Raw genomic sequence first — 102,151 nt, 5'->3', positions numbered from 1 at the left:
AGTAATGCTGATGCCTCTTGACACAAGTGGTATGCACGTCGCTCCAATGGATTCAGGTCGGCACAGTAGCTAGAGCAATCCGGCAAAGTAACTGGGATGTTGCTTGAAATGGATCAGCCTGAGGTGTTCCATCTTATCGAATCTCCTGATGCCCTTCAGAGAAAAGTAGCAGAAGCCCTTCAGGTTCTGCGCTCGGCACATGCTTCGGCTCCGGATGCTGGCAATCACCTCGACGCATTCCCCTGAATTACCAAACTGGTTGCGTTTGGAAGATGGAAAGTTCAAGTTTTGCTAGTTGTTTATAATTTGAAGAAAAACAAATCTAATTTTAAGATGTATGTGGATTTGATTGGCTACAATTGCATTCATGGATGATTATTTATTGTCTTTTTGGTCAATGAATATTAGCCACCAAGGAAAGACTAAAAGATTTTACTATTTATGATTGTAAAAAAATAATCAGAAAACCAGATATATAAGAGAGGATTGTGATACACACGGTTTTTTTTTTTTTACTTTTTTAAAAAAAATCGCCTCATGATTGACACTTTTAAATGAGATCGTCAAAACAAAGAGCACGGCAATTAAAATAACATTTTTTTCCTAGCTGGCAAATGCAATATATTTTATAGCAGAAGAGAAAATATATCTGGAGTTTCATAGTATCAAAATTGAGATCTATGCCGATATTAGATAAAAATATGATCCACATTATTATCTCGAGGAGAGAGGCAATATATAAATCACGAAATGTAAGATAAACTGGAAGGAATAGTTCAGAAAGTAAAGAAAATTCCAATATAAAAGAATTTTCCTTCTTGGCAACTTTTTTCCCTTCACGACGGTTCATTTATTTCTTTCACAGTCGAGCACTGGCTCTAGCGACTTGCCGTTGCATTAGCCACAGCAAAACATCTATAAGACAGATAAGATTGTTACTGGAAAGATAAACTTGCGAAGAATAGAATATCACCTTTCAGCTTTTGGTTCAAGTATCTCTTCTTCACAATGTAGCCTGTGAAGCACTTGCAACGGCTGGCCAAGCGCTTGCAATAGCAGCAGCCTTGACAGTGAGATGATCAGTGCCCCCAACCACATGCAGCTCAATGCGAGGATTGTGGCTTAGGGCAAGATTTTTTATCACATTCCAAGAGGACTAATGATTATAAAACAAGATTTTTCCATTATATCAAAAGGAGATCACATACTATTGTTCCAATATATGACAGCAAAAGATTGCAGTTGCACTACCGCTAACTCTTTGGGCTTTAAAAAGTTAGTTAAGCCAACTGTGCAACATTTGCTACTTACAAGTTGACAGTCATGAAGTCCCAGTACTGGAACCCTCCTTTTTCATAAGATTCTTCCATTTTTCTCTAAGATCCTTTGGTTCACGAGACTCATGGAATATATGGCGGCCATATTCTAAAATTTTAATCCACGAGATGTTACCTTTAGGCTTTTTACCAAACTTATGAATTGCTTCCTGCACAAGCATACACACTTCTGAATAACACAATTGCCGTTGGGATCCAAAATTAGAAAAAAGATTACTATGCAACATAGATAAACCTAACTAAAGATTACTGCAGAAACTACAATGATCTTTAACTAATAATATAGTAAACAGTAGAGATAGTAACACTTGAGTTGGGGCAAATGATACCAAACTGATTGACAATGCCAACTAGATTTTCTAGTAGCAACCTTAGAGAATGTATACCTTGAGAACTTCTACTTCCTCTCTGGTCCAAAGAAATCTCCGCCGTTGACTAAGGACCATTGGCTGTGATCTGCAAAACAAGGAAATCACTACTGAGATCTGGAAACCAACCTGCTAATTCAAAATAAGGGCAATTACAAAAAGTCACAGCTACTTAAATAAGAATATTCATTTAAATAATTGCAGAATGAAGAGAATGTCAAGGGTGGAATTAACAAACCATAACACTTATTGCTAGACTCAATAATACCACCTTTTAGACTTGCGTGCCGAAAATTTGTTTCTATGTGATGTTCTTGTTGATATTTTCTCTGCATTTTCATCTTCTTCTTCATTGTGTGCTTCCACCTTATTGTGGTAATTAATCATCCTAACATCACCTTGCTCAGCGTCATCAACATATCTAGCATCAGATGAATCCCCTAGAAAAGTAAAATGATCATTACAAGCAACAGCAAGATCTTCTAATTGCTTTTCCTTTTCCACTTTTATCTGTTCTTTAGTATTGCATGGGAATGGGTCCTCTTCAATGAGGTCAGTATTAACATTCTGAAGGAGAGGTACAACTTTGCACACAACCTTGTTATCATCTACATTTGTTGTAGTATGAGAAGCTTTCGAAGAGTCTACCATATTTGAATCAGGTTGTGGAGCTTGTATATTAGCTTCTACTGAAACTTCATTTACCTGCTCCATGTTAAACTGATTCGACTCGACATTTAGTGGGCCACATATGTTGCCAACAATCTCAGAGTTACCATTCTGGACACCATGAGCATATTTAACACATGGATCAGGTAGGTCACTATCAGCAGTAAAAATAGGTTCTCCACGTTGCTGATTCTCCCCAATATTGATTTGTTCACCATTAATACCTGGATTAATATCCCCTCTGCTAAAATTATCGTTAACATTCTGAATGAGAGACTTAACTCCACATAAAATGTTGTTATCACTTATACTTGGATGATTTGAGAAGCATCCATGCCCCTTACACCCTTCCTGATTCACTTTGTGACAGAGCAACACTTGGCTCTTCTCACAAGCATATCCATTATCTGCTTGTTGGCCCTGTTCATTCTCAAGTGAACTTGTGTCTCTCGGATCAACCCTTCTAAACAGACTTGATTTGACATTTAACTGACCACATGAATTGCCAACAATGTCAGCTGCACTTTGCCTGACATGATGAACCTGTCTAGAATCTCGTGAATCCTCTTGGAAAGGTACATGAATAGTATGGGCAGGAGTATGAGGGTCGCCTGGCTGCTGGTTCTTTGTGACCTCAACATGGTCACTGTTACTGCATGTATGTACAACATCCACTTTGTTGAGGGCAACATTAGCATTTTCAATGGTAAGTGCAACTTCACGTACAATCATGTCATCATTTATGTCTGCAGGGCTCCCTCTTTGACAAGTTAAATTGCAATTAACACGAGACTGTGGAACTACTACTTGTCGAGTTTGTTCATCAGGTTCTATTGAAGTTCCAACTGGCTGATCCCTAGTAGATCCACTTGAGTTGCCATTTACTAGGACAGGTGAATTTTCAATAGATTGTTTTTTTCTTTGAAGAGCAGTTGATGAAATCATCTTTTGATGCTTACGAGCAAAATCTCCACCAACAAATACTGAAAGACATTTCCTTTTTTGAAGATAATTTTCTTTAGCTTTCCTATAAGCAATAGCAGCTCTGTCACATAGACAAAAGGGGCAATAGAAAAGTCCTGACGTCTCAAACTGTGGTGATGATTTCAAACAGGCTTCATGAACAGAAATAAAGCAATCAGTGTTGCTACAATTCAACAATTCACCACCATTATTGCACTTTATACACAAACTTTCTTCAGTGCAATCACCAATAGAATCATCACTAATGTTGGCTTGCAAGCACGGAAGATAGCATTTCTCAGTGGCAAAGGCTTCATAATGATTTGGTCCAAAGTCAGAGAGTCCTTCAAGTGTGCGATCATCGTCTCTTATCGGTGCAACACTAGATTGAATGTTCAAACAGATGTTCTCATGAAGCACAGCAATCGTCTTTTCTTTACTTCCATTTTTAGGTGTCTCTTGGAAACTGACATTTTCGTCACAAGGTTGCTGTACAATGGAAGATTCTTTCTTCAAATGACCACCAACATCACAGGCAACAGAACTTTCCAGGGGAAAATGGGATCCAAGACCATTAGAATCTTCTTGAACAACAATCTTGTCACTGAAGGGAAGTTGAGGACTAATAACACCACTGTTCTCTAGAGTAAGAAAGCCACAGAAGGAACTCTGTATGCTAGTTTTATCATTACCTTCAGTCTTTACAATCCCAGCTTCCGCACCATTTTTCTTAAGCAAACACTGCATAGATTCTGAAGTAACTTCTTTAGATGCTGCAGTGTTGCTTCCATGGGCAAAATCAACAGAATTATGTATTCCTGGGTAATGATGATCAGAGTTTAGCTTAATCCTCTTTAGCATTATGTCCTCAGTGAAATCATTGCTTCTTTGATAATTGTGTTCCTTTGGAACACTATTCTTATCTAGGAATCTATCAGTGTCTCCAATATTCTGTGCAGCTGAACCCTGCCCCAGTTGCTGAATTTGGTTCTCTTGTATACTTATTTCAAGCAGCTTAGCCTTTTGAGATCCATCACAAGCATTGCACTTAGCATCATCAGGTTTATTTTGAATTGGCAAACCACTCATTTCCATCAATGGTAAGAGAGCTGGGCATCTGTCCCGTAGAATTTTTTCCTTTAACTGAGACAATAACCAAAAACTCTATGAGAAGGTTAGCATGAACAAGTTCCTTCTGTAATTTAAAGTGAAAAAAATGAATTGGTAACCTTTTGAAGAAATGTTTTTGGGAAGGAAGCCTTCTTTTGGATGATAAAATTGTGAAGTTCACCATTAAAAACCTTTACTCTATCCTTCCCAAGATTAAACAATCTGGCTGCATGACAAAACTAAACAGGGCATATAACTGTCAGGTTGAGAAAATTAACAACAAAAACTAACTGAAACATTAAAAAACCAATCAGAAATCAAATGACAAGTAAAAAATTACTGTCGGGGAATTAAAAATTAAAAGCGTATTCTTTTAGAAGGGAGGACAAAATAGCATGGTTTTAAATTTCATTATGTGCCACTAGGCGCAAATGTAACTTATTGTTCTGCCATCTCCAATGCAAGCTTTTTGAAAAGCTTTTTTCTTTTCGAAAACCATGTAAAAACCTGATCACCATTGTAAGGGCAAGTTTTTTGTTTGAAACCTTTGCCTGGGTTCAATATTTCGAACCCAGGTTTTTCATAGACAGTGGGTCCTGCTATTAAAAAAATATATTTTTTGACATTAATCAGTCATTTGCATTGGAACCAAGATTTTTCCTGCCCTTTTTTTTTGGAAGAACTAGCCGTTGCAAATGGCTAGTTTTGGCTGTCTATATATATCTATCCTCTTTTATTTTTTTCATTCATCCTAATCAAGTCATTCCATTCCTGTTATTAATCTTTATTTTTTCTAGTCCATTTCATCTTTTATTCTTCCAAAATAGATCCAAATTACAGTGGATCTTTTAGAAATTTTTTCAATTCTGAAAATGCTAAAGAAAATACAACTTCGCAAAGTTCACACAATCGTCCATATGCTCAATATTCTCAATTTTTCATTTCCACACATTACCCCCAAAAATTTTCAAATATTCCATACATTCCACAATTTCCTCCAAATTTTCAAAGTTCTCAAAACTTTCCGGGTAATGCCCCTCAACCTCCATTTTATATGTACCCTCCCAAATATTGGCAATTCATGGCAAGCCAATTTGTAATGTCACCCCCTCATGGAATTTCTTCTCCACAACCATCATTCATGCTCTAGGACGAATAAATAAGGGCTATAATAGATGTATCCGAAACTGACAAAGCATTAATAACACCCAGAGTTGGGCAATGAAGTGAGTTTGGGGGTGTAACACCAAACGAGTAAAGCGGTCAATGGACGAAAAGATACACCTTGCAAAGACATGGATTAATATTAGCACTGATCCAATCATCAGTAATGATCAAAAGGAACAAATTTTCCGGAAATGAATCGCAAATCGCAATTACTACAAGTATCGGCCTGACGAATTTGTGGAGCGACCTTGGGTGAAGTTAAAATCACATTTCTATAGGTTCCATCTGATAGTGAATGAATTAGAGTCATATACAACAACTTTTATACATATCATGAAAACGGGTGGAGCGATGAGGATGTGCTTATGAGGGAAAACCATGGCAACAAGTCCTTCAACTATGAACATTTTTGGCGAGTCCTTAGAAATTGTGAGAAATATGCTCAGTTGGTTATCATTCTAACAAACAGTCCAAGATCTCAAAATCAAGGGGGCACACATCCTTATCTAATCCGAATGCTTCTATCAACGTAGATGATTGTGAAGTCCATACTCATCCAATGGGGTAAAAGGCAATGGGCAAATCCAAAACTAGAGACATCGATGACATGCAATTCGATAATAGATGGCAAAAAAATGGAAGAATTACAAAGAGAGCGGATTGAGATGCAAAAGCAAGAGATGACAATGAAGGAGTATGAAATCTTTATGAAGGATACTAGTGGGATGACAAAGAATCAACCTTAATTTATATTCTAAATTTTGTGAAAGTATTAAAAAAGAGATATGACATGTAGTGGATGTTTTTTTAGATAATCTTTATAAAATTTGTTATTTTTTTATTCCATTTATGTAATTCATTTTTATCTATATTAATGTTATTTATATTAATTTGTTATATATAAAAAATAAATAATATATATTAAATATACATCATGCTAAATCATACATATATACATCATTAAATATAAATGAAGATATGTGATATAAGTGGGACCCATTAACAAATAATTGAGGATTTTTTAAAAAATATGTGAATTGTTGAGTGCAGCCCATAAAAAAGTTATAGGGAGGTTTTCTTATAGTGGAGAGAAAAGTGAGGTTTTTTACTATTGATGTGGCACATAGAAAACATTAAAAAAAAAAAAACCCACTTTTGAGCTTCTTGCATTGGAAATACCCTTAATGACACACGATCTGGCTGATGTGAACTGTCTTCCAAGATTTTGCAATAAGTGTTGGTTCACGAGCTATATTCCTTGACCTTGAACCTCTGTAATTTCATGACCCACATGAATCCATTCACAAACCACAACCACAAGCTAGGGATTTCGATGACTCAGAACTGCAGTTTCACAACACAATTGTGCAGTCACTAGCTGTTACTGAGAGCTCACAATAAATTCCAACAAGGTAAGCACAACAATGGATGGGCACACCCTACTCCTTATCCTCCTCCTATTTGCCTCCTTTCCGATTTCACATCATGACACCATCATCCTCATCAATGTTATTAACACCATGTCTCAGTAAGAACGAAACAACACGATATTATTTCATCCTTGCTGGAACCAAAATCCAAATTCAAGATGAAATTTTAAACCTAGCATAAGAGTGTACCTACCATCCCAAACATGTACTAGAAGGGCAAACAATGGTATTACTGGAAAAAACAAGTGTTCTATGCAATTTCAGCAAACTCTAATTCCTAAATCATTATAATCATTTAAAAACATTCAGATCGATTTTTTGGATATTCATTATCTTTTTTACACTTATTATTTCATTATAACTATTTACTATCATATCTGGCCAATTATTGTTGTGAACTTACATATTTATGTCATATTTACATATTAATATCTCATATGTCCATTCACTATGCCTTTCAGTCCTAGCGTGAGGGAGGGTGACGGATTTCACCTTTTGCAGAACTATGCCTTTCAGTCCAATTCAGGCCTAACTTATACTCTGTGGACCGACCTTACAAAGAAGAACTTGGGTTTATGAGACATTGGATTCTCACCAATGTCCCCAAGGCATATGAACTACTAATATGTTTTTTCTTGAAGCGAGGTCCCCAAATATCCTATCTGCACCATCTGCTAATTCTTTTTCATTTTAATGCATTTACCTTAAATGTTTCCCAGATCCCAATATCTTCTGCAATCGAGCTTCTAGTGTGATCATGTTCTTCTCCTAAAATGAGCACATAAGCCCCAGGCCAGCTGAAGTTTTCGTTCAGTGATGGTGGAAGAAGGCCTTCAACATGTCAGCCATGAAGATATGTTATTGACGGAACCCATGCATTATATATTTTCGCACTCAAATCTTCCACTCTTCTCATCTATGTTTTTTTTCACTTATTCTGTTATATCCTTTAGGGTTTTAACAGAAAATAAACCAAATAAATGTTTGGTTTTTCTAATTCGAAATGTAATATACCAATTTCAAGTCACCTAACTCATAGTTTTGCTCATGCATCATTTTTCATGTTTTCTGATTGAAACGAGCAGTTGAATGGCAGGATATCATCATTCATTTGCAGGGGCAAACTCGGACAAGCCAATTTTGAAAATCACACAAAGGACCAAACCTCTGGTGAGTAAATAAACACTCACATACTTCATATTGGCTCAAACTTCATTCTTATATAATATATATGCCTCAACAAGGGTGTTGCATTCAATGTAAGCGGAGTAGCCTGCAAAGGTTCGATCAAACAACATAACAAAAGATAATGCCAAAGAAAGGAGCATGCAACTAGTTTATTTCAAGTGGACATAAGAAGCAATCTGCACAGCAATCCCTCAGCTGCTATTGAAAGAATGTTCCAAAAATGAATTGCCCAATTTTAGTGCACTTCAACTAAGAAGAGCTAGAGATGACTAAGATAAGTCTATCTGGTCAATTTCCTCTGATATCCTCCTTTTACCCTTTCAGTCCACTAATGGTTCACCATCAACATTCACTTAACATCAGGTCCATAACCAAAAATATTAATAATGTCACCTGTCTAGGAGTAGGCTTGCCTCAACAATTAGAGATCAAATTTCTCGGACATGCATACTTGAACCACCTAAACAGCATCTTATATTATTCTTTTCAGCAGTTGAAAATTTTCAGATAAACCTTCACACAAAATAAATTTTCACCAAAACCAATTCAACTAGAAGCACAGTAGCTATACATATTAAAACCCCGTGTATTGTAGCCCAAGCCATCAAATATTAAAGGATTATGCAGACTATTATCTAACATGAGTAGTCCATAAAAATTGCTAAATAGTGCTTAAAATCTGCTTAAACAACATGCAACATCAACTGGAAAACAAATATTGTTTCAATTTAGGTTGATTTATCCAAGTCTGAAAGTTGGAATCAGATCATGAAATAGCATGTTATGCCAGAAGGGGAAAACAAGTTCTTTTCTTCTATATGTAATAGATCGGGCAAGAGGATAAATATTATGCAAGTAGATAAAACAACTATGCAAACTATACCAAAATTACAAAATGTCCAACCATGGCAAATACGTGCAAGCAGAATGAATTATAATCTGAAGGAAAAAAAAAGAAAGTACCTTCCTCGTCTGCTGACAAAGCACTTCCTCGCAAGAAAGGTTGGGATCGATCTCCCTACCGGAATACCATATTGAAGAATTCTCCTTGTGCAAGTTCACAAGTACCTCCAAAAACCTCAAAGAAACCGCTTCCCGGACAAAGCTCGGAGCGCTATTTAATAACACCGGATTCTTCAAGATAAAATCTGAAAAAGGAGGGGAAAGGCGAATGAACTCATCCCGAAAGTCGATTCCTGATGCTGGAGGAGAAAGAAGCTACAGAAATAGCGTTACCCCCAAGGACGGAAATGTCGAATTCCTCGCGTCTTGCTAGGGCTTCTATGACCCATTGCCATGCGAGAGACGTTGACGTCGACGTCGACGTCATGGAAGAGTGGAAAACGTAGGGCGAGGCGAGGAGCAGAGATGAGAGAGAACAGGCGATACGCCGCCGCCGCCGGCAGGCAGACGACCTGGGATGCGGCGAGGAGACGAGACGGTGGCGTATTCTCTTTTGAATTAGGGCTGAAGGCAACCATTCGTTTTCTTCCCGGTCACGGTCCCATACTCACATTTGTTGATTTAAAAAAAATTTATTTATAATAAAAAAATTGAGAATATAATTATATATACCATTATTCTGACAATAATATATATTTTTTAATAAAATCTTATTTAAATGATGTGATAACTTATTAGACTTCTGATTCATTATCAAAACATCAAATTTAATATCAAATTAGCATCAAAATACTTCAATCCATATACCAAATTCTACATCAAATATGATATAGTAAATAATGCAACACCATCTTGATGATGTAATATTCATATCACCATATTTGTTGTGGAAGAGAGTTTTTATTTTTTTTATTTTATTATATAATTAATAAAATCAAATTAATTAATCTGTAATTGTTATTTTTTTGTCTTTATTATAAGATATTTAAATGTAATTATTATTTATTATAAATTTAAATTAAGTCTATTTAATAACATATTTAAAGTTTATTAAGTATATTTGTAAAGACTTAATTTATTAAACATATTATTTTAAGGTGGAACATTTTGAGATGCCGACTCCAGATGTTGAGACTGCAGTAGATGATAATACTCAATTTGAATAGTTTTTAGCTCGATACAAACACATTAAAGATGAAGCTCATACTACTTTCGAAGTGCATTAATTGAGCATTTATGGGAATAATATAATAATTCTAAAAGTTAAAGTCTTGTAATATTATATTTTCAATTAAGTATCATTATTTGTTTTAAATAAAAAATAGTAAAATATTTTATCCTAATTACGTGTGATTTTATAATATTTTTAAAATATATTTATGCCTAAATAATTATGTAATAAAATTATATATATGTATATAATGATGAATTTTAAAAAAATTAACTTATCAAATATTAATAAAGGATTAATTTTAAATATAATAATTATCATATAAAATATTAATAAATTTAAATGTAGGTTGATAATTACATTATGAATAGGAAAAATATAATATTTGTAAAAATATTACTTTTTGGTGTGATATGATGTGGATGAGTTGGAGTTGAAATAGCATTTGGTGGTTTGCATCATTTTGGTGTCAAAACTACACTAAATATGGTGCTATTAGTTGGAGATGGTCTTAAAGGTTATAAGTTGATGCAATTGAATGATGGGAAAATTTGCATCCACCTCTAAATCATAACTTAAACTTGGTATGTAGTCCCATATCTTAAAAACTTTATTTTCACACCCTAATCAAATTGATATCAATTTATCTAATTACCCTTTATATTTTTTATGTATAAAAAGTCTAAAAATGATTATAATTCATCTTAAATTCAACATATTAAACTATAATTCAATATATTTTCTATCAAATTGAGTACAATTCTTTTTCCACCTTAATTTAATGAAAAATATACTAGATTCTTTTCAAATGATACTCAATTGGATTGAAAATATATTAGATTCTCTTTAAATGATGTTGAATTTAGGAGAAATTATATTAAATGAGAAAAAAACTTTGCTCGATATAAAATATACTCGATTATAGTTTAAAGTGTTGAATTTTGTAAGGAACTATAGTGCTAAACACGCATAAAGCGTAGTAGAAAAATAAGTTTCTTTCTAGAAGATTCATGCGAAAGAAAACCATATACTAAGTATTTGTTAAGGAGAGTTATACCTTTAGTGCGTGAACACGAACTCCCGACAACTAGGATCTCAGCATGATCAAATATTCATGCCTGTTTCGGTATCCACACAAACAAGTCCTCCATCCGTCTCAATAATTCAAGAAGTGGAGAAGAAAAACAACCAAAGGTTGTATCATTGTACTAGCAACCTCTTTGGAAGATTCAGCCAAGAGAGGGAAGGAAGAAAGAAGAAGAAGAGCAAGAACAAAATTCTCTCTTTGAAAATGAATCCAAAAATCCTTTTTGTACTCATTTATGAAATTGATTTAATGTAAATTGTCTTAATTGACATTAATATTTGTCTTCATCCAATGCATCTAATACATGAGAAATTCAAAATTGACTACTTTTCATCTAATGCATGATCAATTCTATATTGAACACTCCTCTTCCTTTATGAATTCAAATTCATTAAATCAATCAATGAGTCTAACTTATTAATTATCAATCCAAATTGACTCAATGAGTTTAATTCGAATTGGACTCAATCCAATGATTAGATACAGTTGAATTTAACTCAATGAGTTTAATTTGAATTAAACTTAATGCAATGATCCATCATATGAACCTATCTCCAAATCAATTTATTCTTTGTGTCTGACCCAATATGTTCTCGCAACGTTGGCGATGTCTCTAAAACTATTATAGATGCATAAGTAATAAGTGACATCTAGCAATACATCATTACTACTCAAGTGACGAGAATGTCGAGATCCGACCTAACCTTTTTGTGTCTATTATCTTTTATGACTTAATATTTATATCATTAATATCTAGATTGATCAATAAGATATAGACCGTGTCATTCTCTTATCAATCTTTGTGTTTCTTGATCTCTAAGTAGACACACTAAATCAAATAAGCTAAATATCGTATATTGACTCATTTTAAGTATGACTATGTATTCATGTGTCCTACTAATCAAGGGGCCCACAGATATCACTTTAGTCATATGGAAGGGATAGATCTCATCTACATCACTCACATCTCTTCGCATAAATTATTACATACCCAATGATCAACTTTATGTTTCACCATGCTATAAGTGACATTTGTCGATACCAAAGTATATAACTTCTTCTGTAGGGAACCGTAGTGGCTTTAGGTCTAAGGGCTATTCATACTAATAGTCACATGAGAATATTTATGACACTCATATAACAATCCATGAAATATTTTCATAACGAATCATTCAGTACATAATCTCTAATATATGCTTATATATCAATCTTTTATTAATAAGTGAAATATGATACAAAAAGTATTCTTGTCAAACATCTCATATTGGTATTAGGGTTAATATAATAAATTTAAGAAGAATTATATTTATTTTTAGATTTTTTTATTAAAAAATATGAAGTACAGTTTAGGTAATATGTTTATAAAGAAGATGAAGTAAATAAAATTTTATATGTAGAGAATAGAAATATTTTTTTTTTTTTTTTTTTTTGGAATAAGGGTATATATATATTCTTGATAACTAGTCAAATACGCATTAATAATCAAATATCTTTACCACATCGGACGCTTCCTCTCACCATCCTCTTTCCGGCACACACCCACCACGTGTTTCAAAACAATCTTTCCAATTATATTATTACTCTTTCCCTTCGAGTTGGTGGGACCCGGTCTACTTACTCGTCTGGGAATCAAAACGACCACCGTCCCCCTCAACTCGGTTATCCAATCCGACGTAACCCCGTCCCCATCCTCCAAACGGACGGCCAGGATGCGGTTCCTCTTGGTCCGGTCCACTCACCCGCGTGAGCCGCGGTTACGCTACATTGTTCCTTCTCCTGATCGCGTCTCTCCCTTCCTTCCTCGAAGGAGACCGAAAAGACCGATCCAACCGCGTGCACGCGCCTCCTCTCGCACTCCCCGCCGCAACATATAAATAACCTCCCCTGCGCATTCGATGCTACACCCCCAAATTGCCAAATCTCCAGCGCTCCTCCATGTCATGACCGCCTACCAGAGTACTCCGTTCTTCCCCTCCGTCGCCTTCGACGAAGACGATTTCTCCTGTTACTACTCCTTCTTCGAAGACAACATCGCCGCCTCTCCCCCCGCTCCTCAGACTTCCTTGACCCCCTTTCCCGCCATGGATCACAATTCCAAGAAACGTCCCAGGGTGGATGATCCTCTCCCGACACGGTTCGTCGCGTTCAAGTCCTCCGCCTCCTCCTCCCCGCCGCCCCAGGCGGACGGCTTCACGGAGGAGGATGATTCCCCTGCGCGGGCAATGCCTGCTCCGTCGGCGCCGCCCCATCCACGCCGCCTTTGGGTGAAGGACCGGAGCCGGGACTGGTGGGACCGGTACAACCACCCGGATCTCCCCGAGGAGGAGTTCCGGCGCGCTTTCCGGATGTCCCGCGCCACCTTCGACTTCCTCTGCGACGAGCTTGGCTCTGCCATTGCGAAAGAGGACACGGCGCTCCGCGCAGCCATCCCCGTCAGGCAGCGCGTTGCGGTGTGCGTGTGGCGGCTCGCCACCGGCGAGCCCCTCCGGCTTGTCTCCCGTCGCTTCGGGCTCGGAATCTCCACCTGCCACAAGCTCGTCCTCGAGGTCTGCACCGCCATCCGCAACGTACTGATGCCGCGGTCGCTCCTCTGGCCCGCCCCAGCCGCCGCCGCCGTCTCCTCCGCGCGGTTCGAGGCTCTTTCAGGAATTCCCAATGTGGTGGGTGCGATGTACACAACCCACATCCCCGTCATCGCCCCCAAGGTCGGCGTTGCGGCCTACTTCAATCGCCGCCATACGGAGCGCAACCAGAAGACGTCATACACCATCACTATCCAAGGCGTGGTCGACCCTGACGGCGTCTTCACTGACGTCTGCATCGGCTGGCCCGGCTCCATGCCCGACGACCAGGTGCTCAAGAAGTCGGCGCTGTACCAGCGTGCGCACGGTGGTCAATTGAGCCACCAATGGGTCGTCGGCGGAGCCAGCTTCCCTCTCCTCGACTGGGTGCTCGTCCCATACGCCCAACAGAACCTCACTTGGGCGCAGCACGCCTTCAATGAGAAGATTGGGGACCTGCACAGGGTGGCGAAGCAGGCCTTCGCCAGGCTAAAGGGCAGGTGGGGATGCCTGCAGAAGAGAACGGAAGTGAAGCTGACGGACTTGCCGGTGTTCCTCGGCGCTTGCTGCGTGCTCCACAACATATGCGAGATGAGGAAGGAGAAGATGGACGCGGATCTGGAGTTCGAGCTGGTGGACGACGAAATGGCGCCGGAGAACGGCCTCCGATCAGTGAGCGCCATGCAGGCTAGAGATAGCATCGCCCATAATCTATTGCACCACGGCCTCGCCGGAACGGCCTTCTTGTAAGCTCCACCGCGCAGAGACACCAGCAATCTGTTGTTCTTTGTTCTGAAAAACAGAGATAGGGATATACGAATTCGTGTGGACAGAATGGATGGCGAAGAGTAATTGCTTAGCTCGCTGTGGATAGGAACAATTAAAGCAATGACAGATCAGAAGATCAATCGTTCTCATAAACTAGATTGTTGTTGGATCTTGTCACCCGATTGGATTGGTGTTATTATTTCTCTGAACTAGGGATAAGGAATGGCACTGAACATGTTCTCCAATATTAGGGAAGTTATAGGTTTTTTTTTTTTTTTTTCTAATTATTTGATCAGTGAAAAGTTTCTGTATTTCCTCTTTTCTATTTGAAGGTTTATAAAATAGAATAGAATAAAAGGTCATTAAATATTTTCAATATTTATATTTTTTTCAGCTTTAAATTTATTCTTTTAAAAATAAAATAAACTGGTCCTTCTTTGGTACCCGGCTCGGATGTACGACACCTGTAAATTTGGCAGAGACCATCGATTATTGATTAATAAAATGACGAATATTGGATTAACCGACTGCTAAATTAATGAATATTGGATTAACCGACTGCTAAATTAGCAATATAAGTATCTGCTGTCTTCCGCCCTAGGGTTTTACTGAACCCTTTCGTCTCGAGGATAGCGGCCGCGGCGGAGTGCGACGATGAGCAACGACAAGCAACAGAACAACCTCGACGTGTCCGATCTCCGCGCAGGTATACTTCTTTGACTAATCTTTGTTTCTTCTTATTCGATCGAGTTGCAAATATCTTATCCTGATGTTTGATTTTCGCCTTTGTTTTCTTCTGTCAGCTTTGAGTGCGGAGGATAAAGCTGGTCTGGTCGATGCGCTGAAGGTGCGATGCTTTTCTTAATATTTTGGGGATCGGAGAGGAGGGGTTGAGGTCTTTTTCGTTTTCGGTTTGACGTGTTTTCTGCTGATTTTTGGAACCCAGAACAAGCTCCAGAGCCTGGCAGGGAAGCATACCGGGGTAATGGAAACGCTAAGCCCAGTAATTAGGAAGCGCGTCGAGGTGCTGAGGGAGATCCAGGTTGATTTACTCTTTCCGAGACTGTTTTCCCCCCACTTTTTGATGTACTAAGGATCTATTAAGATGCCTTCAGGGAGATGTTTTATTTTGATTACCCTGTTCCAGTATGAACTTGGATTCAATACGTGGTTTGCCTGTTTGACTATGAAGAATTGCAAAAGAAATTCCTTGCGTGTTCCATTCCAATCAATTAATACACAAGTTGCCTTTGTGATACGCACAATTAGAAGGACGCTTAAGTTGGACGAAAATATTAAACATCACTTCTGTGCTTGATAGCTTGGATTGTTAGTTTTACAAATGATATTGATTGACAGTTTCGAGCCTACTTTTCCATATATCCTGTGTTATTGGCTCCATGAATATTGTTGATTTTTTTTTAGAACCATATTCTGTAAAATTAATCTATGTAGTCTTTACTACTTTGGTTGCTACTGCTGTTTATTGACTTCTTGTTTAAGATTTCCCATTCTGTATATGAACTCAGAAAAGTAGTTGTAGTTGCCTGTTATTTCAATTTGATGCAATTCAATATTGAAATAAACTGACAAATGTTAGTTGGAAGCTACAATGGATAAGACCAAAGATAGTATGCTGTATCTCATGCAAATGTTAACTGAAAACATTAATGGTAAACTACTTGACTGAACTTGTTCATGTTATCTTGGTCTGTGCCATTGAGTGCGGTTGCTGAATTCTTTATATGTTTTTTTCTAACATTTATTTTGAAGGTTTTAGTCATCAATCTTTTATCATCATTTGTTAGTTCATTACTTGGGTTATTGTTTTAAACGAAATTAGTTTATTTTTATCATCAACTTTGTTTTATAATTTCTCTGATTTACATCTTCTATCAAACGACCAAAGTTAGCTATATTTTGCTGAATGTCACTTATAACATACAGAAAGAATGAGCATATCACTGCATATGTCAAGTATTTTGCAATTTATTCCATCAAGAGGTGAAGTTGGATGCACTCTGTTTCTTGAAGAGAGAACTGTATAATAGCATACACCCCACATTTGGAAGGGGGATTTCATTTGTACTGTCTCATTTTCTGTTGTTTATTACTGTACAAATGTTGATGTAGGCGTAAATTGTAATATTATGAATGCCTAATCTCTAATTTTTATTAAAAAAAATAGGATTGCACGCATAGCCTAGCCTATTTACTAATTCCACTCACTTCACAAAACAAGGTTTTTATGCTCTTATATTCTGATGGAGTGTCTTTTCATGTTTTCACTTTGTAGAGCCAACACGATGAACTTGAGGCTAAGTTTTTTGAGGAAAGGGCTGCACTTGAAGCTAAATACCAGAAGCTTTATGAACCACTGTACACTAAGGTATAATTGTAGTGGCCCTTAATGCTCTCTAATTTTGTATTACTGGATCTATAAATGACTTTGGAGTGCAAGATACTCTGCATTGACCTTACACTGAGTGCTAAAATCTTGTTATTTAGATTTAGTTTGATAATTCATTTTGTTTAACTTGGGTATTTTGGCTGAACCCAGAGGTATGAGATTGTAAATGGAATTGCTGAAGTTGAAGGCATTGCAGATGAATCTGCAACTAAGGCTAGTGAAGGTAATTTTTGGTATATTTAATGTTTCAAATGTTATGCTGTATTTTGTGCACTTTTTTGTAAAAAATTTCCTTGTCACAGAAAAAGGTGTGCCTGGATTTTGGCTGAATGCTATGAAAACAAATGAAGTGCTAGCAGAGGAGGTAATGTAGGGTGTATAATTACACTTCTCCAGTCTTCTTGATTATTTACTCTATGATGTCAACTGAAAAATTCTATTCAGATTCAAGAGCGTGATGAGGAAGCTCTCAAATATCTAAAGGATATAAAGTGGTGCAGAATTAATGAACCCAAGGGTTTTAAACTTGAATTTTTCTTTGAAACCAACCCTTTTTTCAAGAACACTGTTCTGACAAAAACGTACCACATGATTGATGAAGATGAACCAATCTTGGAGAAAGCAATTGGGTAATGTATTTTTCATTTATTTTGCTAAAAGTTACCTTATGATAGTTCTAAATATTCACAAACTTTTGGGTTTTGCTCCAGGACTGAGATTGAATGGTTTCCAGGGAAGTGCTTGACTCAGAAGATTCTGAAAAAGAAGCCAAAGAAGGGTTCAAAGAATGCCAAGCCCATAACTAAAACTGAGAATTGTGAGAGCTTCTTTAACTTTTTTAATCCACCAGTAGTACCTGAAGACGATGCAGATATTGATGAAGAAGCCGTAAGTCTTTCTTCCATTTGAAAAAGAAAGTGATAAAGAACTGAATGAGTAACACTAAAACTAATTTCATCATTATTCTTTGGGCAGGCTGAGGAATTGCAGAGTCAGATGGAAGTCGATTATGATATTGGGTAAGTTGTGTTGTCAACTTGCAGTTCAGTACTTGTCTACATTTGTGGAAATACATGTTATCCGCATTCTACTTGTTCTAAAATGCTTGTTCTAGGATTCAGTCATTTTTGCGCATTCACTTGTTCATTTGCCTGGCTGATAGTGAGTGTGTTGATTGGCAGGTCTGCGATTAAAGACAAGATAATTCCCCATGCTGTTTCATGGTTCACAGGGGAGGCTGTGCAAGATGATGATGAGCTAGAACTAGAGAATGATGAGGATGAAGATGAGGAGGAAGATGAAGATGATGATGATGATGAAGATGATGAAGAGGAAGAGGATGACGAAGATGAGGATGAAGATGAGGAGGATAAAGGGGAGGCCAAGTCCAGAAAAAAGGTATTATATTTCATTTCTAAATCTTTCCTGTTTATTTTTTATTTTTGAGTTTTTTCATGTGCTGACGTATTTGTTCAATTGTATTATAGTCAGGGCAGAATGGTGCCTTTAATGAATCGTTGCGCAATTCCTCTCTTGGTTAATAATGATGGTTCTTTGATGTACAGAGAGTTGGTGGCGAGCAAGGTGATCGGCCTGCAGATTGCAAACAGCAGTAAATTCTTTTACAATCATCACAGAGAACCTATTCTACTCGTGGAGGATCCTGCAGAGACGGCATTTTCCAAATTTGTGTTCTGCCGGTATTTCTATGTGAAAGTTCAATCTGGAATCATGTGAGTGTCGTCCTAGCGTGTGGTTGGAATCTGCAGATTTTTGGAATTGCTGAGCGAAGATTTATGTTTATCTTGTGTAATGTCGTGTCGTTGCTTTCATGTCGTGCCGTGGCTTTATTCTCACAGTGAGTGGACTGCAGATGAGTAATATGCTTATATTTTCATTGGACCATTGCATTTTTTTTGGGTAACACCTGCATTTTATAAAAGTTAAAGTTTGACCATCTTTTTATGTTGATGCTGCTGGTAATCTGTCAATATATTTGTGGTGTGCGTTTTTTATTCCTACTGTAATGTGTTTTGATTTGTGCGAGAGTTGACGTTATGTTGCGTTCTAGTTAGGATTTCCAGTGAATAGTCCCTAATTAGAAGCGTACTGGTAATTCCAGCCCTGAGCTAACAGAAGAACAGTTTTAGAAATACTTTCTACAGAGCTCTTTCTCATCCTCTGCGTCGCTTCGGAGACGCAAAAAAATTGTTCAAGTCTATAAGCTCCAACTTCAACAATGAAAAAAGTCTCACAATTAATAGAAAATTGTCCTGCTGATCTGTTAATATGTCCAGCAGGAGCACAACTAATATGAGAGCTCTTCATAGAAATTATTATGAATTTTCTGAGTCCTTAATTAGTAATTAATTGTTTGGATTAAAATATATTAAGCTTGATCATTAATTTATGTTTGTCAACAAGTTTAGTGTTCAATTTGGTAAGGATTTATTTATATTTGTTCAATATACATAATATCAATTAAATTAATAACCTTGAATAACTTGTTTAACTAAACAAAAAAGTTTCAACACATATATGTTTATCTCGTTAATATTCGTGAACAACGTTCGTTAACTATGTTCATCAATAAGATTTTTATCAACTTGTTAAATAAATAAAGAAATTTTTAAAATGAACAAATAAATTTATATTATCAAGCTCAATAACTAATCAAATAAGTTTAAAATATAAACATTTCAAACAATAAAAAAAGCTTGAATTGAGAACGCGATAATATCTAAACAAAACAAATTCAAGTCTAGGGTTGTAAATGGACTGAAGGTTTAGTAAGAGTTTGTTTATATTCGTTCAAAATACATAAGATCAATTAAATAAATAAACTTAAATAACTTGTTGAACTAAACGAACAATCTTGAACATATATGTGTTTAGCTCGTTAATGTTCGTGAACAACGTTCATGAATTATATTCATCAATAACTCTTATCAACTTGCTAAATAAATAAAGAAACTTTTAAAATGAACAAATAAATTTGTATTATCAAACTCAATAACTAATCAAATAAGTTTAAAATGCAAAAGTTTAGAATAATCAAACAAGCTTGAATTGAGAATTCGATAACATCTCAATGAACCAAACTCAAGCTTACGATTATAAATGGACCGAATGTTTGATAAGAGAATGTTTATATTCGTTCAATATACATGATGTCGATGTGTCCTGAGGACCTAGGGGGAATTAGAGAGAAAGAGAGGGGTATTTTGGTCAAATCACTATTTAGAGCTTGAAGAAAAAGGGAATGCACTGTTCACGCGTGCGAGGGGTCCGTGTTTTCTCCCCGCCGCCAGGGGCTTCATGAATGACTCTTCATCACACTCCGATTCTCACCGGTGTCGGTTGCTGCTCCTTTCCTTTCCTTCTCCTCGACGCCATCTCCTCCTTCTGGTTTTCTCCGTCGCCTCACACAAGGAGTTTTGGTCCGCCGCCAGGAGGAGGACGCACAGGAGGGCCACCTTCGCGTCTGCCTTGCGCAAGCCGACGCCACCTCATGCATCCGTGTCATCTTCTCCTCCTCATGCCGCCGCCACCGAACGGACTCGGCGTCGTCTTCCTCGCGCAACCCACAATTCGACGCAACCTCTACCCCCTCCTTTTCTCTCTCTCGGCTTCGCTCTCTCGCAAGGCGGCGTCGCCACCACAGGGACCTCACGCGCACCATCTCTCCTACTGCAAGCGTCGTCTCCTCCCTATCCCTCTCACGCTCGGGCCACCTCTTGTGATCGCTAGCCTCGCAGCCGGCCTTGTGCCTCCAGAGACTGCTGCCAAGTGTGTGGCGCTGCCTCCCGGCGTCGACACCGCCTCCATCGTCTTACCTCACGGCGGCAGCTACCTTCATTGTTGGATAGACTTTCGAACGCTGACGTAGGACATTGGTGCTGCTTTCGTCATTGTTTGCGTTCACTACAAAAATAGTCGCGAATAACAACTGAATATTCCGTCGACATTCCGTCGATAAATGAGCTTTCCGACGGAATACCGACGGAATTTTTGATATCGGGGAGAATTGGGTCGGGGCTCAATTTACCGACGGAAAATATAATCAGTCGGAATTTACCGACAGAATGTATGAATTCCGTCGGTATACATTAACGACAGAAAACTTACCTGTCGACAAAGGGCAAACGGCGTGTAACAGAGCTTACCGACTGAACCATATTCCATCGGTAAATCACCGACGGAATTCATTATTCCGTCGGTAAATCATCGACGGAATATTGGATTCCGTTGGTGATTCCCGACGGAATATTGGATTCGAGTGTGAGAGAAATGTACTCGGGAAGGGAACCCCTAGGCTTAGGGTTTTACCAATCGATTGGCAACTGGACCAGTCAACTAGGATATGACACAGAATGTTTCTATGCCCGACGACCGAGACATCAATCGACTGGTAAAGAGTCATTGGCCAGCACCAGTCGACTGGTGTAAGGGCTAGTCAACTGGTGCAAGGACTAGTCGATTGATATAAGTAAAATCAGTTTGCTGATTTTTCCAAACTCTATATAATGAAGTTTGGGGTGGCATGCCTTGGTGACAAAATTAAAGATGGTTAACCCCTAATTAAAGTCTCCAAGTTCTCAGTGCAATTCAAGGTCTTGATCGAGTTTGTGACGAAGTTTCTCCACCGACAAGGAGGATTGTGCTAGTCGGAGTTTACCAAGGACTAATCCACCAATGGATAGGGATTGTCCACCTTACGGACAACCGTAGAGTAGGAGCTTTATCTCTGAATCATGTTAAACAAACGTGTTAGAGTTTTCATTTCTTTCTTGTCTTTAACTTTTGTATTCATATTAGTTTTATATATTCGCTGTGCACTAACGAATATGTAGGAAAGCGAACGTTTGGGGTGGTCGTCTATTCAACCATCCTTCTAGCAGGCCACGATATCCAACAATTCCTTCACTATGATGGATTCAACTTTATTATGGAATTTATTGACTGACAATGAACATGCTTTCTCAACAATATTTGATGATTTGAAGGGTCATCATCCTTAGAAATTTTTGCTAAAGAAGACATGCAAATAATGAAAGAAAACACTAAAATGCAGTGATGCACAAATATTTTTTGATTCTGTCGTATAAAAAATGTGTACTGTGGTAATGATACCTGAGTCTCAGAAAGAAACACAAGATAGGTTTTTTCACATAAATATAAAGTTGCCAAAAAAGAACAAAATCAAAAAAAAAACGAAGGAAATAAAAATAATAGATAATCCAAACAAAATGCCACCTGCAATAGGATTTTTAGCCGCTCAAGTGGAGCAACAGCTGTTCTTGATCTGCAAAAACATTGAGCGTATGTTTAGAAATCCCTTTCAATTCTTTTACTTCATTCTTAAATAATGAGAACGCATTTGAAGAAAACAAACTAGAACTTCAGTTAAAGTTAGATAAGTTAGATTCACACAGATGAAAATAATAGTGCAACATGAACAAACAAACCTAATTCCTTAGGGCATCTCCAACCCATCACCAAAACACCAAATTTAGTGTAAATTTAACACCAAATTGCTTTAACCCATACACCAAATCTCATCGCAAATATGGTGATGTAAATAGTGCAACACCAAATTCACATCACCATATTTGGTGATGGAGAGATTTTTTTTAAATTTTATTATATTATTATAAAATCAAATGTAATTAATTAATAATTATTATTTTCTTTATCTTTATTTATAGTATAATTAAATGTAATTATTATTTATTATAAATTTAAATTAAGTGTATTTAATAGCATATTTAAATTTTATTATGTATATTTGTAAATATTTAATTTATTAAAATTATTATTTTAATTTTATTTAATATATTTTAATTATAATTACATTTATAAATTATCACTAATTTCATAAACATAATACAATAAAATATTAAATTTTTTTATATGCATAAATATAAAATACATTACCCATTACATTGACATAATATTCTAAGAAGTATTAATTTTAAATATAATAATTATCATATAAAAAAAATTAATAAGAATAATAGAATATTCTAAAGAATATTCTTTTTTGGTGTGATATGGTGTTGATGGATTGGAGTTGAAATAATATTTGGTGTTAAAATTGTACCATTCTAGTGTGAAAATTATACCAAATCTGATGATGTGGGTTGGAGATGGTCTTATAGACAAAGGATCCTCTTTAATCACAATCACGCACACTTTTGTCAAAATAGTGGCACTCTTCTTTAGAGAAAAAAAAAAGAGAAAAGAAGGAAAAGTAATTAAGACAAATAAGAATAAGATGTTTTTCCAAAAGTTCCAATACGAAAAAAAAATGTCATATACTGTGCCTAAGCAAGTGCAAGAATATGTGGCTATACGACGGCACCTGAAATTTGTGATTGACCAACCATGGCAAGACTTTCTCAAAACCTTTTACATTATGTTGAGAGCCTTAAAACAAGTATCCAAGTATATGCCCTAATCTCATAACAAACCAATCAAAATTTTATTTTGTTGCAAACTTGCAATCTTGTTATGAAAATACATGATCACCTTATTTCAGGAGGATTAATTTTAGTCCCAGCCATCTAAAAATTTATACAAAGTATGAACTGGTAGTATTCAAGATCCAATATACGCTTCAGCAACTCATCTTCATAGAATTGCATATCTGCTAATGATACTGAATTGCCAATCTAAATGCTAAAATTAACAATTTTCAGTAACAGAGTTTATAGAGACAAGAAATAGAGCAATACAATTAATTAATCCAATTATTTTGATTATTAGAGGTTGGTTCTCTCGAAGTGATCATTGTTGGAGGTTGATTCTCTCGAAGTGATCATTATTGGAGGTTGATTCTCTCAAAGTGATCATCCTATCCCTCTTTTCTCCACATTTTTTATGTGATAGGGCCCAGGTTCCTATCAAATGATAGGATCCCCAAATACACATATTCAAAAAACACTTCGAGATATTATCCTTTAGAATAGGTAGTTAGATTTATTATTAATTTTCTCTTTCAAAATTTTATCAGTTAGAATAGGTCATTAGATTGATTATTAAAATGAGTACCAATCTAACAAAATATGAACAAACAAATCCAAAAGACGAGAAATTTTAACTTTTATTCTGAAGAAACCAGAATTAGTAAGCACTAGGGGTTATACTTTTAGTGTTTGTTTGCCCTAGAGGATGGAATAAGATTTAATAGCTAAGAAAAGGCTCTGAAAGATCAGCTAGTAATCATTCTTTTAGGGAATTGAAAAATAAATTCACAGTAGTAAATAACACACATTCCCATCTATACTAGAGTATTATACTGGCAACCTCTGTGCCTAAAGAATTTTTGCAGTAATCACCAACCAAGATGACTCTAACCCAAAATGTTCATTTCTAGTTGACTATGAATTGCCATCATACAGGGTGAAGGCTCATCTGGCTATCTAAAATGAGTAAACACTGCAAGAGTCTCCCAGCGCCACTATGTATTATGGATTAGTAGAAATGTTCTGACCAAACTGAATTCAAATTATTAAATTTGTGCCGAACTGAGCAGGGACTATAGCTCTCAAGGATGAGGTGGGCTTCTGGCAAAAGTACAAACCAGAGCCAAAGGATTTCTACTCTCATTTGCTATAACTCTCAAGGTCTACGCATAAGCCTTTGGCATTACATATTGGATGACATGCCAATTCACGGGCTAGAATTGTGCAGTGTGTCAGCCTCGTATGGTTAGTTAGTCAGGCTGGTATCATGTGTTAGAGGTCAATCGGAATGATGACTCATTCTGAATTTTATGAAAGACTACCAATCTGCATAAAATTCAAATCTGTATGAACACATACCATATGATAAGTAATAAGGAGTTAAAAGTTATAATCGTTGAGCTTCAGACTTGCAATAATTATTCCGCTGAAATGTCGACGTGACCAACGACATTTTGGGAAGGGTAAGACTTGCAAGAAACAAAAAAAAACGAGAGAACCAAGATTACAAGTCAATAGGTCATAAGAAACCAGAAAGCAACCTTTGCACCCAGACACGATCAATGAATAGTTGGAAGAAAAAAACAGGAAAGCAACTCTAATCATCAATAATTTCAAGAAAAAAAAAAGACAGATCAGTGTCAGTCAATATTGGTGAAAAGAGACCAAAGTAACTCACACTCCTCCCGCTACTCCACCGGCCACAAGGGACTTGCAGATGCTCAGGATCGCGTGACTGGGAGCCTTGACTCCCTCTCGCGCGAGCTTCGCCTCCTCCGCGAGATTCACTATCGTCGTCACCGCCGATTCCCCCGTGCTCTTCCCCACCACATCCTCTGATGCCATCAAACTCCGCAGCAAAGATCAGATCGATCTGAAAACCTACACGGACCGAGCACTTCGGAGAGGCACGAAGCTTCTCGGAGGTCCTGGGACAAGCGGATCAAGCGAAGGCGACCTCCATTGGCTCTTTTCTTTCCTCGAAAGTGGCGGCGAGAGGTTCCGTTCTCCTGAGGGGGAGAGAAAAGAAAGAGGTTCGCTTTGTGCAGCTGTCAGACGGGGATGATCTTTTCCATACTCACTCTTTTACCCCGCAGTGCAGGGATCTGTATTGTCATGTGGGTCCCGCTTAAAGACGTTGTGCGTAAAGCGGGCTCTCACGTGTGTGTGAGTTTGGTACAGTAGATAGGAAGGAGGCATTGTGACGAAACGATGATCCTGGCGGACACTGCGAGAGTAATTATTTGTGGATAGGATATTGTTTGACTATTGGTTCCTGATAAGAAAATCAGAGAGCGAAATTTTAAGAATATAATTTGTTTTATTTTTACAGTAATGGGGCCAAATTAGCTGTTTATAGGGAAAAGTGGCGAAGCATCTGGTTCATGCATAGTCATTTGATTAATTTTGTGGCTGTTATTTCTTGATTTTTATTCTGATTAGAGGAACAAAAGGTGTGGGCGATTCAACTCATATAAATATAAATGAGGTAAATTATAGATGGACATTAGTTATTAGTATAGGTGATGAAGATATAGAAGTGTTATTAGTATAGGTGATGAAGATATAGAAGTGTTGAATAAAGTGAAGGGAGAAGAGGTGGAAGTTGAAAGAGGTTTCATTGTGAATGAAATTTTAGTTCCACATTTAGAGTTTAATGGCATGATAGTTGGTTTATATTGATTCACATGTATTGAGGATGTGAACAAATGCATGGAGAGAGACTCTCTATCATGTGTGAGTGCATAAGGGGTATAAATCTAGGGTTTGGATTACACTGAACCATGTTGACTCGTATGTGAGCATGACCAAGGTGCATAAGGGGTATAAATCTAGGGTTTGGATTACACTGAACCATGTTGACTCGTATGTGAGCATGACCTGCGTGCATCGAATGCCGGACCGGTAAAAACTAACATTTTGTCACATAAGCCTTTTTGTTGTTGTGTAACTGATGCATTAAAGTCGAGATTAATACAGAATCAAAACGGGCGAACGATAATGAGTGAAACAGTGGGCGTTTCGCTGCTCGGCAAGTAATGGTCATTAATCAAACATTAACGCTGTCATTGATCTGAGCTCCTATATAATGAGACTTCGATCACAGGCAGAAGACACACAGCGACACAAGCTTTTCTCCACCTTCATTCTCTCATTCTCTATCGTGCAACTCCTGCTCGGCAGAGTGTCCGTGATAGCATTCGGGTGCCTCTCAGTTCGTCGTGACCACTAGTGTTGGGTGGAATCATGGTCAACTGTTGTATCCTGGGAAGCAGACGACCCGAGTAAATCTCGAAGCAGTGGCGAAGGTGGGGCGAATCTGTTTCAAGGAAACTGTGTTAGTCGCAGGCCTCGGTGAGTTTCCTCGGTCGGTCTCTTCATCCATCCGGTCGACCTCTCTATTTGCCTGACCTGTCTGCCTGCTTCGCCTGGTCGACCTGTCTGTTCGCCCGACTTGCACCATCCCGCTCGGCTATCTGCTTCACTCGATCGGCCAGTCTGCACTCGACCTACCGCTATTCCCGGCCTGTCTGCTTCGACCTGACTACTTCGACCGGCTTGACTGACACTCGACATGTCTGCTTAGACTGGTTTGTTCGCTCTCGGCCTGATTGCTTCGCCCGAACCGGCTTGTTTGCTTGTCAGCTCGCCCCCGCCTGCTTCTCGCCAGACCTTTCTAATCGCCCGACCTTATTGTTCGGTCACTCTGGTTGGACTACTAATCTGTCCGATCAGCCTGCCTGTCTCTTGACTGCTCAGCTCGGAAATACAGATCTACTGCTCAGCAGATTTGCGCGCTTGACGACTGAGTTTGATCACCCGCTCTTCGGCACGTTGAAAAAATCAGCCCCTGCTGACAGATTGAGATTATCCGCACATGCCATCTCGATTATAAGTTGAATTTAGATTCTATAATTTTAAATTCAGCTAAGTCTCAAAAAAAAATTTCCGACAACAGATTATTTTTTCCAACAAGAAGAAGGTATATTTAGATGTGTCGAGTTTTAATCCTAAGATTTTATGTGATAATATTCTATATCTCAATCATCGTACCATCCCGAGGAGACTATTCGTGAACTTTAACGTTGCTATTTTTTTTCTCGAAATAATCTAAAATTTATGTGATGATTAAATAATCTTAAAATTATGCGATGATTTATTATTTTTTTGAAATGTTCCTACGTCTTGTGTCGCCAAGAGACCAAGAAACCAAGAGAGAAATTATCCCAAGAGTCGAGAGTTGAGAAACTTAAAAGTCAAGAGTTGAAAGGTTAAGGAGCTGGGAGGCCTAAAAAAAATAAGAGACTAAGGAGTTAAGAGATCCGAAAGTTGAGTCGATAGATCTGAGAGAAATTATTGAGTAAGAAGACCTGAGACTTTTCTATGTTAAAATTACCTTAACCGTTTTTATCAAATTTTTTTATCTATATAGCGTCTACTAATGATTATCGGGATCGAGTGCCGAGTTATTAATTTAATTATCTCATGATTTTTCTATTGAATGAAATTCATGGCAATAGAAAACTGGTAGAAGAATCCATTGGCAATGTTGTTTTAAAATGGTCGAGTTGAACTAAATTATTTGGATATATTTCACGAGAGATTTAACTTAACTTTAGCATATTTGAAAAGAGAATATATTTGGATGTAAAGAGATTTATCCCTTTATATCTATCTTTTTAGGAGTTGATTCTAGTGGAATCGTTCGTCATAAATGATAAATCTCATTTCGATAAATGCTTTGAACAATTTCTAATAAAAAATAATGAGCACTAGCTGCCAAAAAAATTTCAAATAAATTTTATGGAAGATTCATAAATTTTAACTATTTAATTCCATCTCAATGCTTTCGTTTAAAAAATGGAAAAAAATATAAATAACATTTTATGTAAATTTTGCTGCATTTCTAAATGGTCATTTTCCCGCATTTAATAATATTAGGCCTCGGACGACTGGGCCGCGTGCTAGCATCAGGTCCACCGTCCACTCCCGCGAACCGAACCCGGTTTATACTTTTTTTTTAATTCAAATTCGGAGAAAATAAAAATTAACAAAATCTTATCAGAGCGAGGTTTCGATCCTCGGACCTGTGGGTTATGGGCCCACCACGCTTCCGCTGCGCCACTCTGATTTTTGAATTCTAATAGATTAAATAGATATTTAAACGTACTTACAAGCCATTCAATTCAACTCCGAGGATGACGAACACTTCAGTGCTTGCCAATCCACTAACTCTCCATGTCTCACTCATTAAAACGACCACTCACTGCACTCACACCATATGCTGTATAACTTTATCCAGTTCCCTTCATTTGTCTATCGCAATAATCAACTAACTTTGAGAGTTCACGTCTATCCATACGTAACTACGCACAAGACTTGGATGGATGCAATTGCATGACGATATAATCCAACACACATGCGTAATGCACCGTCCGCCATCCACTGAAAAAACAAAAAATTAATCTGAATTTTCAGGACAATGTATGTATGGAAAGTAATCGACAAAAAGTTGCTCGTTTAAAAATGATATACAAAACAACATTGCAATGAGCTTTGTTACGTTGCCCTCACGATGTCGTTGCTGCCCACCATGGTTGTGGTCTTCACGCCACAGTCGGTTGTTGCCGCTGCGCGGTTCACAGCCATCCCGGAGGTGGCTGCTGCCCTGTGTCAATTATCGCCGCAGGCCTTGTTGACTCTGATATGATCATACTTCGCTTCCATTATGTTCCGGCCTACGCAGCCATTTGGTCCATGTGTCTTGTTTTAGTCTTTGCATCGCTATTATGTTTTGGCCTTTGAGCTACGGTTGAATCCTGATCTATGTGTCATCGTCATTGTGTTCTGCCCTTCGAGCCGCAGTTGTATTCCGGACCGTGTGCTTTGTGTCTAATCTTCGTGTTGTTGTTATATCTCGGTCTGTATGCTGAAGTCATATCCCGGCCTGCGTGCCGATGTCATATCCCGGCTTACGTGTCACTGGTAGGTCCTGACTTGCGTGTCGTCTTCCAGCCGGATTCAAGTCATGCTCGACTAAGCGCCATCAGATCCAGCTCTTCATCTTGCTCGGAGTCATCTGCTTTTCCAGGTCACGACAACTCGAGCAGCGTCCTGACCAGCTCACCGATCCACCCGAGGGCGCGTCCTGGGCCAGGGTACATTCTCCGTACTCACTCTACATTTATTTCATTATTATAGGTCTTAGTCTGTTACTTATATACTCGTTGGATCTGTCTCGAGTATCGGGGTACCAGAGACCGGGGCGACCCTGTCGTTGGCTGCAGGTAGCATTGATCAGAGGACTTCTGATGACTTGGTCAACATAGAAGTCATCTCAACATACCGCCCTTGGGGACATCGCGATTCAGTCAATATTCGTTAATATTCGTGAATAATGTTCGTAAATAATATTTTTGAACAATGTTCATGAACTATATTCATCAATAAAACTCTTATCAATTTACTAAATAAATAAAAAACTTTTAAAATGAACAAATAAATTTATATTATCAAGCTCAATAACTAATCAAACAAGTTTAAAATATAAAAATTTCGAATAATTAAACAAACTTGAATCGAGAACTCAATAATCAAGCTCAAATAAAGTTCAAACTCAAACTCATAAAAAATAATTCAAGTTAAACTTGAACTATTATTTTAACGACTTGATTTATTTTAGGTTTAATTCAGCTAAGCTCAGCTCTGCTCTTGAACTATTATTTTAACGACTTAATTTATTTTAGGTTTAATTCAGCTAAGCTCAGCTCTTAAAATCTTATCAAATAAGTTTGGACACTTAGAGCTAAACTCCAATCTGTTTGTTTACAGTCCTAGACCAATTAAAGAATACTTCATAGCAAATTTGTAGAGGCCCTCTGTAGAATTTGTGTTGGGTGAGCGGTTGCACAGTTAAAATAAGGAAAACTACACGTCTCTGATAGATAAACATCAGCACCAACCCCTACCTTAATGATTATGGAAAACTCGCACAGAATTAAGTAGGACGCAATACATCATTAGGCATTGTTGGATTAGTATCAACGTCATGTCAATCCACTGTCCATGCATGACATTATCTTCCAAGAGGAAAATTAATGAAGTACAAACCTACCATCCTTGTCCCTCTACGCCAGTTGGGTCAAACATCTCTCTTGCTTAGAACCGCAGAGAAGAAACCCAAAGAAATTAAAAGAAGCCTCATACAGCTCCACCACCCAACTCCTGTCCCACCTTATACGTACATTCCTTGCAGCAAAATGACCATAGTGTAGGAGTTGTGTCTGCATGCATTTATATTTCTTAATTTGTCTACTTTGTCTACACTCTAAAGCTTCTGAACAGGAGATCCACCAAACAGAGATTACAAAATCTTATGCCCTATCCGTCTCATCTGGTCCACCAGTAAAGCAGTTCTTCTATATAAAATCATGAACTCTCACAACGTAGCACACATCTCATTCTTTCTTTTCTTTCCTTGTCTAGGCTCGAGAGACACAGAGATGGCCTCCCCTCTTCTCTTGCTTTTCTCCTTGCTGCTAATGCTTCATCATGCAGCCACTACACGAGCAGAGCAAACCAACCACTACAACTTCAATGTATGTATATTGCTAATTGCTATAGATTCAACTTAAAAGGAGATCGAGTTCATCATGCTGAACTCATTGCAGATACAAATGGCGAATGTGACTCGGCTTTGCAGCACCAAGAGCATCCCGACCGTGAACGGGCAGTTCCCGGGGCCGAAGATCGTCGCCAGAGAAGGAGACCGAGTCGTCGTCAGGGTCATCAACCACGTCGAGCACAACGTCACCATTCACTGGTACAACAACGATCATACATAAAACTAACAATACAACTTTATGGAACTGAATTGTCGTCAGGCATGGAGTTCGGCAACTGCGGAGCGGATGGGCAGACGGTCCGGCCTACGTGACCCAATGCCCTATCCAGACGGGGCAGAGCTACGTATACAACTTCACGGTCGCGGGGCAGAGAGGCACTCTGTTTTGGCACGCCCACATCTCGTGGCTCAGGACCACCCTCTACGGCCCCATCATCATCCTTCCCAAGCTCGGTGTCCCCTATCCCTTCGCCAAACCCTACAAAGAAGTCCCTATCATTTTAGGGGAGTGGTGGAAGGCTGATACAGAGGCCATCATTAGCCAAGCGCTTCAGACCGGAGGAGGCCCTAACGTCTCAGATGCCTACACCATCAATGGCCTTCCTGGTCCCCTGTACGACTGCTCAGCTCAAGGTGATACGTTCGAGCTGAAGGTGAAGCCGGGGAAGGCGTATTTGCTCCGACTCATCAACGCTGCAATCAATGACGATCTGTTCTTCAGCATCGCCGACCATGCCGTCACCGTCGTCGACGTCGACGGCGTTTACGTGAAGCCCTTTGACACCGAGATCGTTCTGGTAGCGCCCGGGCAAACCACCAACCTTCTCCTCCGCACCAAGGGCTACTACCCCAACGCCAGGTTCCTCGTCGAGGCCAGGCCTTACTCCACCGGCCAAGGCACCTTCGACAACACCACCGTCGCCGGTTTCGTAGAATACGGTGGTGTCGCCTTCGGCGAGACTCTGCCGCTCCGCAAGCCAACCCTCCCGGCGTTCAACGACACGTCGTTCGCGGCAAACTTCTCCGGGAGATTGCGCAGCCTGGCGACCGCCCAATTCCCGGCCAACGTGCCGCGGTCCGTGGACCGGCGGTTCTTCTTCACGGTGGGACTGGGGACGAGTCCCTGCCCGGTCAACGGCACGTGCCAGGGGCCGAACGGCACCAAGTTCGCCGCCGCCGTCAACAACGTGTCTTTCGCGACGCCGGAGACGGCGCTGCTGCAGGCGCACTACGCCGGGCGGTCGAGGGGAGTCTACTCGCCGGACTTCCCTATGTACCCACTCCGTCAGTTCAACTACACCGGGACGCCGCCGAACAACACGATGGTGGGCAACGGTACGAAGCTGGTGGTGCTTCCGTTCAACGCCAGCGTGGAGTTGGTGATGCAGGACACCAGCATCCTGGGCACGGAGAGCCACCCGCTGCACCTCCACGGCTACAACTTCTTCGTCATCGGACAGGGCTCCGGCAACTTCGACCCGGCCAAGGACCCGGCCAATTTCAACCTACTAGATCCGGCGGAGCGAAACACCGTCAGCGTTCCGGCCGCCGGATGGGTGGCGATAAGATTCTTGGCAGACAATCCAGGTATAATCAAAATTGTTGAACACGAATCAATTAATGCGCTAATTAATCTGTCGTTAAATTGTCGTTAAATTGACATAATTTCTGTAGGTGTATGGTTCATGCACTGTCACATTGAGGCGCACATGAGTTGGGGATTAAAGATGGGGTGGCTGGTCCTCGACGGAAGCCTTCCCAGCCAGAAGCTGCCGCCGCCGCCGGCGGATCTACCCAAGTGTTGATGACGACGGCTAACCTGCACGGACTCAATTAACATCAAATTTATTAATATTTTTGTTTCCATTTCTTTTTTGAAATATTGTGGTTCGTCCGTGAGTTGCGCCATTTGTTTCGGTCGCTATCTTGGTTCAATTATTTCCTCGAATAAAGACTTGCAAATGAGCTTGATTGGCACACCCCTATTTGTCCTCTCCCACGCTCACGTCACTTGCTATTTCTGGCAAATCGCTCGTTAAATACGCACACATTAATTTCGCCGCTGACACGTGCGACCACGATGACGCCACATCTTCTCACCATCTTCCTCCTACTTCTCTCATCCGCCTCCGTCTCCGGCCGCTCCATCGGCGTAAACTATGGCACCCTCGGAGGCAACCTCCCCTCGCCGGGCCAGGTTGCATCCTTCATCAAGAACCGCACCATCATCGACAGCGTCAAGATCTTCGACGCCAACCCGGACATCCTCCGCGCCTTCGCCGGCACCGGAATCTCCGTCGTCGTCGCCATCCCAAACAGCGAGATCCCTAACCTAGCCGCTTCCCGCGCCGCGGCCGACGCTTGGGTAGCTTCCAGCATCGCCCCCTTCGTCCCCGCCACCCGCATCACTCTCGTCCTCATCGGCAACGAGGTCCTCCACTCCCTCGACTACACTCTGATCCCTCACCTCGTCCCCGCGATGTTCTCCGTCGCGGGAGCGCTGGTCTCGGCGGGCTTCCAGGGGATCAAGGTCTCCACGGCGCACTCGCTGGGGATCCTCGAGGCCTCGGATCCGCCGTCGACAGGCCAGTTCCGTCCCGGGTGGGACCGCGCGATCCTGGCGCCCATGCTGGCGTTCCACCGCCACTCCAGGTCTCCCTTCGTGGTCAACTCGTACCCCTACTTCGGCTACGACGCCAACAAACTCGACTACGCGCTGTTCAAACGCCGGCCGGGGTCGCGCGATCCCGGCACGGGACTGGCCTACACCAACATGTTCGACGCCATGCTGGACGCGGTGCACACGGCGATGAACAAGCTCGGCTACGGCGACGTGGACATCGTGGTGGGGGAGACCGGGTGGCCCTCGGCGGCGGACAACAACCAGTACGGGGTGAGTCCGGAGTACGCCGCGGCGTACAACCACCGCCTGGTGCGGCACGTCAATTCAGGGATGGGCACGCCGCAGATGCCCAACCGGACCATCGAGACGTACATCTTCGCGCTGTTCAACGAGGACCAGAAGCCCGGGCCGCTGGCGGAGCGAAACTGGGGGCTTTTCCAGCCGGACTTCACGCCGGTGTACAACTCCGGCGTGATGAGGAGGGGAAGGAGGGGAAAGGATGCGGGCGCGGGAAGCGGTGACAATAACGCGCCTTCTGCTGGCGGGAAGAAGTGGTGCGTGGCGAAGAACGAGACGACGGACGAGGCGCTGCGGGCGAACATAAACTGGACGTGCGGGACCGGGAAGGTGGACTGCGCCGCCATACAGCAGGGCGGCGCGTGCTTCGATCCCAACACGGTAAGGTCCCACGCGACGTACGTCATGAACGCGTACTACCATGCTGCCGGGACGCAGGACTACAACTGCGACTTCGCCGGAACCGCCGTCTTTACGACAACCGATCCCAGTAAGAGCCGCCGACATATCACATATTACTACTCCCTCTGCTTCGATTATAAATGCTAACTAGTATTTTTATTTTCCTTTTTTTTTTTTTTGACAGGCCATGGATCATGCAAATATGAATAATTAATTAATTAATAATTCACTTCTTCCATTTAATTTTCATTTGAATTCTTTATATTGTTTTATTTATACTTGAGATGTAACTTCACATTTACTTGTCCGACATTTATTATTTTTTAAATTAATTAATTAATTAGGGGTGTAATGAAGTCGACCCGAGTCGAATTTTTAGATATTTGAGTTTGATTCGTTTATAATCGAGCCGAACTCGAACTTTATTTAACGAATATATTCATAGCTCACGAGCTTATTCGAACTTTTATCGAGCCTAAACGAGCTTAATAAATATAAATTATAAATTTAAATATTCATTAAAAATTAAATTATATATTTTAAAAAAATTATAATATTCTAGTTAAAATTTATAATTTTATTCTAATAAATAAATTTAATATATTTGTCTATATTTTTCATAAGTAGAGTGTAAAATTTATAAATTCAATATTAAAATTATTATTATTTTTATTTAAAAATTGATTTATGAGCTTAACGAACATGTTCACGAGCTAACGAGCTGAATATTGTGAAGCTTGAGCTTGGTTTGTTTATCTTAACGAATCTTATTAAACGAGCTCAAATGAGCTTTGATCGAATCGAACTTCGAATAGCTCACGAGCGACTTGACTCATTTACACCCATAATCTCACGTTAACTAAACTTATAATGTGGTCTTCGAATTCAAATTTTAAATCAAATTCAAACTGCAACTGGCCTAACGGACGCCGGATTCAGCGGCAAGTACTTGGTTTCAAACACCAGACTCCACAACTAAGCGTGCAACAAATCTGTTGAGCATCCAATAGAATTCGATATAAAGCCTGTTTCGTGTGACGCTGAACACCATAACAGCATTCAATAGGACTCCCAATAAAAAAGCTGCATCGCCTTCCCCCAACTCAGATCTCGATTTGAAATGGACAATCAACCCTCGAACTCCACGAAGCCCTCTTCTTCCATGTCGTCGCCGGTGAGGGTGGTGCTGCGGGTGCGGCCGTTCCTCCCATGGGAGATCGATTCCAACGGCGATGATCGATCGTTCCCTTGCGTCGCCCTACTCGATCGGGATTGCGGCGCCGGCGAGGAAGTCGCTGTCCAGCTTAAAGATCAGTGGAGCAGGTGCGCGGATCCGTGTTTTTTCCCACTCCTTTTTTTTATTCGTCTGTTGAGGAGATATGTGGAATCCTGAAGCCGGAGCGAATGCTACAAGTTGGACTCTTTCTTCGGGCAAAGCGACCGCATCGGCCAGATCTTCGACCGTGAGGTCGGTGCGGTGATTCCTGGCGTCTTCCGAGGGCTCAACGCAACCGTCTTTGCCTACGGAGCCACCGGGAGCGGGAAGACCTACACGATGCAGGAAAGGCAGCAGAGCACTTTTTCTTTGCCTCTTCGTCAGTAGTACCTAGGTTTCATGTCCAGTTAATTGTTGAACCAGGGGGTAAAGGGCGAGCCTGGAATGATCCCGCTGTCAATGTCGACCATCTTTTCCATGTGCAGCAAACTGGGCAACTTCTCTGTGGAGATTGCATACTACGAGATCTACATGGATCGGTGCTACGATTTGCTGGAGCCTAAGGCGAAGGAGATCGTCGCTATGGATGATAAGGACGGGAGGGTCCAGCTGAAAGGATTATCCTGGGTATTTTATCATCGTCAAAATAGTTTTCTTCCCAACTTTCTTTTCTATCAGCAGATTGTTCGATTTCCGTTCCATTGGGTTATCTTAAAAGGTACCGATACACTCGATGAACGAGTTCCGTGAGGTGTTCGAAACTGGCGTTGACAGACGAAAAGTTGGGCCGACAGGCCTCAACGATGTCTCGAGCAGGAGCCATGCAGTTCTTGCGATTGCTGTCACGAATGGTGTTTCTAAAGGGAAGCTAAACCTCATCGACTTAGCAGGTTCGCTCCTTCTTCAGACACCTTTTTTTTTTTGTAGACATTTCATTGTTATTGCAAGATGCCTATTGCTTCACAGGTGCATGTGCCTCACAGGTAATGAAGACAACAGGAGAAGTTGCAATGATGGTATTCGCCTTCAAGAGAGCGTGAAGATTAATCAGTCGTTGTTTGCACTATCAAATGTCATTTATGCCCTAAACAACAACGAAACACGAATTCCATATCGAGAGAGCAAATTGACTCGAATATTACAGGACTCACTGGGAGGGACAAGTCTCGCATTGATGATAGCATGCCTTGTATGTGTCCATTATTGTCTTGTGAAGAATTGCATTTTGTTTGTATTATGACAATTGAAAAATGATGCAGAATCCCGTATCGTACCAAGAGGCTGTACACACAGTCAGTTTGGCTGCTCGCAGTCGAAAAGTTATGAACTATGCAAGTCTAGATTGTAAGGAGACTCCAAAGGTGAAAATTGATATGGAAGCTAAGCTTCAAGCTTGGTTGAATTCAAAAGGGAAGAACAAAAGTGCTCAGAGAATACTAGGACCTTTTTCACCATTATCATCAGCTAATCGTTCGAAAAAACAAGAATCAAACTGCTCTTCTTCAAAAAGAAAAGCTCCAGAATGCAAGGGAAGGTCAGTTTTCTTATCTCACCACTTTCAATTGCACTACGGTTATAGTTGCTCTTTCTTGAACTAATTTTTTGAATGCCTCGTGCGCTTATGCCGTGTCTCAGTGGAGTGCTATTTAATTCTGTGGCCCCAATTTCAGCAAACGTTCAGGTAAGTTCACATCTTTTCTTGTTTATGCCAATTATGCTACAGCTTAGTGATTTGTGCACAAATCCTGGCTACAATTGTCAGTAAGTTTGCTCAGTTCGTAGTCACACACATTTTCTTAATTGTTCTTGGACACTATAATTTCAATTTTCTAAATCAGTCTATAACTATGCATGGAGGATATGAGATCAATGTGATACTCGACAATACAACTCTGTTACAAAAGGAATAAGAATACCATATTTGTCCTAATTTTGCTCTGTTGAAGATGTTATTGCAATCACTGTAGTAATTCTTTTTTCTGTTTAACCTTTTTTTTTTTTTTAACTTAAATTTTGCCTCTTCAGCAAGAAACCTCTGGGACACATTTGATCACAAGGAATGACAGCATTACCATTGAGCAAACCGAGGTGAATTGTAATTTTGTGATCGATGAAGATTATCAAGATCTGTTGTTATAACCTTCCTTTTTTTTATAGGTTCTGCCTGGCTGTGATAATATTGTATCTATCGGTGATAATGATGAGACAAGTGCTACCCAAATTACCTTACCCAAGACCTCTAACTCGATTGGTATGCATACTGCATATTGGATTATGCAGTGAGGATTTCTTCAGCTAGAGAAAGCAACCTCCATTTTCTCTTGTTATGTAGGCTCATCGTTTAACAAGGAGAACTTACCTTTTACTCCTCTGGATACCCTGGGATCACCAGCTGCTGACAAGGAATTCCATGATCCCTCAAGAAAAGCCCTCTCGCCTTTGCCTTCCAATACAACTTCAATTACCAAGTTGTCATCTGATGACTGCATCTCTTCTATTTTTTTGGAGCCAAAAACACCAAAAGTTAATTATTTAAAGGATGAGTTTCAAAATGAAACTCCATTCAAAAAATTCAAAGCATCAAGTTCAAGTTTAAAGGTTTACTTTACCATAAAGTTTAAATGCTTCAATGGATGAATAACGTGACACTAATTAGGTTCCATGGGTACGCAGGAAAGTCTGATTGAGGAGTATTTACAATTCTTGAACAACGCCAGCAAGTAAGCTCTTCATCTCAAGAATGCCTTATTAATTGTTGTCTTGTAGTTTAATATTTTTTTTGGTAGACTAATATCTTTTGGCTTTTGACAATGTCACTACAACTTTTCTAGATAATTTGGATATGTGGCCTTTTTTCAAACGAAGATTTTTTTCAATAGTGAGAATGGCAATTTGTCTAACACATTTTTCACATAAGTGATTTTTTAAAAAATAAAATAAAAATGTGTGTTCAATATATGGTCAAAACGAAATAAGTTGTGAAGCAAATTTTATTGACACTATTTTTTTCTATCTTACAGAGAGGAGCTAATGCAATTAAAGGTACTTTGCAACTCTTGGTTCAATCTTGATCAACAGTCTTGTTTAATCTTCAAATGACACTTATTTTCCACAACCAGGGTATTGGTGAAAAACGAGCAGAGTACATACTTGAACTTAGAGAAGAAATGCCCAACCCATTGAAATCAGTAAGTCATAAATAAAATAGACAATCAAACTAGCATTCAGAAACTTTTCATTTGGACTTTGTGAATTCTTATTTGGTTTGAATACTTACAGTTGTCTGATTTAGAGAACATAGGCCTGTCTTCGAAGCAGGTATTGTCTCAGATGACCTTCATAAACTTCATCTACTTTTTCAATTCCACAAATATTCTTATTCTTTTGTAATAAGACCATGGATCGAACTAATGTGATGCCACAGTGTCATGAAGATTAAACCTTGTTTACTTTCCCAGGTGCTTGACATGTTCAAAAGGGCTGCGACAGGAATTTTATATTGAAAGGCTCGTCACAGATGTTGGATTATGGCATAAAGTAGGATGAGCGTTAGAACTACCTAGTTTCGCTAGATTTTAGGGCCTTGCGACACCAGTTTATTGGAAGTATTAAAATTTAACCAGCTGAATTTATGGCAACATCAGAGTTGCTGCTCGAGTGAGACCGGCTTTTGACAAGACGGTGTGATGTATTATTATATAATGAATATGTTTTTTTTTAAACACCCTACTTTCCATTGGTATTTACAAAGATATGCAAGGAATCTAGACATTTGATGTGAAATTTGTTCCAAGCTATGTAGACTTTGCAATGCAGACAGAACAAGTTTCACTGCCTATATATTTCTACCCATCGGTTAAAAACCTACAAGGAGTAAACAGAAGTTCTATCTGAATAGAAAATTCAGAGATAAAAACCTGAAAGGAGAAATTTCAGGTGTACAAAGTAAGCACATGTTCCAGTTGACTGCAGCTCCAAATTTTTCTGAAGCTCAGATGAACGGAGGAAGTATTACCCAACGTCGTGGATATCTAGGCCGCCCCTCTTTTCCATCAAATAACTGCAATAAACGTAAATCAGACACAGGCATAAATAATTAAAGGTTAGTTTGCATGTTGAATAAGCTTTACTAGGATACAATTTGTAAAACTATGAAATCATAAGAAAAATATGCATCTAAACTTCAAAAACCAAACAAAAACTGGCAACTACTTTGAATCTGCTAAAAACACTGTGCTAGTTTACCTTCTTGAGTCGCCAGTGCTTTGCGAAGGCCCAGTTAGTCATAATGAGACTAGCCACTATGAGGAACACATAACCTGCTATTGTTTGAGTAGCAATATTGAAACCAAGCCACTGGTAGATCTCTGTTGTGTAGTTTGCACAAGTCACTATGTTGAACAAAAACCCCCCAGGGATCTGGTAGCCACCGTTACCACTAGGGCTTCTGAGGTTCCTCAAAATGAGATGGCAGTACAAGTTTGAAATTTGGCAAATCAACCCAAATGTGAATCCAATCTTCATTTGCAGATCACCGACAGGTGTATACAGTGGATGATTCACATGGTAAGCAATGTATGTTCCAAAAGTCCAGTAATAGGCACAGTTTCTGAATACATTGGAGAGAGGTGAAGTTGCATGGCTGAATCTATGAATGAAGAAAGTCTCCGTGATACGCTTGAAATAATGGAAGCACCAATAGTACAAAGCATATGTCTGGACTGGGTAAACAACTCGCTCACCCTCATAACCAAAGTACTTGTACACTGGAAAGTAGTAGCAGATGGGGTAGATAATTAGTGGGCCCAAATACTCCCAGAAGAAAAGAGTGCTGTAAGAAACTTGTATGCCTAAATCCTTGAAAACAACAGTTAGGTTGTTGGCATTCCCATTGCAATAGTCTGCCAATTTACTCTTTGGAACAAGTACAATTGGTTTTCCTTGACTTCCAGCTTGCAGTGGAAGGGTAAGCCGCTGTCTCGAAGGATAATATTTTTTAACTGCAAACGGAGAGGAATCATATGGACGATTATCGTCACAGACGTAGTTCAATTTTAACAAAACTTACATATCTCAAGGTAAGCAATTAAATAGAACCAGCAAACGAATAGATCATATTTTGTAACACTATATGTTAATAAAAAGAACCTAATGTAACAAACAATGCATGTGTGCTGATAATGATGGTAAAAGTGCTTAAGGAAGTTCAGTCTCTTAGTATGTTGTTTAAATGTGCTAAGTTGGTTATGCTTACAGAGGCAAGAAAATAGGATCTTCAAACTCTAGTCAGTTCTCAGATTCATTTTGAAAAATGACAGCAATGCTCATACAATATGCTATCTTAAGGTAACTTCAGTATGCATTATATACATGAGGATAAAGTAAATCATAATTCAATAATGAACACAAATGAATCATGTCTATTTAAGATTGATTTTTCTGATCACCAAGCTTGATACATAGTCATGTTATAAATTATTATGTCAATGACATTAATGTATTCTAATATGCTAATCAAATTCAGAATCTACCGATCATCAAACCTGACCTTTCCATATTAACGTATTTCCTCTTTTCAATTTTATCATCTATTAGAGATACACCTCCCACTAGTTAATAACATACTTTAGAATCTGTCTCTTGTCCATCTCATTATTCTCATTTCTACTACCAAAATTATTTGTATGCTTGCTTGCTGAGCCTATAGCTTAACTTTTTGAACAAGTAAACCTGTAACATTTTGACAATGTGATAGCTAAGACAAGCTTTGTTTTGTGTTTTTGTCACAATAGTGATCAATTCAAACTTTGCGTTGACAACCAATTTTATTTAATCTTAATTATAATTTGCAGTTCATTACAATTGCATTTAGTTCTAGTAGGAAATTGATCAACAATGGACAAAGGAATTAGAAATTATTTACTCTTGATTGACAATCGACAATTGCACTTAATTTTTTTTGTTAACCCCGGAATTACGTAAAACCTCACACTTCCAAGGTAATCATATTCTGGGTTATATCCCTCATTTGCTGCAGGCATGCTCCATTACTTGGGAGTCACTCATTACTTGAACTAAACAAGATTAAATAACATAACCTTAGGTAGATAACCAAGGTTATCAACAATAACCTTCAACCAAACATGCCCTTGGAGTCTTGTAGAGCAACTCTAGAGGAGTTAAGTCATATATGTAATGTTCACATCAACAATGAAAATCAACTGAGTTTAATCACAAATAAATATTCCCTCTTTTGCTTTATCCCTCTTCCAAGAAGATCAGTGTGCTCTTCTAACACTATCTTTCCTTGATTGTGGCACTCGATTCTTGATGTTCTTAACAAGATTGCATAATGTGTTCATTTGTTAACATCTGATTTCAAGAGAAATATTTGCAATAATTTCTTTACACTCTTCGTGAAACTATAATCTATTACCTTCTTTTATGCATTTTGGGAGAGGTGGGATACAAAATTAAACATTGGACTCTTACCTATAACTTCATGTTTGGGGATAAGTGATCACTTAATTAAATTTAACATTTTATCGACTTGGTATGTGATATTTAAATATTGCCAATACATATAACTAAAGAGAACATGCCCCCAACTAAATAATTCCATGTGATGAGACTATGCTAAAGGATAGGAGCTCAATTATGTGAGGTAAGGTAATCAGAAATACAAAAGGATAAGTTGGGATATTTCCCAATGCCTTTTGCAATAAATGGCCACTTGAACAATTTAGCAAATATTAGATTTTCCTCTTTGAACTTGGTCAAAGTTGCCATACTAATGAATTTCAATACAAACATTAAACGAATATATACATTTTTCTAGATCCATCTTTCATTTCTTAAATGTGTTTCACATTCACTAAATCAGCAAAATATAAGTGCGGCCAGTGCTCAGGATATACATAAATAACAATATGTTTGTTTAAGAAATTCAATTACTAAAGAGAAGGAAACTAGAGGAAAAATTCAAAATGTGACCACTTAAATAGTAAAGGCATAAATATTAAAACCTAGTTTTACATATATAACAGGAAAATTTGGAATAAAGTTACAGTTACAATCTTAGAGCTATTAGATTTGAGGTATTGTGAATTACCTTATTTACTTAATTTTAAGGCACATACTTATAATTGATTAAGATGCTTGGAGATAAACCAAGCCCATTTATTATTGTTTATTACATAGGCACAATATCAAATTACTACCTAAATAAAAATTATATATGAATGAGACAGCCGGATGTGCATGTCAAAGTACCAACAACTTTAAAAGCATAATATATCTTCTAGCCATTTTACTCATCATTATTGAAAAATAGTTAGCACGTCCAAATATAGCCATCTCACTTTTCCCCATTGGGTACATAAAGGGTGCTAATACTTTTCTTTTCTTTTCTTTTGGGCTCTAAGACTAGAAGCGATCTATGTGGTGATTTATACTAATTACAGTACCCTTCTGGTAACATGAATATAAGAATGAAGGAATTAAGCCATGAAGAAACTTACTTCGACCGTGTATAGCTTCCTGTAGATCGCTTACAGTAGCCTGAAAACGCACGCCAAGAAACAGATTTTTAAACTCAAATCTACAAACAAAACTATTAAATAAGGAAAACAAACAAACAGATCTGAACACTTCCAGTGAGCCCATCTAACAATTAAACAAGACAGAGAGCAACAAACTAGAAAACACAAAACACTGACACTATCGCAAAGAAAGACCAGAGGATGATAAATCCCTCCAACAAATCACAAGACAAATGAATTTTGCGTATCGGAGAGAGAAGCGGGAGAAAAAAAAATACCCCATCGGCGAGTTCAATGCCACCCTTGATGACCTCCCTCCCGCTGCGAGACACAAGGGTTACCTTCATCCTTCTCTGCCTCCGAGAGCGCCCACAAACGAGGAAGAAAAGAAGTGGACAAGGCAGGAGCAGATCACAAGCAGGGCATGACGACCCATCCGGTATGCCGAGGTATTTCGACTTGGATCATCCAACGGCGTTGATCGGATCATGGAAGATAAACGGGCAAAAAAAAAACGATCTTTTTCCTGCTACTTCGAATTCCACGCCCTGAGATGTACTGGAGCCGTTGGATGGGAGATCTCCTTCGGCATCCACACTTGGTCGCTCGAATCGCAGGTCCGTCGTATTGATGGGGCGGCGAGTTTATGGTTGGGAGTCGGAGATCGAACTAACCAAATTTAAGCGGCGGTTGGATGAACCACCTACTTTGATGAACACCCGCACGTTCGGGATCGCAGAGCATTAATATTCTAATTATTTCATTGAGAAAAACGAAATAAAATTGTCGACTCTTGTTTATTCGAAAGAAGAAATTCGCTTTGTTTTTATTTGAAAGAAGAAATAAAATAGAAGGAAATGAAATTAGCGTGATTCCAACCATTTCAGAAAATCAACAAGAGCAAGCAAATGCATTCCTGGCTGAATTCAAAAGTAGGATACGGTCTTCCTTTAGACATGCCGTCGGCCCTTCTCTAGCTAATCACGTTGACCGCCCAATACTTTTGACAGGCAATGCAACATTGGTGACTTCGAATATGGAGACGATGATATAAGATACCTGTCGAGTGAATGGGAGGTTGATCAAACGTGCGAGTTATCTGCCCTCGATTGATTTGATGCATGCAGTTGCCAGAGAGATTGAACCTTTGAGCTGTCTGATTGTATTTCCTTCACTTCTGGATTCTGGATGCTAACAAACTTCGCCTGGTTAGCTACACTTCTTTTACTGGCTGTGGGAGGATGCCAACAAACGAGGTCGACAATGGTTTTGAGAACTAAGGGCAACAGCGGGTCATCGACCTTATTCTCTTATTACTCAAATGTAAATACGCTACATTAACGATCTTCCTAATGTCAGTCCCATGGATATGAAGGAGGATATACATGTAAATACACCGACGTCAGATGTATGGTGAGGTAAACTGCAGATCATCGATTCCTGAGAATTGACCCCTGATCATTATGTCAGAAATACCATGCGCTCACCGTATGTGTTATACTTTGGGGATTATTATCTTATTAATCAAATTTGAGAATGATATTGATAGGCAAATACGGTGGCCCCTGAAGTCGGGGACAAAGTTACTAAAGTTGGATGATGTAATAATTAAAGTTAAAGAGGGATCAACACTAGAGGCTAGCACGGTCACATGATTTGCCCGAGTGTTTAGCTAATCGAATTGGTCCGATTAGATCTTGAGTCCCTCAGGATCGATGAAACCTCAAGTTATTTTAGTGTCATTCAAATCCGAATCTACTGGATCACTTAGGGCTAACATAGACACGTGTCTCGATAGAGTGGTATGGTTGATCGAACCTACTAAGCACACGGTCCGTCGGGCTCTTTAGCCGAGCAGAGAGGACAAGCAAAGACCGAGTCCTTAAGAGGGTCATCATTGCCCCCAGGGCGTAGCACAGACGGTGGGCGCATGGTATCTCTGGCGTAATAAGCAGGGGTCGATTCTCAGGAACTGACGACCTGAGGTTTACTCCGCCATGCGCCTATGACCTGTGTACCTGCATGAACCTCCCTCCATATCCGTGGGACCGGCACTAGGGAGGCCGCTAAGGTAGTGGATCTACCTTTTTTTCTTAAGAGGGTCATCATTCTTTAGCTGACTCGATCCTGTATGCAACAAGGGTCGATCGAGCTTACCATTAAAGCATATTAATGACCCACCAATCCAATAACTTAATGTTCCTTTTTAACATTTTGTGTAACAGTCGTTAGAGAATCAAGAGAATATTCCCTATACAGTTGTTAGAGAATCAAAGGAATATTCCTATATAGTATTTACGATGAAGCTTTCACCCTATAAAGTGTAGAGGTGGTAGATCTATTTTTTGAAAGGTATCAGTTTGTCAGAATAGTCACTCATTTTTTAGAAATGTATTGATATTCGCGCATAAAGGGAAATTGATACTATATAAAAGGTCTATTTCTAAAGGCACAAGTAGACTAAGACCAGATATCCTGGTCTACAATAAAGTGGATCAGGAGATGGTCCACTCATAATTACGGTCGAATCTTGGTCACAATCTGGTCGCAATTAGTTGCAATCCTTTCTTGGGTTCATCGTCCCCACCATATTATAATTTGAGTCGGAGCGGACGGGCGGAGGCCGCCAAAAGTGGACAAGTGTCTAGGTTGTCAGGCGCTGAGCAAGGGGGCGCCCTTCGGAAGCTCATTCCGACCCTAACTATAACCTAGTGGGGATGATGAACCCAAGGAGGGGGCACAACTAATTACAACCGGATCGCAATTATGATCCGACGGTAATTGAGAGTGGATCATCCCCTGATCCACTTTTTGTGGACCAAGAGATATGCTCCCAAGTACACTTCGAAACATTATGTATTCGGAGTTTACTATTTCTTTCTATTTACCACATTCTTTTTTCTCTCGACCACATGCATCACTAAGCACCCTTACCTCTAATTTTCACTTTACATTTCCATGTTTATCATTTTAGATAATAAAAAAATATAAAGGGGAGAGAGAAAATACCAAAAAAATAAAAATAAAGATATGATAAATTATAGGAAAGCTGATATATTATACAGTAAAAAGTGGATATTAAAATTTAATAAATAAATTTTAAATTTTAGATTGAAAATATGCATGTATATATATTACATCAATTTTGAGATAAAAAAATAAATTTAAATTTTTTACTACTACTCTTTAATTATAAATCTAAAATCTCCATTCCTCTTTTATGATTTTACAAATCTAGTAAATTTGGTATTGGAGATGCCCTGGCTCAACTCTTTCCTCTGACAACAAAGACAAAATCTTACTGCACTGATAAGAACAACTTGAAAGAAGATAGGAGGCGACAATTCCATGTTAAAATGTATTAGAGCATTTCGAATTCCAGCGGGAAAAAGTGGAGCATGAGAGCCATATAACGTGGCCTGGCACCATTGCACAATCAATGCAAAACAACAAGATCGGAAATATAATTTTAAGGTCGTTTCTCCAGGGGACAGACAAATTTGTGCCGAAGCTGTCCACCATTTGACCTTAAACTTGAAATGGGAGCTCACGAGTTGGATGCGCCATCAACTCAGCGAGTTGGCCGTGTCTTTTTGCCAAGAGCAACCTGCCCGGTTCGTCACAACCTGGAAGATTGAAGACGATGACAACTACAAATGGCTCACGGCAGAAACGTTGGCTTGCTCTGTTTAATTTTCTTTTTCGACTATAAAGTACTCGCACTAATAAACAGTCCTTAATTACTGTTTCCTTCCAGTTCTCTAGTGATCAGCATCTTATTTTCCCACTGTCCGCGTAGCATTTAAGCAGACGGCCGGGTATACAATAACACATATATAAGTTGGAATCATTCGATCAACTTGTTATACTTTTGCTCGGCATCGATTTCTTTTTACTGATGCGGTGCAGGGCGAGAGTAGCTCATCCAGTTGAAGGCCTCCTCCATGGCCCTGATGAGCGTGACGAGTTCCTGAGACACGCCGCCGTCCATCCCATTGCCAAATCCATGAGTGAGAACGCCTGCATTGAAGCTGTTGCTGCTGCTGCTGTTGTTCCTGCTCACCGCCGGTTTCTTTTCGCAGAACACGAACCTGCACACCGGGCACTTGCCGTGGAGCTTCACCCACGGCACCAAGCAGTCGTTGTGGAACATGTGGTTGCAGGGCGTGACGAGGACGTGCTCGTTGGCCACGAATGCCTCCAAGCAGACCGCGCACTCCTTCCCTTCCTCCTTCTCCTCCTCCTCTGCCTCCGATCCGCCGTTGCCGCTCCAGCCGCTGAAGAGGCCGCGCCTCCACGCCCTCCGCCGCGGGTACGGCGGGTTGTACACCTGCTTCCGCAGCTTCTTCATCGCCTTTTTGTACTCCTCCTCGCTCAGCCCGGGGTCCTCCGCTGGCTCCGCCTCTGAGCCAGCGGGGACGAGGTTCCACTCGCCCCGGATCCTCGGCGGCGAGTTCCTAATGAACTGAGTCAGCCTCGGGTTCACCGCCCCGTGTCCGTCGTCGTCGAGGACCAGGATTCGGACCGGGGAGTGAGGTTGCGAAGGGAAGCTGATGAATCAATTCATATATCTATAACAATCATCGACGTACGTAATCTACAGAATTCTATAGAATTCGATGTGAATAATCAATCGTGCTCAGAGTACCGTGAGAGGCCAAAAGGTCCAGTTCTAACACGTTCTTCGAACAATCTCCATGAACTATTCGCGTCGTCTTCCTGCGCGTATGGCCGGAATACATATGGAATCAAGAGAGCTTAATTAGTTAAAAGCAAAGGGGCCGGGGACTCACCGGCCAGCGATACATGGGGCCGGGCCACTGGCTCAGGCGTTCGGGGGACGATGACCGCTGCCGCTCTCTGACGCCCCTCCTCCATGGACGTTGGTTGGCGAAGGAGACTGTGAGGCTGTTGGAATTGTAACTCATAGCTAGCTAACTAGCTCTCGTTGCAGGGCTTCCTGCTGAAAAAGTGAATGCCGATAATATGTCGTAAATGGTCTTATTATCTCCTCTCCTTGATCATTCTGTGCGCTACTGCGAATCTGCTTTTTAGTTTTTTAGTTTTTTTTTTGTAATAAATTTTTCTCTGTCGTGGAGGATTTTCAGGCGGTGGATGCTCTGCTTCAGTCTCCTTCGAGCATAAAGTGATAAAAGTTCCAGCATTAGCATGCTGCGGATGCGTCTCGTATGCCATTTGTTTCGTTTGTGACGATTCTTTTTCATAGACGTGATGCCAAGGTTAAATATTCACCCGTGAGTAAACGCCTAGGCAAAAAGATGAATACGTTCGACCTATTAATATTAAAATGACCTGCTTTTGTGATAATCTCATAAAAATTGAGAAAAAAAATTCACATATATTAAACGGTTAGCTAATTTCAAGGTAATTATTAAATTATGTTGTAGGAGTTTATGGAGTTTTTAATTGATTTTTTAGGATATTTGGGGAGATATAATTTTGTAATAAAACAGAAATGTGGGGGTTCGTTGATTGCGACGAACAAATATCTCGACGTGTCGTTTATATCTGAATAGAAGTGTGGGGTTCGTTGGATAATGTCTGTTCGGCTTCTGTTCCCTCCTATTTTTTATATCAATTTTTTAAGGTAAGGGCTTAGCTAGGTTTAGATTTAAGATTTTAAAATTTTGGATTTATATTTTTTAATACTAATTATATATATATTTTTAAAATATGTATTAGGGAGGGAGCACTGCTAGGAGATCAGATTTATTGGTTTATAAAAAAGTGAATTAGAAGATGGATTATTTATAATTGTGATAGAATATGTTAGAGGGGTTTTTACTAGTTGTCTCGAACTAAATTATAATCTGGGTGAGCAGGAGATCTCGCTTCTAGGACTTAACCGATTGTGGTCTATGTACAGGTAGCAAATTTCTATTATCCGGTCTTCTATCTAGAGGTGAGTAGTTAACTCATTAAATCGACCAATCCACTTATATCGATCTAAACTAAATCTAAAAAAATCTATCGAATATAGGGCCGAATATAGGATCATGATATTAGATTATCTGATTTAAGAGGACCGGATAAATTTTTACCTAAATAATTCGATTTGCAATCACCCATATTTGTGACAACTATTATCGATAAACTGCTATACATTGTAGTAGTTATTGCCGATTAACTACTACAACGTGTAACGAGTAATATTTATTATCATTTATTTTTTATATATTTATATTTTATATTTCATTAGATATAGAGTTAGATATTAAAATAACACATAAACAGTCAGATATCTAATACATAAGAATCACCGAATATAAGGTTGGATGTGGAGTCATCTGAGTAATTTTTTACCCTAATAACTAAATTAATTTTATCCACGATCACCCCTACTACTCCCGTTTATGTTCAACATGCGATTGACCTCACGGGTCATCCGAGTTGATAAGTAATGGTTCGTTTGTCACATAAGAATGCGAGATCGAATCACAGGGCTGTCGGGCATAAATCCCCGGATCCTGTGCACCTCACCTCACCCACCACTTATCTATTCGGCTGTCGTGATTTACCTCTCTCATGATTGGGGCTGGGGCGCTGGGGCGCTGGGGCGCTGGGGCGAGCAATTTCGCCTTTGGCCGCATATGCTCAGCATGCGATCAAGCTGCTTCTTAAGCTGCTGCGATGGACGTTTCACTAAACTCGATTGCTACGGGCGAACCTGCGAAGGACGTCACCTCAAATGCGCTACTTAATTTTGACCTCTGGACCCGACGCCGTCTAGAGGCGACACTTTTACACGCCGCCGTCGTCGCCGCCGACACTCGACGACACTGCTCCTTCTAGATCTCTGCCTACGCGGTCTCGCTCGCCCACCTCGCTCGATTTGTCTTCTACTCATTCGGAAGATCCATCCACCGTCGTGAAAGGAACGAAGAAATTAATCATTCTGTCATTCCTGGATCTGCTTTTTGAACCGTTTTGGGGGGGTTCATCTTCAATTGGATTGATTTGGCGCCTCGTCGGATCTGAGTGTGTTGATTTCTGAGTGGATATCTCAAGTCTTTGTTGATGATGGAGCTAAGCAATGGACTAGGAGATGAAGAGACGGTTGAAGCAACAGAAGCAGCTGCTGCTCATACGGAAGATAAAGTCGGGGAAGTTGGTAAAGAAAAGGAGAAGGATCGGAAGCTATCGCTACGTAGGGAGCCCTCTTTCTCGCGGTGGTGCAACGAGGATGGGATCTTGCGGCAGAGCGCCGTGGACGATGATGGATCCCCTAGGACCAACTCAGCGGCAGAAGAGTCCGAAGAATTCGAACTGCCGTTGCTCCATCAGAGGATGCCTGATGAAGTGGGATCACAGGCAGAGGACCAGCGGAGAATCCATGAATTCCGGCAGAGGAGCATGTTTCTGGGGATCGTGAATGGGGACACTGAGAAGTACGTGCCTTTGGATATAGAGAACGATGTGCACGTCAGCGATTCTATGACAAAGATCGTGTCTTTGGAGCAATCCAGAAATAGCGCAATTTCTTTTGCAATCTTGCTAAAGACTCTGTTCTATATACTGGTTTGGTACACATTAAGTACCTGCTTGACAGTGTGAGTGGCTAGATCCCTGTGGATATCAGATTTGATTCCTCTTGATGCGGGATTTTTTATTAAATTTCTCAATGTGATTTTCTCAAACCACGGTGATTTGTTCTTTAGGTACAATAAGACATTACTAGGTGATAATTTGGGGAAATTTCCAGCTCCACTGTTGATGAATACAATTCATTTTTCTTTGCAAGCCATTTTCTCGAATGTCATTGTGTATATCCAGTCTCGGAATTCTGAAAGCAGCAATAATATCATGACATGGAAGGATTACTTTGCCAGAGGTAAATATTACATTTTTAGGTTGAAGTGTTTATGGATTTTCTGAATTGATCAAGTTCTTGATGAAGCCATGATATTTTTGCAGTGCTTGTATATCATGGTGTGATTCTGCTCTATAGCTCCACTATAGAAGTTGGTGCCTATGCTATACTTGATTAACTTATAGGACATTTGAATTCATTTGATGAACTTATAAGTCCCAATAGCATTAACTCTTCACATTCCAAACCAAATATATAAAAAAAAGAAAATTATTGCATTAAGCTGATTTTTTTTCCAGTTAATTGATGACATTTTCTTTGATCAATATCATCATCAAGCCATTTTTGTCCTGACTATATACGGTTGGCTACATTAATCCCATGATACCATTGAACTCTATGCTAGACAATTCACTAGTGATTTTCAAATTTATTAAACAATTTTTTTCATATTTTTTTTCTTGATCTCCCCAAATCCCTTATGCCTTCCACTTTAATTGATTCAACTTACATAGTTATAACTTTTACATTTAACTCTTCTAACTAACTATAGAATGTATTGGTCGTTTTTATACATGTATCATCTCAATCTATTTTCTCTCACTTTATCATTTATTGGAGCTATACTTGCTTTGAATACCAGTATTTTATATTTTATATTTTATATTTTATATTTTATATTTATTTTTATAACTCTCCACATCATCTGATCATTCTCTTCTCTACTACATTGATTTTTTACATGTTATTTCTTGATAGACCAACACTTTGGTATATTAATGTCATTTTCTTAGATATGTTTTGGATTTTTCTTCAGATTTTCCTGTATTTGTGTTTCAAGTGATTTCTGTTTTAAGTCACCTTATATAGAGGAGATGGTACTAAGTTGAATTTAGGTTACATTTGGATTCCTAGCCTGGAATGAGGTAGAGTTAATACTATTTCTTTATATTTTTTTAAAAAAGTTTTTTAAGGTTTTTTCTTGTGAAAACTTGTCTAAAAAAAAAAAAACTGAATGACATCCTAAACTCAAGTAAAATTTTGGATACTTCTTTCTCAGAGTGGCTTTTTCTTATTCATCTTTGCTGCTTTGTCACCTGAAATCCTTTTTCACTTCTTTAGCTTCTGCATTCTTTACACTTCTTTGGCCTCATATTTCTTCTCTTATTTACATTACTTACAAGAAGCCCTGCGTTACTCATACAACCTCTCTTATCGGAGATCTAGAGCTTGATATTTTATGTTTTTTTCATACATTCTTCCTTTTACTGTACTTGATAAATGCTAATGCTTTGTAGGGATTTTTTGCAGTTATCCCAACTGCTATTGGAACTGCGTTGGATGTGAATTTAAGCAATGAGTCTCTTGTATATATAACGGTGACATTTGCAACCATGGTATGCCTTGATGCTGACCCTCATGGATTCTTCTGCTATTTCACATTTTATTGTTTCACTGCACTTACTCGTACAATCTACTTCAATTACAAGTTCCACACCCTCTTTGCAGTGTAAATCTGCATCTCCTATATTTCTCCTTATGTTTGCATTTGCCTTCAGGTAATATTTGAATCCTTTTGTATTTTTTTATGGCATCGCCACTGCTTTTGTACATGATCTTATTCAAATTGTACTTTAAGACTTTTATATGCATTTGAAGGCTGGAGAAACCTAGTTTGAAGCTTGTAGGCATTATGCTCATTATTTCTGTTGGTGTTCTACTAACAGGTAATTTTTTTCATTAGTATTATTCACTCACACTGTCTAAAATTAGTTTCTTTTTCAACATTTATAGCACAATGCATCATTTTGAAACATCTTTATTTACCTCTTAAAGGAATTTTATAATCCTTACTAGTTTGACATTCTGCTTTCATATATCCTGTTACTGAATAGTCAGCCCCCATTTGTAAAACATCTTTATTTACCTCTCAAAGGAATTTTATAATCCTTGTTAGTTTGACATTTCTGCATTCATATATCCTGTTATTGAATAGTCGGCCCCCAGTTTTGAAACATCTTTTGGATTACATATGTTATCCTATTAATTCACTACTTTTGCATTTTTTTTTTCTTCTTCTTGTTCTGTCTGATCTTGATGATTCTTTGGATAATTTGTTCTATGGCATGTGTAGGGCAAGTGTGTAAGAAACTTATTGTATGTTTAACTGATAAAAAACTGTTAGATTAGCTCTATTTTGTGTGATTTATTTTTTCAGTTATTAGTCACTTACACAGGAGTGAAGCTAAACCCTTGTTATTAGCTCTATTTTTTTTTTTTTTTTTTTGATAGTAGAGTTTAAGTAATGCCATTTTACAATATTGTTGAGAATTTCTTTTTTGTCAATATGGGGGGATCAATCCCTTGGCATGGCAGATTTCATCTGGATGCCTAACCGCTTGGGTTAAGAAGTTGGTGGCATACATTGAGAAGTTCAAAAGCATGTGTTTAGCTGTTTCTGATTATTGCCCAAGATATCTTTCTTTTGGAGATTTTGTCTGTTTATGTTCTTTTTTGATGCCTTGTGGTTCTGCTAACTTTTACTGTAAAATTCAGAAACATGGCCACCTGAATTTGATGTTGCTTTAGTGCATCTTTCAAGTCAAAATAGTTGGTTACATGTCAATGTTTGTTAGTCTAACATTTCTGTAGTTGCATCTTGTCAAATCCACTTTACCTTCTGTTTCAGTTACAAAAGAGACAAAGTTTGAGTTCTGGGGCTTCATTTTTGTTATGTTATCTGCTGTTATGGCTGGTTTTCGCTGGTGTATGACACAGATTCTGTTGCAGGTTGGCCACTAAAGTTGCACTATATACTTGATATTTTTTTTCTGTCTATCTCCTTACTCATTGTTTGCTAACTTGTACTCTGTGTATGTACATGGGCATCAAACCCATCAATGAAGGAAGAGGCATATGGTAAGAAATAAACTTAATCGATCTCCCCAGTAAACATGTCAAATTCAATAACAGTCTGTAACAAAAAGCAATGTTCCCTTGTGTCATTTTAGCCTCTTAGCATACCACATGAGATGTGTAAATCACTTAATTGATATTATGCAGGTTTGAAGAATCCAATCACTTTGATGAGTTATGTGACACCAGTGATGGCGATCATAACTGTTGTCCTTTCTCTATTTTTGGATCCCTGGGATACGTTCAAGGGAAACAATTACTTTGATAGCTCTAAACACATAATACGAAGCTGCCTACTTATGCTTCTCGGAGGAGCATTGGCATTTTGTATGGTACGATTTCATATTACGTGTTGCAACTTTCAGGACCAAATTTATCTGTGCTCTTAACAATTTGCTTTTTTGAATATTTATTCATCAATCTATCTAGTCAATAAAACAAACTTCTCTTGTGCAGGTTTTAATGGAATATATTCTCGTTTCAGCAACTAGTGCAGTGACAGTAACAGTAGCTGGCATTGTGAAGGAGGCTGTTACAATTTTGGTATGACCTATTCTTGTCTAGATGACTTTTAATATGCATGCCGATCTAGCATAAATGTGGAAGCATCTCCTAGTATACATGGGCACATGATGCATTGTAGCTTCAATTAGAAAGTCACATGCTCACTCAATTTTGTTAAGCAAGTTACATATAGTGAAATTAACCATGATTTTAATTGGCAACATTTTTAATTAAGAAGAAACAAAACATATTGCTATTGGTATTATTATGGTGACAAATCATAATATAGTAGTAGAGAATCCTCTATTCCTATTAACCATTTCACTTGTAAATCTATATAGAGTCTATTGATTCTTCAGGTTGCTTCTTTTGTTTACAAGGTTTTGTAGACATTTTTTTGTTTCTCAAGATTCTGCATGATCTTTGCACCTTAAATTGTCTAATCTTGACGTGTCAAATTTTAGTCACTTTACACATGAATCTAATTTTTTTATGATAACAACTTTTTGTTTATTATTATATAGTTATATATGACGATTAGATAAATAAAAGCTAAATGCAGTTTTTCTAGAACATTGATATCTTTTGTTAATTGCTTCTTACCCAGCACCAATGTGCTTCAACTGCAATTTTGCTTCTCTCAATATCTACTGAATTCTTTCTGGGTTGCCATTTTGTAGTTCTGAATTTACTATAAGCTTCCAGATTGCTTGAGTTATTAAGGAATATTACATAATTGAATTTCACATCCTAGCCAAGTCCATGTAAGAATTAGGGTAAAGTTTTATTCATCTTAGCCAGCTGCATGAAGATTTGTTCATCTTTTCCATTGCATATTAATGTAAATATTGTTAAAGTGTTAAGCGCTTTGATTATCAATGTATTATATATTTTATATGTGCCAGGTTGCAGTATTTTACTTCCACGATCAGTTTACCTGGTTAAAGGGAGTAGGGCTTTTAACTATTATGGTCGGAGTCAGTTTGTTTAATTGCTTCAAGTAAGTTTCTCTGTTCATTTTTTTTTATCATTTGATGTATATTTTTGTCATCAGGTGGTTGGAACTTCATAAGATATATGATTGTTTTTAATTCATTCTACTATATTCATAAAAAATACCATGATAGGGTCACTCTCATGTCTTATGTCATACAAATGTTGAATGCTCTTGAACATCCTCCTCTTCTAGGACTCACTCTAGGTCTGTTATAATGACCAAGTATCTAGCCTGATATAGCAAAATATGTTAACAACATGATTTTGACTTGATATACATTTTATGTTTCATTGAAGGGGAGCCTTAACGCAACGGTGAAGTTGTTGTCATGTGACCAGGTGGTCACAGATTTGAGTCGTAAAAATAGCCTCTTGCAATGCAAGGTAAGGTTGCGTCCAATAGACTTAATGTGGTCCGACCCTTTCACGGGAGCTACATTGGCAGGAGTTTCGTGCACCTAGCTGCCCTTTATACATTTTATGTTTCAATATGTTTGTCCTTTGATTATGCAATGTTAAAGTCATAGAGGATTTGCAATCGTTTCGTTTCCTTCTAGTCATTGATTGAAGAAAGAGATACAAACGAAATTTTAAATATAAGTTTAATGAAAGAAATAAGTTATTGCCATTAGTAATACAGTCTCCTAAACCCTACTTTATTTTTATGTTGCCATCTGATGCTCAGATACTACAAGCTGAAAAAAGAAGGAACAAATAGATTAACTGAGCGAGATGCAAAATACGTTATTCTCGATGACACAGAGCTTCAAGATGATGAACTTGAGTTTCCATCAGTGTAGACAACACCAAATTTGGTTGGTGAGTGTGTAACTTGATCAATTTGACACTTGCATGGTACATTATCATCATAGTCATCTAGTTTCACTATCTATCATTTTATGACTGATTTCTTTTTCAAATATGCTTGTTTTCTTGATATAACAATTTCTTTATAGAATTTCTTAACTTATCACTTCTACCTATTTACACGTTCCTAATATAATTTTTACTCTGGCACACACTGAACTCAATTAACCCAAGGATAAAATCAAGCAATGCCATCCCATTATATGCTATCACAAACTGGCAGATAAACTGTTGCTGAAACCTATTTGGCCTTTTAGCTATTACTCTGGTTGACACAGCAGTAGTAAAGCATCGAGTAACAAAACTTTATTAGGCTAGTTATTTGTTATCATTCAGAATCTTCCATCTATTTTTGGGTGCTCATACTACATACTAGTTGATCTTTTCCTGATGAAATACATAATTGTGTTTGTCATAGACAGCAAAATCAGAAACTGTCAGATAAACTGTTGCTGGAGCTTATTTGGCCTTTTAGCTATTAGTTTGGTTGTCGACAGGAATAGAGAGCATTGAGTAACAAAACTTTATTAGGCTGGTTATTTGTTATCCATCTTTTTCTTCATTCAGAATCTTCCAACTGTTCCTGGGTGCTCAGGCTACATTCTAGTTGATCTTTCCTCGATGAAATACATTATGTGTTTGTCATAGACAGCAAAAGAACAATCTTGTTTAACTGTTCTGCATGACATTGGTTCTCCCAACTGGTAAAGCACTCATAGGTTGAAGGATAATAATATAGAACAAACGCAGATTATCACATAAGCTGTAAATTATATAGAAGTTCGGTGGTTCTGGGAAATTCTAATGTGATACTCATTTTGCACTTAGTCCACAAGGTACATGGAACTGATAACTCAGAGTTGATGTTTTGGAGGTTGGCAAGCAAATAACTTATCCCAAACTAATCTTCTGAAGAAAAAAATACATAATTGACATCCTGTTCTTTTTTTCTTTTTGCAAGAAGATGATGTCTAGGATTGGTCAAGCAAAACTCAGCTGAACACAGTATTTCTTTGGGCAATACCATCCATCTTAGATAAATCTCTACTTATCTAAAACATTTTCTTGTTTTTTGGAGTGCAATATTTCTTCAAAAGGGAAGCTTGCTATTTTTTTTCTGCACTATAATAATTATGGAGAAACTAAGTAGATAGATGAAACCTTCAGTTGTTACAACTTTTCTTGTTCCTGTTCTGACCACCATTTGAAGTTTTTTTTTCTTCAGGTACATGGTGCATCCGAAACATCATTTAGGTGTGTGACAAAACTTGGAATGCTTCCTTGATTGACTAACTTCACAAATGAAAGATTGTGCCTCCCAGGATCTCAAGTATGAATATCATCCCTCTTCAGAAGCAACCTACTGCTCTGCAATGTCAACCCCAAGGATTTGGTAATTGATTACAAACTGTGCTTTCATGGATCTGAGTCATAATTTAAAAGGAAGGAATTCCAAACTTCTGTTTGTGAATCATAAAACAATCTCTATAGCATCCTTGGCCTCTTCCATTTGGATTTTCATTGGCTTCCTTTCTGTCCGATGCCATTTGTATACTTTTAGTTGTTTTTACTGGATGCTTTCTTTGAGCCAATGATCTGTTCTCTTGCTAACTTCCAATTCCATCAGAAGACGTAAAGTATCAAAATATTTAACCGAACGATTTTCAAGCAGCAGAGTTCTGCCGGATGCAAATTTCATATTATTCTGATTTATATAGAAGGAAATACAGCAAAGCTTATCCTTGTTTATTTTTGTGATTGCACTGATGATAATATAATTTTTGTACTAGTAGATCACAATGGCAACCTGTGCATTGTTTGGATTTTCTACAGCTGTGTATCTCCTAATGCTATATTATTGCTTGTTTGCCTATCCTGTTTTTACAGAGTTTAAAAACAATAATATATATGTATATTAATTTTTTTTTAAAAAAATAATAATGTGCAGATTTATCATATTCACAGTTTAGAGGGGTGGCAAGAATTTCAATAGCATTAAATTAGTTCTAATAAGGAATGAAATTTAATATTAAATAATTATTTTTATATTTATTCTTATCAGTATTATGTGTAAGTTTATATTCTACCTATTGGATTAAACAGTCTGATGGTTCAATCTGGACCACTCTATTTAACTAGGCTGATTGCATAACTACAACTCGCTTTGCCTAACTATATCAATTGACGGTTCAGCTCACCCTACTCAATTGGACCATCTGACTATCTCAAATGGATTGGCAAGTTCATCATCCTAGTCAATCGTCTAGCTTGTCTTGTTCGATTAATCTGTCCCTCTTGATTGACTAGTTAGGTTCCCCCAACCCAATCAATGCACCAAGCTCGTTTAGCCTGATCAAATTGTATGACTAATACCATAATCTCATCTCCTTAGCAATTCCTAAATTATCACTGTTGGGGTTATAAGATTGTAAATATAGTTTTATATTGAAAATATATTAGAAAGATCATGAATTTATAAGAGAAAAATATCTCCATTAACATAAGACCTTTTAGATAGAGCCTAAGAGTAAAATCATGAGGGCTTAGGTCTAAAATAGATAATATCATACAATTATGGAGATATCTAAATTCCATATAATTCTACAATTGATATCAGAGACTAGACTATCAAAAGCTTTAACCGCTGACTGTACACAAGACCTATGGTCTGATTGAGCCATGTGAGTATAATATTGACCTTGAACAAAGAAAGTGGGGGCTCCTATGTTCGGATCAAGAGAGCTAGACATCAAGCAAGAAGTCCTAGTAGGTCGGGTGGACCGAGGGACAGGAAGACCTGGTGGGTCGATGATCGGACGTGGGAAGTCTATGGTCCTGGGAGAGCACGGATCCTCTAATCCACAAATTGCGGACCAGGAGATGGTCCATTTTTTCAGACCCTTGATTTGGATGGACCTCACCTATTTAAAAGTAGGGTTCATCCAAATCAAGAGTCCTCATACAGTGGACCATTCCCTAGTCCGCAATTTGCGGACCAAATGATCCCTACTGATCCTGGGGGGAGGGATTATTGGGATTTAAAGGTTGTAAATATAGTCTCACATTGAAAATACATGGAAAAGATCATGAATTTATAAGAAAAATATATCTCCATTGACATGAAATCTTTTGGATATAACCCAACAATAAAATCATGAGAATTTAGATCCAAAATAGACAATATAATATAATTATAAAGATATTTAAATTTCTTACTAACCAGCCATCACCACTGCCACTGTGCATCTTCAATAGTTAATAGTTATTTATTTCTTGTTTAGCATGACTAATGCTTAAGAATATTGACAAGCACCCACTTTATGGGTGAATTCATCAACTTGAATTCTCCCTAATTTTGAGAAGAACTAACAAGAAACACTTTCACATCGCTCTCGAGTCCATAAAACAATTCTAATTCGGTAAATCGATAATAAATCATGCTCTTAAAATCCTCCTTTCTTCTTTTTTTTTTTTTTTTCCATTTTCTTTTGTCTCTGTTTTAATCTTCACGGTCGATAGACTAATAAATAGAACGATAGATAATTGCAATTTCTATCCAACTTAAATTGATTGCATGGACAAAAATCCAATCAAGATGATATCATAGAAGGGCCCCACACGACTTAATCCATTATGTTGACATGAAGCATCAACAAGACTCGGCTTATTTATTCTTATTAACTCTCCCACTTGAATAGTCTTCCTTTTTTTTTATCTTACCCTTTAAGTAAAACAATTATTTCTCAACCCCCCCATGCATCATCGTCACATCAATAAAATAAAGAGGAAATTTTTATGTATTATTAATATACTCTTTAGTAGCTGAAGATGGATTTCCTTTTTCCATTAATGACGTCATATTTACGTGAGAGTTAAGGCCGGTCCGAAGTGGATCCGTAATATCTGCAACTGGATTCCGATTTCCAAATTTGACGGGTACAAGAATTTAACCATGGATTCCATGTGCATCTCGTCGACAATCATTGATGCGGTGGAACCTTAGGAAGAAGGAAACGGCTTCGAGATGGTCCCAACGCATCGAAAGCGACGAACGTGGCGGAGAGAAAATAAATAAACTGGGAATAGAAACGCGACAAATGAACGGCGACGGCGGAGCCCCGCCGTTGATGGCGGGCGGCGGCCTTGCCGATGCATGCACGCCAACGGAAGAATCTCTGAAACCGTACCAACTCCAATAATTCATCCTCGTCGAGCAGAAAACGACAGATTTATTGTGAGGTCTAAAATGAACACGGGAAACATTTTGTTTTTATGGGTAAATATCTAATTATTTGAGGGGGAAAACGAAAAAAAACAAATAAGGAGGGAGAGGGAGAGGGAGAGGGATGGTGCCGGTTTTTATACGTCAAAGTCCTCCTCGAACCAATCGACGGGCGGAGGGAACGCGGAGGGGGAGGTCAGCCGGTGGTCCCCACCCAGGATGTGGACGCCAGCTCTCGGCGAAGCACCACCGAGTACTCCGGCAGCTCTCCCAGCCCCGCGAACAGAGAGTCCTCCTCGCCTTCGTTCAGGAATTCCTCGCGCTCCTCGGGAAGCGCCGCGGCGCCGCCGGCGCCGGAGACGGCATCGGCCCTGGAGAAGAAGACCGAACCGTAGAGGAGCTCGCTGGATCCTGCGGCGGAGGGGGAGGCCGTGGAGTACACGTCGACGGGGAGCAGCGACCCCTCCTCCGAGATCAAGTCGGAGAACTTGGTGTCCTCCTCCCGCTCGATCGACTCCGGCGGGCTGGGTTCCCCCTGCGGGAGGGGCTGCGGCGGCGCCGCCGCCAGCGCCGCGCTGTTGTGGTGGTGGTTCTTGGGGAGCGGCCACGGGTGGTTGTGGTCGAAGGAGTAGGTCACCACGATCATGGACGGCTCGAGCCGGCTCCGCTCCACCTGCTTCCTCGCCGGGCATCCCTTCGAGCTGCTGCACCGATAGTAACCCCTGTTCCGCCGCCGATCAAACCAAAATGCCCAAATCCTGAGTCCGTTTCCATGAATCAACCCTGCCCGTATTTAACTTACCTCGGATAAGGCGAGCCCTTGATGGGCTTCTGACCGTACTTCCTCCAAGCCCACGAATCCGGCGGCGGAGCTCCCTCGCCGCTGCCCTTCGTCTCGCTTATCGGCACCGTCACCACCCGCTTCTCCACCTCCCGCCGGCTGCTCCAGTCCACCCACTCCAATTATTCAAATCAACAAGATCATAAAGTGCCACCAATCGACTCACCTTCTCTTAGGGGACGGAACCGAAGACTGCGCCGGCGGCCGCGACTCATCGCCGGATCCGGCCTCTGCCGCTCCAACCTCCTCCTCGGCCTCGCACGTGTCCAGCTCGTCGTTCATTAATGATCCCCCTCCGAATTTCTCCACCGCTAATCGCAAGACTGATCTCTAACACGCGCGCTGAGACTGAATTGAAGAAACGAGAGGCAGAGTGGTTGGAAAATGGGGGCGAGCAGAGGAGCAGTTCTAATACTGATCGACGCTGGCATTTAAAAAAAAACGCATAAATTGGCCGTCGTTTTTGGAAGACGTTGTCTGCGAGTTGCTCTCCATGACTGCTTCTCACACACGGGCGAATAACTCCATCGTGCCTGCCTGCACTCCACCGAGACTGCATTCATACGGACCAATAACTTCACTTAACTGCACGGTGGGTTGGATCATTTACCACTCGACTTGACCCGACCCGACCCGAATTATATCGGCATGACCCAGCCGGTTAACTTGCCCGTGCCATCGGCAACGCCTTAGCTTATCCTGTGCCTGGTTGACGGAGTTAGACACGCCAAGAAAGAAAGTCTGATGGACTGTGTCCTGCCAAACATGATATACCTCCATTAATTAACTTCCACCTAAACGGTTGAAATAGGAGACAGCGACCGCCCTCGCGCCACCAACGCTTTTAAAATTTTAGATGACTCGACTAGTTCAAGATTTCACCCGTACGAGAACTCGATCACGACGTTAGATCTCACTCTTAACGGCCCCTGACGTGCTGCACAGCAAGGCTATAAGCCTATAACACTCTGTCAGTCACGGGCAACGTTTCCTTCTAGTCGATCGGCGTCGCATCGTTTGTTCGTGGTCGGCGTTCGTTGCGATCGTGATCAGGAGCGAGAGTCCAGTAAGTCGATCATTGTTCGCGCGAACACTGACGAGAATAATTAGGCGGATCAAAATTCAAATGGACGAATATTTTAAAAATCAACTTTTAAATGTGTTTTAAATGTATCATTGATGTGGCAGAAACCTATGAAAACACAGGGTCAAAAGTTGTATCTTAAAATTAAGATGAATCAAACTTGACTCAAACAGAATCAGACTCAGTCCAAATGAGATAAAAGATTTGATCGAATCTACTTAGTACACTTATCCCAAAGAATAAAAATTGTATGGAGACAAAACGCCTACTAAAACATTATTCCTATCTCAGCTCCGAAATCCAACATTCTCTCCGTCTCAGTCTCAGATTAAGTATGTTCACTTATGAAGACTCCAACCATACTAGGAAAACTCATGAATGCAGGTTGGAGAATTACAGTGTTCATCGGAAGAGGTTAGGAGAGTGACCCTCCCATAAAGTTCATACCAAGAATTAAAAAGAGTGGTCATCCTGCACAATGATACCTTAGTAATGCACGCCACTACAGCTAACTACAATATGGTAAAAGTGTTCGTAGACACGTGAAACTTAGTTAGTGAATGTGTTATACAAAGAAATTTTTGATGAAATACAAATTGATCGAAAGGAGCTACAACCCACGTCAACCGCTCGGTTAGGATTTATCGATCATGAGTTACAACTGTTGGGGCAGATCAACCTCCTTCTCTCGCTAAGTGAGGAACCTTTGAAGCAAGCCTGGAGCTCCATTTTCATAGTAGTCGACGCTTTGTGCTCTTACAATGACATACTTGGAAGGCTGACTCTGCTCATTCTGTATGGTGGTCTTCATCTTTCATCAAAAGATGAAGTTCCCAGTCGCAGATCAAGTTAGCTTAGTCAGTGGAGATTATGTTAGTGCAGGGAGCATCAAAATTGAACTTATATTTTGATATTGTCAAAGGTTCAAAGTTAAGTCTTATTAAAATCTAATATGTATTTACCAAGTGTACAAATTGAAGGACTTGATGGTCTAGAGGACTAGATACCAGGCTAAAGTCCTATTAAGTCAAAGGACCATATAACTGACAAGAAGCCCAAATAGGTCAAAGAGGACCTGATATTTGGCATGAAGTCTAGTTGGATCAACAAGACCTTACAACTAACTAAAGTCCAAATAGGGCATCTGGCAGGAAGACCTTGTGGGCTAAGAGATCAAACATCAAGTAAGTCTGGTAGACGTGATTTAATTCATAAATTTTATTATGCGTGCTTTGTTTTGTAGATAATTTTATTATATATACTAACATATTTTTGCGGGAGTTAAATATAAAAAACTAACTTCGGATGAATATTATTTGAGGCACCTAAGATGATTAAAGCGCCATGATTAAGCGACCAGAGGCACCTCGAATGGCTAGAGGCGCCCCAAAGTGGATAAGCTGCAAAGATGAAATTTCAGTATTGAAGGTACCTCGATTGATTGGAGGTGCCTTAGCTAAGGCACTAGAGGTGCCCTGGATGGATAAAGGTGCCTCTATGCAGATAACTCTGCGAATAAAGTTTTTGGTAATGGAGGCGTCTTGGATTGATTTGAGGTACCTCGGATGAGTTGGAGGCACCCTTAGACAAATAAACAACAATGATCTTAGATTAAATTGGCTCGATTGAAGACCCCTTGAGTCATTGGAGGCTCCCCCAATGTAGTATAAAAGAAGTGCTCGACCATAACATTAATCATCAACTTTTAATATGCCTCCTAGTTATATCTACTGTGTTGTTTCTCTACTACCGCTTTGTTGCGACCCTGCTATGGCCAACTGTTGCAGTTTGAGTGATACCAATCTCAAGCTACAATATTCACACTTTACAAGTGTATATACTTGCATAAGAGAGTGTAGGCTATTACACTCTCTTCTATCATGTATTCGACCTCTCTGTTTGAAGATTTTTCTAGGGAGTTTTTAGTGGATTGCCCAATCGATACAATCTAATGAATCGTAATCCTTAGAATAGTAGTCGCGAGACTACGAACCAAGTAAAAATAAATGTATTCTTATTATCCGCTATGTTGTTCTTAGCTTTTTTTGCTAGGTTTTAAAAATCAAAAAAGGAAAAGAAAATTTTTTTCCGATCCTATAGATCAAAGTGTTGACTAAAAATGCTAAGTGGAGACGATCCGAATTGACCTCAAGAAGGCAAGGAGAACTCAGAGCGGGGAAGTACACTCCTTACAATAAGTGTTCATTCCTCAACTGGTCCATGAGAAGGAGGAAGCTCAAATCGTATCTGACCTACAACAAACATGTCATCTCTCGTGCCTTCTAAGTCAGAGATTTTGTTTTGGAGAAAGTGAAGTTTATGGTAGACATTAGCAAACTGGAGCCACGCTGAGACATACCTTACCAAGTCACTCATCGACTAGATTGTGGATCTTACTACTTAAATGACCCTAAAGGAAAATAGCTCAAACAACCTTGGAATGCAACACATCTAGGGTCTTATCATGTCTAACCTTGAATAGTATCATTCTATGTTTTTTTCCTTTCTTGTCATTCATTTTTGTAAATATTCACAATCTATCAAGTAAAATCATAGCCTTTCGTTTGCCTGTATCTTCTTGCACATCAGTCTTACGATAGGTTTGAAACTTCTAGCCCCACATTAGCTACTCAGTCGTATGACAGACACAAAACTCCTAGCCCTCCTAGCGCCTTTCTAGTAGCTCAGTCTTACGATAGACCCGAAACTCCTAGCCCTGCACTAACGACTTGGCCTTACACCAGGCACGAAATTGCTAGTCCTGTGCTAGCAAGTCAGTCTTACAACATGTGCGGATTCTTAGCCTTACCACAGGCAAGGAACTTAATCCCAAGTAGGGACTTCATCCCATGACCAGCTGGACATTTCTACATTAGCGACCCTTAGTCGGGTCATTCACTACTCAACACTCCTCAATGCAGATATGTTAAAGGAAGGTAGTTAAGTTGCTCAGCCAAGCCCTTGGTCGTTCCTTAAAACCCTTGTAGAAAAATCTTCACCTTAGTCACTACCTAACTCATACTTTACTCGAAAATGCAGTAAAAGCACACATTTAACACACGAAACAATGCATGTATGAAAAACACACAAATTTTACTTCTATATTTTCAAATATCTTATAAACAGAGGCGACATAAAGATAATTGTAAAAATAAAGACAACTAGTAGTGGAGTTAGCATCAGAAGCGAGGAGCGATGTCAGTCAGCCTTCTCAGATTCAAGTAGATCATCCTAGACTTTCTTCAAGTTTAAGAACACCAGATCACTCTTCCTTGAATAAGCTTTGATTGTAGAAATTGGTGGATGATGCCTTCTGTTGGGATATGCCCGATGCAGTGTGTGCTAAAACACGTTTCGTAAACATGTGTAGCGAAAAAGAAAACAATAATAATTCCTAAATTATTACATCACACACACCACACACATACAAGGATACAACATGCAAACATGATTGTATAATTAAATTTCTATGGAAAATAAATTTATGCTAGGTGTACCTTACGGATGACCTGTAACAAGAAGGGCATCAACCGTAACAACATTGTCGAATCTCGCCTCTATTTGTATCACCGAGCTTGTCAAGACAACTCCTTGAGTACAAGCCTCTCCTTCGGAAGTTACTAGGCATGAGCGAAGAAAAGGGATCAAGAGGAAGAAGAGAAGTACACAAGGGAGAGTTTTCTCCCTTGTAGTGGTCACGACAACAAGGAGAAGGGCTTCCCCTTGTTGGCGGCGACAAAGTGAAAGGAGAGAGGGAGAAGAGAAGAGAAATTGGGTTAAGGTTTTCCAAAAATCTTACAAGCCAATTAATGATCTCATGTGTATAATCTTCTCTCAACTATATCAATATATAACCCTCATTAATGAGTTGAATTATAAAGCCCAAATCCAACCCATTATCCCTTAATAAAAAATTAGCCATTAACCCTTTGGTTTGCTTCACAACTAAACCAAGTTGGTTCATGACTAATTCATGATTAAACCAAATATGACCCAACTCTTCCATAAGAGATGTGACTCATCCGTGCTTCCATTGTGACAAATATTTCCATATTTGTCTTATGTATAGTCCAACCAAACATTTATCTCTTGATCTAAAAATCATATTCTTTAACTTGTTTTACGTTTTTTAGAGACTTGTTAGTACGTGTGACCCAATAGATTTCTGGTTTATCTTGGTCGTCCATAATTAACTATTTAATTATAGAACGATCATGAGTGACACCTAGTAGTACATCATGATTCCCAATTAGTCAAAAAATCATAGTTGATCTTAGAATTAATTCTAAACCCTTCAACAGTTACAGTGAGTCGTGCCTCGTTCCCTTCACTCGTCTTATACCCACTTGGTTCAGGACATGGTTTATGTGTCTTGTCCCCATTAGGCTAACTACATCACACCTAATACAAGTAATACTTACTCATTTTGCAGATTCAAATTACTCATACATGTGTACAAAAGTCTCGCACTCTTAACATGTGATGCTTTGGCCAAAGACTTTGAGTAGTAATCCTAACGAGTGACCATAGGGTATATGTATCTTTGCAAGGAGCGGTGAATCCTCTGTGGGCTATCCAAACACCTTCGGACACTTCAACTTATACCCAATCATCCCGGGTCCACACCTCAATGAGATGCTTGCTTAAGATGTCAAAGTATAAGTCTCTATGACCAAGATGACTTGTATACCTCAAGTCGAAGGAAACTTGCACTCGTATTGCAGTAAGTGTTGGGATATGCCCGATGCAGTGTGTGTTAAAACATGTTTCGTAATCATACGCAGCGAAAAATAAAATAATAATAATTTCTAAATTATTACATCACACGTACCACATGAATATAAGGATACAACATAACTGTCTGAATGATGAGATCATTTTCCTGACAGATGCGGACAACAACTATAAATATTTAAAAGCACGTGGCACCGAGTGAATGGAGAAATAATTTTGTGGTTGTTAGATCTAATTTCTTAGTTGCCCAACTTCAGACACATGGCGTTTAGTGAATGGAGAAGCAACTAATGACTGTCGAATTTAGTATAACATGGAGATTATGAAGATTATGAAGTAGAATGCAACGTCTAACGTGGAGATCCTCTTCTGATTGATATATAAACCCTAAAGAAGGTAAGTGCAAAGGTTTTCAGACTCTTTGAGGCTCCATCCTCTTTTGATAGGTATATAAATTCTAGAGTGTCGAAGTGACTTGTCGAAATTACTTTACGACGTTATTCTCTCTGTTGAAGTGTCATCAAGTCCCTCATCATTTTTACTGATGATCTATAAAGAGTGCGCTCATCAATCGAGTTCATTGATAGGTGACTTGACCATATATGATATTTGACTGAAACAATAGAAGAAGGCCATCTATCTTTTATATAAAAAATTTATATTATATTAATATATTATTACGGTATTTTGGAAAGTTAGATACTTAGATGTGCTCTTTGTTTAATGTCATTATTTCTTGACAGTGAGAACGTGGGCCATTTTGTGTGCAGTAGTCGCCCTTATCGTGGGCCGGCCATTTATTTATGATCTTTTTGGATTAAATATTGGCCCATTTGCAATTTCACGTGACTAACTTTCAATACTTTTCCCATGAGACTCGAGCAAGACAGCAAACAGATCTTTGGCCGTTGGCTGACGTAATGCCGATTTGGTGCACCTACGAACTTATCATTTTTGATAGGATAATACTAAGTTTCGTGTCCTAGGTGATACAGCAGAGTTCTGGACCTCATCGGTTAGGGCCAAGTGAGCTCTAGGGCGGCCAAGCTTTCACTCGCAACAGTCGCAGGCACAAACACCACCGTCACGATGCTTCTCCACCCTCGCCTCCTCCTTCCTATCGTTTCCGGCTACCCTCCTCCCTCTGGATCCTTTCGTTTCCTCCTCTCCGCCAGGAAAAGGGCTCCCTCTCCCTTCCTTCCCCGCTCTTGTTCCTTCTCCACCAAAGCGCAGGTCGCCGTGTCTGCGCCCTTGGAAATTGACTCCCCGATCTCGCCCCGAATCGTAGAAGAGGGTGGAGAGGTTCCCCAGGTACAGATACCATTCGACAGGCTCTTCGTTCCGCCGGGAGTGGACCGTGCGGGAGCCGCCGCTGCTGCTAGTGCAAGGGTGCTCCGAGGATCTAACATCGTGCTGGGTCCTTACGCCCATGACGCTCAGATCTCCACCGCTGATTTCGTCAAAAGCAGTACCAAGACCGAGGACTGCCCCTCCGATGGCCTCCCAGAGTTTGCCCTAGTTGGACGCTCAAACGTTGGCAAGTCGTCCCTCCTTAATTCCATTGTCAGGCGGAAGCGCCTCGCGCTCACCTCCAAGAAGCCCGGTATGCTATTCGTTGATGTTACTTATTTGCGACGTGTTACTTGGGTCTCGGAGTTGGGATTTTTTTTCTTTCTTTCAGAGTTTAAACAACAATAGTCGTGCATTATATTTTATTTGATTGGAATTTATATCATATCGATTTCATACTCTCATGACTATAAAGTTTCCTTTCTCCAGATCTATTACGTCAATTGGACTATTGGAGTGACTTGCAGAGATTTTTTTTTTTCCGTTCTCCCTCTACCCCTCGCTCCTCCAATCCTAACTAAGTACAATCTTGTTTTATTTCAGGAAAAACTCAGTGCATTAATCATTTTCGCATAAATGATTCTTGGTTTCTGGTGGATCTGCCTGGTTATGGGTAATGTCTCTAATAAAGCCGTCTCTTTTTTATTACAAACCTCATACACTCATACTATTGTGTTCAGAATCGTCTTTGTTGGCTGTGTAACCTTCGTTTATTTATATGAATTCAGATACAATATTACTTTTTTCATTATTTTTGGTGACTTGAATTTTCAGTTTCCAAACATTTAAGATTTGAAGCCCAACTGGTCAAGATAACAACTTCAAATTTGCTTTTTGTTTTTAACAATGCTATCAGAATGACAAATAAGTGGTAATATATCCATTTTCTCATGTGAGAAACTTTCTACCTAATCTAGATACCAACATGATATCAATTTGTTAAAATTTAGCTCATGGTTCTATAGTGGTTTTACCTGTGATGAGCACTTGCAGTTTCTAATTCTCGAGACATTTTAGAGCAGATATGCTGCTGCACCACAGGAATTGCGGGTTAACTGGAATGAATTTACCAAAAGCTACTTTCTTGATCGGGCAACATTAGTATCCGTCTTCTTACTTATAGATGCCAGCATCCCGGCTAAGAAGATTGATCTTGAATATGCTAGTTGGCTGGGACAAAACCAGGTAAAGTTTTATGATTCACCAATTGTTGGTTTCTCAATTTCTTCTTAGTTGGCCTCTTCTTGATGTGGGTTTGATAGATAGAGCTCTTTGTATTCTAACCAATTCACGCTTTATGATGCATTGGGTTCTAAATGCAACAAGAGCCATCAATAGCACCATTAGTGATGCCTTGAAACAATCCTTACATATTTACTTATAAGTTCTTCTGGAGACCAAACAACTAACCACCACTCATATATATAACATCTTGTTTCCTTTTTCTTGTTTTCTTTTGTCCAATAACTATATTTTTTGTTTTTCATGTCTCATCGCTTATGGAAAACAGTTTGTGGAAGAATAACCATTATTTTCTACTCAATATCTGATTTTCCATCTTGCTGTTGTTAAGTTTCTGCTAATTCAGTGTCTTTATATGGCCTACCAAGATGTTGTATTCTAACTCAATTTATCGATGACGGCATGGAGTTGCGTCCTGACATACCGAACAATTGTGACATCTCTCATTCCCATTTATTTGTAGGCATATCAATAATGCAATGTGTTGTCTCTTCAAGGACTTTTAATTGCCGCCTGATGTGTCTTTGTTTCTAGACACCTAGATAAATTATGTTTGGTTGTATTTATACAACAAGTTTGCATCAAGAGATTCTGAGTTGGTTAATTACTTAAAACAGATGGCATCCTTTTCATGATTTTAACTTGGCACCTTTTTTCTCATGGACCTGTCAGATCCCCATGACAATTATCTTCACAAAGTGCGACAAGCGTAAAAAGAAGAAGAGTGGTGGTAAAAGACCTGAAGAACATGTAGAAGACTTTCAAAAACTGATAAGTGAGTACTTCCAGGAAGCACCACCTTGGATAATGACTAGTAGTGTGACCAACCAAGGTCGGGATGAGATATTATTGCACATGGCTCAGTTGAGGAACTATTGGCTTAAGCACTAGGATAAGGTCCGGTGTGGCACCGTCTAATGTTGTTCAGGACCACAACAAGAGAATTAAAAGAAAATTCAAAGGTATTTAGATATATATCTCTCCATCCTACAGGCTTTTCCTGTGGTCCTCAAACCTACCTCTCAAGATAATGGAATTGGCTCTGGCCCTACAGATTGGCACTCAGAAATTGCTTTACTCGGTTGTTATTCGCCGAGTCGAGACCCACATCGCTATGGTATCTGCTTTTCATACAGAAATGGCTGTACAAAGTTGATACAAAATATTTTCAGCATCTCGCTTCTGTAACATCATTTTTGCATTAGCTCACCCGATACTAACGTGCTTATGTTTGTACCTGGAAAATACTGAAAGATATTTACTTAATCGTGGATTCACTATATAGATGATTCTTAGGATCATACAAAGAGTGTGAGGATTATAAATGATGCTGTAAGAAATCATTGCCGTGTACTTGCAATCTCAGGGATGATGTCTGATTTGATAGTAAATGATAAACAAGGGATGCGTTGTGTTATCATGCTGCTCCAAATCCACAGTGGACCACCCTGCTTCTCCTCGCGGTAAGATCTTCATGTTCAAAATTCCTCACGGTAAGATCTTCATGATCAAAATTCCTCACTGTTTTCCTTTTTCTCCGAACAGTTAATGATTCGTTGCACTTGTCTGTTCAGGTTACAAATTAAATGCTCGGATTACGACCTGTCGATTAGCCATCACTCACTCCCCAATCAAATGGCCCACACACTAATTATTTCATGTAGGCCGTGCCCCCCACTCTTTATAGGCCTAAAGGGCCCCTATCCTGTTCTTGCTCCACCTCATGGGCCCTGCTTTCTCATCCTTCTCAACGAAAAGGCAAGTCATGACATTCACTGTTTCCTTATCTCATACTCTAGCAAAACAGACTTGGGCGCTGGCGCTCACTCCACGCCATGAAAGAGTAGCAGCTACGATAGCACTTACTGCAAGCGAAAACGATGGATAAATATTCAACTAAGGGTAAATCTTTGTTATCATTTCTGACCTTTATGGCGTTCAAAGATTTTCATAACGCTGATCTACTTCATGAAAAGTACACAAATATCTTCCTAACGCACAGGCGCCAGATTGGATTTGGAGCGGTGCTTTGTCATTAATTAAACATTAGAAAAATACGTGGCCAAGTAAAGAGAACGGGAAATTGGCTGCTGCGGCTGCTGCCGTCGTCTCTGAACTCGCGTCGAGTCCAAACTCGTGTGGGTTGACGACGTTACCAGCCGGAATAGGGTTGAAGGTATTATGGATGGCAACGCCAGGGTATACTTGTGTGAGTAACGCTGGCTCACGAACTGTTTGTTGGAAGGCCTCTGAGACTAGAACAGGGAGCTCCTGCGGCGGGTGTGGAGGAGTCAGCGACGGCATGACGCTCGCCAGACGCCTCTTCTTGGCCGCCGCCGAGTACTGCAGCTTCTTAGAGTGGACGAGTCTGGACACGAGCTGAGGCTCTTTGGCCATCTGGACGAGGAAGGAGAGCATCTGACGCGGCTTCCTCTCGGTCGCCTGCAACCGCTTGCTCATCCGCTGGAGCTCTTCGTCGAGCACCATCTGATCTTGCCGTAGCCGGTGGAGCTCCCGCAGCAGCACCACGTCCTCCACTTCCCCTTCCATCTCCGCAGCCGCTGCCGTGTCTTTCTTCTCATCGTTGTTGATACCGCCGCCGCTACTGCTGCTGGCAGCATCGTAAAATTGGCTCTTCTTGGTCCTTCGTGTGATCCGAGGGAGGAGGTGAATCTGCCCTCTGAGGAACGACAGATGAGCAAATTCCCATCTATCCGGATCCACCTTCCTGAATCCCTGATACACCACGCAATCTAACAAAGTGAAACGGAATTAACCCAAGAGAAATTGACCAGAAATAGTGCTGAGTGAGTACGTAAGTGTTAAGCTGGCGGACGAAGCTGGAGAAGTTATTATGCTTGAAGTACAAGGGCAGAAGAAGCTGAGAGAAGTCACTGGGATTGAGCACGAGGAAGCTGTTGTCCCCCTTCCCCCACCGGATCAGCAAATTCGTCCTCGGGTCGCTTACCATCTCATACGTCTTCGCCACGAAAGGAGCCGCTGGCAAAGTGTGATCCATCTTCTCCATTTCTAGATATTTACTCAAAATTATATACTGAATCACCTGTGGAGCCGATGAATGGACAGACAACTGGGAGCTCCTCTTCCTTTGCTCTCTCGCACCTATCGATCATGCCTTAATTTATAGCCTTGCGCGCAATCATATATAGTCTATTTAATTGTAGCTCTCGTAGGGCACCGGGAGAGTCGGGACGCGCGCCGACTCCTTGATCCTTCGTACGAAGCGATTTGCTTTGTGTGGTTGTGGAACTAGAAGAGGTCACGGAATTCACTGTGCGTGCGTTGTTACGCTTTTAATTCGTTGCGTACCTCATGTGGCCTGCGTGTGTTTTCCCCAAATGAATCTATATCGGTGTGCGTCAAACATCATGCTCGTGGCATGGGTGTCATGTGGATCCGGGCTGAACACGAACTGATCAGTCGAGTGAAACTAATTGGAAGGAGTTTCAAAGGTAGACGACAAAGGTATACCAGTTGCTCGTTATCTTGGGTCGGTGGTGTTCGTTGACAAATTGTGCGGTGTGATGCTCTCCGATTTAGCTACAATGCCCGCCGCCCTATGTATTCCTTCGCTGCAAATACGATGTGTTAAATAATGCGTCAGAAATCCTTTCGTAATCCATGCCCATATTTGCACCATTTAGTGGCTACAGTGCAACATTTAATTCTGACTTTTTACGCAGGGAATTGAAGGTCCTCCTTTATTTTGTCGGACGTGTCGATTGTGCGCAGTAAATGTTTTTTTTTTCCGAAGGAAAGTTTTACGAGCAAAATTTTTATGGGAATCTAGTTTCAAGAGCCGTTTGTATATGGATAAAATATTCCCCATCCTCCCCCAACTTGACTTTAATAGTGTTTTCTAAGCAAAGTGAACAACGAACTAGTGTACTAAATTTATAGGTCCCCTGGTAGGGTGCGATGTTGAAGATACGAAGTGTTATCATATATTAGATTTTAAGATTAAAATTAATATATTTGAATATACCTTTCTTCATATTTTGGTTATTGTATTAATGACTAGTAGTAATTTATCTTCTCTATCTCAACCTAAGAGCGAATTGAAGGAGGTATTGTAGGCGAGCAAATTGCCTATTGGCACATCAATATACTAAATTTATAGCCCTTGAGATAGAGTTAAGTTGGTTAATTAGTGCAAGATAGAGTTGCTATCATAGGACAAGAGTTCGAATCTTCGTAAAACTGAGGAAAAAAAGTCCTCCCTACACTGATTAATTACAGTTTCCTGATTTACCTTTTCATAGATGATCATGGGGCCGACTGTATGAGGCCGCTGGATAGAGGTGAATCGAGCCGACCCGAGTCGAACTCTTGAATGTTTGAGCTTGACTCGTTTATAATCGAATCGAGCTCGAATTTTATTTAACGAATATATTCATGATTCACGAGCTTATTCGAGTTTTTATCGAGCCTAAACGAGATTCATAAATATAAATTATAAATTTAAATATTTATTAAAAAATAAATTATATATTTAGAGAAAATTATAATATTTTTATTAAAATTTATAATTTTATTCTAATAAATAAATTTAATATATTTGTCGATATATTTGATAAGTAGAGTATAAAATTAATAAATTCAATATCAAAATTATTATTATTTTATTTAAAAATTGATTCATGAGCTTAACGAATATGTTCACGAGCTAATGAACCGAATATTATGAAACTTAAACTTGATTTGTTTATCTTAATTAGTCTCATTAAATGAGCTTAAACAAGATTTTATCGAATCGAGTTCCAAATACCTCATGAGTGACTTGATTCATTTACATACTATCGTTGGATGATAAATTCTACCACTGTGCTATCATAATGTACTAAATTTACAGCCCCACACACTACGTTGCAGTGAAAAAACGTTAATTTATCATCCAGACACTTATAATTTTATCCTTACTTATGGTACATTTTTGGAAATTTTGTTTCTAAACGGGGTACACAAATATTAGATACTGACTTTCTGAGTTATTAACCCTTTCTCATTTACCTTCACGGCCAACGGCCAACGGCCAATGAAAAACTTCCGATATTACATAATTCAATATTTTTTTAGGTACGAAATTTACTGGTTGAATAAAGAGTCAAACAAGAAACCAAGACGAGAGAGTCGGCTGTCATTTAAAAATCGAAAAACTTTAGTTGTATGTCAAGGATGAGTGTGCCGTTTACTTCGAGACGTACGGCATGTTTGTGTAGTAGGGTGCTGTGGGACCTCTCTGGCTCACCAGTGAGAATTTTTTATTTTTTATTTTTTATTATTTGACCTTTAGTTTTTTATCTTCATCGATTTTATCTGACGAACGTATCTCCATAATAAATATTCAGGGATCTTCTTTCAATAGATCTCCATGGTGGCGACTGATTCAATCGAGTTCTAACCATTCATGAGAAGATAATAACAAATCAGGGAGTGTGAGCCAATGGGCGGAATTACGTGTATATAATATCTCCAATCACCTCGAAATGACTTTTCTGATCTTAGGCCAGATCTCACCATTATCTTTCATATATACAATTGGTTAAAATTAAAGAATACTTTTTTAGAAAATATTAAAAGAGGTTGGAGATCTATTTCAACGTGCATGCTTAAATAGTCATATGTAATATAGTTTTGATAAAAATTTAAAATATATATAATTTTTTAAAAAAAAGTTATAGATTTTTAAAATATTATATATATATATATATATATTAAAAAATATAATAAGGAATAGAGTGAGATAAATGTTGAGAATATAATCAAAGTATCATCCTGTAAATATATGAGAAAAATAATTTAACAGATAAAATGATATCTTTATTAATATAAATTTTTTAATAGAATTTAAAAATATATTTATAAGGGTTTAGAAATATTATCATACCATTCTAGAAATATGTAAAATTTTTTAATCCTAATAAGTGATGTTAGAACTATGATCTATATAAAATTTTTTAATCCTAATAAGTGATATTAGAATCATGGTCCAAATCGAGATATATGGATGGAATAGTGATCTTAAAGGAAGGAGGTGGGGGTTCTTAGAGGAGTGAACTTTAAGTAAGAAGTCTGAACATATTAAGTGTAATCGGATGCTTGACGGAAATTCTGAGAAAGTGAACCCTAGGTAAAAGAAGTAGGGTTCCTAGAGGAGCGAACTCTAAGTAAAAAGTTTAAACAGATCAAAGGTGATTGAATGTTTGGCGAAAATTTTGAGGGAGTGATCCCTAGGTGAAGGAAGTCGGGGTTTCTAAAGGAGGGAACTCTAAGCGAAAAATTCAAACAGGTCAAGGGTAATTGATAGTTCTTGTAAAACCTAAGTTGCATAAATTCTAAGAACCGTATAAGAATTCACATATAGGAAATACAAAAATATATGAGCATGGATCTTCGTTTCATCAATTAAACATGACATAAGAAAAATAAATTCATAAACATAATAGATAAGGAACCTGATTGAAGAACCATATCCTTGTCTTTAGTGTCGTCAGCTTGATTTCTATGGAAGAAATGCAGCGGAAAAAAAAGTCTTCCAAGGGGTTTAAAGGATAACGCCGTCGTAAAACTTCTTGTCAATGAGGAACAAGAATATATGTCAAAATAACTCCCTAAGCGCTTGAGGATCAACCCAATATATATAGTGGACATCTATTATCAGCCCATATATAATAATAGATGCAGGAATATAGGTTCTACACATACAAAGTCTACATCCAACAACCGAACCCAATAAGTAGAGTGTAAATGTATAAATTTAATATCAAAATTATTTTTTTTATTTAAAAGTTGATTTATGAGTTTAACGAACGTGTTCACGAGCTAACAAGCCAAGTATTGTGAAGCTTGAACTTGGTTTGTTTATCTTAACGAGCCTCATTAAACGAGCTCAAATGAGTTTTTATCGAATCGAGCTTCGAATAGCTCACGAGCGGCTTGGTTCATTTACACCCCTAAGTGAATCTTAGGCAGTGAAAAATTTTTACAAAATCAAAGCAGGTCAATATAAATTGATGCTTGAAGGGATGATGGTTGAAAATTCAATCATAATTGTACATTAAAAATATATGAAAAAGTCATGGATTTAAAGTTGGAATATATCTTTATTAGTATAAGCGTGGTAGATAGAGTCTAAAAATAAATTTATAAAAAATTAGCCCTGGTAACAATATTATGATTGTGTTTTTTTTTAAAATATCATTTTTATTAAAAAAAATCTTAACTCTCAGAAATTATTGAAAATATCTATATAATTTAAAAGTTATAATTTTTATATTATCATGAGATATAATTTTTTTTAAAAGTAATAAAAACCAAAGTGTGCAAATCCTACCAACTATAGATTAATTAATTTTGTTTTAAAAATAAAATTTAAATCCGAAGAGATGCAATTTAAGAGACTATTAAATTCACTTATGTTTTCAGAGTTACAAGAAAAAATAAAAAATGATTGGTTGAAACTACTGCGTCCTAGTTAGTTTTGATCAAAATTATTATTATTATTTTTAAACATTTGTATCACATTAATTGAGGTTAGGTTTTTTTTTATTTTATAATATTTTTTAAAATTATATATTTTAAAGTTAAAAATATATATATTTAAAAATCTAGAACTTATTTAAACGGTTTTTTTTATAAAAAAAATCACGATGGAATTTATAAATTTTCTCTCAATTACTTCTGTAATTTTAATGATAAGTGACTGTTTTGGATGGGACATATGAAATATAATATTTTGTACTTTGAAATTAAATTCTCATGAATTTATATTCGACTCGTGCAATCTTTCCCTTGGACGGACTCATAAAGAGGTAAGGGGTCATGGGCCGCCTATTAGTGCAATCTAGTCTATGTGAAGGTTGATCAAATTAATTAAGTTTAGATTAATTTGAGCTTAAATTTTGATATTTCATAATATATGAGTGAGAAAATAAGTAGATCAAGGAGGACCAGATAATTATAATTTAGAAAGTCCTAACTGAGATTAGGCAAGGAAAATTTCTAACTGAAGGTTAGGCAATGGAACTCCAACGGGAAGGTTGACAAAAGAAAAATCCAAATGGGTCAAGGAGGACCACCCTTGGTGAACGGAAGTCCAACAGGAAATTAACAAGGAAAAAGTCTAGGTGGATCAAGAAGGATCAAACACTTGGTGAACAAAACTCCAATGAGAAGGTTATAACAAGAGAAAAATTCAAGTGTGTCAAGAAGGATTGCACTTAGTGAACGTAAGTCCAATAAAAAGTTGATAAGAGAAAAATTCAAGTGGGTCAAGATGAATTGGACACTTGGTTATAAAACCCTATCAAGTCAAGATTGATCTGATGTTAGGCAACGGGAAATCCTAAGATATCACAGACTACTGGATGTCGGCCAATGGAAGTCCTAGTAGATTGAGATTCTTGGTGTAATCAGCCTCCAGGGTTTCGATGTTTGACAATGTACCTAAGTTTGGTCAGTTTGATCAAGAGTTGATCTAAATGAGACTTAATGTTTGTAAGAGAAAAGTCTAGTCATAACTAGATGATTAGGAAAAATAAATCCTAATCGGAGGTTAGGTGGGTGAGAAGTCTACTAAGTGACTTGTTCTAATTGGAAGTTAGGCAAGTGAGAAGCTTACTAAGTGACTCATCTCATTGGATCTCTCTCCTCCAATTGTTTACCTAACCTTACATGCCAAACATCTGGTTCCCATACCTATTTGGACTTTCTCTGATCCTACTTGGTGTCTAATCAACCTGATCAACTAAGACTTACCTACAATACTGAGTTAACACAATAAACATAAAAATAATAAAGTAAAGCAGTGTTAGCAATGTTTGGACACTTGATAGCTAGAAGGGGTGAATAGTTCCCTTCTCTTCTTGTTGATATTGCAGCGGAAAACTTGAAGCAATGTTTACATCTATGCTTTACTTAGTATCCACCTCCTTGAGGTGGCTAATCCATGGGTCCACTCTCCTCATTCACATATGCACTATGAATACCTCTTTGGAGTATGAGAAGCCTTGTATAAGCACAAATGTTAGAATATACCAAAAAAAAGAAGAAGCAAATACAAATGAAAATTGAAAACAATTTTACAATACTTAAAATCTTGCCTAGCTTACTTTCTTCTTGCTTGGAAAATGCCTCTTGATGTCTAGAAAGTGCAGTAACACTTGTCTCCGAGAGCTCAAGAACTGACGAACGAAAGGCAGAGAAGAGTTGGCTTCAATCCTTTGCAAAATCCCTTTATATCGCGTTGATTTAGGATTCTCAATCGATTTACCTTACTCTCAATCGATTACCATGTCAAATCAGATTGAATCTAGCTGTTCAAACTTCGCAATGACTCTTTTTCGCTTTTTCCAATCGAGAAATCGATTAAGCAGCTTCTTAATCGATCAACTGATCGACTAGGAATGTGTTTGTTTGCGAAGAAGAACCTTCCCAATCAATTACCCAATCTATCTGGGAAGCTACTGCTCGCTCGTGATTTCTCCCAATCGATTGGAGATAATCTTGATCAATTACCCAATTGATCCAGAACCCTTCTGTTTCAAGCTTCCAATCGATCAGTTGATCCATTAGCTTTGACCTTTATCGATTACCCAATCAATTACCTAGCCCTAATCCCCCAAATCTAGTTTTAGAGTTTCTTTGCCCAACCTGAAGCCTTCTATGATTTGTTGGGACTTTACCTGCCAAGACATCTTTACCAAGTGTCTAGTTAACCATTGACCAACTTGGATTTTCCTTCTCATACCAACTTTTCGACGGACTTTCGATTACTAAGTGTGGTCCTCCTTGATCCACTTGAATTTTTTTCTTGCCTAACTTCCAGTTAGAACTAGTCACTCGGTAGACTTCTACCCTACCTAACCTCAATTAGAGTTTTCTCTTACCACACCATAGTTAGTGCTTTCCTTTACAAACATGTGATCTTCCTTGACCTACTTGGACATTCCTTTGCCTAACCTTAGTTAGGACTAGTCACTCACTTCCACCCTGCCTAACCTCCAGTTAAGGTTTTCCCTTGCCTAGCTCCATTAGGATTTTCACACCAAGTATTCGGTCTTCCTTGACTTACTTGGATTTTCTTCTTGCTAACCTTTCTATTGGACTTTCCTTTACCTAACCCTCGAGTTTAGAAATTTACCTTGCTTAACCTCCAGTTAAGACTTTTACTAATCAAGTATTGGTCCTCCATGGCCTACTTGACTTTGATCTCATATATTGTCAAATATCGAAACTCAAACTCGAGTCCATTAGAGCTTAGTCAACTTGGTTGATCTTGACTTGAGGAAGATTACACCAACAATCTTCCTTTTTTTTAATGTTTGATAATATGTTTAAGTTAGGTTAAGCCATTAGCTCAACTTCTATGATTTCATTCCATCCCAAAGCATGAATGAGAGTTTCTAACTTACATTCACATTTCTCTCCCTTTGACACACATCAAAAACTAATGAATGCCTCATATCTTTTATTGTATCATATGCTCAACCTTGAACATTAATCACAATGAAGGTTCTCATGCCTTTTAGGAAGACCTCCCCTTCAAAGCATGCTCCAACTTCTATCATTGCACCAATAATGATTTTGAGTTCTTAAATCTTTAGGAAAACTTAAAATGAAGTCATGAGGTTTAAAAATTCAATCTTGAATCCAAACCTCCTCGTAACTCCATATTTTTCACCATAATCCACCCTCTTTTTATTTTCACCAAGAAAATTGCCCTAATATACTTATACAAGTATTTCATAGTTTAGGGATTGTTAGGTTAATTAAACGTGGGTTAATGAACTGAAATTAGACTATTTTAGTCGAAATCATCAATTCTCAATCGATTGATAACCATCTTCAATCAATTAAAATGTCTGAATTGATCAGCTAACATCGTATGCATCTTACACCAATCTAGATTTCACAGTACATAATCAAGTTAATTCCTAGGTGGTTGTGATATGCCAAGGCTGCTAAATCTATGGGAACATGGATCCTAGGGTTTTGACATAGTCTGAGTCCAATCAATTTATTGATTTTGAAAATCATATAATAATTTTTATTAAAAAAATAAAAAATATATGTTTAAAAAATAGCAACAAGTCTTACTCAATAATACACATACCCAATTGTCGTCGTAAATTACTAAACTTAGATTCCAATAGTGATTTAGTGAAAATATCAGCTAAATTTGATTTAAACTCAATATAGTGATTTCAAAATCTCCTAACTTTGGTAGAAAACCCTAAATACCAATACCTTACTTGAGAAAATGATCAAATATCAAAAATAAGAAGATTGTTGGTGCAATCAGCCTCTAGGGTTTCTATGTTTGACAATGTACTTAAGTTTGGTCAGTTTGACCAAGGATTGATTTAAACATGACTTGATATTTGGAAGAGTGAAGTCTAGTCAGGATTAGATGATTAGCAAGGGTAAGTCCTAATAGGAGATTAGGCAGGTAAGAAGTCTACTGAGTGACTAATTCTAACTAGAGGTTAAGCATGGGTAAGTCCTAACCGAAGGTTAGTCATGTGAGAAGTCTACTGTGTGGATAGTTTTAACTGGACGTTAAGGGCAAGTCATGGCGAGTGAAACTAGACAGTGAAAGTCCTAGTGAGTGAAGTTAGGTAGTGGAAGTCCTGGTGAGTGAAGTCAAGCGGTGAAAGCTCTAATGAGTGAAGTTAGGTCCTAGTGAGTGAAGCTAGAGCGAGTAAAGCTAGGTAGTGGAAAGTCCTAGTGAGTGAAGTTAGATAGTGGAAACCCCTAGGGGGGAGGTAACCCTAGGTAATGAAAAGTCTTGGAGGAGTGAACTCCAAGCATGTGTGATCGAATGATTTTTGCTCGACCGCATGCAGTTGATTGGACCAACAGATCTTGAAAGTTGCTAACACTGCTTTACCTTACTGTTTGATATCTATTATGCTAACTCAAAGTTGCAGGTAAGTAGTGTTGGGGATCGCACGACCGGCTTGAAGGGGGGTTGGATAGACGGCGCCCCCAAATACTCGCTTCTCCTACGATGTTAGCTTGCGCAGCGGAAATACAAAACAAACAAGCTAAACTAAAGACAAGAATAAGAAAGAGCAAACAAACCAACACACGCCGATTTACGTGGTTCGGAGATAAAGCTCCTACTCCACGGCTGTCCGTAAGGTGGACGATCCCTCAATCCGTCGGTGGATTAATCCCCGGAAACTCCGGCTAGCACAATCCTCCTTGTCGGTGGAGAAACCTCACCACAACTCGATCAAGAGCACTTGGATTGCTAGGGCACTAGTTGACTACTAATTAGAGGTTACCCACCACTAATTTCGTCAACTCAAACCAAGCTCCCAAGCTTTGGTTTTATAGGCCACGGGTTGGAAAACCCCGCCTACCAGTCGACTGCTAAAACATGCAGTCGACTGCCCTCTGTGGAAATTCGACCGTTACATCCCAACGGCTCGATTCCACACATTCTGTTCGCTGCCAGTCGACTGCCCCAGTCGACTGCACCAGTCGACTGCTAAAACATGCAGTCGACTGCTACAGTACTGCTACAGTAGCGCTACAGTACTGCTACAGTAGCGCTACAGTGCTGCTGTAGTAAAACCCTAAAACTAAGATTTTACTCCGAGTACAATCTCTCATGCACTCGTACCCTCACCCTTATGACTCACTTGATTCTTCCTTTGCAGCTTTGACCTTTTGCCTTCAAGCCTACTTCCTTTGGCTCTCGTCCCTCGGATGCATTCAAGCCCGCGGCTCGTACCCAATGCCATCCTTCGCGTATGCCTCGAAGTCGCTTCCCTCGGCCCTTGTCCTCGCTGCCTTGTCCACGGTCCCTCGGATGCTCCATCCTTCACCGGACCCGAAGCCATCAACCTGAGTCATATGTGTATCCTGCAAACCTGCACAACTCAAATACACATATCAAATACAAGGGTGAACCTAACTTAAACCCTTTGCCCAAACACCAAAACACATGGTCCCGCGGACCATTGGGATTGCTCCAACAATCTCCCCCTTTTTGGTGTTTGGCAATACGTTTAAGTTAGGGAAAACATATAGCAAATAAACATGCTAAAACAAATGGACTTACGTTGCCAAGGCTACACACTTGGACTTACACCGCCGAATGGACTTACGTTGCCAAGGCTACACACTTGGACTTACACTGCCGAATGGACTTACGATGCCAAGGCTACACACTTGGACTTACAACGCCGAATGGACTTACGATGCCAAGGCTACACACTTGGACTTACAACGCCGAATGGACTTACGTTGCCAAGGCTACACACTTGGCAACCGCCGAATAAAAATCAATGCATTTGAACCTATCACAAGGCTCCCCCTACACCTAAGCTCCCCATTGAGTTAGGAATTTTACAACAGGCTTTTTAAGAACCTATCCCAAGGTTCCCCCTTCACAAAGGTACTTTCAGGTTTTCCTAACTAAACCTTACTTCTCCCCCTTTGCCTAACATCCAAAAAGTTCTCCAACAATATCCCAATTGTTGAAAACTTATCATTCAAATTGACCTAAACTCATATATTAATCCCCCATGGATTTCATACACCTGTATGAGTTGACTTGGTCAAAATTCAATGCTGAAAACAATTTCAGACTGGTATCAGTCGACTGCAAGAACTACCAGTCGACTGGTCGCTACTGGTCGAGCGAACAGAATGCTTCTGTTTCCAGCCAGTCGACTGCAACTTTTAGCAGTCGACTGGTGCAAAAGTTTTTCAGCCTTTTTCAGCATTTCTGACCCAATTTCAGAAATGCACCAATAATTCCACAGACCTCCAAAAATCCCCAAATTTTGTGGAGAGGTCTGTTTTACCCATGTCTACTTGGGAAAAATATATATAAAAATATATCTATCACCAATCCCAAGATTGACACAAAACACAAAACTAGCTAAAAAGTTCAATTGAACCTTGACCTAAAGTCCTAGTTTTGGCTTCCTCTTGATGTATTTGCCCATACTAACCCACAATGCATCCCTAGCATTGGTTTATATGACATCTATACTTCCAAAACCAATTATCATGCAATATGACCCCAATTGTCATATTTCTTGCATGAAACATAAACCATGTGTGCCAATTCCCTAGGTTTGAGACTCAAGTCCGTCTCTAAACCACTTGGCACACTCCATGGCTCCTCTAGACCCCCAAGTAGAACCCACCTGAGATCCATTGGCCATGGGTCCCAAATTGACTCTTTGAGCTCCCCCTAGAGCTCTTAGCCTTAGCCACCTCCCTAGGTGACTCTTCCACAATGGCTAGGCCACATCGATCCACCCCCGGTGACACTTGGCCTACAAACGTAACTTTCTTAACCTTGGACACCTTGTCCTTGGTTAATTTCTTCTTACCATTAAATGACTTTCCCTTGCCATTAATTGATTTCTCCTTGCTATAGTCATATGCAACCCTAGCATAAGACTTTCCCTTAGCCTTGGAGACCTCTCCCTTGCCATGATCATTTGCCACCCTAGCATATGAACTCTCATTGGCCTTGGAGGGACTAGATCGGTATCCCAAGCCCGATCTATCATTATTGGGTCTTTGGCTACCCAACATCATCCTTAATTCCTTAGATCCAACATTGAATCTCTTAAGGAATTGTTCCAACTTATCAAGCTTTCCCCTTAAAGCTTGATTCTCCTTCTCTAGGTTTCTAACCCTAGAGTTAACATGTCCACCTTGGACATTCCTAGACCTACCCTTTCTAGGCATATGTCTCCCCTTCTTGGGATTAACGCCTTGGGTCTCCTTAGGTCTACCATTTCTAGATTTTTCATGAATGAGTCTCCTAGGGTTTTGATCTACAATTACCCTACTCCTATCATGATATTTGAAACCAAAATTTTGCATGGGCATATAATGATTAACATTATTTTTCCTAACATGCATGGGAACATAAGAATTTGAATTGCATTTCAAGTTAGGGTATACCTCCCTTACCCTTGAAGCTCCCCCTTGACTCGAGCCTCCATTCTTCCTCCACTTCTTTTCCCACATCTTCAAATGCGCCAACTTCTTGAGCTCTTTCTTCTTTGGGCATTTGGTGTGGTAGTGCCCTATGTCACCACAAGTGAAGCATCTAATGTGCTTCTTCTCCTTCTTCTTCTTGGCACCATCATTTCTACAACCCACATTAGTATTCAAATCAACTTGAATGGGTTTAGAATTTACCTCTTTCTTACCCATAGGACATCTACTCTTGTAGTGCCCTTTTTCATTGCAACCGAAGCAAATGATGTGGTCCTTTGACTTTGCTTCGGTGGAGGTGCTTGCTAAATTGACCTCTTCCAAGACCTCTTCTTCATCCTCTTCACTTGTCTTGGATTCTTCTTCAATTCTTGAGGATGTTGATGATATCTCATCTTGCTTCTCCTCCTCGGATGTTGAGCATGGCTCAACTTCCGGTTGCTCCTCTTCAACTTGAGCAACTAGACCCATCTCAATGGGTTCTTCTTCCTCTTGTGTAGGTTTAGGTTCTTCTTGTAGAACCATCTTCACCTTGCTCCACAACTCATGGGCGTTCTTATACTCACCTACACCATTTATCACATGATTAGGCAAAATATCAATCAATATAGATATTACCTTTGAATTTGCCTCCGATCGTGAGGTTTGCTCCTCCGTCCAATGTCGTGTTCGGAGTCTTTTTCCTTTCTTGTCCTTTGGAACTTTAAATGGCTCCCTTACCACCATCATTGTGTCCCAATCCGTGTTGAAGAAAACCTCCATCCTCATCATCCAATACGTGATGTCCCCAAGGCTTCCTCCTTCAAATTTTGGAGGGACAATAAACCCGGCCATCTTGTGCTTCCTTGGCGGTTAGTCCAACGGAGAGCGTCCTCGCTCTGATACCACTTGTTGGGGATCGGACGGCCAGCTTGAAGGGGGGTTGGATAGACGGCGCCCCCAAATACTCGCTTCTCCTACGATGTTAGCTTGCGCAGCGGAAATACAAAACAAACAAGCTAAACTAAAGACAAGAATAAGAAAGAGCAAACAAACCAACACACGCCGATTTACGTGGTTCGGAGATAAAGCTCCTACTCCACGGCTGACCGTAAGGTGGACGATCCCTCAATCCGTCGGTGGATTAATCCCCGGAAACTCCGGCTAGCACAATCCTCCTTGTCGGTGGAGAAACCTCACCACAACTCGATCAAGAGCACTTGGATTGCTAGGGCACTAGTTGACTACTAATTAGAGGTTACCCACCACTAATTTCGTCAACTCAAACCAAGCTCCCAAGCTTTGGTTTTATAGGCCACGGGTTGGAAAACCCCGCCTACCAGTCGACAGGCCTCTGTGGAAATTCGACCGTTACATCCCAACGGCTCGATTCCACACATTCTGTTCGATGCCAGTCGACTGCCCCAGTCGACTGCACCAGTCGACTGCTAAAACATGCAGTCGACTGCTACAGTACTGCTACAGTAAAACCCTAAAAACTAGGATTTTACTCCGAGTACAATCTCTCGTGCACTCGTACCCTCACCCTTATGACTCACTTGATTCTTCCTTTGCAGCTTTGACCTTTTGCCTTCAAGCCTACTTCCTTTGGCTCTCGTCCCTCGGATGCATTCAAGCCCGCGGCTCGTACCCAATGCCATCCTTCGCGTATGCCTCGAAGTCGCTTCCCTCGGCCCTTGTCCTCGCTGCCTTGTCCACGGTCCCTCGGATGCTCCATCCTTCACCGGACCCGAAGCCATCAACCTGAGTCATATGTGTATCCTGCAAACCTGCACAACTCAAATACACATATCAAATACAAGGGTGAACCTAACTTAAACCCTTTGCCCAAACACCAAAACACATGGTCCCGCGGACCATTGGGATTGCTCCAACAAGTAGGACCAAAGAAAGTATAATAAGGTCTGAAAGACCAGATGTTTGGCAAGTAAGATCAGGTAGAGAGATTCAGTGAGGACGAGCCTTAGTGGAACTATAGTCGTTGGTCCAACTTAGATCCATTTTAAAAATCTAAGTTGAGACCAAAATTAGATTCTGGTTGTTCCAGGCATAATCTAATATATAATTTTATTATGTGTCATAACTCTATTTTATAGGTATTCTTTGTTATTTTGTTCTAACATATTGGCAAGAGTCAGAATAAAAAAATAAGACTCAGATAAATAGTGCTCAAGGTGCCTTATTTGAATGGAGGCACCCTGAATGAACAGTGTGTTGGTGCAACATCCCTCAGGTCAAGGTTGACCTGGTTAACCAAGCTGAGTCTTGGTTTGGGTTTAGATGTTTGACAATAAGATATTGATCGAAGAAGAGTCAAGTAGGTCAAGGTTGACCGGATACTTGACTGGGAAGTCCTAACTGGCAAGTTAGGCAGAAGGAAGTCCTAGTGAGTGAAGCTAGGCAGAAGGAAATCCTAGTGAGTGAAGCTAGGTGAAAGTCCTGGTGAGTGAAGCCAGGTGAAAGTCCTAGTGAGTGAAGCTAGGCAGATGGAAAACCCTAGTGAGTGAAGCTAGGTGAAAGTCCTGGTGAGTGAAGCCAGGCAAGGAAGGAAATCCAGATGGATCAAGGATGATCGGACATCTGGTGTTGGGAAGTCCAAGTAGGTCAAAGGATTGACTGGATACTTGGCAAGGAAGGAAGTCCAGATGGGTCAAGGTTGACCAGACATCTGGTGGAAGTCCAAGTAGGTCAATGGAGTGACCGGATACTTGGCACGACGAGTAAAAGTCCAAGTGGGTCAAAGGGATTGACCGGACACTTGGTGGGGAGTCCTAGCAGGTCAAGGGAGGGACCAGATGCGAGGCATGATGTACCAACAGCGCGGTCGATCGCCTCCTTGGAGAAGAAGCCGCCGTTGACCTGGGTCCGGTGCAGGACCACGCGGCGGAAATCCGCCATCAGGTCCGTCTCCGGCGGCGTCGGATTCTTCCAGAAGCTGTCGAGGTCGCCCTGATGGGTCAGGCCGGCCATGTTGTAGATCGCGGTGCCGACCGTTGGAATCCGTGGATCGATCCAGGCGCTTTTCGAGATCACAGAGGCGCTCTGGATCGATCCGTGGATCGATCCAAAGCCTCCCCGATCGATTCGGAACATTCGAATCGATCGGGATCCGACCGTTGCGTCGGGTTTAAAGCCGCAGGCGAGCATGGTCTTCGGCATTGCTTTACGAGCTCTTCTTAGATTCATTCCAGCTCCTCCACAGCTCTCTACAAGCACGTGATCGCCAGTTCTTGAAGGTTCTTGGAGGCTTTCCAAGTCAAGAGGCGGATCTATTGCAAGAGGAAGAAGTTAGGGTTAGGGTTTTTACTGCACATCTTGTAAGCTTTTGCTTAACTTGTATTTCCCTTTCTTCTTCTTGTACTGAGAGTCTTGTAGGGCTTCTCCGCCCTCGGTAGTTACCGAAAAGGAGTGTTTCATAGTGAAGGGTGCGTGCGTGGTGTGGATCCTTGGACTAGTCACCTCTTGTGAGGTGGATACCAAGTAAACCAACCTTGTTAGCGTTGTGTGATTTGTTTCTGTATTTTCCGCTGCATATCCTTGAAGAAACAAGCAACGCCAAGCGACGAGCTATTCACCCCCCCTCTAGCTATTTTTGGTCCTAACAAGTGGTATCAGAGCGAGGCCGCTCTTCACCGGAATCATCGCCGGAAGGGTCAAGCATATCAAGAAAAGCAAGAGGGTGAAGAAGTTGGAGCAAATTCTTCAAGTTCAAGACTTTATCAAGCTCAACTTCAAGATGCAATTCCAAGATGGGCTTGGATTTGACACAAGGGTGGCTCCACCATACACTTCTACGAGTTTCGATTCTTGGAAATCAAGAATCGAAAATTTTCTTATGATGGAGATAGAGCAATGGTTTGCTCTAATGGAAGGCTTCAAGGCTCCAAGAAATTCAAAGGGTAAAGTTCTCAAGAGGAGCAAGTGGAGCCAAGAGCAAGTCCAAAGGTGCGAGGCTAATGACAAAGTGACCAAGCTTTTGGTCAATTTACTGCCAAGCACCATCCTTTGCAAAATTGGAGAATTTGAAGATGCAAAGGAATTATGGAGCAGATTGGACAAGCTTCATAAAGAGATCCCCTCCACTGTACAAGATCATGAAGAATCCAGAGAGGGTGACTCTTTGGAGCAAGATCAAGAGGAGGACTCCGAGGTTGAGAGATGCTCAACCTCCGAAGAAGAGGAAATCCAAGAAGCTTCATCCTCAAGGGAATGCAACGAAGGGAACAAGGAGGGAGCATACTCCTTGTTTCATGTTCAAGATGATGAAACCTCCACCTCTAGGATTGAGGGGGAGCAATCCTTGGTGACGCCGGATCAAGAAGAAGGAGAAGCTTCTACATCCGGGTCAAGTGAAGAAGAAGAAGATGGTGCCACCTCCGAAATTCAAGAAATATCAAATGGAGGAGCAAGTGCCATCCCTACACAAGAAGGTATAAACATTTCAATTAATAATAAAAATCATATCATATGTTTTGAGTGTAGGGAAAGTGGGCACTACAAGAGCAAGTGCCCCAGCTTGGCCAAGAAGAAGGGTCAAGTGACGCAAAAGGGCAAGGAGAAGCCCGAGGAGACCATTCCCGGAACAAAGAAGAGCAAGGAGCATATCATATGCTTCTCTTGCAATCAAAAGGGGCATTATCGGAGTCAATGCCCTAAGGGGAAGAAGATGGTCAAGGCTCAAGGAGGAAGCTCAAGTCAAGGGGGAGCCTCTAAGGTAAAAAGGAATGTAACATTTATTGAGCCTACCCCTTTACATTATGGTAAAAAGCATGATAGTTCTAACTTTTATCATTTTAATGCAATTTACCATAAGAATAGGAAGCATGAGGGCTTTAAGGAAAAGCATGTGGCCCTACATGCCAAAACTACTACATCTAAGGCTAGAAATGTAGGTAAAAGTCTAGGCAAAAACTCTAAGGATTGTATCTACAAGCCTAGAAACAAAAATGCTCATGAACTTAATGGAAAAACAAAAACTAAGGACTTAGTGATGGAAAATCAAGTCTTGAGGTCAAGACTTGATAAAATGGAAAAGACCCTAAAAAGGATGAAAAATATCCTATTAGGGCAAAAAGAGCATAACCTAGGTTTAGGGGTACAAAAGCCATCCAATGGCCATAGAGGTTTGGGATACAAACCAAAGGCTAAGAAGGATGTGCCCTCTTACCATAGAGTTCCATATAGTTATGGAACAAACCCTAGGTCTAGTGGTCAAGCCAAAAATACTAGGAAAGTCATCCCTAAGAGTATTTTTGCAATAAATGTGACTAAGGCTTCTAAGAAGTCTAAGAAAGTCACAAACAAGGTCACAAGGGAGGCTATCCCTAGAGTTGACCTAGAAAGTGTGACAAAGGCCTCCAAGAAGCCAAACAAGGTCACTAGGAAGGTATCTAGGGAAGTTATCCCTAGTGAGTATCTAGAGCATCCAAGGAGCACCAATAGGTGTTGGGTTCCTAGGAGCATCTTCTCTACCCCATAGATGGGTTAGAGAGTGCCAACTCCGCTTAGAAGGGTAGTTAACCCAACTTTGAGGAAATTGACACTCAAGGAGCATTTTCAAGGTTTTTGTTAACCTTTGAAAATGAAATGGAACTATTATTTACTCCTTGAAAGAGTAAAATATGTCTAGTGGTGAAAATTTGATTTTAATCTTAAAAGGCACATATTGGGAAATTCATAAGAGCTACCAAGTTGGGAGTTTGGTATGTTCTTAGGAAATTTAAGGCAATCCGGGCCTTAACTTTAAAGTGCTACTCTTGTGGAAAAATGAAATATGCCAACATTTGAGGAATATGCTTAATTTCAATTGGCATAAATTAATCAAGGGAATTAGAAATGCCAATTTAGGTTTTGGCGTTTTCGTGACGCACTTAAGGGTAATCTAGGATTAAGTTGTAAGTTTAGCTAAGGTTTTAAGGATACTTAGATAGTTAATCTAGGTATATTTTATTTATGCTAAATCTTGCCATGATTGTTTGCCCATCATATGCCATGACATCATGTCTACTTTTGCATTCATGACTTATTATGAAAAATACAAAAATACCATATCATGACATTCATACATCATGTAATTATAGGATATTTTCTTTTGAAAATTATTTCTTTTTGATGTATGTCATAACATTATCATGCATTAAGTTTAATTCCTTGTAATTAAGGACAAAAGGCATTTAACAACACTTATTAACAAGTGACATCCTAGGTGGGTGTCTAATATCTCCAAAATACCTAGATAGATATGCATGATCCCTAGATTAGGGCAAAACCAAAATCTACATCTCACAAAGACCTATAAGATGACTTGTATGTGTTTTAGTGCACATTAGATACAAGTGAGATGTTAGGATGATGAACAAAACTCAAGATGTTGATTTAGTGCATTCTTTTGAGTTTTAGTTTCATCAAAACACATAGATATGTGTTTTCCCATCATTGGGAAAGCTAATGTACAAGTCATGTGCATTATGCCCAAGGAACATGGTGGGATATTGGTTTTGAAAAGTTTTCAAAATGATTTTGGAAAACCTTGGTGAAGGCTATCTTTTGATAGTAATCACCATTGAATAGTTAGACACAAACTTGAAGAAAACACTAAAGTTTTTGCAAGTTTTCAAGTTTGTGTCAATCTTTGAAAAGATGATGTATTTTCATAGAAAACTATTTTGCCTTGATAATATATGCCCTAAACAATGTCTACACGAAATTTCATAATTTTTGGATTTTGTAGAATTTACTAGGGTTTGAAGTTGATGAAATGGAATTTCAGCAACTATCGAGTCTGATCGATCCATGGATCGATTGGAGTTCTGAATCGATCCATGGATTGATTCAGATTAGTCATGACGGATCGATCAGCCGATCGATTCAGTATTCTGAATCGATCGGTGGATCGATTCGAAAGGTTCAATCGATTGGAACCCAACTCAATCGATCCAATGCTGATTTTGGCTGGAAAAGCCTGATTTCAGCACTTTGAACCTATTTTAGTCTAGGTAACCATTCCAAACCCTTAAAATACATTTGTATACATAAAAAGGGTGTTTTCGTGTTGAAAACAAGGATGGAATGGTTAAGGAAGACTTCATTGAAGTTTAGGTTGAGGTTTGTTTCAAATTTTGAACATTTGAACCTCAAAACTTCTAAATCTGGGTTTCCTAAAGGTTTAGGGATTCCAAGTCATTGTTGGTGCAATGACAGAAGTTACCACCATGTCTTTAGGGGGAGGGACTCTTTAAAGACATGAAAATTATTTTTCATAAACCTTGGAAGGTGGTTAACCTTCTGTTAAGAGAATGCTCATGGATGAGCAGTTGAACTTGAAATGGGGAGTGGATATCCTCATTATTTCAAGTGGGAACTCAAGGGGGAACTCAAGTGGTTAGAAAATGCTCAAGGTTGGGTATTTGTCTACATTGAGGGAGAAGTTAAGGATAAATGAAGGGTATGAGACCTTCATTATTGTGTTGATCACAATGAGTGAAGTTGTGATCACGATGAGCAACTCTTCAGGGGGAGAGTCTTCAACAGATGAAGTTGTTGAAGTGTGCCCAAAATTGGAGCATAGGTTGATGTGTGTCCAAAGACGGGTTGATGTGTTTTATGAGTAGGGGGTTGATGTGTGCCAATAGGGGGAGAATGAAAGGAAGTAAGTTAGGTTTTCATTACCTAGAGGGAGTTTGCCCTCTTAGGGGGAGAATGAAAAGCTTAACTTATGTGTTCATTACCTAGTGGCATGAAGAAGGAGGCTATAGGATTAGCCTAACTTACATGTGGGATTGTAAGTGTTATTGTGGTATTGTCAAACATCAAAAAGGGGGAGATTGTTGGTGCAACATCCCTCAGGTCAAGGTTGACCTGGTTAACCAAGCTGAGTCTTGGTTTGGGTTTAGATGTTTGACAATAAGATATTGATCGAAGAAGAGTCAAGTAGGTCAAGGTTGACCGGATACTTGACTGGGAAGTCCTAACTGGCAAGTTAGGCAGAAAGAAGTCCTAGTGAGTGAAGCTAGGCAGAAGGAAATCCTAGTGAGTGAAGCTAGGTGAAAGTCCTGGTGAGTGAAGCCAGGTGAAAGTCCTAGTGAGTGAAGCTAGGCAGATGGAAAACCCTAGTGAGTGAAGCTAGGTGAAAGTCCTGGTGAGTGAAGCCAGACAAGGAAGGAAATCCAGATGGATCAAGGATGATCGGACATCTGGTGTTGGGAAGTCCAAGTAGGTCAAAGGATTGACTGGATACTTGGCAAGGAAGGAAGTCCAGATGGGTCAAGGTTGACCAGACATCTGATGGAAGTCCAAGTAGGTCAATGGAGTGACCGGATACTTGGCACGACGAGTAAAAGTCCAAGTGGGTCAAAGGGATTGACCGGACACTTGGTGGGGAGTCCTAGCAGGTCAAGGGAGGGACCAGATGCGAGACATGATGTACCAACAGGTCAAGGTTGATCGGATGTTGGTTAGGGAGGTTTGGGACTTGGTTTTGGGCAAAAACCAAGTGCTGGATCGATCCGTGGATCGATCCAGGCTGTGGATCGATCAGTGGATCGATCCGATCATTCCATGAAAGCTCGGATCGATCCGTGGATCGATTCAGGTCCCTACCGATCGAATCGGGTGGATCGATTGGAATGCTCGGATCGATCCGTGGATCGATCCAGCGCTTCTCGCGCGAAGAGGTCGGATCGATCCGTGGATCGATCCAGCCTCCCGATCGATTCGGAACATTCGAATCGATCGGGATCCGACCGCTGGCGCTGGCAGGCGAGCATGGTCTTCGGCATTGCTTTACGAGCTCTTCTTAGATTCATTCCAGCTCCTCCACAGCTCTCTACAAGCACGTGATCGCCAGTTCTTGAAGGTTCTTGGAGGCTTTCCAAGTCAAGAGGCGGATCTATTGCAAGAGGAAGAAGTTAGGGTTAGGGTTTTTACTGCACATCTTGTAAGCTTTTGCTTAACTTGTATTTCCCTTTCTTCTTCTTGTACTGAGAGTCTTGTAGGGCTTCTCCGCCCTCGGTAGTTACCGAAAAGGAGTGTTTCATAGTGAAGGGTGCGTGCGTGGTGTGGATCCTTGGACTAGTCACCTTTTGTGAGGTGGATACCAAGTAAACTAACCTTGTTAGCGTTGTGTGATTTGTTTCTGTATTTTCCGCTGCATATCCTTGAAGAAACAAGCAACGCCAAGCGACGAGCTATTCACCCCTCTAGCTATTTTTGGTCCTAACACAGTGCTAGAGGTACCTTGGATGGATGGAGGCGCCTTCGCATAGATAAACTTCACGGATGAAGTTTTAGCTGGTAGAGACACCCTAGGTTGATTAGAGACGCCTTAGATGGCATTGGAGGTGCCTTCAGATAATTGGAGACACCTCCAGAAGGATAAAGTTTGAACACTTGAGATGCTCTGGATGAACCGAGGTGTCCCCATTGCCTATAAAAGAACTGTTAGGCCAACACTCAAGAAATAACTTCTATAATTTGTTCCAAGTTGATTCTTTTACGCCATCTCTCTACAACTATTTGCTGCGACTATACTCACCCAACTACTACAGTAAGAATGACATCAACTTCAAGCCTCAATATTTAATCACAATTATTTTCCGTAAAAGTTTATTTTTAATTATTATTGTTGTTGTATAAGGAAGTGTAGAGTGTTACACTTTCTTCATCTTTGTACTAGACCTCTCTGCTCGAAGGCTCTTCGAAAAGAATTTAGTGGATTACCCAATCAATACTGTCCAAGGAATCGTGATCCTTGGAGTAGGAGTTGTCAAAAGCGTCAAACCAAGTAAAATAAAAAATATACTTATTTTTTGTTGTTCTTTTTCATACTTAATTTGTTTGTTATGTACTTAGTTTTTTGACGAGTTTTTAAAGCCGAAAAGAAAATTTTTAAAAATGATATTCCCCCCCTCCCCTTCTCATTCTTTTCGATCCTACATAGATCAACCGAATACCATGCAAGATGTAATTTCAGCCTCGAAAAGGCAGAAATTAGGATTAGTAATCGATAACTAGGAAGTAGAATCGATTAATAAACCCTAAATCTGACCTTTTGAGTTTAACTACTGGGATCGATTGTCTTTATCGATTGAGCAACACCAATCGATTGGTAGTCATTACCAATTGATTGGGAGGCTGGTTTTCCCGAAGCACAGTAGGCTACTGAATCGATTAGGCTAATCGATTCAGCATAGCAAATCGATTGAGAGTTTTTCGTGAAAGCACAGAAGGTGCTGAAATTGATTTGGAGAGTTTTTTCACGAGAGCACAGAAGGTGCTAGAATCAATTGAGCCAATCGATTTAGCAAGGGTAAATGGATTAGGCTAATCGATTTGAGTGTTTTTGCGAAAAACAGAAAGCTTCAGAATCAATTGACTTAATCGATTATAGGCTGATAATCTATTATATGAACCTGAAAGGAACCCTAGAAAAGGGGAGTTCGTGGGTATTTGAAGGACCGGTTCTTGGGGATTCTGAAGTGAAGTGTTGCTGCATTTCTGATTCAACAAGAGATATTTCTGAGTAATAAGATAGCAAACTAAGCAAGATCTCATTGTAAAGTGTTTACTTTCATATTCGCTTATATATTTTGTTGTGCTTGTTGTGTTTTTGTAAGAACAAGTGTACAAGGCTTTTTCGCTTCTGGAAAGTTTCAGAGAAGGAGACCTTCATAATAGAGTTATGATTATGAGAAATGAATCCTTGGATTAATCATCTCAAGAAGGTAGATACCAAGTAAAATTCAAGTGTTAGCATTGTTGAGTATCTTCACTTCAAGTTTTTGCTACGCATAAAAAAGAAGAAGCGATCAAAGCTATTCACCGTCCTAGCTGATACATGTCCTAACATATTTATGTGTTAATTGTTAGTTTGGTGCTTTTAAATTTTCATCTATTTTGATAATAGGAATTTTAAATCTTGTCTTTTGTTTTGGAGTGTTGATTATTGAATATTTGTTAGTTTTATTATTTAGAATTGATTCTTAGTATTCTTATTTTTTTGATATTGCTTTGATTTTTTTGGGTAGAATTATATGTAATATGTTAAGATATTTTTTAAGAAAATCAAATTTTCAAGAATCATCATCTTCTAGATAAAAGGATACTGAACAATCTACCGAAAAAGGAGTTATAAAACTTATGTTGAAAATAAAATCGAAGAGTTTTCTGATAAATTTATCAATAAAATGAGTGATCAATAGTTAAATGACGTTTGAAAATTATATATTTAGTAACTTATCAAATAATTGTATCATGAATTATTATAAAAAAAAATGAAAGATCCTAAATGTCAATTGTAAGTCACATATGAATTGATAATAATACTTTAACTTTTCTACTTGTCTTTCAGTTGATAAAAATTATATTTTATAATTTTATATGAATTGTAGCCCCCAAAAAAAAAATTCTAAGTCTACTCCTAAGATCATCATACTTCAATCGAGGTCACTTCTTTACACTACATTTAGATGTATATCTTACTGTAATATTAATATTCAGAGTACCAAATATATTTCTTAAGAGTTTATTATGGATTTTTATTAGGAGTTCCTACCATTATTCACGTCATCTGGGCCTCTCTACCTCCTTCATTTTTTTCCTGAGATTTTTCACATGATTTCATTTTTACCATATTTTGATATCACTTGTTAGGTCGAAGAAATTCATATATTATCTTCACAAGGATATAATATTTTTCAATTTGAAACTAATTCTTCGTTATTTTTAAACTCTACTTAAATTTTTTTTTTATATCAATCGAGATATATTCTGAATTCCATAATTTATACCATAGTTTATGTATATTTAATACTCTACTTGTAAATTACTATTTTTTTTTTTTTTTTTTTTTGAGTGGATGGATGATGAATTATGGTGAATTTTAAACAAAAATTATAGAAAATATTTTGAAGGGAGCAAAGATGGTAAAAAAAAGAAGTTTCTTTAGTTTTCTCCTATATATTTAAACTATTGATGAGATCTAAATTTTTTTAGTTGTATTAGATACCCATCTTAAGCTCGATTAATTTTAGAGATGATCAAATTTAATTTCATAAAAATTTTCTATCAATCATATAGATAAATTTAAAAAATAAATATAAAAATGCGTCCAAACAACTAATGTTTTCAAATAAAAAAAATCTTTCTTGATACATTACAATTAAATTTTTAAATATTTAATTTTTCACTTAATAACCTAATCATATGACCTCTCTCCAAAACAAGAGGTCCAATTTAAATATGCGTAAGAAAAATTTTGATTACTTATATATTTATCAATTTATTTATTTATTGTGCCACTGGTTGATTGATTACCACCCAAAGACACTCACCGACACATTACTATCAAAGCTTTTTTTTCCACGGATCGTGCCAAATCCTTCCGGAGGTCACATTTTATAATCTGAAGAAAAAGTACATCAGCATTAATTGGCGTAAGATTATTAATTTAAATTATAGCTATGAAATAGTTATAATTAGGGGTAAATGAATTGATTCTAGTTGAATATGTTGAAAAATTTAAAGTTTGAATTCAATTCGAAATAAGTATATTCGAGTTTAAGTTCGATTCAAAGTTCTAAAAATTTAAAATTTTGTGTTCGAGTTTGATTCAAATTATGGCTCGAGTTTGAGTTCGGATCGAAAGATTTGAACATGTTCATGAACTATTCGAATTATTACTCGAAAATAGGTATTCGAAAGACTCAAAATTTATTTATTTAATATATATTTAACTTATATTAATAAAATATTAAAGTTCGCGGCGGCTCGCGAACTATCGAACAATATAATTTGGACTCAAGTTCGGTTCGAAAAAAAGTTTGAGCATGTTCGAGTTCGGCTTAAATTCGATAAATTCGAATATGAATTGAATATTTTTCGAGTTGGTTCGAAAAACTCACTTAATTCATTTGCAACCCTAATTATAATTAAGGGTTACTTGATTAGAACATCACATAATGTTCATGACTAATACAAATGTTCGTCCATGATATTTTTAATATAATAATTAAGAGTTAATTGATAATTTATGATTTATTCAGTCATATATATTTATAATTTATATACTTATATTTATCTCTTTCTATTTCTATATTTATATTTATATTTATATTTATAGGACCGACATTAAAAAAAAAAATCAATAAGATAACAAATCTACCTAAGTAATGTCGTGTGCATTAATTGGCGAGGCTAATATAACCATTGAATTTGGGCCCTCATTATTATTTTGCTTTTTTTAAATAAATAAATCAAAATAACATTTTATTATATTTCTTATTTTAAAAATATATTTAATTGAATGTCATTATAATTGCATAATGTGTAGCAATCATAACAGCTCTAATATGTTAATATCATAATATATTAGTTATAAATAGACTTAACGACTTCCTTTTATATAATTTGAGTATTAACTATGAGAGGCATATGTTAAAGAGTAGAATCATCTATTATCACCATCTAATATTTTAAAATAAGTTATTTTTTAATTTACTTTGATAAAAAAAAAAATCTTTTATATATAAGCGCTTCATTTAAAAAAACAAAGAATTATCAACTTAATTGAACTTCATAAATTTATTAAAATTACTTTAGCTAAGCGAAAACAAACTTTTTGATGAGTTAAGAGTGGTAATAATAATTAAATTTTTATAGTTGGGAATATAATTAAAGTCCTATATTAAAAATACATATTAGGATCCGTAGAGCTAGAGGAGGAGGGGGTGAATAGCTCATTTTGATTTTTCTTTACAGTGGATACTTGAAGCTGAGAACACTACAATGCTAACACCTTGATTTACTTGGTCTCCATCTCCTTCAGATAACTAATCTAAGGGTCCACATAAGTAATCACAGATTCCACTATGAACTCTCCTTCTCAAAATAACACCAAAGGTGAAGAAATCTTATACAACATGCTTTCAAAGCTCTCAAAAGAAAATAGCAACAAAGGAGAAGAAGAAAGGAAAGATTACAAGTTTTTGGCTTGGTTCTCCTTCTTTTGATTGCTTGGAGATTGAAGATGAGAGATTGGCACTACAATGAACAGAAGAGTAGTAATAGAACACTAACTTGGCTTGGTGCCCAAATCTCCTTTTCTTAAACACTTTAGAATTGAGCGTTTCTCTACTTTTTGGTTGTCGTTAATTGATTGAAGAATGCCTCAATCGTTTACTAATTATCCATTGAATGGCTACTGACTTCAAATGGATGGTTGAGATTATTGCATTTTGAATCTCAATTAATTGGTATTAAGCACTAATCGATTAGCCAATCGATTTGGGAGTCTTCTGTTCTTGCGAAGAATACATCTTAATCGATCACCCAATTGATTGGTAGTTTCCCAATAGATCAGCTGATTAATCTGAGAATTTTTTGTTCTTGCAAAGAAAGCTTTTCAATCGATCGACCAATCGATTGATGGTTTCCCAATCAATCAGTTAATCGATCATGGAGTTTTCTATCTCGTGAAAAAAGCTTCTCAATAAATCAACTAATCGATTGATGATTTCTCAATCGATCACGGAGCTTTCTGTTCTTGCGAAGAAAGTTTCTCAATTGATGAGTCAATCGATTAGTAGTTTCCTAATCGATCAAACAATCGATCACGAAACTTTCTGTTCTCGCGAAGAAAGCTTCTCAATTAATCAGTCAATCGATTGGTGATTTCCCAATCGATCAATCAATCGATCACGGAGCTTTAATTTCTGTGTGCTTGAATTAATTACCAATTGATTGATAATTTGTGCTAATTGATTGATATACTCTTTTGCTTCTGAGTTTTGGGTTTTAGCTCACCAATAAATTGGCGAACCTTAAAATAGGCTTTTCACCCCTAAACCCTTGAGTACAAACTCCTTTTTTATATTCAATCGATCTCAAATACCTCATGCCAGATGAACCTCCTATTCTCTGGACCTTGTGCCTGCAGCTCCCTCATCTTCGGGTCTCCATGCTAAGAATTCGGTCCTCGACCTTTTCCTGGACTTTGTGCCTGGAGCTTCCCCATCTCCAAGTCTTTATGCCAAGAATCCAGTCCCCGACCTTCTTGGTATTCCCTTATCTTACATCTGACCTTCTGATCTGCATGGACTTATTTTTGTCAAGAATTCAGTCTCCAACCTTCTTGGACTTCTTTTATCTTGCACACTCATAACTCAAGTTAGATCTAATATATTAACCTAAACTTAAATACTTGTCAATCATTGAAACTTTCGGGGGATAATTGCACCAATAATACATAGAAAAGATTATGAGTATAAAAGATAAAAGATATGATCTCCATTGATATGAGGTATTTTCGGTAGAGTTCAAAAATAAATGTATAAGAGCTTAGGCCCAAAATAGGAAATATCATATCATTATAAAGATATGTAAATTATTTTAGTCATAATAAGTGGTATCAGTGTCATGGTCCAACCCAAATGTCATATGAGGTGGTAGTTAACGAAATTGAGGGGAGACTCAGAGCAGGTCAAGAGTGATCGGATGTCTATGGAAAGACCCAAAGCATATCAAGAGTAACCGAATACTTGGGTAGAATATCTGAGTAGGTCAACAGTGACCAAATACCTAAGGAGAGGCTCGGACCATAAGAGTAATGGTGATTTTTCATTTGAGGGGAGGTTTGTTTGGAATACAATTAAAGTTTTATATTGAAAATACATGGAAAAGATCATGAATTTAAAAGACAGAAGATATTTCTATTGGTATAAAATTTTTTAGGTAAAGGCCAAAAATAAATCTACGAGGATTTAGGCTAAATAATATTATATCATTATGGATATCCTCGAGATGTCACGACACGAGGTTAACATCTCTGCCATGTGCTTTCAATTGTGTACCTGTATTTCCTCTCCCTATATTAGTGGGATCGAATCTAGGAGAGTCGTTGATATGGCGGTTCCATATTATGAAGATCTGTGAATTCTTTTATCCTACATTTATACCATTAAATGATATATAAATCTTTTTATTTGAATATTAATTTGATGGCTAATTTAATAATGAAATTTAAATCCCATCACTAATTCAGTCATTAATAATAGTTTTTGTAAGCAGTTGCTCTCTTACCATCCTTGAAATACCAAGTTTTAAAAAGTAGCGAATATAAAATAATTAAGTTAAATTAAGTTACTTTTGTTTTTGTTTAAGAAAGTAATTTAAGTTTTGTTTTTGTTTAAGAAAATAATTTAAGTTAGGTTTAAATGGTTGTATTACATTACAAGAAAATAGTAAAATAACGATGAAATATTAGTGACAAAATTATAGTTTGTAGTTAAATCGGACTATTAACGGCGAAATACAAGTTCGTTGCTAATAATAATATTAAAAAATTAATTTTTCGTAAGGTCATTAATTTTTGCGACGAGTTTAGCATATTCGTCACTAAAAGTTTAGTATTAGCGGTGAATATTTAAATGTGCATTAATTATCCACAAATAATTAGAATAATTCATACGGATAGAGTTTGGTGATTCTATGTGGTTAAGTTGGTTTTTACTTAATGGCTCGAAGGCTTAAAAAGAGCATGCATGCTTTGGAAGAGCTCAAAGGACTATTTAGGACGATGAGTATTAAGTGATTATATATGTGGCCATGGAGATTGTGAGTTTGATGGCACAAAGGTCCAAAATGAAGGGGACTCGTAAGCATGAAGAATCGAATACATCGGTTGCAAGTTTAACATGATATGAACTTTAGGATGAGATTTGCTACAACGAAGATAGGAATTAATTTTCAACGGGACACAGTCAACTATAAATTGATTTTATAATTTATTTTTACTATAATAAATGAGAAGCATAATCACCCTATATTACATAGGACAAGAAGCATTAATGAGATTAAAGAACTATACATGAAAATTTGATTACGCACTAAAGTGATTTTTAACATTGGATTTGTTTTGGGGGAGTATTATAAGATATAAGTATTTGGTTAATTAGGTAATCTTACTCATATCCATTCAACAAATTTCACCTTATGCCTCAACATTTATAAGACATATATGCCTCAAGGTTATTTATGTTAATTGACACTCAAATTGAGCTTAGACATGTTCACGGGGTGTTAATTGAATCCAATTTACCTCTATAATCGGGTCAACAGGTCGATTACTGCTATCGATTTGATAGTTTCTTTCCATAATTTTTTATAGATGTTAAAAAAAATTATTAGTGCTGAAACTCGAAAATGAGTATCATAAGCATCTAGACTGTAATTATTGATGTTTTTATGTAATTGTTAATTATTTAATTACTA

The 102,151-nt window shown here is 38.9% G+C and overlaps 12 protein-coding genes, 1 long non-coding RNA gene and 1 other non-coding gene across 15 annotated transcripts; 7 read left to right on the top strand and 7 right to left on the bottom strand.

Annotated features, from left to right (window-relative positions):
- Positions 1 to 689: 689 nt before the first annotated feature.
- Positions 690 to 9,726, bottom strand: LOC122033389. Its single transcript, XM_042592394.1, has 6 exons — positions 9,469 to 9,726; positions 9,196 to 9,380; positions 4,567 to 4,686; positions 1,977 to 4,480; positions 1,724 to 1,793; positions 690 to 1,486 (listed from the first exon to the last, which is right to left on the bottom strand). The coding sequence occupies exons 1-6, from the start codon at positions 9,560 to 9,562 to the stop codon at positions 1,322 to 1,324; spliced, it is 3,138 nt and encodes a 1,045-aa protein (XP_042448328.1). The 5' UTR covers positions 9,563 to 9,726; the 3' UTR covers positions 690 to 1,321.
- Positions 9,727 to 13,273: 3,547 nt separating this feature from the next.
- On the top strand, positions 13,274 to 14,875 carry LOC122033551 (protein ALP1-like). Its single transcript, XM_042592591.1, has one exon. It carries the CDS (start codon positions 13,289 to 13,291, stop codon positions 14,702 to 14,704), a length of 1,416 nt encoding a protein of 471 aa, XP_042448525.1. The 5' UTR covers positions 13,274 to 13,288; the 3' UTR covers positions 14,705 to 14,875.
- Positions 14,876 to 15,261: 386 nt separating this feature from the next.
- LOC122033552 (nucleosome assembly protein 1;2-like) lies at positions 15,262 to 19,089 on the top strand. The gene is made up of 11 exons (XM_042592593.1): positions 15,262 to 15,428; positions 15,526 to 15,569; positions 15,669 to 15,764; positions 17,019 to 17,111; positions 17,283 to 17,355; positions 17,435 to 17,496; positions 17,577 to 17,761; positions 17,843 to 18,020; positions 18,108 to 18,151; positions 18,314 to 18,530; positions 18,698 to 19,089. The coding sequence occupies exons 1-11, from the start codon at positions 15,377 to 15,379 to the stop codon at positions 18,746 to 18,748; spliced, it is 1,095 nt and encodes a 364-aa protein (XP_042448527.1). The 5' UTR covers positions 15,262 to 15,376; the 3' UTR covers positions 18,749 to 19,089.
- A 3,297-nt stretch (positions 19,090 to 22,386) lies between these two features.
- LOC122034829 lies at positions 22,387 to 25,627 on the bottom strand. Its single transcript, XR_006126790.1, has 2 exons — positions 25,278 to 25,627; positions 22,387 to 22,437 (listed from the first exon to the last, which is right to left on the bottom strand). It is a non-coding gene; the product is annotated as an uncharacterized LOC122034829 (long non-coding RNA).
- Positions 25,628 to 28,658: 3,031 nt separating this feature from the next.
- On the bottom strand, positions 28,659 to 28,730 carry TRNAM-CAU. The gene has a single exon. It is a non-coding gene; the product is annotated as a tRNA-Met (tRNA).
- Positions 28,731 to 31,063: 2,333 nt separating this feature from the next.
- Positions 31,064 to 33,200, top strand: LOC122033416 (laccase-4-like). The gene is made up of 4 exons (XM_042592430.1): positions 31,064 to 31,197; positions 31,270 to 31,421; positions 31,483 to 32,810; positions 32,898 to 33,200. Exons 1-4 carry the CDS (start codon positions 31,102 to 31,104, stop codon positions 33,026 to 33,028), a joined length of 1,707 nt encoding a protein of 568 aa, XP_042448364.1. The 5' UTR covers positions 31,064 to 31,101; the 3' UTR covers positions 33,029 to 33,200.
- A 103-nt stretch (positions 33,201 to 33,303) lies between these two features.
- Positions 33,304 to 34,755, top strand: LOC122034172 (glucan endo-1,3-beta-glucosidase-like). Its single transcript, XM_042593296.1, has 2 exons — positions 33,304 to 34,633; positions 34,730 to 34,755. Exons 1-2 carry the CDS (start codon positions 33,304 to 33,306, stop codon positions 34,753 to 34,755), a joined length of 1,356 nt encoding a protein of 451 aa, XP_042449230.1.
- An 877-nt stretch (positions 34,756 to 35,632) lies between these two features.
- Positions 35,633 to 39,544, top strand: LOC122034544 (kinesin-like protein KIN-10C). 2 transcript variants are annotated; one of them, XM_042593840.1, is made up of 15 exons: positions 35,633 to 35,868; positions 35,941 to 36,103; positions 36,182 to 36,388; positions 36,480 to 36,651; positions 36,745 to 36,950; positions 37,021 to 37,295; positions 37,397 to 37,442; positions 37,787 to 37,849; positions 37,919 to 38,012; positions 38,094 to 38,359; positions 38,435 to 38,481; positions 38,782 to 38,803; positions 38,881 to 38,949; positions 39,041 to 39,079; positions 39,220 to 39,544. In XM_042593840.1, exons 1-15 carry the CDS (start codon positions 35,666 to 35,668, stop codon positions 39,262 to 39,264), a joined length of 1,917 nt encoding a protein of 638 aa, XP_042449774.1. In that variant the 5' UTR covers positions 35,633 to 35,665; the 3' UTR covers positions 39,265 to 39,544. The 2 variants fall into 2 exon arrangements, with proteins under 2 accessions (XP_042449774.1, XP_042449773.1); XM_042593839.1 differs by having other exon boundaries at positions 35,941 to 36,106; positions 36,185 to 36,388.
- A 28-nt stretch (positions 39,545 to 39,572) lies between these two features.
- LOC122034545 (very-long-chain enoyl-CoA reductase-like) lies at positions 39,573 to 43,736 on the bottom strand. The gene is made up of 4 exons (XM_042593841.1): positions 43,581 to 43,736; positions 43,282 to 43,321; positions 40,007 to 40,761; positions 39,573 to 39,821 (listed from the first exon to the last, which is right to left on the bottom strand). The coding sequence occupies exons 1-4, from the start codon at positions 43,647 to 43,649 to the stop codon at positions 39,753 to 39,755; spliced, it is 933 nt and encodes a 310-aa protein (XP_042449775.1). The 5' UTR covers positions 43,650 to 43,736; the 3' UTR covers positions 39,573 to 39,752.
- A 3,246-nt stretch (positions 43,737 to 46,982) lies between these two features.
- Positions 46,983 to 48,297, bottom strand: LOC122033317. The gene is made up of 3 exons (XM_042592324.1): positions 48,096 to 48,297; positions 47,951 to 48,021; positions 46,983 to 47,852 (listed from the first exon to the last, which is right to left on the bottom strand). Exons 1-3 carry the CDS (start codon positions 48,228 to 48,230, stop codon positions 47,195 to 47,197), a joined length of 864 nt encoding a protein of 287 aa, XP_042448258.1. The 5' UTR covers positions 48,231 to 48,297; the 3' UTR covers positions 46,983 to 47,194.
- A 1,659-nt stretch (positions 48,298 to 49,956) lies between these two features.
- LOC122034296 (probable sugar phosphate/phosphate translocator At1g06470) lies at positions 49,957 to 58,129 on the top strand. The gene is made up of 12 exons (XM_042593485.1): positions 49,957 to 50,873; positions 50,982 to 51,154; positions 52,445 to 52,530; positions 52,643 to 52,692; positions 52,793 to 52,860; positions 53,823 to 53,923; positions 54,040 to 54,052; positions 54,197 to 54,381; positions 54,506 to 54,592; positions 55,459 to 55,553; positions 56,235 to 56,368; positions 57,642 to 58,129. The coding sequence occupies exons 1-11, from the start codon at positions 50,341 to 50,343 to the stop codon at positions 56,347 to 56,349; spliced, it is 1,506 nt and encodes a 501-aa protein (XP_042449419.1). The 5' UTR covers positions 49,957 to 50,340; the 3' UTR covers positions 56,350 to 56,368; positions 57,642 to 58,129.
- A 2,496-nt stretch (positions 58,130 to 60,625) lies between these two features.
- LOC122034885 (probable WRKY transcription factor 65) lies at positions 60,626 to 62,155 on the bottom strand. The gene is made up of 3 exons (XM_042594245.1): positions 61,646 to 62,155; positions 61,441 to 61,578; positions 60,626 to 61,360 (listed from the first exon to the last, which is right to left on the bottom strand). Exons 1-3 carry the CDS (start codon positions 61,759 to 61,761, stop codon positions 60,835 to 60,837), a joined length of 780 nt encoding a protein of 259 aa, XP_042450179.1. The 5' UTR covers positions 61,762 to 62,155; the 3' UTR covers positions 60,626 to 60,834.
- Positions 62,156 to 68,327: 6,172 nt separating this feature from the next.
- LOC122034270 (GTP-binding protein At2g22870-like) lies at positions 68,328 to 71,171 on the top strand. The gene is made up of 4 exons (XM_042593446.1): positions 68,328 to 68,900; positions 69,191 to 69,260; positions 69,670 to 69,832; positions 70,562 to 71,171. Exons 1-4 carry the CDS (start codon positions 68,387 to 68,389, stop codon positions 70,778 to 70,780), a joined length of 966 nt encoding a protein of 321 aa, XP_042449380.1. The 5' UTR covers positions 68,328 to 68,386; the 3' UTR covers positions 70,781 to 71,171.
- A 603-nt stretch (positions 71,172 to 71,774) lies between these two features.
- On the bottom strand, positions 71,775 to 73,048 carry LOC122034271 (heat stress transcription factor C-1a-like). The gene is made up of 2 exons (XM_042593447.1): positions 72,705 to 73,048; positions 71,775 to 72,625 (listed from the first exon to the last, which is right to left on the bottom strand). Exons 1-2 carry the CDS (start codon positions 72,915 to 72,917, stop codon positions 71,936 to 71,938), a joined length of 903 nt encoding a protein of 300 aa, XP_042449381.1. The 5' UTR covers positions 72,918 to 73,048; the 3' UTR covers positions 71,775 to 71,935.
- Between the last annotated feature and the right edge of the window lie 29,103 nt (positions 73,049 to 102,151).

The sequence above is a fragment of the Zingiber officinale genome, chromosome 11B (genome assembly GCF_018446385.1).
Source record: "Zingiber officinale cultivar Zhangliang chromosome 11B, Zo_v1.1, whole genome shotgun sequence".
Lineage (NCBI taxonomy): Eukaryota > Viridiplantae > Streptophyta > Magnoliopsida > Zingiberales > Zingiberaceae > Zingiber > Zingiber officinale.
Note: the sequence above shows the minus strand (reverse complement) of the source record. Positions and strands in the feature narration are given on the sequence as shown.

Bases quoted from the DNA above. Each gene is read 5' to 3' on its own strand.
- LOC122034172 (XM_042593296.1), top strand. From the start codon at position 33,304: ATGACGCCACATCTTCTCACCATCTTCCTCCTACTTCTCTCATCCGCC. The intron at 34,634-34,729 runs GTAAGAGCCGCC...TTTTTTTGACAG, and splicing joins CTTTACGACAACCGATCCCA to GCCATGGATCATGCAAATAT.
- LOC122033552 (XM_042592593.1), top strand. From the start codon at position 15,377: ATGAGCAACGACAAGCAACAGAACAACCTCGACGTGTCCGATCTCCGC. The intron at 18,152-18,313 runs GTAAGTTGTGTT...GTTGATTGGCAG, and splicing joins GAAGTCGATTATGATATTGG to GTCTGCGATTAAAGACAAGA. The intron at 18,531-18,697 runs GTATTATATTTC...TTTGATGTACAG, and splicing joins AGGCCAAGTCCAGAAAAAAG to AGAGTTGGTGGCGAGCAAGG.
- LOC122034296 (XM_042593485.1), top strand. From the start codon at position 50,341: ATGATGGAGCTAAGCAATGGACTAGGAGATGAAGAGACGGTTGAAGCA. The intron at 52,693-52,792 runs GTAATATTTGAA...ATGCATTTGAAG, and splicing joins ATGTTTGCATTTGCCTTCAG to GCTGGAGAAACCTAGTTTGA. The intron at 52,861-53,822 runs GTAATTTTTTTC...CTTCTGTTTCAG, and splicing joins TGTTGGTGTTCTACTAACAG to TTACAAAAGAGACAAAGTTT.
- LOC122033416 (XM_042592430.1), top strand. From the start codon at position 31,102: ATGGCCTCCCCTCTTCTCTTGCTTTTCTCCTTGCTGCTAATGCTTCAT. The intron at 31,198-31,269 runs GTATGTATATTG...AACTCATTGCAG, and splicing joins CCAACCACTACAACTTCAAT to ATACAAATGGCGAATGTGAC. The intron at 31,422-31,482 runs GTACAACAACGA...AATTGTCGTCAG, and splicing joins CACAACGTCACCATTCACTG to GCATGGAGTTCGGCAACTGC.
- LOC122033317 (XM_042592324.1), bottom strand. From the start codon at position 48,230: ATGAGTTACAATTCCAACAGCCTCACAGTCTCCTTCGCCAACCAACGT. The intron at 48,022-48,095 runs GTGAGTCCCCGG...CCATACGCGCAG, and splicing joins GCCCCATGTATCGCTGGCCG to GAAGACGACGCGAATAGTTC. The intron at 47,853-47,950 runs GTACTCTGAGCA...TTGATTCATCAG, and splicing joins GGACCTTTTGGCCTCTCACG to CTTCCCTTCGCAACCTCACT.
- LOC122034271 (XM_042593447.1), bottom strand. From the start codon at position 72,917: ATGGAGAAGATGGATCACACTTTGCCAGCGGCTCCTTTCGTGGCGAAG. The intron at 72,626-72,704 runs GTACTCACTCAG...GTGGTGTATCAG, and splicing joins TCCGCCAGCTTAACACTTAC to GGATTCAGGAAGGTGGATCC.
- LOC122034545 (XM_042593841.1), bottom strand. From the start codon at position 43,649: ATGAAGGTAACCCTTGTGTCTCGCAGCGGGAGGGAGGTCATCAAGGGT. The intron at 40,762-43,281 runs GTAAGTTTCTTC...CTCCGTTTGCAG, and splicing joins GGAAGCTATACACGGTCGAA to TTAAAAAATATTATCCTTCG. The intron at 39,822-40,006 runs GTAAACTAGCAC...CGTTTATTGCAG, and splicing joins AGCACTGGCGACTCAAGAAG to TTATTTGATGGAAAAGAGGG.
- LOC122034544 (XM_042593840.1), top strand. From the start codon at position 35,666: ATGGACAATCAACCCTCGAACTCCACGAAGCCCTCTTCTTCCATGTCG. The intron at 37,296-37,396 runs GTCAGTTTTCTT...GCCGTGTCTCAG, and splicing joins GCTCCAGAATGCAAGGGAAG to TGGAGTGCTATTTAATTCTG. The intron at 38,360-38,434 runs GTTTACTTTACC...ATGGGTACGCAG, and splicing joins CATCAAGTTCAAGTTTAAAG to GAAAGTCTGATTGAGGAGTA.
- LOC122034885 (XM_042594245.1), bottom strand. From the start codon at position 61,761: ATGAACGACGAGCTGGACACGTGCGAGGCCGAGGAGGAGGTTGGAGCG. The intron at 61,579-61,645 runs GTGAGTCGATTG...GGACTGGAGCAG, and splicing joins GTTCCGTCCCCTAAGAGAAG to CCGGCGGGAGGTGGAGAAGC. The intron at 61,361-61,440 runs GTAAGTTAAATA...GCGGCGGAACAG, and splicing joins AAGGGCTCGCCTTATCCGAG to GGGTTACTATCGGTGCAGCA.
- LOC122033389 (XM_042592394.1), bottom strand. From the start codon at position 9,562: ATGACGTCGACGTCGACGTCAACGTCTCTCGCATGGCAATGGGTCATA. The intron at 9,381-9,468 runs GTAACGCTATTT...CTCCTTTTTCAG, and splicing joins CGACATTTCCGTCCTTGGGG to ATTTTATCTTGAAGAATCCG. The intron at 1,794-1,976 runs GTGGTATTATTG...CTTGTTTTGCAG, and splicing joins TCGGCACGCAAGTCTAAAAG to ATCACAGCCAATGGTCCTTA.
- LOC122033551 (XM_042592591.1), top strand. From the start codon at position 13,289: ATGCTACACCCCCAAATTGCCAAATCTCCAGCGCTCCTCCATGTCATG.
- LOC122034270 (XM_042593446.1), top strand. From the start codon at position 68,387: ATGCTTCTCCACCCTCGCCTCCTCCTTCCTATCGTTTCCGGCTACCCT. The intron at 68,901-69,190 runs GTATGCTATTCG...GTTTTATTTCAG, and splicing joins GCTCACCTCCAAGAAGCCCG to GAAAAACTCAGTGCATTAAT. The intron at 69,833-70,561 runs GTAAAGTTTTAT...TGGACCTGTCAG, and splicing joins GTTGGCTGGGACAAAACCAG to ATCCCCATGACAATTATCTT.